Genomic DNA, 140,907 nt, shown 5'->3' on the forward strand with positions numbered 1-140,907 from the left:
TAAATTGCATGTAAACGGTAACCCGTGTATATGCTGCTAGGCTATTTGCAACTGGAAGGACCCGTCTGTGGCAGAGCATGGATCAGGCTAGTACTGTACAATTGTGGTCACCTTTTTATTCATCGCCTACACGAAACCCCGCTTTTAATTTCATTGAGGAATGGCTACCACATCACACGAAGCACTAGTCAGGTTGTTTGGGACTAAGATAAACCAACACTGCATTTTGGATTATTTTATTATAAACTAACCTGAAAGAAAGCAGGTGTTTTTGTTTGTACCACAAGCGCTGACTCCTCCCTGCGTTTGAGTTTCGCGTTTTTAACGAGTGAGCCTTTTAGGGACCCGTAATTGGAGTACATGAGTCGACTGTAGCTGTTTTAAAGGGACAGTCGAAGAACCTGCAATGTACGAGTAAATCATGCCAGCTCGTCGGGTAACGTAAAACCGACGAAACAATAAAACTAAGCCTGAAAAAATACACATTTCCAGGAACTCCAGTAACCTTTGAGTGGAAGAGGTGAGTAAATAAATTGTGTTAACCTTAAATATGTAATAATAAATTGACACTTAAGACTTAACGATGACGTCAGTCCTCTTAACAAATATACAGACCATTCACTCACAGAGAGTGACGTACTGTACTAGTGCATACTTAAAAATGTTTGTTTCCACTGATGTAACATTTACATGGACTATATTTCTTAAGTAACAGCATATGCCTGGTAAACCCATACGTTACCATAGCAATCCTGCTTCTAGAGGTTTCTCGACATATATAAACAAAAGTAGAATGGAAGTTTTGAGTCATATTTACATATAGCTGCTTCGTGTTAATAAAGGTGCCGTTTTAAACACTAATGCTAGCTACTAAAATACTATTGCAACTAATATTAACAATAAAAAAGAAGACCACACGGAACTGGAACCTGGCACTCGGGAAGAAGCGGTGATTTACAAAAATGAAAAACCTAACAAACATGACTGCATTATAGTGAGTTCACGTGTGCACTGATTCCCATTAGGTTAACTACGGCGCCGTCTCTATTCGTTTTAACAAAATTAACTATTTTATTATTAAATTATTATATTTGTATTACTGTAAGCGTGTGTTTATTGTTTGTCAAAATCAATTGGTACATTGAACTTCAGTTTACACAATAGGATTCTGAGTGAAAAACTCACAGCAAGTATTTGCCGCAAGCGGTGTACTTCCACGTCGATAAACCCGTTTTAATGATTTCCTTGCTTTCCGTGTCCAAGTTCGTGGTCATGTTTTCTCAGGAGGATGAACCAACAATGCACTTTTAAATATTTGTGACACGAGAGATTGATTATAAGGGGGGAGTGTGTAAAAGCCGGACTGAGACAAAACTGTCCGGACGGGGCAGTAACTGCTCAGATTGTCATAACATAAGCATACATCAATGTATTACTCCCAACCCACACATTACATACCAGCTGGAATGATTATTAAATAAATCGTTCTGCTTCCAGACAAAAACAATAATAATTATCATTTGTGGTGCTGAAGACATCTCCCCGTTTTTTATAATGCAAATTAAGTACGTTTTAAAATCTCTGTGACGTCGCCCTTTGATCTTTTCATTGATTTATCCTGCCAATCGTCTTACTAAAAGTGGCTGTGTGGCTTTGAAGGGAAGGGGTGTGGGGTAGTATTGTTGATTCACTAATCCACAGTTTGTGCTACAAATCCACAGATAAGTATTACTCATTTCAAACGTAACACTTAAAAAAGGGCTAATTCCCAAGGAACTGGAGAGCGTCTTTGGCATGTAGGATGTATGATTTATGATGCTCTGAGCAGTTTTACTGCCCCGTCCGGCCAGTTTGGTCTCAGTCCAGCAGCGTTTGTTAATAAACAAAAACTAAAAGTGGCGGAATGGCCATTCCAGCTGGTATGTAATGCGTGGGGAGGGAGTAAAACATTGAAATATGATTTATGACGATCTGAGCAGTTTTACTGCCCAGTCCGGCCAGTGTTGTCTCAGTCTGGCTTTTACTGATAGCAACTCTAACGTTCTTTTCATGATCCAAAAGTTCGTTTTTATGGGATCTTCTGCAACTAGTCACTGTCCCTGGATATGGTTATACTGCGATTTTAACTAAATATTCATGGCCACATCATTTTACTTTATCTAGCTTCATCACTAGGGGCTGTTGTTTGCACCAGGTATTATGGCACTGCTAATCTGGGGGGGGCACCCAAAGTTTTAGAATAAAGCCTCACAAACGAATTTGGATAGAACGTGTGAGCCAGCAGAAACCAGTTACAGGTTATGAGATACTTTCTAGGTCCTGTGTTGTGTTTGTATTGTATGCTGTCTCCATGGGAGTTCTTGAAAACACACTGTGGACTGATTGCACTGTATCTCCCGATCAGCAGACACCAGGACTGCTTGTAAAAGTTTTCCTTGTGCAGCACCCTGTAGCCGGCAGTGATGCCTGGTAAAAAGGTACTTGTAGCGAAAACATGTCCAACATTCTACAGGTTATTCTACTTCGGGAGGACTGGAGTTTGTATAAATAAGAATCGCTAACCTAGCACTTTAAAATAGTCCAGTATGTTGCATTGCCCAGTTTACGTGCCCCAGTGGTATTTGAGCTGTAAATTGCATGCATGTGCTGCTGCAAGTTAGTCTTAATTATTTTTCTAAATCAAGCTTTTACTGGGTCTTTCTATTCACTGTGATAAAGGATACAAGTAAACTCTTGCACTGAGGAAACACAAAGCCACCAGGCTTGGAACTTCAGGAGACTACGTTTCAGGTCACTGTAAGGCACTTGGGGTTTGATACAGCAGAGTTTCCTCATACTAGATCTCCCGGTCTCCTGGAACCAGGTTTCAAGCCACTGTTCCTGAAGAAGTGGCTTCATGTTCACTCAACTTTAAACTGGCGTTGGAGAAGGAGTCCAGGGGGGTAAAGGCAGCCCCTTGAGTAAGAATATTGTGCTGTGGTTGTGTTTAGGAGCTGGATGGCTTTGCCGGTGGTGCTGAAGGCAGGGAAGCGTCCCGCTCCAGACGATGAAGACACTCCTGACAAGAAACCCAGGTAACGGGAGCAGGGCTGGGGACAATTCCTGCTGAACAGTCCCAATTCCTCTGAAAATCAGTTCCCGATTCCAGGTCCAGTTCCTTCCCAGGACTTTATATTTTAGAGACACAGTCACTGTTGCGATTGTTCAGCTGCTTTCATTTGAAGCCAGTTTAACAGCGACTTCAATTGAAGTAATGTGTTGCTATTGTGAGACGCTCATTTAACAGGATACTGCTAATTACGATCTGGATCAATGGTGTGTTGGAATTGGAATTGATTTGGAAATGGAATTATTGACCCCAGCCCTGTCTGAAAGTGCTGCTAGCTCAGCAATACTCGGCACTCCCAGCACTTCTGGGCATGTTGAACCATGGACCTGTCTACTAAGAAAATCACTTTAACCTTGGTGACCCGGCTATTTATTTATTTATTTATCTGTCACAGGTCGAAATAACTGTTCTGGTTAATTCCCCATGCAGTGGAAAATGAACCAGTTCTGCTGGTTCTGTGGGGTCTGTCTGTCAGTAGTGGTGCTATGAAAATGTAACCAGTAATAAGTGAAATGCAAAACCTGTTCATGTTGGTGAACTTGAGCTTTAAAATCTCTGTGCTGGTTTCCGTTTTCAAATACGTTCTACAGCTCTGGCCAAATGTTTTGCATCACCCTATAGAATGAACTCATTTTGCTTGATAAAGTCAAATGAAACCTGCCAACTGACATTAAGCTAACATATTGAATTGCATACCGCTTTGTAGTTTTCCATATTCTTAACGGAAAACTAAGAAAAATAAATCAATGTGACATTTCAAAATCTAGCATGAAATACTGTACTACTGTTAGGGCTTCTGGTAGACTTGCGATATCATATTGTAGTTTCTTTGATTACATGATGTTAAATAAAAGATGTTCATATATATATATATATATATATATATATATATATATATATATATATATATATATATATATATATATATATATATATATAATATTTTTTAAATTGTTTAAATCCTAAAATTGTAGGTGATGCAAAACATTTGGATAGCTGTATTTTTTTTTTTTTTTTTTTTTTTTGGTCACTGCATTACAGAACTATTAAAAGGAGAATTGGAAGAACAATTGCAGTTTGTTTCCATACTCAAACACACTCCAAAGTTAAAACCCAAACCTGTTTCTCACAATGGTTCTGGGAGGAGACACCTGGCTGTCGACCTGTCAAATGACCCGCGTGGTTCTGACGGGGCGTCTCCCTGGTCCGCAGGAAGCTGCTGCCCAGCCTGAAGACGAAGCGGGCCTCTGAGCTGGTGCTGGTGATCGGGACGGGGGTGAGCTCCGCCGTGGCCCCCCAGGTTCCGGCGCTGCGCTCCTGGAAGGGGCTGATCCAGGCACTGCTGGACGCTGCCAACGACTTCGACCTGCTGGAGGAGGAGGAGAGCCGGCGCTTCCAGAAGAGCCTGCAGGAGGACAAGAACCTGGTGCACGTGGCCCACGACCTCATCCAGAAACTGTCACCGGTGAGAGGCAACGAGGGGGGGCTGGGGGGGGAGGGGAAGTACCACCCCTTCCTCCAAGAAGAGCGACAGCACAGTTTCTTTTAGTATTTAGTATTCTGCCTTGAATTGAATCCGGGGTGATGTGAGTATGCGATGAAGTCAGAGCAATTGCTCCATCGCAATGGAATTGGACTTGTGACAACATCAGTTAGGAATGTACAAGCGGCATGTTGTGTAACATACAGGGGTGGTTTCACAGACCCCAGTCAGCACTAATCTTGGACTACCTTACCTAAGGTAATATTAGGTAGTGCTAATCAGAGTCTGTGAAACCATCAGACAGTATTCAACACTATAATGATCAAATCAAGGAATAAAATAGTACATTCCTGTTAAACATTTATTTGGTAAAATACTGTTTTTTAAGATTTTTTTTTTAAACAGTAAAACTTTCAAACCTGTACAGCCTGCTCCAGAGAGGAGTGGAAAGCATCCAAGCTATTGGGAAATAGAACAATGGGCTCCAATAGAAAGTACCTCCACCCCTTCAGAGCTGGAATAGTCGTTCTGTTATTTAGCTACTGAAAACGGTACACTTCTAGACCAAATTTAGATTTTCAAATTCAAATGTACTTCTTTAACCAGGACATAACCCTTGCGATATATGTCTCATTTACAATGGCAAAACAGAGACAAATCATTCAATAATTCAAGTTTACATGATCCTGGTCTTAGTCAGTATTTACAGGATTGGCAACTGTAAGGTTAGATTTTTTTTTCTTCTTAAAAATAATAAGCCAGTCTTCTTCAAGTAATTTCAATCGAAAGAGTTTTATTCAGGAACAAAGCAAGTACAGAACGGAATTTCAACAGTACTGCAAGCAAACTTGCAGGTCTCCGCAGATGGGATCTTGCGCAACGAAATACCTTTTACAAGCATTAATATAGTGAGCAAATAACCCACTGGGAGTGGATCCACCTAGAGGGAGTGGAAATCTCCTGCTTTCACCAATGAACAGAGCTGGCCCCTCTTTACTGGAGGTGTGTTAGCAGGCGTTCCGTGACGCAGTAACAAAAGTATAGTGCGTCACTTTTAGCAGAAGTTTGTGGTTTAGAACCAGTTTAAGCTGGGTTGATTCTGGTTTGCACATCTGATAAAAATCAGCTTTTTAAACAGATCATGCAAAAACAATGGTCAACTGCCCGAGGTCACAACTGCTCTATGAATCATGAAAAACCAGTTTCTTATCATGATTCTCAGTTATTTTTGGTTTGTATTTGTGAGTGATTGAAAAGGTGTTGTGAAGAGGCTGTTTTTATGTTTGAAACAATGAATTCTGAAGAGGAGACGCCTGACGTAGGCCCATACCTGCTCTAGATCTCAATGTGACCATATTAGACCTGCTTGGTGTTCAAGACGGAAATGCCTTCTGTAAAAAATAAGCTTTACTTATCCTATTAGATCTAATCTCCATACGCCACGCTGCCCTGTTACGTCAATGCTTTTTACAGCAGCTTCTCTTCTGTATTTCAGATGGCAGTTGTCAGGTCCAAACAATGAGGTTTACAGTGTGCAAACACAAATCCAGAGGCTAGCCAGGAACCTACACCTGTCAGTATGTGTTTATGTGAATAGCGCAGTGCAGCCTTCTTTATCCCATTAAGTGCCATTGTTCTCATTTGAGGACAGGCTACTTTGTAAGCATTTTGAACTGACATCTCCCTGTTATTTTAATTCTCTTAAACTATATTATGAGAACTTGCTCTAATTTTGTTAACTGCAAAAGTTAAGTCTAAATGTAATTCTGCAAATACTGTATAGCCCTGTTAATTCTGCAGTGACAGCCCTTCAGATGCTTTTATATAAGCAAAATAAGAAACTGAAGCCTAAAAATGATTGTTCTTGGTGTGTTCCTCCCCCCAGTGCTGATAAAGCTCCGTTTCAATGTGTCGTGTTTCATAGCCGGTGTGAATCTTCACTGGGCTAATTACGGACGCGTCTAACTTGACTGTCCTCAGAATAGGATGCTGGAAATATATGTTGTAAATATTCACTTCTAAAAGACTGAAAACTTTCAGAATGGTAGCATAACTAGAAATGTCAATGACAAACATTTCAAGTTGCCATGGTCAGATGTTATATACAATCTACAGTGTCTCCATAACTTTTATCATTAATCCATCTGGAACTATGGGTTCTGCACTGGCTGTAGAAGAAGCAGAAATGAAGAGATTCATCACTTTCTTTCCCAGGTGCTTTTTGTTATATTAAATGATAATATACAGGAATATTTCAAACAGAATACATGTGTTGCATGAAATTCAGTTGGGAACTAACCAGGTTGCACTGCATCCTGTCATTGATTTATCTGCAAAATGAAACTCGGGTATTTGACTGTGCTGTTGCAGCCCCAGTGCAGCAGTCTAGCGCCAGTCCTGCCCCGTGACGTGACTCTGTCCTGTCCCTCTCAGCGCACTGGCAATGTCCGCTCCACCTTCTTCAAGGACTGCCTGTATGAGGTGTTTGACGGGCTGGAGGCCAAGATGGAGGACTCGGGGAAGCACCTGCTGCGCTCCGTCCTGCAGCTGATGGAGAGCGGTGCACTCGTCCTCACCACCAACTTTGACAACCTGCTGGAGATCTACGCTGCCCACCAGGGCACCAAGCTGGAGTCCCTCGACCTCACCGACGAGAAGAAGGTAACGAGCGCCCGGGGAGCAGGCAGCCACTGGGACCCGGGCGGTCTGTTCACAGAACTAAATAACCCGTTTGCAACTGGTGACCACATTGACATTGCCAGGTTGTGCAGCAAGGTCTGTGCCAGCAGTTTCTCCTTTTATCTGTTCATGCAAGTTCATTTGTTAAGGATGCAATGCTTTTATAGTGCTTTATCCCTTCAGGCGCAGGCGTCGCTTGTTTTGACTCCTTCAGAATGAACTCAGCAGTGTTCCAAATGTTTTTTAAAAGTAGATATTACAGAAGGGTGGTGCTTTTTGACTTGAGTTGTGTACCCCAGAAAACAAAACAGTATTAGCAAATTGGTTACAGGTAGGAGCAATTAATATTCTGTTGTGTGTGTGTGTGTGTGTGTGTTTGTCGTCTTGATAGCTTTATATTCAGTTCAGAAAATGGGAGCAAGCTTTGCGCTCGCATAAAATAAGGGCTCTAAATGTGCTATTCTACTCGTTCCAATGCAAAATAAATGATTTGAACAATAGGAAGCAGCTTTAACTGTGTGCAGTTTGTATGTGTGGGTGCTGGATTGGACCATGTGTTAACTGCTGTTGGTGCTGCAGGTGCTGGAGTGGGCCCAGGAGAAGAGGCGTCTGAGCGTGCTGCACATCCACGGGGTCTACACCAACCCCAGCGGCATCGTGCTGCACCCTGCTGGCTACCAGAACGTACTACGCAACACCGAGGTCATGGTGAGGCCAGGGGAGTTGGGTGCTGGAGGTGTGCGCCAGTGTTTGTAATGTAACCAAAGCAGTAGTGCAGATAGCAAGGCTGATTTGCAAACGTCATCACAAGGTCATTTTAGATTTCATTAGTATGGGGCTGGACTGCCAAAGCTTTGAAAGCCTAAATAACAGCTGAAGACCCTCTTTTCAAGACCTCCAAATTAAATGTGTGAATTGTTCGGTAACTTGATTGGGCTCGTTTTTCTAAAAAAGAAAACGACGCTTATGACAGTGTGGCTATTTGGAGTATAATAATGCCTTGGTAATCTAGCCCCATGTCTTCAAAAGTTGCTAAATACAGCATCCTTACTCCGTGGTAGAATACGTAGTAATACTAAAAGAAACTAGGATTGTTCGACAAACGTTTCAGCTGGAGATCAAATTGTTTGCGAACTAACATTGCGATAACTAGACCGTGTCCAGGGGGTGAGCGGTGTCGGTTCAAGGCGAGGGCCACGGCTCATTCCCGGCACTTGGCTGTGTTGCAGCGGGAGATCCAGAAGCTGTACGAGACCAAGTCCTTCGTGTTCCTGGGCTGTGGCCGCACAGTGGACGACACCACCTTCCAGGCGCTGTTCCTGGAGGCAGTGAAGCACAAGTCTGACCTGGAGCACTTCATGCTGGTGCGGCGCGAGGATGTGGGCGAGTTCAAGAAGCTGCGCGACAACATGCTGGACAAGTGCATCAAGGTCATCTCCTACGGCAACGAGTACGCAGACCTGCCCGAGTACTTTGAGAGGCTGGCCAACGAGATCTGCACCCGCGGCAGCGCCACCAATGGTTGGGGTGGGTACTGCGTCAGGTTTCCGGTAAAACGTGCATGAAAAAAGAATCGTATTCTCATGCACCTGGTTTGGAAAATTCGCTGCCAATTGGCTTTTGAATTATTTAATCACCCTGGTTAAATTGGTACGCAATTCTGAAGGTGAATGCAGGGAAGCTTTTCTTGTTGTGGCATTAACACATTAATGAGCTTGTTCGGTTTCATGGGAACGACTCAAAATCTATGAGTATCTGCGCATCCACAGCCCTAGTTATCAGGATCTCTCCCTCTCTTCCAGGGACCCCTACCCAGGATGATGAACTCCACAATGGCTTTGATTCACCGAGGTGCCCTACTGAAGGTAGGGAAGCCTTCCTTTCTATTGTTTCACTGTCAGCGAAGTCTGTCTCTCAGCTGTCTTTTAATTTCTCCTGCCTTCTGTCATACAGTGATGTCATCTGTGAGCGAATGTTTCTCGACCATGAAATGAAAAACAAAACACACCCTGTAATCTTGTATAGAATTTTGTGCAGCTGCTTATGACGTTTCTATGGAGAGAACTTGATGGGGGATGGCTGTGGCATATGAAAGGTTTTTTTTCATATGGCCCCTTAAATCTAGCAGGTTTCCACCAAACCTCAAAATACATCCAAGAGAAAACCTACCATTAAATGAAGCTGTTTTATTTCATGAAGTGATCTGACCCACAATTGCAGAATGCTCACAAATTGATTTTCCTCATTGAAGCTTTATAATACAGAATTACATGGTGTGTGTAACTGTTTCCCTCCCTTAGATCAAATATTAAAGCCATGTTTTGAAGCTCAGATCAGGGGGTCAACTAGCCGGGTATATAAACAACTACAGTATTTAGATTTGTGTTTCAATCTCCTCTTTGTAGACTGCCATACATGATAGAGGACAAGAGACTGTGTAGATCTGCGATCTCTGCTTGGAGATTACTACACAGAGAGAAGGCCAGTGCGGTGAGCTGCTGATGGGATCAGGATAACATAGGAGCCGTTATGAGAGGAGCCGCAGACCCTCTCTGCCTTGCAGCACCTCAGCGAGGATGACTAAGGAAGGCGCTTTCTACCCCAAGTTATTATTTTCTTCAGTCAATAAGGCTAAACGGAAGCCACCACAGATATACACAAACCTACAATTTTTTAAAGCTTACCTCCCTCCCCTCAATGTGTTTATTTCCTTGCATGCTTGTATACACTACAAACCTGTGGGGTGTTCTACAGCTTTACACAATGCTACTGTCAAAGATTGTGGGATGCAACGGATTCAGTTTTGAGAAGCGGGAATCCAAGCTGGTGATCGGAGGCGCTGTTTTTTAATGTGCAGGGTTTTTATCAAGAAGCCTTTTTTTTTTTTTTTTTTTTTTTCAAATATTGTAGCAGCACTGAGAGCTGTGAACTGAAAAAGGATTTATCTGCAATGAGATGCTCATAGCTGGCATTCACCTGAAACCGGGATCACAGCCTTCTGTCCCTTCATTGGATTAGATTGGAAGTAACCCTTCTGCGTGTATCATTAGAACTGGACTGTGTTTGTTAGCTTCTTGGATTTTAAAATGTATTTTATGTATCAGAATTACTTTGTTTACAGACTTAATAATAAAAAAATGTAAAGAAATCCAGCACTTCCAGTTGTCAAAACCTTAAAGTAAGTCAGTTTACATTTAAAATCAGGTCTCCTCTGCCATACATTGTTTAAAATGAAAGTGGTCTATTTGCCTTGAGAACAGGTCCATATAAAATTGTGTGATAAAGATACACAACACTGGCTATAATAGCAGCTTTATTTAAGAAACGTATTTCATTCTCATAAATTATCACATGTATTTCTCTATATAGCTCTCAATTCTCTCGTATTGCACTAGTGCAGAGGGGTCTGGGTGCATTTATACCTCTATTATACATTTCTATTGATTCCTTCTTATATTTTGGAAGATTAAAAAAAGAAACTATCGCTCCAGCAGCCTTCGTGAAAGGTGTGTGCGGCTGTCGTAAGCCACTGTGGGTTCCATGCGGAGCTGCTGTCCCCAGTAAAGGGAACTGAACTAAGGGTTTGAAAGTAGCTCGATCAATCGCTCACTATCTCCGAGACACTAGTCCTTAAAACTGCAAGAGCGTAAGAGAAAGGCAGACAGGATACCACACACAGGGCTTGTGACATTCCTCATCTGGGATCAGTCTTCTATTACTAATATTATTATTATTACATATGTAACATCTGTTTAGTACAGCATTGGGCACTTTGGAAAGTTTATTAACAATCTTTTACTACAAGGGAAACCAATTCCAGTAAACATGCAGTACCTGCATTCAAAACCCTTTCACCTGCCTTGTTTGGATAATATATGGTCACCCAAAAGCAAGAAAAAAGTGCTTTATTCCCGTTTCTGTCCCGAGTAACACTGTTTTTTACAACCTGGATTGGCAGATTTTAGCTTTGGTCTGGTGACAGATTCAATAAATTAAAAAAAAAATCATATACTCTCTAGCTGCCAAAATCGACAACTGAAACAAACTGTTATACTTAATTTAGAATAGAAGAAAAGTCATTCTAGCATTTATTTATTTATTTTTTTCTGACAGTGGAGATCCTGTTGCTTCTCTCCAGTAATAACGTGGGGCGATTGAGGCACAAGAGGAGGGTAAGCATCTATTGCTCCACAGAGCTGGGATTAGACCCCAGTATCTCTAACCGCTACACCAAACTACCAGCGTAATTCATTTTTTTACTCTCCAGATGGAAAAGCACAAAGCCTGTGTGATTGAGTTTGTAACGATGGGAGCCGCTATAGCAGAAGTGGAATTCTTGAAGCATGTTGCATGTTGGGAAGACGGCAGCACCTCCCGTCCGTGCAGCTTTCATTTAAGCCTTCATGAGGGCGCTGACCACGGCCCTGGCATTGAGGCTGCGCAGGTCGCTGTAGGTCTGCCCAGTGCCCACGAACACGATGGGCTGGCCAGTGATGTAGGTCATAGAAATAGCAGCACCCACCTGGGAGAGAAGAGATACAACAACAAAGGATGTGAATGTGGAGACCTGGTGCAGTCCTGGGGTCTCCCTGCTGATACAGCCCCACTACTGCTGTTCAGAATAGTCTTTCTATATTGAAAGTTTGCACTGCATTTTATTCAACCCCCTTTTTCTATCCTGCAGATGCAGTTGGTGTTACAGCTTGGACCATAGTAAAGATCAATTACTTATATATATATACTCTGTGTGTGAGTGTGTGTGTGTATATATATATATATATATATATATATATATATATAATTTCTTTTTTTACTTCAGGGCTGCTTTTTCAAAGACTTCCTTTTCAAGTTACATATTGAGAAAGAAACGACATACTTGCACTGCCTTAAATTCAATGAAATGAAACACCGGACTGTGTTCTGTTCTAGTTTTGTAATGTTCTCTTAGGAGGAAAATGCTTTGAAAAGCAGCCCTTCTCTTTTGTTTGTGTGATTGATCCCGAGTAGTTTCAAGGTAATAACATTATTGGTCAGAAACAGGAAGAGTTGTACTCTGGATATACACCAGCTACAACTAGATCTAGCCAGGATTACGTTTGCAAGACAGAAAAAAGTGGCTTAAATCCATCTTTAGACATTAACTGCATAGGCCATCTGTTTCCTACGCATCCTTTTAACTGTACAAACACTATACAGAGCACATGTTTTATTGCACATTGATAATTAGCAGCCTTATCAGGAATGAATGTTAGGATTCCAAAAGCAAACAAACAAGGACCCTGGTATTCTATTCAGAAAAGAAACCTCAGCAGCCAAATAAAATAGATATAAAAACAAACAGGCAACTGAAATCTGTCCAGCCACATGCTCCATGTGCAGCAGGAGACAACTTATTTTGTTAAGCAAGCTGTAACTGACAAAAACTAGAAACATTACACAAAACAGTCCATCTGTCTGTGCAATTGTAAGTGCATCTGCTAAAGCCTTCATCTTATCCTCTCCTTTTCTTTTAAAGCTGTATAGTAGCAGTTTGTCGCCACCTGCTGGACATTCACGTCACCATAAAACTGTTTTTTAACTACGTAAAAGAAAAGTCTTGTAAAGTCTCAAGGAGTTAAATTGCTTGCAGATGTTTCTTTATGACGTGCCTTGGCTGTAGTTTAATGTTGCCCAACTAGCCTACAAAGGAAACACACACCTTGTCGTCTATGGTGTCGAACTTGGTGAGGACGATGCCATCAATGATCCGCGGTTTGTCTGACATGGAGTGGTCTGCCAGCGCCTGGTTAAACTTCACCTGTCAACACATCAGCAGGTGCACTTCATGCTTTGTATTAAACCAACAACTGCTTTTTCCAAAACTCCTACCTTTTGCATCCTGATCATTTGAAACCCGAGTGCTCAGTATTTGTACATATTAAATATAAGAGAATGAATGTGTGTGCAGTGGGTATACAGCAGTGCCATAGCCATAACCCAGCTCAAAAGACAACATGGCTACAACAATGAGGATTTCTCTTTCTACAATGTATAGGATTGATCAAATAACGATCTTAATGGGGTTACAGTGTGTCCCCAATCGCTTTGAATGACTGTATTTTTAGTTTCAGTAATGTGGTTGAATGTGAGATTAGAACTCACCAGCTGGTCTACAGCCTCGTTCCCCACCAGCGCTTCCCCCACGAACAGCACCAGGTCAGGCATGTTGACGGCGATCAGCTTGGCGAGAGCCACCATCAGAGGGGCGTTGTCCTGCATGCGGCCAGCGGTGTCCACCAGCACCACATCGAAACTGTGGCTCCGGGCTGAGAGAGAGAGAGAGAGAGAGAGAGAGAGAGAGAGAGAGAGAGAGAGAGAGAGAGAGAGAGAGAGAGAGAGGAGGGGGGGGGCAGGGTTACAATCTGGAAAGGCAAAGCCTCACAGCACTGCTTAGCGACTGTGCTGTCCTATATCCCCTTCAGTCAACTGTACCATGTGACATTTCCTATCTATTAGGGATGGGTCAGTGTAGTCGAATACACGATTACATGGAAAAACTATTTGATTAGCACATTACAGACGTTATTTGCATACTAAACCTAATTCATTATGCAATGCTTGTAACAGCAACATTCTACAGTAAATTTATTGGGTAAACTGCAGCGTACCAAATTCAGTCCACTTGATGGGTCTAACTGGTGGATTAAGCAGGTTTAGTCCACTTGACTGGCCTAAAGTTTTGAATTATTTACAGGTTAATGAATAAACAAAGTAGCTTGACTTGATTCATCCGACTTCAGTGATTAATGGCTAGTTGTAATTGGTAGTAATGTTAAACTACAGTAACGTTGGAATGCATTTTCTATTGTTTTGGCCAGCTTACAATATTTGCACTATTCAGATTATGTTATGAATGTTATTATTTGTTAGAATTAAAACAGAATATTTAGGTTGCACAAGAACATTTTGCACCCTGTGTATTTGAATAGGAAACAATTTGAAATTCCCATCCCTAGCATCTACGTATTTATTTTAAAAGTTTTTTTTTTTTTTTTCCCCCTCCAAAATTATGGCAGGGCAACTTCTCGAACTCTACAGAGCTCGCGCAAACTTTTACAATTTTGAAAAATGCAATTCGAATTCGGGACTGAATCCAGTATCCAGTACAAGCCTGGTAGAAGTACAGCACTGGACTGTTTAACGTTCTGCCCCAGGCACAGTGTCTGCTGTTGTGAGGTGCGCTGGTTACCGTAGGCGATGGCCTCCATAGCGATGCCGGCGGCATCCTTGCCGTAGCCCTTCTCGTAGAGCTGGACCCGGGGCCGCCCCCCGTTCTCCTCGGGGGGGTGCATGGAGTTGAGACGGCGCTGGTGGGTGCGCAGCTGCTCCACCGCACCCGCTCGGAACGTGTCACACGCTGCGATCAGCACGCTGAAGCCGTTCTCAATCAGCCAGAACGAGATCTGCATCGACACAGCAAGGGAGACGACCATTCAGAAAATATATATTCCTGCAGTGATTTAGAGGACAGATCTCAAACCCCAGTGCACTAGAGCAGACTTCAAAGTTATAAGTGTAAAAAGTTGTCAGGATGTTAACAATGAAAAGAAAAATCACAGGTGCAAAATTTAAAGTTGTAGCAACACATGAGGATGCAGAACGCTATATTTGTAGAAACCCCACTACTTACTCTTAACTGGGCATGCTACCTATAGCAATGAGTACCCAATCATGGATATCAAACACAAATACTGTATTATAGGTGCCAGTACCATGAAAGAGTAGTCCAATACAACCCTTTGAGAATAATCTCAAAACATGTACCCCATGAACATCAAGCGATTCCCGAGATACAGCCTTCAGATTATTATTGTTTGTTCTCCAACGCTTTGAACTATGCTAGGTTAGTGAATGCAGTTTTTAACATGAAGAAGGAGCGTGTGGGCCACACCTTGGCCAGGTTGGTGGACTTGCCGACCCCGTTGACCCCACAGAAGGTGACGACGAAGGGCCGGCGCTGGGCCCGCGCCTCCATGACGTCCCGCAGGATATCCACGCGGCGCTTGGGCTGCAGAATCTGAACCAGCGAGTCCTGGAGAGCCTGCTTCACAGTGGAGGTCACGGCTACAGGAAAAGAGGAGGAGAGAGGGAGAGACAGGGGACCTCTGATCAGCACACAGTTATAAACATCCATATGAAAACTATAGCATCCTGGTCCTAGTGTGCAGCGAAGTTAAATCAAAGCACACTATCTTGAACAAACACTTATAAAGCCCTCGATTACATAGATTGTATTTGTAAAGCGGCAGAGACATGATAATGATTTCCGAAGCCAGAGGATGAGTGAATACTCACTGGTGAAGGTGCCCATGACTTTTCCTTCCAGTTTTTTGGCCACAGACTCGCAGAGTTTGGAGGCAATGTCAGCTGCTACATTCTTAGCTGTGGGAGACACAATTGGGGGTTAATACACGGGTCTGTTTGAATCTCGTTGAGTGCAGTGTACCCCACGCTGGCAGCCGGCACATACTGCCACAGGAAGGGGCATGAGAGAGCATTCGTTTCTACAACACACAGCATTTCGAAACATTCCTGCATTCCAGGTACATCGAGAAACAGGTCCTTTGTGACATATTATGCAAAGCGGCTCCGGTGATCAGGCTAAACGCATTCTGACATCCAGGCCCTGTTCAATGAACCCCCAGAGAATGCGACCCGTGATGAGGTGTGTGTAGTGGTGTTTGTGCCTATGAACTTTCCTGGCCATTCTGGCGGACCATGGCTCATAGCTTTAAAAACTATAAGAAGACTACGAGGCTGGGGCCACAACAAGCTTCATCAGAACGAAGGCAGCAGTGCTTGTTACATACCGATGAGGTGGTCTCTCAGCTTGTCCAGCACTGGCTCCATATCTTCCTGGGACAGGCTCTTGGAGCCCACCAGTCCTTTCAGCATGCCGAACACGCCCCTGAAACTCTTCGAGCTGGGGACACAGAGCACACAGCGTGAGAACAACAATCGCACACTCCCTTTGGGAAGGAAATGAGCCATGGCAGGGTAAACGTAGCCCCCACCCCAACCCACCTGCTCTTGCTGGGATTGGCTGCTGCTGCTGCTGCTGACACCACCACCTCTTCATCCTCCTCCTCTTCCTCGCTGCTCTCGTAATCCACTGATCGCAGGTCTCCCTTCATCTGACCAAGCTGCTTCTGCAAGAGAAAGAGACGGTGTTTAAGAACACAGCAACACAGCGACTTTCAAAATGTAGAAGTGAGAGGAGGGCATTCAGACCATCAGCAGCTGGTTGTTAACAAATTCGCAATGATTCAAGACAGTCCAGAGCTTGGGAACGTGATGAGCTGGATGTACAATTAATCTTTTAGCTTAATGGTTTACTGTTGTTATGTTTTTATATATCCCCTTTTATATATCCCCAGACACTAGTTGAATGCTGTATAGAACATATCTATGTGTGGAGATGTGTGGTGTTCAGGCAGAGCCTGCAGACTGACACACACATACCAGGTCTTCAGCGTTGTCCTTGGTGGCAGGCAGTGTGTCCTGGGACCCGTTCATGTCCTTGTTGCTGTAGTCCAGTTCCTTGGTGTTGGTGCCCCCCATCACCCACTCGCGATTCCCCTTCACCCGCTGCAGCTTCTCGGGCTTCGGGGACTTGCTGCTGCTGCTGCTGCTGAAGAGAACAGACAGCCCCTTAGAAAAGTGACCCACGGTGAAGGCTCAGCAGTGTAAAGCACAGGTAAGAGAGGTATGGGCAGGAACCGGCAGCCCTGTGCATCACAAGCGAGCATCTAAAACACAATGCAGATTTTAACCTCATCTCACCGACAGGGGACTGAACAGAATCTGCGATGGCAGTGTATCACACAACACTGCCCGTTACATAAAGCATATTAATAAACTTAACAAACCAGGGTAAACTATGGTAAATGCATTGTAAAACTGCAAAAATACCATGGTAAACCTTTATAAGGAGTCAGATTCGACACACAGACTACATTCACACACAAGCAACTACAAGATGCCACAACATCTTCTCAGAGAGAAATAAAACCATGTGTACGTCCTCATACTCAATGATCGGCCGCTCTAGTTTTAATCACACGTTGCAATTGTTTCACTTCTTTGAAATCGCCCCTGGGAGTCCAGGGTTTCAGCTGCACTCTGCACACCTTGGTTTCTTGGCACCTCCTCCTCCCATACGCCTGAAGAACTCCTGCTGGTTCCTCTTGATCTCTTCGGGGGTCAGCCCCTCGTTTCCATTCTCTTGCAGTTTGGGGGAGCTCTTCTTGGGGAGCCCTGATTGTGTCCCACCTCTGGTGGAGTCCCCGTCTCCCTCAGCTGCTGAGGCTGGAGAGAAACACGTCACAAGCATTTTACTTAAACAATCTCCAAGCACAGCCGAGTGCTACTGTCTTGAAAGACAACTGCATGCTTCAATTACATGTTCCCAGTTTTCAGTCACTCATGTAGCATAAAGTCAGTTTTAGTCAGTGGTATATAAATGGCTTTTCAGGCTTGTCTTCATTTTACAGACAGCTGTATATGAAACAGCTTGGCAAGTCTCACATAGCTGAAGTACAAGCAGGACTGGGCTCAGTTCCACTTCTAATTCCTTTTTAGACAAGAGAAGGAGATGCGATACCTTTTACTGGACTGACTAAACAATAATTAATCACTTTCAAGACCTCAAAAGTCTCTTCTTCAGGTGAAAGTAAGAAAGAGATTGATGAATTCCTTTTTAAAATCCATTCCCAATTCCAATTCCCATTCCCTTGTAATCAATTCCAACACATTATTGATCACAATTGCAATTATTATTATTATTATTATTATTTATTTCTTAGCAGACGCCCTTATCCAGGGCGACTTACAATTGTTACAAGATAGCACATTATTTCACATTATACAGATATCGCATTATTTTTTTTACATACAATTACCCATTTATACAGTTGGGTTTTTACTGGAGCAATCTAAGTAAAGTACCTTGCTCAAGGGTACAGCAGCAGTGTCCCCCATCGGGGATTGAACCCACAACCCTCTAGTCAAGAGTCCAGAGCCCTAACCACTACTCCACACTGCTGCCCAGAATTAGCAGCATTCTGTTAAAATGAACTGCTCACAAATTACTTACATTGAAGTCACTGTTGGTCAATCGCAAGTCTCTAAGATATCAATTTCAATTCCAATTTCTTCTAAGGAATTGCAATTGGAATTGTGAATGGATTTTTAAAAAGGAATAAGAATTGAAAATCAGGAATTGACCCCGACCCTGATTACAACAAATCAAACACTGGCACTCACCCTCCTTTTTGGCATTTTTGCTTTTCTTGTTGCTCTCCTTCTCCTTTCCTTTCTCCCCTCCTCTCGTTTCGATCATGGACTTCACAGTCTTCTGGGATTTCTGTGACTGCATGAAGGTCTTCATGGGGGCAGGAGCGCACGCTTTAGTGCTCTCCTCAGCCTCCCTGCGAGAGAGATGAGAGGTCAGGGTGATCAGACTGCCTGGACACAAGCTCTGGAAAGATCTGGGCTGCAAGCCTGTGAAAGCTGCATACCCCACTTAGGCTGGTCGCCTTTGATTCTCATGCTGAGGGAACACAAAGCCACTTTGAGGCTTAGTTTCAAGAGACTAGGTTTCAGGCCACTCTATGGTACACCAGGGAACTTGGGATGTGATACAGCAGGGTTGACTTAAACTAGGTCTTCTGGAACCAGGTTTCAAGCCACTGTTCCTGGCTTTGTGATCCCTCAACTTAACAGATTTTTTTAATTCGGAAGGAATGTGGAAACTTGCATTTATAAAGCAGCACTGTTAAGATAACACTTATTACAAATACCTTCAGAAGCAAAAGTGATCAGGTATACCTCTACGGTGAGGCTGCCTGGGCTATGCAATAAAGTGTATAAACTCGCATTTCCTTACCGAAGCAGTTGTTGGAAGTCATCCTGGAACTGGAAAGAACCGTTAAGCAATTTCATCGCCCCTTTCTGTTCGAGCTGATTCTTATAGCGATCCCGGAAGCGGAGCTGCACGTCGTCCAGAAACTTATCAACGTACGTCAGCGTCAGGATCTTCTGGAACCCCACCTGTAGAGAGCAGAACACAGAAACACCCCGTGTGCTCGTCTGACCTAAACATTATGCTTTGAAATCTACTGTTTTTAAATGACAGTGCATCTTTTAGAATCATAATTCCATTCCACATGATGTGTGTTACACACTCTACTGCATTTTAATGTAGGCTGAAAACTTGGTGTGACACATATTTACAAAGTTATATAGCCAAAAGCTTCCTCAAGGAAAACGTTTTTTTTTTATTAATAAGGAGTGATTTCCAGCGTCATTAATGCTGCTGTAACTCACAATGTGTTTTTTTGTTTCTTTTCATCACTGGGGTCAGATAGAACATGCTTATCACAGAACATACTTCCCGATTGTGATTTGAAGACAGGTCGATGTACAAATCAGAGGCTGCATCTTTGACTCACCACAAACACGAGTTCAAACTCGTTATCCAGTTTATACTTCATGCTCAGGGCATCGTGGATGAATAAGTTACTGCCACTGCGTTCCTAAAAAATAAATATACATCAAATAAAAAAGGACATCATGCTAAACATTTCACTTTGTAATAATGGACTTCAGGTAATATAAAGTAAATCGTTTTTAGAGTCACTTTACTGTGTTACAGGCCCATACAGCACCTAAAAAGCTAATATACTGGACAACTAAACTGCAAGGCGCATATACACTGACAGACAGAACAAACTGCAGCCTGGGGCCCTTGAGCAACACTGTGCTTCAGAACGTCCCATATGAAAGACTATATACACACTATACATTATACAGACAGTTACAACCCCCCCAACAGTACACGTGATAGCTGTAAGCAATGCCAGCTGCGTGACCACATCTGCTTCTCTTATAAGAACTACAGGCTCAGCATGGTTCTAAAGAGGATTCTCTGGACTGAGTAAACCACATTTTAACAGGGGAAGTGGTCACGCGTCCACCAGTGTGTATACATGCATATGGCAGGTGTTTGAATGAAATGTCTATCTAAAATAGTTGCATATGTTGGGCTATCTACCCCCACCGGATCTCTATATTGACACGTAGCGCTCAGTCATGCTGTATTATTCAATCATTCAATTCCATTCGCTTTAAACGTAATTATTTACTGTATTTTTTTTTTCTCATGTGGAATTTGCTCTTATTTTCTACTGATTGTATTGTATTTTATAACTGCTCTTATCGGTAATGCGATACTTTGTACTGTGATTCTTTGTATTGTGATATTTTGTAACTGTAAGTAACTGTCTGCTAAGGAATAATAATAATAATAATAATAATAATAATAATAATAATAATAATAATAATAATAATAAAGTGGCGGTAGCGCAAGATCACAACTGCGGTTTTTATGTTTTTCTATTTCTTTTACCTGCAGACAGATCTGTAAAAGACACCAAATAGACCGTAATTATGAAAAAAAAAAAAAAAAAAATCGTGATCACACATCATCACACCGGAAAACAACATGCTGTGATCTAACCAGACCCGGACCTGCTGTTGTTAATCCTCTCGATCGCCCCATCACGTGCGATTACTATGGTTTCACACAGAAGAATATAACATAACATGCAAACTGGAAGCTCCTGCCTTTCGTTCCTGGCACAGCCTGGCAGTGGACCCCCACAGGCCGGCTAGAGCCAGAACAGGAACCGCTGGCCGCTGACGTGCACAGCTGTCACCAGGGCAACCCCGGGCCTAACTCCATCTCTTACCTGCAAGATGACAGATCGGATGAGCGCATTGACGGGCCCGGTGAAAGATCCATTCACGCCCTGGAAACACCACAAAACCAGACCCCCCTTGCTGAAGATGGTAAAGAAATCCAACATCTTGCCACCGTTTAATTACTGCCCCTAACTACGGTAAACAACAACAACAAAACACATACAGCAATAAATACACCCCCTACGCTGACTGGAAGGTACAATTAAACGGTCGTTTCGTTTTATAGAAATTAATATTTTATAAAGTTAAAATAAAAAATGATTAGTGAGGCTACCCCAGCCTCTATGTCTCCCAAAGACACGTCAGTGGCAACTCTGGGAAATGACGTTTCATTCCCTGTGTGTTGAAGTCCAATTCCGGCTCCTCCTCCCGCTCTCCCCTCATCACGTGACGAGGGAGCAAAAGCCCATTTTAACCACACGCTTTTGTTCAAAGTGGTTATACCTTCAAAATGACCGAGCCACAACCTCGTCACATGAAACTGGTCGACTTCCTACGTCATCCTTCGTTTCTTCTGCAAACCCGATGCTGGTGACACTCCCACTGCTAGCGCCAATGAGAGAGAAGCAGCTGACGTGTTTTTTTCTGATGGCGCACGCGTGCAGTTAGTCCAGTTATCTAACTCATTTTGATAGACAGGACTGCAATGTGGAGGGGTGTTTGCAGACCACTCAAAACCCTAACGGGCAGCCTTTTCTCCGGGCCGAGGTGTGCACGCTATGCCCGCTGGAGAACTGCCCCGATCCGCGGATTCAGCGCTGGTAAAGGCGATGACTTTTTCAAAGGTGATTAGTTTTTCGCAATACATTCTGTTGTTAGAATGTGTGCTTTTTAAACTATACAGGTAACTGTTGCGTATTCGTGGAAAAAAAAAATTATCTGTTGCTGCCGGTAAGTTTGCATGCATGTATCACTGTTTACCACGACAAATCTACGATTCACAATACAGAGATAGAGAGAGCGAGAGAGAGAGTATACATTCTGAATTCAAAACCAGCAAACAGCTCCATGTCCAAGGAGAGTCAGGATCCAACAGGATACTCATCAAACACCAGACCCAGAAATACTGAATGAAGCAGAAAAGCAATAGCTTATTATTAAAATAGTGCGTTTCAGCTGACACACACACACATTGCTTATGTTGTCTTGTTATGTAACATGAAGAATTACATTTTTCTGTCACAAAAATGGTGCAAATTAGATTGCATTGTACAGCTTATTAAATCAGTCCCAGTAGCGCTTTATCTAGATGCATTCTTTACTTTGTTAAGCAAACTCAAGTCAATCAGTGGCATTACTGTAGATTGCACGTGTTCAGCTTGGCACGATTGGCAGCTTTCATAAGATTAACTCTACAAATTACACAGCCCTGCCAAGACGATCAGCCTCATTTCTAGGTCGTGGGTGTGAAAACCCAGTGCTGCGTTGCTGTAGCATGTGATACTTAAATTTTTAGACAAGAGAAGTTGCTTTCTAACTGGACGATTCACCTGCGTCACAGCGTTGAGTTCCTGGAAATTGAAAACTACTCAACCCTTTCAGTCCTGCGTTATTTTGTCGAGCTGAAAAAGAAACTCCATTATTAAATATAGGAGAACAGGACAAAAAAAGTCCCCACATATATTTATACACCCGCTCACACTGGGACCTAGGAGTCCCGTGAGGTTCCAACTTGATTTCCCATGGCATGTGTTAACAAACGGTGCCAAAATATGGTTGGATCTTGAGGCTGTGCCAGGACTGAAAGGGTTAATTTATTTTTTGTTAGAATTGAAGTATTCTAGCTCAAGTCATCAAACTGAGGCATCGCTGGCAATCAGACATACAATATTAAACAAAAGTAATGCATTTATGTAAATTAAGCACAGAAAACACAACTATACAGATACAAACATAACACAACCAATGAGAACGAACACACTCGGCCAAGAGGCCACGCCCCCCAGAGGCCACACCCCCCTGCTCCTGCTGTAGCTGCTCAGTGACTGCGCTGCACTTAACAGTGCTGCCTCTACTATATATAGATATATAGACTCTCATTGGAAGTGTCCAGGTGGAATAGCATGTTTTTGATGCATGTTTCTTCCTTGGCAGACGTGGAGTCGGAGTTGAAGAAGTTCCGTGCGAAGGCCGCAGCGGCCCTGCCCGGCAGTGATTGGACCCCGCTGGTAGTGAACCCAGCTCTGCCCCCCGAGCGGGCCGACGTGGTCATCGTGGGCGGGGGTGTGGTGGGCTGGTCCGTCGCTTACTGGCTGAAGAAGAAGGAGCGGATCCGAGACGGCGTGAGGGTGGTGGTGGTGGAGAGAGACCCCACGGTGAGCGACCATACCACTACCACAGTGTTGTCTGATTTCCTTTTGTTTTCTCTGCAAGAATGGGAATAAGTCTCTCATTGCATAGCAGTTTGATCCATTCCTGGTTTTACTAGGAGTTTAATAAGACACACCTGAGCTTGTTACACACACGGTGGCTGATCAAGCTCGTATTAAAACCTGGAATGGGTGAAACTGCCCTGCAATTGGATTCTTACTTCCATCCCGGCTGTGCTTCAGTATTCGCAGGCCTCCACAGTGCTGTCGGTGGGAGGGATTCGGCAGCAGTTCTCCATGCCGGAAAACATCCACATGTCCATGTTCTCCTGTGATTTCATGAGGAACATCAACGTAAGGGTTGCGGTCCCACGCTGTGCACGGTCAAGCAGGACAAGGCTAGGGTGCATGGTCACCTGTGGTAAAGGAATCGTAGTACAGTGTGTGCATTTATCATGCTGAACTGATCACCTCTAAAAGTCCCAAGCAGCAAAGAATCACATTCTTAGACCATGCAAACCCATATTCATAAAGCAGGTTTATCATCACATACCTCTCAGTCTGTTTTTAAACAGGGGTAGGGCTTGTTTACCGGAAAGTCTAGATTTTGATCTCTTTCAGTCGCTTCTATACAATGGGCAGTACTGCATGCATATAGAGTGTTTGCAATAATCTTTCACATTTAGCCATGTCCAGCTAAAATGCTTTAAGATAACAGCCCATGAGGGTCTGTCAGCTCGTAAGTTCTGTTTGTGTCACAGGAGCACCTTGATGTGATGAACGAGGACCCTGTCGATCTGCAGTTCAACCACGCCGGGTATCTCTTCTTGGCCAGTGAAAACGGAGCAGAAATCATGGAGCACAATTATAACATCCAGAGGTACCTGCCTTTCCCAGGGCTGCTGTATTTCATCTCTAAAGATTTCTACATGGTAACGTTCCGAGTGTTTCCCATCTCTTTAATGGGATTGTAGCCCATCCAGGAGTTTATTCTGTGCGCTTTGTTTGTTCGTTGGTAGGGGTGAAGGAGCAAAAGTCAGCCTGCTTTCACCAACGCAACTGAAGAATAAGTTCCCGTGGATTAACACTGAAGGAGTGGTCTTGGCTTCGTATGGTATGCTTTTTCACAGCTTTTCAGTATGCAGCGATGGCCAAAGGTTTAGCATCACCTAGAATTTCAGGATTGAGACATAATTAAAAAAAAACAGAAACTATATGAACATCATTTTAGATCTTTTATTTAATGTCATGTAATCAAAGAAACTACAAAATGCAAGTCTACCAGAAGCCATACTAGCAGTACAGCATTTCATGTTAGATTTCGAAAATGTCACATTTTTCAATTTGTCCGTTTTTCGTTAAGTATACGGAAAACTACAAAGCGGTGTGTAATTCAAAACGTTAAACTAACATTGTTCAGCAGGTTTCATTTGAGGCAAAATTAGTTAATTCTGTAGGGTGATGCAAAGCGCTTGACCATAGCTGTATATCCTCTTTGGTCACTAAAAAACCTAAAGAGTTTGTGTGAACTCTATGGAGCTTGAGAACTATAAGAGAAAAAACATATATGCATTATAACATAGATACATAGATAGGAAACTTAACATGGTACAAGTGTGCACACGGTGACTGAAGAGGATGTATTTACGATCCTGAACTGGGATATTGCTCTCTGAGACCCAGCAGCTGTTTGATACCCACACAATGACACTTGTGACCTGTGTCCTGCAGGTATGGAGAATGAGGGCTGGTTTGACCCCTGGGCTCTGCTCAACGCGTTCCGAAAGAAGGCCATCTCTATGGGCGTGTACCAGTGCTTCGGAGAGGTGACAGGTCAGTGGAAGCAATCTGATTGTGTTGGACAGTTTGCTGTGTGGTTGTGTGCGTGGCATGATTAGATGTTTGTGTTTTGCTGAAACCTCCAGGGTTGCAGTGCACGAGTCGGGAGATGATGATGGCGGAGGGGGAGCCAGTGGAGTTCAAGAGGATTCATCACGTCATTGTGAGTTCTGTACAGGGAGGGAGTTCTGTTACCATGGACTAATACATCTGAAATCGAGGCAAATCTAGCATCTTGGTGCAGACGCAGCGGGTTTCAGAACTGCTTAGAGAGGAACACGTTTTATTTTGTATACCCCCTTCGGTCACGTTTTTCTAAATTAATTAACAGTTTGTTAGAACTGCATGGAGTTGAGAAGTTGCCTTGCCAAAACTTTGAAAAAAACAGATACCTATGTAAGAAACTTAACATGGTACAATTATACACGCAGTGACTGAAGGGGGTGTTATGTAGAATATAGTTTTAATTGTCTGATCTTCTGGGATAGCGATGAAGCATATATTTATTGCTTAAATGACTAATATTTCGGCGAGTCATTTTAAATTAAAAATTAGAATGCATATCTAATTTATGCATTTGGGACTTGCCTTATAAAAGTTTCTCATAGTAAAAGCATAACAAAGTGTAATAAAGTATCGTGAAAGCATAGGTAAGCACTGTGAAGCCCAGAGAGTTATGGCAAAGCATGTTAAAAAAACATGCAAAACATGGCAATCCTGGGTAAACTGTGGTTCATAGTATAACCATGGGAAAAGCATTGGAAAACTACAGAAAACACTGTCTGTAGGTGAGGATGCCGAACAGTTTGGAGAGCCAGCCGGTGGAGTGTGGTTTGGTGGTAAACGCAGCAGGCGCCTGGTCTAGGAAGGTGGCAGAGATGGCCGGGATTGGCACCGGCTGCAAAGACACCATGGCGGGCATACCGTTACCCGTGGAACCCAGGAAGAGGTACGTTGGCTTTGGGAGGATCACATGTCTCCATTCTGACATGTTCAGTGTTGACTTGCTGTTTCTATATAATACTAACTTCAGCTTCAGATTGTGGCAAGTACTGCAGTACCATGATGCCTGAGATATACATGGAAAGGAATAGTAGAGTGTTACAGATTTAAATAGAAAGAAGTGTAGTTGGCATGGCATCAGATGCCTACAAGTCAGAAGTGTATTTATTTAACCAGGATAGAACCCTTGAGATATACATCTCATTTCAGGTCCTCCACTTCCACTGTTTTCAAACACTAACTCTTCACAAAGGAATGTTAAACATACCGAAACCTTGGGAAGTTGGCTGTCAACACAGGACATGTTTGGTGAAACAAAGACCCGACGCTGAGCGTCTCAAAGAATAACACGAGGAACACGAGTGTGAGAAGTGGAATGGGTTCTGACCCGTGGCTGTGTGTCCTCCTCAGGTACGTGTACGTGTTCCACTGCCCCAACGGGCCTGGTCTGGAGATGCCCCTGCTCATTGACCCCAGTGGAGCCTACGCCAGGAGGGAGGGGCTGGGAGGAAACTTCCTGGGGGGGCTGTCCCCCAGCGAGGTGAGTGTGGTGGGAAGTGGACAGCACACTGTGGAATATACTGTTCTTAAATTAGAGCGGGGGGTCTGTTTAAAGGGGAGGTAGTTTTAGCCAAAATACGGTGTCACTTTTATGATGTTATACACTATTCAAATGCTTTCTGTTTTGTGTGGCACACAAAGGGGCCCTGGTTTGATGATAGAAAAGGAGGTAAATACTGTCACTGTCGAGATCACATGACTAGACCCTTCAGGGTTAGACAGCTCAGCTGACGTGTTCAAGTTTACATGTAGTTGTTATTGATTTGAGCCTAGAGCTCCAGTGAGGTTTTTGAATTGGACCTCCAGACACTCCTCTCTTGATTCAGGAGGAGGAACCTGACGCCAGCGATCTAGAGGTGGATCATGATTTCTTCCAGGAGAAGGTGTGGCCCAAGTTAGGCCATCGAGTGCCAGACTTCCAGAACATCAAGGTGAGTGAGACACGGGGACAACTGGAAATCCATGGTCTGTGTATCCCAGCAACAGCACCAGGGTCAGGGGCAATCCTGGTCTCAATTCTAGTTCCTTTTTAAAATCTATTTGCAATTTCCTTTTTATCAATTCCAACACATCGTTGATCAAAATTGCAATTAGCAGTATTGTGTTAAAATGAGCTTCCCACATGGTAAGGCATCCAGGGTCTGGGGTCTTGTCCCTGTGAAAATGGTGCTTGTTTCTTGTAGGTACAAGGTTTTATTGATAAAATTTCAAAAGTCTTGATATGGTTAAACAAACTGGACATTGTAACACGTGCATGGGGGAATGTTTCTGTGCAACGTGTCTTTCTCGGATTGTAAATTTCTGCTCAAATCAGAATACTAATAATTAAAATAAATAAATAAACCAACCAGCATGTCGTAACTGTAGAATTGTTCGATTTGTTCTTAAATCAGTGATGTCACAATAGCCTTGGCTGTGGCTCTTTGTACCTTTTTAACTGGCTACTCCAGACTGAGGGAGTGACCCGTCCAGCCTGTCTCTCTGTGTTCCCCTTGCAGGTGAGGAGTGCCTGGGCCGGTTACTATGACTACAACACCTTTGACCAGAACGGCATCCTGGGCATCCATCCACTGGTCAACAACATGTACCTGGCCACTGGCTTCAGCGGCCACGGCCTCCAGCAGTCTCCGGCCACGGGGAGGGCAGTGGCTGAGCTCATCCTGGATGGAGGCTTTAAAACCCTGGACCTCACTGCTCTGGGGCTCGGGCGACTCTTCTCAGGGGAGAGAATGCTGGAGAGGAATATCGTGTAAGCCCTGGCCTGCTGTGAGGCCTCACTGCCACATCCGGAATCTGTGTTGTACCTCGCTGCTCAGTTCACATCAAATTCATTTTTTCTCCTAACATAACTCTCTCCCCCAGGCCTTGTTCATTTTTTTTATGTGAGTTCTGATCTGGGATGTGCCGCTATTCCATCAGTAACTCATTTTTATTTGAATACCAAGATCACACGTATGAATGTGGTTCAAAGAACGCTATATTTTGACTGATTGCCATCAAACTAAATAAAAAGTAGTCCTGCAGTAATTGCAAGCTCCCTAGGGATCACATGTATACACTCCTACCCAGAAGGTAGCAAGGTCATGCCAACAAATACAATAGACTTCACAGATCCTCAGCCGTTCCTGTAATCTGGACAGCTTTATCTATTCCTGATACATTCCCCCAGGGTCGATAATCATCTTCTTTCGGGACACTGGTCACTTTGTTGTAACTGAGCCTAATCATACCACTCTCTTGGATAAAGCTTGGTTTCGATCAGAAAGGGAATGGAGGTTGGAATTCTGTGATGGAATACAGAATCAGAAAGGGAATCTGGAGGCTGGAATTCTGTGATGGAATACAGAATCAGAAAGGGAATCTAGAGGTTGGAATTCTGTGATGAAGTACAGAATCTTCTTACCTTAGTTTTTTGGGTACTTTTCTACATTGTGCATGTAATGTCCACCTCCTGTATACTTTTAAGACAATGCATAAAATTGTAAGCAAGGAATTGTAGAGAACAGGCAAACATAAGTTCGCTATTAGACTTAGTATCATTCACTAGTGAGATATTTTAAAAAGTATCTTAAAGATTTTTGTAGTTTAAGGATTTTTACCATGTGATCACATACTGAATTGAAGTGCTAACTGGAAGTGTTTCAAATGTAATCTTTTTTTTAATTAAGTGTCATCTTTTACAGAAACTTGATTGTGCACCACTAACAGCAGCGTTTTTACTGTGGACCTGTCTGCTCTGAAAGAGCAAAGGTTTGAACAAGAAGGCTGCTATCTGCAGAGAACCACGAAATAGGACTTGAATCAATTCAGTTTTTTAATCAATAATTCAATGGGGGAAAAAAAATAAAAATAATCATCTTTACAGTATAACGGTATGCTTTCCAAACACTTAAGCATTTACACTTTTCAATTGTAGTATAGCCGAGACACAAACGAGACACGAAAATCTATCACTTTGTTAATAAAGTCTATTTTTTTAACATCTTAATAAATGAATGAAGTTGTATTAAACAGGGCTCCTTCTGTTTATGTCAGGATGTTGTTTTTACTCTTTTGAACCCCACAACAAACATTACGAATATTTCCATGGTCCTGCCAAAAAAGTATGGCGAACGCGATCTGTGAACAAAGTGATTAGTGTATCTACACTAGCCAGTGCAACGAGAAGCACATGAAAACATCAAACGTCTTTTTTTTCTAATAGAAAAGTGCTGAGTAAGCCGGGCATCGTTCACAGCAGTGTCGTCACTCTGGATCTTCTTTGCACTGGTCCTGCTTCCCCTTTAGGTGGAATTTCTTCTCTGTTTCTTTGTCTGTCTGCCACAGAGTCTGCTTTCCGCTTTGCACCTGAGATCGAATGAGTAAATACATCAAACAAGGTGATTGCATTTATGGGGTGATTTTAAAGTAGTCAGGGAGCGCTCTGGCTCACCTGTTTTCACAGCCCGTGTCTCGCTGTCGGGTGCGGCACGGCGGGCGTACGCAGCCTTCATCCTCTGGACGTTCCTCTTGCTGACGATGTCGTGCTCCACGATTGGCCGGGGGTAGTCCCGCCCCACGATGCAGCCAGCCCGCTCCTGGATGCTGAGTGGCGCCTTCCAGGGCTCGTAGATATATTCCACTGGGAACTTCCTCAGCAGGGGAATGTACTTCCTGTGGGGCAAAGGGGAAGCTCGATACACGCACAGGACTTAAATACAAATACAGCAAATTTATCTCCTTTTCATGTTTCCCTGTATTTTTTATCCTTGCTATACATTCTTAAAAAGTCTTTCCCTTACAGGTACCCTACACTTGTGCATATGGTGAATCAATCTACAGTAGTGAAGACTTTCTTCAATGGTCCCAGCTGTCTTGTCTCAGAGCTTTAGCTCCAGTTTTCTTCCAGACTCTAGATCTGTAAATCATTATAACACTACATGCTGCATTTCCAAAAATGGATACAAATGCACCTTTCATTTTGGCGACATACTAAGCCAGCCAAATTAAAAAATACAAAACGTTGGTTCCATTCCCTAACGTTTTGCTTTACGTGCCTGATGTAGTCCCCTTTCTTGTCTGTCTTCTTCCCAAAGGCTACAGGAGAGTAGACCCTGAAGAACTGGTGGAAGAAAGCGCTAGCGGACAACCACTGCCAGTTCCCAGCATTCAGTGACCAGTCTGCATCCAGGAGCAAGTCCTCAAAAACCTGCGAGAAAGAAGCAAGGAACTTACACGAGACAGTGCAGCCCGCTGGCCACATCGCTGTGAGATATTCCTCTTTTCCACTGTGCAACCGAGCCATGCAATGCAGACCCAAGCCAACGTCACATGCTTTTCGTTCTTCGTCTGTTACGGAATACAACTGATGGGCTGATTATAATAGCGTCACGCATATTCATCTTTCAGAGCCTCGTCTGATTGTAACATAACTGAGGTGCTTGTCAAGTAACAGTTCTCCTACCCAAGAGATACCCAAGAGCTTGTGTGAAGCCATGTGTATGTAAAACGGATCAGGCGTCTGTGATTCAAGTTTAAAATGAAGCATGGATCTTCACAGGAATTCCAGCAGCTCCACACCTGGATGACCAGATCCAACCTGTCGGTACATTTGAAACCCTGTTTCATTGCAAAAATAAGCAAAGCTAGCATTATTTTTATACCTTAAAGGGTTAATTTGCAGTCCAGTTTGCGTAAATTCTGTACACTCCTAATGCTACCCGCACTAATCCCACGCACACCACGCAGTAGACCGGGAGTCCTCACCTTCATGCCCTCCTCCCAGCTGATCCAGAGGTCCCCTCGTGTCAGGAAGCAGGCCACGGCGTGCCGCGCTAGGTGGTGGATCCAGCCCTCCGAGCGCAGCTGTGTCATGATGGCGTCAATGAAGGGGTAGCCAGTGCGGCCCTGCAAGCACGGCACAGCAGAAAGGCTGGGCTTGGCAATAATGACCGGTAACAATCTAGGCAGGATTATCTTCCTATTTACCTGAGAAATAATAGTTTTCGTTCTGTTTTGTCTTGTTATTTTATAATAATCACACTCCTCTTAGGGTTTAGACTTTGGTATTGTTACATTTACAGCAGTAATGTGTCTTAAGTATATGCTGAGGAAATATGCTGTGCTGGTACACATGTTTACTGCATAATATAAAAAATTATGAATGAAAAACCTACGGTGTGAGGGGCCCTTCACTCTGGAACTCAATTCCAAATTGGATCCGGAATGCTGAGAGTCTGTCAGTATTTTTAAATCTAACCTCAAAACATATCTCTTTGATTTGACCTTTCGCTAGGGAGCAGTTGGGAGGTCTTTCGGCATGCTGTTGATTCGTGCAATGCCCTGAGATGCTAGCACATCTATAAATGAAAGTGGTACGGTATGGTAATCGGTATGAAGCCTCCCTGTCTTGCACAGGCTTCCTCACCTCCCTCCAGGCAGCTAGGTGCTCCTCGTTGGTGTCCCAGACCACCTGCACACACACAGAGTTCCCCTCCATGCGATGGAAGTTTGGGATGCCTGCCCCAGCCGTGTAGAAGAACTCCCTCCAGAGCAGCTGCCCATGCAGGGAGACTGGGAGCTCAGAATGCTTCTTCTGCAGACAGGAGTTACTGAGTTACTGATTTCAGTCAGACCAACACAAACCTTTCATATCCCGTTCAAACGTGACTTACAGAATCATATCGCACAGGCACCGAAATTCAAAGCCAAAATCAGTGGACGGCAATAGGACAGTAATATGGCATTGGTATTATATACGTGTTCAACCCAAGTCAAAGACAAAAGATTGGCAGAGGAAGTCTTGGTGCACACTACTGCAGCAATGGAGAGATCATTGCCTCACCCCTCGGTAGACATCAGTCAGCCTCCACCAGAACGTGCGTGCAGAAAGGCAGCCGAACTTCATGTAGGGGCTGAGGACCGTGGTGCTGGGGGTCAGAGTGTTGGGCTCTGTCTCCGGCTTCTTGAAGTTACACACCCATGCCTGGAGAAGCGAGAGAACATAAAGAAAGGATGACTAGTGAACCACTCTGGATTAAAGCAGAAAAGTTGGGGGCTCCTTAATTGACCAGTTTGCAAGACTGATCACCGAAACTTTCGAAGTACTCATGACACATCTGGTTTTGCTGACATCTGCAATGCCAAAGGAAACCAGTCTGGTTTTAGCACAGCTATTGATTCAGGAATAAGAAAGGACCGGCTGTCCTCACCACTCTCTGCATGTGCTGGTCCAATCTACGCAGGGCCTCCCCTTCCCCCCCAGGGTATAGGTGCGGGCCGGCCTTGAGGGGGTCCTGACCCAGCTCCTCCAGAGTGGGGACCCCAAATTCCTCCTCGTGAGAGTCCGAGCAGGGAGTATGAACATCTGAAAAGAAAGTAGCTCCTATCAATTAACTCAAGTGTAAGTAGGAGGAGTTATATAAAGATTCTCAGTTGTGTCTTGCCAGTTTGGGAAAATCCATAACTGAAGATGCTTGCAGACTGCAGTCAATGAACGCTCTCAACAGGAGGCAGTAATCCCACTCACCTTTCATGTCCTCCAGCTTTGGCGCAGGAACAGGTCTCTTAGGCAGCCCAAGGAAGGACAGGACGGTCTGTAACCGTTTGTACGTCAGAGGGGGCGTTCCGTCGTTCTCTACAATGACCCTGGTGGGGAGAGTAGAAAGAGGTCAACATGGGATCACCTTTCTTTGTACAGAAAAGTCAGCTAGTTATAGGACGCTTATTCCTTAAGTACCCATACTTACCTAATGAATACCTTGCGCTGGAGTAAATCTCAATTTTTATAACTGTGATGCATGCAATTGAATTGCATTAATGACCCAAAAAGAAGTGTGTCTGTTTTATTAGTTTGTAAACCTTGAGTCCTGCCATCCTGTCGATTATCCAGTATGAACTTACTGGTTAAAACCGAGGTTGGCTGCATCCCTACCTCTCGGAATCGTAGAGCGTGTTGGACACTTTCTGGATGACCTCCACACCATGTTCCTCCGCAAGCTTGACCACCTCTGCGTCTCGCTGCCGGGAGTACGGTTCTGTGTCCATCTCAAAGGTCAGCCGGGTCACCTTCCATTGCCGGAAGAGCCTGGGGAAAGTTTCAGTGGGCTTCCCACGCACCACAAACAATCTGCCAAACAACAGCCAGGATGAAGTACGCTGTGACACAACTGCAAACAGAAAGTTAGAGCTACACAAGACTGAATACACTATGCAGGAGATTCTGCTTCTGAAAAGACTCTTTAGGGTCGATTGCAGGGAAGTGAGGGGAACAGTGCAACGGTAATATGCTTCCCCGTCTCACTTCCCCAGGCCTGAGAAGAATTTTCACAATACGTCTTCATTTGTAAGTGTTAGGAAGCAGAACCATATGAAACACACCCATGTGATACGAGAAGCGAGATAATCAGATGTAAAGGGATTGCGGACCTGGAGTTGAGCTTCCTCAGACTGCCATCCAGATCCTTCAGCGCATCGAGCAGGAACCGCCAGCGGTTGATGCCGACTCGCGTGTTTCTGGGGAACCAGGGGTCCAGAATGAAGACGGGCCGAATCTCCGCGCAGTCCCGCAGCGCAGCCAGGAGAGCAGGGTTGTCATGGAGACGGAGCCCCTTGCGGAACCAGTGAATGGAGCTGTGCTTCATGCCTGCAAGACATCGTGCAAGATCTCTTTAGCGACAGAGCGAAGCATCGGTCTTTAGTCTGTTCTCTCAGCTTCGCTGTCCATCCTTTCAGTTATGAAGTGTGAATTCACAAGAGATAGGCAAGACAGACAGTTTGAAGAGGAATCAGCTGTACCTACAAAACAAACGCTGTGGCAGAGATACTCGTGTCAGACATGCCGCGGCTGCTGTTTGCAGAATGTAATGATGATACAGGCCGAGTGAGAGCTGCAATATACAGTACCCAAGGCACAGTCGTACTCCACTATATATGTCTTGATTAAAAACATGCATTCCTTTTAAAATAAATCCATATACATCGATATTAAACTGCATACAATTGCAATACATTGTTTAACCTTGTATTTCTAGGTAGGTACCCTGTTCTTTGCCTATTAGGGCATTGCATCTACTTTCCTGGTTAAATCTTGCACACATCTCATATCCAGTGGATTTCATAAAAAGTCTTGCAATAGTTTGATTAAGGAACCTACCTCTGATGAACGATCTGTCTGTATTTTCTGAATTTCTATCCTTTTAAGCTTCTATTTTGTCTTACCGTTTGTATAACTTGTCGTACCCCCTCGCCGAATGTTACAAAACACAGTTCAGTGACGTAACGCAAGAAGACACTTTTAAGACACGCCCGCGTTACAATTGACCAATTAGAACGAAAGCTAAACTCGTGGGTGGAGATAGATGGGAGATCAGTAGCAAAAAAAAGACCTTTATTAAACTCGATACAGTTAAAGTGGCAAGGAATGAGAGGGTTCACTGGTGCTTTGATTTTAGTAAGTAGGCCTCTTAACAAATGCAACCCCTTTAGCCCCAAAAATGCAATATAAGGTAATAATACCTAATTGATTTAATCAAGCAGCTAATACAACCTGACATGGGTTAAACTGCTATGCAATTGGAGTCTTCTTTTTCAGCACGGTCCCACAGAACAAACATGCACGGTTTTATACTTAATACTGGTGCAGTTAAAATCTTCTGCCGTTTATCGTGGTTCGTTCAGAAATCAGCCTTGGTTGATAGTCCAGTTTGTGTATATTTCCTAAAAGCATCTCCCCAGTGAGTCGGTATCGACGCATAGAGCAGCTGAGTTTACGGTTGCAGCCTCTGAGGTACAAAAAAACGGGGCAATAATCCAATAGAAACATGAATAATATTACAACTATAGCATTGACAAGCAGTTCATATGGTGCGCCTGTTGCAGTAATATTGGATCCTGGGGTATCTAACTTGTGCTCAGTTTATGGTACTGGCATTAGTGTCCTGTGAAATCCAGAGGCGCCTTCCTCAAAACCGGAACAGGTGGCAAGCCTAGCTGAGTACAATTACGGTAAAGACTGAGTCATTTCCCTGTGTTTTTACATAATCTAAATGTGGTGTGAATGTATTTTAAATACTTCCTTCCTCTTGAGCTCCTGTAAAGAATAGCAAGGGTACTGGGAGAAGCTGGTTGGTTTTAAATTACATCATCGCTTCGCTTCCGTAATGTTGCGGGAAGGATAGCTCGGTCCTGACCTGCTCTGTGTGTTTTGTAGCATGTACAGTAGGGACTGCGTTTCATGTCTCAAGTCTTCTTGGAAAAATATTTAAATCGGTGAGTATATTTCTTTTTTGTTTTGGCTGAAGAATAACAAGCGCCGGTTTCACGATTTGGGTCTGACTCGAGAGATATTTAAATCGCATCGGAATGTTAAAGAAAATATCGAGCGAAACACACCCAGAAATAAAAATAAATAAATAAATAAATAAATAAAGTGTGTCGTGGTTTATTAAACCCGTTCATATATTTATTTATGTTTTGCAATCGGTTGTTACAGGTTGAACCTGCATTGTCAAAGTGCACGGTACAGATTTGTTTTGCATGGTTTTTGCCGTTGCTGCAAAACTATTCTGTGCTTAATGTAAAGTTTATTAAATACTGTATAACGTTTCACTTCACTGTCCAACGTTGTGAGACGTCGTTTCACTGTCTTTTACTTTCCCGTATTTTTAAATAAAGTAAACGTAGTTTCCTTTCTGGCCTTGCATCGTTTTGGAAGAGGAATGTGTACAGTAGTGTGAAGGGTGGGCGTTAGTCATCCACCTTCATATATAACTGATGCATAATGTGATGTCATGAATGGCCGCTGTGTCTGTCCATGTAACAGTACAGTACTTTCCAAAAACACCAGAAACTAAGGGATTTTAAGATGGGACTGTATTTTTTTTAAAATCTATAGGTATTTACACCATTGCTGAGTTTTCACCATGTTCATAAGCTATCTCATTTAAAATTGTGTAAATATTATTATTATTTGTTTATTATCCAAGGCAACTTACAGAGACTAGGGGGTGTGAACTCTGCATCAGCTGCAGAGTCACTTACAACTATGTCTCACCCGAAAGACGGAGCACAAGGAGGTTAAGTGACTTGCTCAGGGTCACACAGTGAGTCAGTGGCTGAGGTGGGATTTGAACCGGGGACCTCCTTGTTACAAGCCCATTTCTTTAACCACTGGACCGAAACTGCATGTTCCTTATAACATTAAGAGATTATTAACCACAGACAACTGTGGTCACCAACACAACAGCCAACAGACTTCCCTATGGTTTGTTAGGTTTAATGACTGCAGTGTCTCTTACTGTAACTGTACTGTTTATGAAACGAGAGACCCAGGGTTCTAACACTTACTCACATATTGCAGGGTGGCAGCTCTCTATTGAAATGTTGATTTTTTTTATTAGACATGTTTTTCTTTATTAGAGTGCAGTTCTGGAGTTCAATCTCAAGCTATGTTTGTAGCTGCTATTTCTCTCAGTTCCCATTGCTTAGTAATACTTTCTTTTTCATGTATTCATTCATTCCAGGGATGAATCAATGAGGTCAAGCCCTGTGTCTCCAGTAGTATGGCTGGTAAGTTAACCTCTTAGGGTTGCTGCTGCCATCTACAGGACAAGCAGCTGTCTGGAGATCTGGGGAGGAAACTGTTCATTTTTTTCATTTTGGGGATGTAGGCAATAATATAGGACAGGGGAGGTCAACCCTGGTCCTGGAGAGCCACAATCCTGCAGGTTTTCTGGGTCTCTTTAAATCATCAATGGCTAAAGACCTGGACATTTCTTTAGTGTTGACCAGTTGAGAAAATAATTGGTTAAATTAAGTAATTGAGAACTCGGATGGAACGAAAACCAGAAGTCTCTCCAGGACCAGGGTTGGCAAACCCTGAGCTGGTTGTTTATATACAAACAGTATAATATATTTATCTTGTAATCATTTAGGGCAGCAGTGTGGAGTAGTGGTTAGGGCTCTGGACTCTTGACTGGAAGGTTGTGGGTTCAATCCCAGGTGGGGGACACTGCTGCTGTACCCTTGAGCAAGGTACTTTACCTATATTGCTCCAGTAAAAACCCTGTATAAATGGGTAATTGTATGTAAAATAATGTGATATCTTGTAACAACTGTAAGTCACCCTGGATAAGGGCGTCTGCTAAGATAAAAATAAATAATAGAATAGCTAAACTGATTTCTGAAAAACAATTTGGTTGTTAGAAACAAAAATGAAACTAGCTGAATACCTCAGCTCGTACCCGCTTTCTATCTCACAGGATGGATCCGGCGTCTTCTAGAAAGACGCAAGAGAGACTCTTTTTCCAAGACAACCAATCCGAGCTCTTCCCAGGGGACAGCCTCCTCCCACTCCGCCTCCTCTTCCTCCAGCCGCTCCCGGTGCCCGGACCTCAGCAGCGGTGCCCGCTGGAGCCGGCTGTACGACCTGTGTGTGTGCCACAGCGAGGAGGACATCTCCGAGGCCCAGCTCCTCGTCTCTTACCTGGAGAGCCAACCCGAGGGCTTGCGCTGCTTTCTGATGCTCCGCGACTCCACCCCGGGGGGTTCCATTCCCTCAGAGCTGTGCCAGGCTGTGCAGAGCAGCCACTGCTGGGCTTTGCTCATCACCCGCAGCTTCCTGTTGGACCCCTGGTGTAAGTACCAGATGCACCAGGCTCTGGTTGAGGCGCCCATGGCAAATGGAAGGACCATCCCTGTGCTTCACCGGCTGCAGCGCAGCGAGTACCCCAAGGAGCTGCGCTTCTACTACTACATCGACATCACTGCAGACCAGCAGCGAGGCTTCCAGCAGGTCCACAGGACTGTGCTGCACTGTGAGTACTGAGAGAGAGCTACTTTAATCAGCTAGCGCAGGGATGGCCAACCCTGGTCCTGGACAGCCACAATCCAGAAGACCCTGCGTCTCTCCAGCACCAGGGTTGGCCACCCCTGGTCTAGGGCTGTATCCATTCCAGGTTTTAATTTTTAGCCTAATCCAAAACATTGCTGGCTAAGCAATCCTAGTCCTTACGTCTAGACTCCACTCTTTGTTTCCAGTCTTTGTTCCAACCCTGTTCTAATTGAACCAATGAAGCCTCCATCCAGACCCTGAAGTAGTTCTTATTTTATCTGTTAAACCTGGAGTGGAATGGCCCTCCAGGATCGGGATTGGACCCCCTTGCCCTAGAAAGGAATACATTGTCTGATGAATGTTAGATTCTCTCACTGTATATTTGTATCTCCTAACAGGTTTTTTCTCTTGTTGATTGCAGACCTAGAGGAGCTGTGCCAAGTGGACAGCAGCAAGCTCAGTAGTCCGAGCAGCGTGGACACTGAGACGGGGGTCAGCGAGGAGGGACACAGGACTACACACTCTGAACTGTCCAGCACTGACTCGGGATAGGCCATCTGTGATGTCACAGTGTCAGAATCCCTCTCGAACCTGTGATCCTCCGTGGACGAGTCCGACCTTAGCGCCAGGACGGACAGGCATGAGCTCGGCAAGGGGATTCAGTGATGAACACAGAGCTGGAAGACGTGCTAGAGAAGGCAGCCTGGATTTAGCTTTTATTGAAGCTCCTCTAGAGAAAAATGCTGTGGCTTTCCCCAGGGTTTTGATGTTTTTAGTAAGGTTGGGAAGTTGTTGCAGGAATTTAAGCTTAAAAATTAAAATTAGAATTGCATTTGGGATTGTAATGGGACTGTTGTTCTTGTTTTTCAATTCCAATTAAATGTCCAATTCCTTTTTAAAATCCATTTCCCATTCTCTTTTAATCAATTCCAACACATCATTGATCACAGTCGCAATGAGCAGAATTCTGTTCAAACAAGCTTCTCACAGTGGCAAGTTAAATTGAAGTCGCTACTAGTCCATTAAATGGACTTCAAGTGAAAGCAGGTGAACAATCACTACAGTTACTATGTCTCAGAAATATACATTTCAATTCATTCGAAAGAATAGTAATTGGAATTGGGAATTGATTTAAAAAAGGAATTGGAATTTAAAAACAGGAACTGACTTTGACGGGTGTTTTGGTAGCTCGGTTTACACACTCTAAGCTTGGGAATTGCCCTAAACATCAGCGCTGCTAATGCAAAGCCTGTGACGAATGTTCTATCCCTGTTCTGCAGAAACCAGGAATACAAAAGTAATTTCAATTTCTAAATCTAGCAGACAGAAATCCCAGTGTTACCAGCGGAGGAAGGACTCCAATAGCTCAAGATTACCATTATAAAAGTTTACCACAGTAAAAGCATAGCAAAGAGTAATAAAGCACAGTGAAAAAAAAAACATGGTAAAACAGAGGTAAGAACTGTAAAGACTAGAGAGGTATGGTAAGCATAGTATTAACATGGCAATCTAGTGTAAACTATGGGAAATGGATAGTGTAAGCATAGCAAAACGTTTGGGCCATAGCTCTGTTTGAATTGTTTTGAGTTTGAGTTTAAATCCATTTCTTGTTTTTCATCTGCTGGTTTTGTTTGCCTGTTGTCAACCTTGTATTTAAAGTTCTCATTTGTTTATATTGAATTTCAAACAAAAAAAAATGTGCTAAAATTCTAAACTCACATGCATACATTATTTTGGTTAAACTGTTAAATAACAGTTGTATTTGTTTTGACGTTCATTAACATTTAATAAAAAGCTTTGCAAATTGAACTCTTGAGGGAAATGATCGCGGCTCTTGCAGTGTCGTGGATGTATTTTCTCTAGGTGGAGCTGCTCCTCTGGCGGATGCTCTGGTTGGAATCTCCAAGGCTCCTGACGTCATTAAAAACAAGGAGGATCTTTTTTTTTCAGATTCCTGTCCGCGCGGGGGAAAGCTGCTCTCTGATTGGCTGTAGCCGGGAGATGTAAACACAAAAGATGGCGGATACTAAGAAGCGCAGTTTGGACAGTGATAATGGAACTGAATCGGGACCGGAGAAGAAGCTAGCGACTGGGGATGGAGATGGAAAAGACGCAAAGCAGCCCGTAGCTGATCCCGGGTCAGAAGCCGGGTCCATGCTGGCCGGGTTCCAGACGGAGAAGATCATGCGGGAATCATCCCGGGAGAAAAATATTTTCATCCACGGCAAGGTAACATTACTGTCGCGAGTATGAATTTGAATCTCAAGATATGATTTAAAAATAATAATAACAAAACACAGGCGTCTGTTGTTTTTATATATAAATGAACTGATCGCTTTCTTAACAAACAAAAACGTCTAAAGCAATGTTCAAATGTGGACCCAGATGCTCAGTACTTCCACTCAGATTTAACTAAGCATAGCAACTGTGATGCATTATCTGCAAGCATTCAATTCGTCGATGGGACTTCAAGTAAACATAATGAATAATAACTGTGTTGTATTTTTTTTCTATAGTAAAACACAACGTACTGTAGTTTTATTTCCTACTTCGTTAAAATTAGGTTTTCGAGAAATAAAACAGGTCATACTGCATGGCTAACTAAATTCAGTTATTCAGTTGGTATAAAAGACAAACGGCGTGAATTATCTATGTGTTTAAACAGTGTCTAGTTTTGAGCATTGAGCGTACACAGTTAAGTATTCAACATTAATGAAGCTGAACTGTACACCTTCTTATCCCCGCTCCACCGCCTCCGTGTTAGATGGGAAGCGGACCCAACGAGGGACAGGACGCGGTTCTCATTCTAGAGAAGACCCCGTTCAGAGAAGACAGCCTGGCTGAACTCTTCAAAACCTCTGAGCTAAAACATCAGATGCGCAACGATATCTACAGCACGTACCACATGCACCCTCCCGCGCATCTAAACGGTGAGTGACGAGTGAATACGTGTTGAAATTGTACTTATCAGGAATAGTTCGTTTGGTGCCAGAAAGTCATCTTGAACTTGAGTTGCCATGGAACCAGTTAAATACACATTGTTAAATACATTGCCGGTTAAATACACATTGTTAAATACATTGCCGGTTAAATACACATTGTTAAATACATTGCCGTATTGTGTATCATTCAATTCCGCTTCAGAAGACGACAGGGTAATGTTTTAAAGTTATGAACAAGACGCAGTTATTCATTTAATTAATACCGTGGAGCCCATGCATTGCGTGCAGTCCTAATACCTTTGATTTTGACAGTAGTTAAAAGCTAAGCAGGCTTGGGTTTGAGTGGTAATTGGATGGGTGACCACCAGGGGTGATAAGACTGTTTTGACTGCAAAATACATCATCGACATTCCAAAACTAGCAAGGGAACCACTTTTAGCTAGTTGCATTTTGAAGCAGTACAATTAGCTTGATTAGTGTATTGTTAAGAACTCGGGTGTCTTATCAAGCTGATGGTGAAACATCTATGCAATGGGAGACATTATTAACGTCTTTTTATAATGTGACAATTAAAGCCAACAACGAAAGAAGGTTTCCTCTGGTTACCAAAGTGGCTTCAACATCAGACATTAAACTTTGATTCATGTCAAGGTATCAAGACCCATTATGTTTGGTATAATACTGTTTAGGAAAAGTGGATCCAGTATGCAGTCTGCCCTTTCAGAAAAGTTGAATGGTTTGGCCTCTCTTTGTGCTGCTTTGAAGAGCACTAAAGGGAAATGGAATAGAAATCTGATTTACTGGACCCTCTTCCCTAGTAAATCGGAGCATTGCTGTAAATTGGCTGTTGCATCCAGGCACGTCTGTCCTATATTGAAATCAGTAGCAGCTGCCATCTGCCTCTGTTGTAACATTTAGAGCCCTAGCTGTTATTTTCCAGCTGTAAAACTAGCAGGTGTTTAAAACATGTTGTGATTTCTAAAGATCTGGATAACTAAAGTAATTGACTTGGAAAGACTTCAAAGAGAGAGGATTAGGCCATTCTCCTCAATGAGATATAACTAGATTTACCAAAAGTGCAAATAGGTTCTAATCAAATTAAATTGCTGTCGACGTGTTGATCATTGTAAACTTGTCTGCGCTTGCTCTGCAGAAACCGCGTTGAAATGAGGTGGTGTTAACCCTCTCAGGATTTCAGTTACATCAAGCTTGAGATGTGCCAGGTTAGGCTCTAATCTGCATTCTTGTTTGTGTAACTAAACCTTTAAGCTTCAGTCTAATGGAAACCTGGAAGATGAGTCAGCTGGTCAGGGCAGTAAGGTGCTTTCCACAGTTTTGAAAGGATCTCTGCAGCGAGTTAAAAAGCTTGGCTCATGTTTCAAACCAAGCTCTCTCTGAAGATACCCAAGCCCTACACAGCACAGCCGCCTCCTCGTCCTGGGACTGGTGGCACTTTTGAACACAACAGAAATGTGAGGCTGATCCAAAAGCTCCCGCTGCTGTTGTTCTGAGAAGCTTTTGTTGCTAAAGTTACGTTTTGGGTGGTTGCTCTGGTGCTGCATTCAGGGAGTCATAGGCCAGCGTGAATGCACACTTTGTTTCAGCACGAGGGTAGAGGGGTGTCTCTGAGTGGCATCATATAGGTTCCTCTGTTTGGCTAGTTAGGTCTTAAGAGAGATTTAAGTGGGACATGAAAAGGTTTCACTGAGGTGATTTCTGTTTAGATAAGCAGGCAGGGTGACTGTGTGTTAAACTCTACATAATCTTCAAGGTGCGACCTGCAAAGACTTCTTTCAACAACCTGCGATTGAACCCACAACTGTTGTTTTTGACAGCTAGATGAGAATTGACACATTTAATATGCACAATTAAAGCTGCAGGTGTTTTTTTTTTCAAAGCTCTTAAAAGAAATTGAAATTCAGTTTTTACATAAATATAATCCAAACTGATTTCAAGCATATTTGTTGTCGCTGCTCCTTTCTCAGTTTTGACCCAAATCAAAAGTGCAGTAAATGCATAGTATAACCATGGGGAAAACTGTGGTAAACGTTTGTAAGGGATTTGTAGTTAAGAATACTTTGTCCAAGCACTTGTGTTTGAACGTCGATGTCCTGCTTCCCGGTCCTTCTCAAACGGCAGACATCAAGGCGACGGTGGTGTGTCCGGCTACGGAGAAGCACATCAAGAAGTACCAGAGTCAGGAGCTGTTCCTTATCCAGGAGAGCGGAGAGGACTATCGGAACATCACTCTGCCCTACATCCAGGAGCAGAGCTTCAGTGTGCAGGTACAGCTACACTGTGGGGCCAAAAGTTTTGCATCACCTAGAATTGAGACAGTTTATTAAAAAAAAAAAAAATGTAGTGCAGTATGGTAACGTAACATTATTCAGCATGTTTCATTTGACATTATGAAGCGAAATGAGTTTATTCTATTGGGTGATGCAAAACTTGTGGCCATAGCTGTACACAACCATGCCCTTTAAATTATGGGAAGCATGTTTCAGGCCACTGTTCCTGAAAAACTAGCTTTGCATTCTTTCAGCTTAATGGTTCTTTTAACATCCATTTGTTGCACGGATTTATTTTGTGCAGTGGGTGTACAATATATTGGAAAAGAAGGCAGAAGCCGACCGGATAGTCTTTGAAGATCCGGATCCACAGAACGGCTTTGTCCTCCTCCCGGATTTTAAATGGGATCAGAAGCAGGTAAGAGAAATTAGACTGAGGTGTTGCCTTGCCTCACTCAGCCGTACCCCAAGTATAACTTCTTGTAAAACCAGTACAGTCATGATGGTTGGTTTCTTTTTTATAAAATACCACAAGCTCATTGTAACGTGTGGTGGTTGTCGCTGAATAATCATGAGGCAGACACGGAGCACACATGCGCTGACACTAGGTTACCAGCAATGGTAGCCCTAGTGTCACATTTAACCCTTTGCTGTCTTATGTCCGACTGCAATTTTCCCTTTATGGTCCAATGTCGGACCCTGTCCGACATCATCAAAAAGACGTAAAAAACGGGTCTCTAGTCGTTTTTTTCTCTGGAACAAGCCGAGAAAACCATTCAATGGCCGAGTGAGACTGATAGGAGCTGAGAGAAAATGAAAAAAAAAAGGGGGGTGTATCTCATGAATACAGACAGCCCCGGCATCACATAGATAACACGGACATAAACAAACAAGATAGCTGCTTCTGCATCCAGCACTCAAAGAATATCACAGACATTTGCAGAGCTTTTATGAGATGTTATAGTAATAAAATAATGACTTGGATCGCATTATTGAGGAGTTTGGTGATAAAACGAGTGATCAGGAGATGATTTATCAGTATGTACTACTATGAAGAGGTATGTGAAAAATACAAGGAACAAGGGGTGGGGCGGGGCTGGAGATGCAGTACTGAGTGTCCTGTTGATATGCAGTTTTAAACCTGTTTTACTGTGGGAATACTTTTAAACAGTGCGTCTAAAATAAACTGCGCGTGTGAAAATAAATTGGATCTGACACGCCTGAATAAATGGACCGCTAAGGGTTAATAAAGAAAACCAAGCTAAAAAAAAAAAGTGTTTGCCACACAAAATGGTGGGCGCGGGTCCCACTATGAGACGTCCCGCTCCGGGAACCTTCACAGGCAGTCGAGGGGTTCCGTGTGGTAGTTTCTTCAGAGCGGACGCTCCCCTCCTCGATGTAAACAAACACGCTTCCGCTCAGCGCCTGTCTGTCACAATGGTCTTGCTGTAGCCTCGAACTGTGGCGTAGGTTCTTCTTTAACACCGCGCATCTTCCCTGGGCCCTCCCTCCAGACAAACCGGACCTTGTGATCTGACCAGCGCTGGCGAGCCTACTGCCCAAGCGGTTGCCAAGCAACGTGTCTCGGCTAAACACACCAAGCAGCGATAGGGCTCCCTGTCACATTCCTCAAAGCACTACAGTTTAAAAACCAGCCTGATGAACTGTTTAGCAAAAATAAAAGTCAAATGCATACAGCAAACACCAAACGCGCTGACTGAGTGACCTCAGTGGATGCTCTGACAACCACATCCTTCCTTTTTTTAAAGGGGTGTGTTGGTGGCATGTTTCTTGTCTGCACAAGGGGCGTTGGTGTTATATTTATGACATGCTCTTCATCTCGGTTCCGTTCACTGCGTACCATTTCTGTTTGTCATCGCATCCTGATGACTGAAACATGATATGTAAAGTGATTCGAATCAATACCAAGAACAGATAAGAATACAAGGTAACTTTCCTCCCTGTTTTTATAAGAAGTAATTATCTTCTGGTTTGGTAAATCATTCTACAAAAAACAATTCTCCAGTAAACACAGCAAACCAGTTAACCCTGTCCCAAATACAATTCTATTGCTAGTAGTTTGTTTTTCTGTTTGCAGAGTTAATCAGTGCTGAGAGTTAACCTTGTCATTGTTTCTTCTGTGTTTTGCTTTTGTATTGTATTTTGGGAAGGTCAGCAGTTGCAGGTTTTCTTTTAATGGCCGGGTGTTTGTTCTGCTTCTTGTACCAGCTTGACGACTTGTACCTGATTGCCATCTGTCATCAGCGTGAGATCAAGAGCCTGAGAGATCTGACACAAGAACACCTGCCCTTACTCCAGAACATCCAGCAGCAGGGACAGGTGGGTCTCAAGCAAGTTACTGCAGCTTCCTTCCTTCCCACGTCCTGCATATGAATGCAAACCACCTCCCAAACACTCACCAACTGTAACATCTCTTGTAGATTGCGTTAGTCTTCCCTGAATTTTCCTCTGCTGGTTAACTACCAATGTATTAATTTTTTCTACCTTGGTATACCTGTAAAACGTATTTACAGTCCTGGCTCGCTGCTATGAGTAAGACGCTTTTTCTTCGCAGAAATCTGCTGGATAATTACGGTGCAGTGCGGTGGAGAGTTCTCTTCTAAATCTGTGTGTATTACAACTGGTACCCCAAACTGAGTCCAAGGAATCCACTTTGTATCACTGCTTTTGTTTCAGGTTGCCCTAACGCTGTCATGTCCCATGTTTCAGGAAGCCATCATGAAGCGCTACAGCGTTCCTTCCTGCCGCCTGCGAGTCTACCTGCACTACCAGCCCTCCTACTACCACCTGCACGTGCACTTCACTGTGCTGGGTTATGAGGCTCCAGGCTGCGGGGTGGAGCGAGCTCACCTGCTCTCGGACGTCATCCAGAACCTGCAGACCGACACGCAGCACTACCGCACCCGAACCCTCACCTACCCCCTCCGAGCAGACGATGCCCTGCTGCACAAGCTCAGGGAGGCCGGGCGCTTTTAGGACTGTCCGGGGTGTTTCTTTATTTTAATACAAGGAGGTATATTGGTGTACAAACATATGATCACGTGGTTCTCTTTGTATGAATAATGTACTGTATGGGGTTTTTTTTTTGTTTGTTTTTGTAGTAAAAAGAAAAAATCCTGTTTTTTCTCCCTTTTATTTACAGAATTGGAGGGCAAGTTTTATCATTGATTACCTTTCTTTATTAAACGCACAAATGGCTACAGCAGGTCACCAGAAACTTTTAAAAAAAACATCCCCGTCATAAAATGGATGCAAATTTAGGATGAGTGTTTGGTCAGAATGAACATAAGTAAGGTATGCAAATATGCAAATCCCTGGGAGAGAGGCATATTGTGCAGAATAGTATTCACCTTAACATTACACAATGGTACACCTAGCTAACGTTTCACAGACCCTGGTTAGCAACACTAACCTTGGGTCAACTAATGTCACTTTAGCTAAAGTAGTGCGGTGCTAATTAGGGTCTATAAAACCACCCCATAGAGTGCCACCTCCCATGCAAGTGACATTTCTTCCTAATAGATAACTGTACAGTAGTCTGGTACATTTTTATGGTTACTTTATGACTCCATGCTCATTGGGACAAGCTTTTCAACTTCCATTGCAATGCATTATGGTGTGTTTTACTGGCCAAGGGTACCTTTTACGGCAGGACTACACTAACCAGTATGCATTGGGGTGTGAGCTGAACAGCCTCTTGCATTATTTTTTAAAATAATACATTTAAGGTCAGCTGTATTTTTGCTCAGCCCCTTTGAATGATATTCAGCTATTTTGAAATAAGCGAAACAGTAGGGTTGTGGTCTAACGAATCCTTGCCAAGTCATCTGCACTGCCCAGTTAATGAATAATTGAACTTTAAAAGCAAAGGGACACTGAAACCTGTTTCTGCTTCTAATGCACGCGACACTTTGACATGAAACCATTCTGACTGTAATGAAAATAAGAAAAACAGTGTTTTAGGGTTATAGTCCAGTCCATGCCAACCCATTTGCAATACTCACCTAATGTATTTGTGATCTTTGAATGCAAAGAGACCCCTGTTCTTGTTTCTGTGCAATGGGTTACTTGGCTATCTTTTCAGTCTGGCACACACAGATTGCTGGAACATGCAACTCAAATGTATGTTTAAGAAGATGCCCTTGTGTGTATTGGGATTTTAAATTTTGAATGCAACTGTGGGCTTTAATCAAAACCGATGTACTTATGGGGCCATATGCAATTATTAACTGTTTCCTTAACATTGCCACCATATGGTAGATGACTGCTGGACATTAAGATATAATGCACGCTGAAAACAATAAAGGTAGTGTTTACCAGTGTCTTATCGTACCAACACCCTTATTATGATCGAGCCCTTGGTAGTTGCTTAGTCTAGCGCCCCCTACCTACTGATGTGGCCATTACCAGACAGTCACACCCTCTTTTCGGGATTCTATTGCGTCACTATTATCTAGAATACTGTCATGTTTAAGTATAACTCGTCTACTGGTACAAAACAGTGCAAGCAATCATTTAAGTTTGACATCTCAGCAATTATTAATTAAATATGAATGTTATTGCGCTTTAGGTCGTCACACTGCGGGCTGTGAGCAAGCGTGCCGACCCACAACAAGCTCAGTCTTGATAAGAACAAGAAGATCGTGTCTTCTTCACAATTATCAGAGACCACATTTAAATAGAGTTTGTCCGGTTATCTTAAAGATTGTCAGTCAGAAGAGGTCAAACAGGACCAGCATGTATTCACGAGGAGATAAGAGAGTTGGGGTACAGGTTTTTGAGCAAGCTGCTGCTAAAGCCAAACAACCGGCCAAACCTTCCAGTCCTGAAGCTTCTGTCTCCCTCGTTCGGCAAGGCATTTCACTGAAAAGGATAAGATCACAGTCAAAATATAACACACACACATTGAAAATTAAAATATACTTGAATAAACGATGATTTTTCTACCAATCCGTTGTCAAAGGCACCAGAAGACGGCTGTTACATAGTCATGATTACGGGTTATATTCCTTTTGTTTGTTTTTTTAAATCGATAAAAACAGGTTAAAAGCCATATGTACGCATGCCAAACCACATTGCTCTTCTGAACCGTGGCCCCCACCCGCCCCTCAGTCTGCTTATCTATTATTATTATTATTATTATTTATTTCTTAGCAGACGCACTTATCCAGGGCGACTTACAATCGTAAGCAAATACATTTCAAGTGTTACAATACAAGTAATACAATAAGAGCAAGAAATACAATAACTTTTGTTCAGCAAAGTACAAGTGTGACAAACCACAATTCAATAATACAGCAGATAATAGTGATAGTGACATCAGGATATGATTAAATACAAAGTACTACAGGTTAAACACTTGGCAGATTACAGTATTCTGAAGTACAGGATTAAATGCAGTAAAATAGGGGGCAGATAAGAGCAAAATAAAGCACATTTACATGAAGGGTGATAGTGTCCCAGGATGCAAACAGAGGAGTTCTACAGGTGCTGTTTGAAGAGGTGAGTCTTAAGGAGGCGCCGGAATGTGGTCAGGGACTGGGCAGTCCTGACATCTGTAGGAAGGTCATTCCACCACTGCGGAGCAAGGGTGGAGAAGGAGCGGGCTCTGGAGGCAGGGGAGCGTAGCGGAGGTAGAGCCAGTCTTCTAGTGCAGGCGGAGCGGAGAGGTCGAGTGGGGGTGTAGGGAGAGATGAGGGTCTGGAGGTAGCTGGGTGCAGTCTGGTCAAGGCATCTGTAGGCTAGTACAAGAGTCTTGAACTGGATGCGAGCGGTGATCGGGAGCCAGTGGAGCGAGCGGAGTAGTGGAGTAGCGTGGGCTATCTAGTGAGGACACTTGGTCAGGATATTTTCTGCTTCTCTGTTCGTCTGTTTGACAGACTGTTTCAAACACGGCTATTATCTGATCGATAAGAAAACTATGAAGTGCCGCAGTTTCTGCTTTTTAAAAGGTTAGTAAAATACGCTTTATTTTGTGTGACGACTTGCCAGAATTTACAAGTTATTTTTCCCCATAGCATAAACAAGGGTGGCAATTTCTGACAACATTTTGCCATCTATACGTGACAGTAATTGGCGAGGCATATTCTGACGGTACACCCGCATTTACATTTGCACATACACTCCAGAAAGGAATGCCCATCTAGTTGTATTGAAACTTAGTACAGATGTTATTTAGCATTTCAGTTATCGGAGTGTCCGGATCTGGGTGACGGGGCTGTCTGCCTGTTTGTATTTACACTTCGGTTAATGTTACTCTAATCTAGAAAACATTCCGCTGTGCAGGTCAGTGGGTTTATTTTACTTTTTCACGATGCCTGATCTTTCTTTTGAATTTTGATCCCTGAATGTAGTATGCGTGTTAAGTGTAAACACTTAATCTCTGTATAAAACAGTACATCATGATCATCATCATCATCATCATCATCATCATCATCATCATCATCATCATAATAAAAAACTGCTATTATTATTATTATTATTATTATTATTATTATTATTATTATTATTATTATTATTATCATCATGCACAAATAAAATGTTATAGTGTAAAATATTAGTTACAAATGTAACATTTTAATTCCTTCTGCCATCATCGCGCTGTGTATCGCTTCCTATAATTAATGTCGTATTGACTGTCCGTATTATACTGCTAAAATCCTCCACCCCTCCACCCCTCCACCCCTCTACCCCTCTACCCCTCTCACATCCCCCTCCACCCCTCCACCCCTCTCACATCCCCCTCCACCCCTCCACCCCTCTCACATCCCCCTCCACCCCTCCACCCCTCTCACATCCCCACATATGTACGCGACTGCGCCTGCGCAGTTTGGTTTTGTTGGCCAGTCGGGCTGCTGTGTTCACCTCTACATTCCAATGGAGCTGCTTTCTCGCAATGTAATACTTGTACCTAATTTCAGCGAATGTGTTGCAAAATCGGATTGTGCTCGGTAAGTGGCTTCTTCAAGGCTCATCAAGTCAGATAACCGATTCATCCATTTTCACGAATGCCTCTGATACTGCGACTGTCTCGAGTCGGATAACGCCACAAACAAACGGATTTGCACATTTCCAGCAGTCTGTTGTTCTGTATCACGAACAACGAAGGAGGCACCTAGTGTGAGTTACTTCAGTTTAAAAAATAAAATAAAATAAATAAATACAAAATGATTACTTTTATATGTTTGATTTCCAGGTGGGGCTATCCGCCGTTATGCAGTCACTACTTAACAAAATAAGGAGCAATATTTAATTCGGTTTTAATTGTGATTTAGTACTGTTACTATCCTGTTTTTTCTACAGTATGTACCGTACTGTGATGTAGCTGATTTTATTTTAATGGTAGGGGATCTATGTGAATGGTACCGTGTCTTTTTTGCGTTGTAAAAAATAACGGAAGTAATATCGTGCATACAGGATTGTCTCAGAATTGTAATAATTGCATTCGCATGGGGAAAATACCCAACAGCAGCAAAACGAGTTAAGTGTAGCGCACAATTGTTTTATTTGCGACAATAACGCCAACATAATTTCTTTGATTACACAGTTTGTGACTGCTTATGAACCAGATCCACGAAAAACAAAGTAATGTCATCAGTTCTTTTTGTTGGCGATGCGCACCAGTAGGCAACAGTAATTTTCATAGCGGAAAATGTAGTTAAGCAAGACTTTCCATATGTAATGATACTGGACCTTAATAATGTTTGTCTAGGACACTTTTTTTATGTAATTTGAAATGTCAATTTTCGGTTAATCACAGCGTGTATCGATTAATCTCATATGGCACCAGTATAACACAAAAATTGTACCGTCTTAAAATTAGGACTATATAAATATAAACGTTTACTTTTTTTTTTTTTCTCAAAATAAATATGTGTCTGTCTTGCGGTCCCCCAATGTTCTGCACGGAGTTCTTGTTTGTGTTTATAAACGGTGCACGCTTTGCAGACCCTGTACTTTGGTGTCTTGGCATCACTCGTTGTGTTTGCCTGTGTTAGTAATTGACTCTGTTGGTAGGCCTGCCCCAGTGATGTTGTTGCAGTATATATGTTCAACAAACATGCAAATACACATTGTTGCAGCAGTGTGATATATTTAGAATGTAATCCCAGTGATGTGGTTAAAGTGTGTGTGTGTTATATATATGGCTGGGTGAGGAAGCTGAGGTAATACTGACATTTGGTTTGTAGAGGACACTGAGCAGAAAGGTGTTCATTTGAAAATGGCCGTTTCCTTCTGTTAGTTTACAGGAACACTAGCAGAAAGGTGCGCACACACCAGAGTTTAGTTGCCACACTACCTTTCACACCAGTGGCGACAGGCGCGCGCGATGTGACAGGAGACTCTCCTCTGATTTGTATCATCAGCTGGAAAAAAAAGCCCACAGGTATGTTAGTCCTGTTATACAGTTAATACCAATCTAGAATACATAATAGCCTTTCAGAATACTTATTTCAGTAAAGATATCCAAATAGTTTCACCTTCAATCAAATTGTTGACCGTTCTCATTTGAAGATGCTCAACAGTAAAGATAATGCTGATCTCCATTCCTGCTATATATAAAATACATACATTTACCCTCAAACGTCGAGTTTGTTGGTCATAACTCCAACCCCATGTTTGAACTATTTAAAATATTTAAACCTGAGCTCAGTGTTAAATGTTTGGTAATGTGCCTAAATATTTAACCGCTGTCCAAATATCTAACCTTGATATTTACATAGTAGTAGTAAGAAGTTATTTCATAGTTAGTACTTGTTCACAGTCTTTTCCATATGCAATTAAGAAGTGTACACATACTTGCACAAACACATTTCCAAAGTGCAGTACAGTAGGGATTATTAGGACCTGTTTAAAGTTTCAATGTGTTTTAGATTAAATTGTATTCTTGTAGGTTTGCATGGAAATGGATGGAATACAGGGTCCTGGCTTTGCAGGGAACAGTGAAGTATTCCCACTGTTGAAATGCTGCTTTGTTTCTGAACAAGGCTTGGACTGTAGAGAAAGCAGCTCAAGTTTAGCCCAAAACACACACACACACAGAATATTGTTTCGAGAGACTGCTGCTGTAATTAATTTCCTTAAAAAAATAAATAAATAAATAAAAGTTTAAAAGCAACTTTATCAACTCTTGGAGCAAAACAAGAACAAAATGCACAAGCAGAGCACACTGCTGTGCGTCACGTACAAATCAGCTCTCCTTTTTTTATTCATTTTCAGAATTACTACAAGAAACTTCATGAATGCACTGACCTCGATGAAGACTTCGTTAAGAGACTGGTTGTCTCTGACTTCATTAAGTTTCATTCAGTATTTCTAAACGTAGCACTGCGTTGTCATAGTTGGGGATGTTTTAATTCTTAAATTAAAATTAAATTATGTTCTTTAGGCAATTTTCCCCAAATTGGAAGGAATTGGAATTGATGTTTTAGAGCTATAATAATTGTTTAATTGAACAGATTCCAGTACTGTGATGGATTAGACGCCCCTGTCCGAGCGGCGGCAGGTTGTTTTTATTCCTGCTCCTCAAGTGCACTTGTGTTTGGTGAAGCCGTTTCTAAGGTCACTGAGGTCTAAGCACCTTGTCATGTGACCTGAGTGAACCCCAGCACTCGGAGTAACTCCACATTCTTCACACTTCGCTCTTTGCGATCGGTGGTTCTGGACCCGTCTCCTGTTCACCAAAAAAAAAGCAAGGAAATTCCTGATATTTTTGCCTATTTCTAAATTGAATGGCAATAGTTGTATTTTTTAGCTCTGTTTCTTATTGTCCCCAGACTTTCAGATTGCATTGAGCAATCTGTAAAACCAGCAGCTGGTTTGCTTGTGGTACAGGAGCAAGCCGTGACCCAGGGATCTGCCCACGCACAGGCTTTTCTTTCTGTTCCTGTGTGAACAGGGTGATCGGCAGCAGAGAGGAAATTAGCATGATGTAATCGTCATTCTTCCTTCACAGAGACAGGATTTCTTATTTTCCATCCTGGGAGGGTTATAAATAACATGCTCAGTGTTTCAGATGGGAGGCATGAGCTTCCTGCAGCCCTCTATCATGGCTAATAATCCAAAGGCAGTGAAAGACCTTGGTAATGTAGAGAGGGGTAGAATTGAGAAAAAAGAATACAAATCTTCAGGTCGCGAATCCTTTGGGCACAACTGTTCTTCAGCCCTCAGTATCGGTGAACATTCAGCATCTTTTATAAAGTTTTAAACTTCCCTTCCCCACTTGTTTCTTACAGTCTGACCAACCTGTTCTGTGACACAAATGTGTTTCCTGCAAACAGCTGATCTTTTTAACATAATGGTACCCTACTGTACAGAAAGGGATGGGAAGGGGCTCCCGACTGGCACATCCAGTAAAGGCGCTCTGCGTGGAGTGCAGGGTGCGCCCTATAGCCTGGATGTCGCCGGTTTGAGTGGACGGGAGCTCCCAGGGGGCGGCACACAATTGGCCGAGCGTCGCCCGGTGGGGGGAGGGCTTAGGTCGGCCAGGGTGTCCTCGGCTCACCATGCACCAGCGACCCCTGTAGTCTGGCCGGGCGCTTGTGGTGAGTCTGCAGTGTGAAAAGAAGTGGTTGACTGAAGGTACACGCTTCGGAGGACAGCGTGTGTTCATCTTCGCCACTCCAGAGTCAGCGCGGGGGTGGTAGCGGTGAGCTGAGCCTAAAAAAAATGGATATTCTAAAGTGGGAGAAAATACCAAATAAAATTGGCAACTACTAAATTTTTTAAAAAAAAGGATGGGAATTAATGGGCTGCAGTACGCCAGAGAAACTCAACAAGATGCGGGTGAGACATGCTATCTTATAGAGTCTGAGATTGCCATGAATACAGTACAGTAAGGTTTAACAAAAACTTCAGGTCTACATTTTACGCATTAGGCAAGCTTAATAGCCCACGCACAGAAGTAAAACAGACAGAAGAAATGTCATTGGTATAGTAAGTACATTGGTTGTAAGTGGGGAAGCGCAAGATTAAACTACCAATGCAGAACCATTCTATTTCCTGTTTATACCATGCGTAAATAGCCATTCGCATCGTGCCATCGCACTGCTACAGGCTGGCTGTAGAAATATTTATACATTTACAATTAACAAAAGAACGACATTTTATGTTGGGTTTAATATGTCTATTTCACTTTGAATCTGATAGCAAAAAACAGCTAAGAAGGGTGTTTCCGACAGCAGCTGATGCTCCCAAAAAGTTACAGCTGGAAGAAAATCTTTGAGTTTTGACCTAATCCTTCAGTGTGTGTGTGTGTGTGTGTGTGCAGCTGTCCTGCAGCCCTGATGCATGCTTAGTATAATGTTGGTAAAGGATGGTCAGAGCCAAACTGTTGAATAGGCTGATTTTGGCTCTAAGAACCCAGTGGCTTGGATCACTAGAAAAAAGAAGAAACCAAAAAAAAATAGTGTTTGGCCTGCTGTTTTCTAAAATGTTTCCTTTTGGAGTGATGTGAAGGGGTCCGAGCGCCTCACCGAGCTGACAAAGCCACACTGGGAGCTAGGGGGGCGTGTCTAGGGCGAGAGTGTTGTGTCTGGCCCTGGGGAAGTCACAAGGCTCCGTTGCAGTTCTCATCATGTGAGCCGTTCTAATAAAAGGACCTTTTGTCCTTGGTTTACTGTGAGTAAAATCACAAGGGAAACACAACAGCTTTACTTTAAAATCGAAATAATAAGTGATAACGGCACATGCGTTATCTTTCTGAAAATAGTTTCAAAAGGGACTGATTTTTTTACTGTGGACGAACTGCCTATTTAACCCCCCACCCCCACCTCTCCCCCTCCCCCCCAACATAGTTTCTTATGGTATATAGTAGTAGCTTACTTGAACTCTAATTATAGGGTTTTATTCACCATAGTGACCAGCTTTTATAGAGTGTTAGCCTGTAGTGGATCATAAAAGTGCAACATGGGACATACTGTGCAAGCAGATAAAGAACTCCCTAGTTTTAAGCTGACTGCAGCTTCAAGAGAAAAGAGAAATTGAATACAGTACTGAGGAACCTTAAACTCGCTGGCACTGTCACGTCCCTGCATTGTGTAATAGGGTTACACACTTCCTTTCCTGCTCAGGAATGTACCAAATCGAGGTTAGTAAAGTGCTGTTCTTGTTGTCTTAACTTGGGTTTGGAAATAGATGAGAACAGAAATTGATTATTGGGGCGCTATCAAATATAGATATTTATTTTAGTAGTTGCGTTTTGGAATAATTCAGCTTTTCGTCCAGGATACACCTGCAGGTAAGATGTTTAACTTATAGTAATCAGTCCAGAGAGATACCTTTGATAAAATATGCAGTCAGGACTAAGAATGGATATAACGCCCTATAAAAAGGTAGATTTTTTTTTTTCCAGGTGCTGGAAACATTTCAGTTTCTTTTGCTGCGGTTCCTGTTGCATTTTTAATGAAACGTTCATTTACACGCTGAAAACCCAGATGTTAAAACTTGGATACATGTTATGGTAGCAACTTTGAAAAATGGAAATGAAAATGTGGGAATATCCTCCACGGTTTCTGTTGAATATGAAATGTGGGCACGCTTGACCTGGGAGTTTATGTTAATTATTTTTATTTCGTCTGCTTGCAGGGTAACTCCGCACACAATCCAGAAATGAAAACGTTATGGAGCAGATGAAGATGACCTTAAAGATTGCAAAGATTCATAAAAGTGAGTCTTCTTTGGGATGCATGGAGTGTACACCTCTCGATCTGTGACATTGTTTACTACTCATCAATATCTCTGTTGACGTTATCAATAAGGAGTGTAGTGAATACAGTGCTACCCCATTATTGTGCGGAATTGGTTATAACACAGTAAGGCCGCTGCCATTTCCCCCATAATGCAATTTGACTCGCAAGCGTTTTTATTGTTTTACATTACCGTATTTGAACCCATTTAAGTTGAAACTGGGACATATAGTACTTATAAAGCTCCCGTGTTAATGTTACAAAATAAGTACGAAACAGTACAAGTGTGTAAAATTCTGTTTTATTTATTAACTTTTATTATAAAAAATATACAATTTAAATACAAGTTGTGTAACTTTAAACTGGTGGAATAGCAGTTTCTACTATACTGTATATATATTGTAACAACCTGGGATTTATACTGGTACACGACTGGTCTACGGTGTGTGTGTGTGTGTGTGTGTGTAAGCAGGGACGGGTAAGCTTGCCTCAGCCGGGACTGATTGACCTCCAGGTAGGCGGGGACATCAACGTGGACAGAGCTGACTGTTGAGTCAGACAAGCTGCTGTGTGAACATTGACTGTTGTTTGTTTTTGGTGTGGCCACGCTGACATACAGGAATAATTGCCCCAATATAATATACATGCAAATCGTGTGTGACTCCTTCCTTCGTTTTCCACGGTACGCTACGATATTAACTTGGCCATTGTAAATCATTTCGGAAACAGGAATGCCAATATTCGAAACACAACGCGCTGTCCAATTATGTACCCCGACAGCCGTTTTAACGGGGTAGCACTGCATTTGGTTTTTCACTTTTAAGACATGTAAACATTTACAATTCTATAGATACGCTGCCACCTAGGTTACTGGAATGAATGTAATCCATTAAGGACCATTGTCCTCATCAGGGGCTACTTTGTCATTTTGTGGAGTATTTTAAATTGGCTTCTATAGCTCTGGCCAAAAGTTTTGCATCACCCTATAGAATTAACTCATTTTGCTTCATAAAGTCGAAGGAAAGCTGCTGAATAATGATACGTAAACATATTGAATTACACATCCGTATATATATATATATATATATATATATATATATATATATACACAGTGCCTTGCAAAAGTATTCAGACCCCTGACCAATTCTCTCATATTACTGAATTACAAATGGTACATTGAAATTTCGTTCTGTTTGATATTTTATTTTAAAACACTGAAACTCTAAATCAATTATTGTAAGGTGACATTGGTTTTATGTAGGGAAATATTTTTAAGAAAAATAAAAAACTGAAATATCTTGCTTGCATAAGTATTCAACCCCCACACATTAATATTTGGTAGAGCCACCTTTTGCAATAACAGCTTTAAGTCTTTTGGGGTAAGTATGTACCAGCTTTGCACACAGTGTCGGAGTGATTTTGGCCCATTCTTGTTGGCAGATTTGCTCCAGGTTGTTCAGGTTGGTTGGACGACGCTTGTGGACCGCAATTTTCAAATAGTGCCACAGATTCTCAATGGGATTGAGATCAGGACTTTGACTGGGCCACTGTAGGACATTCACCTTTTTGTTCTTGAGCCACTCCAATGTTGCTTTGGCCGTGTGCTTGGGATCATTGTCCTGCTGAAAGGTGAATTTCCTCTCAAGCTTCATATATATTTTTTTATAATTTTTCATTTTATAAGTCGTTTTATTACAGATACACATTAATAAAATAACTCAAGTAGATGCATATCAGTAATAGTATAACATACTTCATGTTTTAACAACATGCATATTTTTTCATCCTATTATTATTATTTTTTTTTTTAACATTTTGACAAACAGACCTCGCACAGAAAAATAATTTAGTAATTTTTATAATTATATATATATATATATAATTATAAAAATTACTATATTTTTCTGTGCGAGGTCTGTTTGTATATATAATAATAATAATAATAATAATAATAATAATAATAATAATAATAATAATAATAATATAAGAACATAAGAAAGTTTACAAACGAGAGGAGGCCATTCAGCCCATCTTGCTCGTTTGGTTGTTAGTAGCTTATTGATCCCAGAATCTCATCAAGCAGCTTCTTGAAGGATCCCAGGGTGTCAGCTTCGACAACATTACTGATGGGCTTCATTGAGTTACAGAAAAATAATTTAATCTAGGGTTTCTGTGACGTCATAAATTACAAGACAGAAGGTCGAGAATTTATATATATATATATATATATATATATATATATATATATATATAATGAGAGAGAGTTTATATAAAGGTATATATATATATATATATATATATTAGAGAGAGAGAGAATTTATATAGCTATATATATATATATATATATATATATATATATATATATATATGTATATATATATGTATATATATGTATATATATATATATATATATACAGTACTGTGCAAAAGTTTTAGGCAGGTGTGAAAAAATGCTGTAAAGTAAGAATGCTTTCAAAAATAGACATGTTAATAGATTATATTTATCAATTAACTAAATGCAAAGTGAGTGAACAGAAGAAAAATCTAAATCAAATCCATATTTGGTGTGACCACCCTTTGCCTTCAAAACAGCATCAATTCTTCTAGGTACACTTGCACAAAGTCAGGGATTTTGTAGGCATATAGTCAGGTGTATGATTAAACAATTATACCAAACAGGTGCTAATGATCATCAATTCAATATGTAGGTTGAAACACAATCATTAACTGAAACAGAAACAGCTGTGTAGGAGGAATAAAACTGGGTGAGGAACAGCCAAACTCAGCTAACAAGGTGAGGTTGCTGAAGACAGTTTACTGTCAAAAGTCATACACCATGGCAAGACTGAGCACAGCAACAAGACACAAGGTATTTATACTGCATCAGCAAGGTCTCTCCCAGGCAGAAATTTCAAGGCAGACGGGTTTCCAGATGTGCTGTCCAAGCTCTTTTGAAGAAGCACAAAGAAACGGGCAACGTTGAGGACCGTAGACGCAGTGGTCGGCCAAGGAAACTTACTGCAGCAGATGAAAGACACATCATGCTTACTTCCCTTCGCAATCGGAAGATGTCCAGCAGTGCCATCAGCTCAGAATTGGCAGAAAACAGTGGGACCCTGGTACACCCATCTACTGTCCGGAGAAGTCTGGTCAGAAGTGGCCTTCATGTAAGACTTGCGGCCAAAAAGCCATACCTCCGACGTGGAAACAAGGCCAAGCGACTCAACTATGCACAAAAACACAGGAACTGGGGTGCAGAAAAATGGCAGCAGGTGCTCTGGACTGATGAGTCAAAATTTGAAATATTTGGCTGTAGCAGAAGGCAGTTTGTTCACTGAAGGGCTGGAGAGCGGTACACGAATGAGTGTCTGCAGGCAACAGTGAAGCATGGTGGAGGTTCCTTGCAAGTTTGGGGCTGCATTTCTGCAAATGGAGTTGGGGATTAAGTCAGAATTAATGGTCTCCTCAATGCTGAGAAGTACAGGCAGATACTTATCCATCATGCAATACCATCAGGGAGGCATCTGATTGGCCCCAAATTTATTCTGCAGCATGACAACAACCCCAAACATACAGCGAAAGTCATTAAGAACTATCTTCAGCGTAAAGAAGAACAAGGAGTCCTGGAAGTGATGGTATGGCCCCCACAGAGCCCTGATCTCAACATCATCGAGTCTGTCTGGGATTACATGAAGAGAGAGAAGCAACTGAGGCTGCCTAAATCCACAGAAGAACTGTGGTTAGTTCTCCAAGATGTTTGGGCCAACCTACCTGCCGAGTTCCTTCAAAAACTGTGCAAGTGTACCTAGAAGAATTGATGCTGTTTTGAAGGCAAAGGGTGGTCACACCAAATATTGATTTGATGTAGATTTTTCTTCTGTTCACTCACTTTGCATTTTGTTAATTGATAAATATAAACTATTAACATGTCTATTTTTGAAAGCATTCTTACTTTACAGCATTTTTTCACACCTGCCTAAAACTTTTGCACAGTACTGTGTGTATGTGTGTATATATATATATATATATATGTATATATATATATATATATGTATATATATATATATATATATATATATATATATATATATATATATATATATATATATATATATATATATGAGAGAGAGAGAGAGAGATATTTACACTGCCCTACTATTGTGGTGCTGTCAGTAAGTGAAGTGCACGTACAGCAATCCACCCATTTAAAAAACAAAAAACGATAGGGTTTGTATTTCAATCCCTTTGCACTGAAGACGCATACAACAAGCTTGGAGTTTCTTAGTATTTAAACACTAAGCAAAGCAGATTCATTTATTCAAATCCATTCAAAACCAAAACAGCATTTGCTCCAATGCAAAGTTTGCACCACTGGAAATAAAACCAGAATTGGTATTCTATTGCAATGCATAACGACGGTATCTTTCGACTCGCATTCCAACCGAAATTTGAAAAATCTGCACATCATTTTTTTGTCAATGTCAGCTGCATCCCTCCCCTCATGCTCAGATTCTTTGCAGCGTTGTTTAATTGTTATGTGAGATTCTGGCATTTTAGACACAAACGTCTCTTCTCTTCCATCACAATTTGAATTCCCAAACAAATTATACATTTGCGCAAGTGCTGGTCAGAGCTTCCGTTTCTCTTCAGACTGTCTCTATGGTAACGGCTGAGCCTTACATTGATTGCAAGTATTTATTTAAAGTATTTTCTGTATAAACCTCCCAATTTAGAAATGTCATTCTATGTTTGTTTTATAATGATTTTTTTTGTTTTGTTTCTTTTTATATTTGCATTTCGTTTTATATGTTGCATTTTGTGTTATTTCGTATTTGCTAAAAACACAGCGCTCTAAATATATTAATGAAAAAACTGCCAAAAATTTAAAAATGTGACATTTCAAAATCTAACATGAATACTGTACTACCTTTATGGCTTCTGGTAGACTTTTGTGATATCTTAAAATGCTAGATGTTTTTACAACTCCTTAATATAAGAAACTGAAGCCTAAAAATAACACGTTTATTGGCGGTTTCCTGCCCGCAGTGATGCTAAAGCTCAGTTTTCTATGTATTGAGCTTCATAGCTCTGGTTACGGGCATGTCTGATTTGAACTGTCCTCAAAACAGGTCTCGGCCAAAAAAAAAAAAAAATGACCTAAATACAGCTTGTCTTCTGATGTTTTGAAAGAGAAATTAATGTGGTGCTTAGGGTTAAGCAACAGTTCACTGAAGTAATTGTAAATGAGGAAACAGCTGCAACTTTCATCTTTGAAACATCTGCTTATTCTGAATTTAGTATAAAGTATACTTTGGTTGCCACCCGTTTATGGATGGGAGATGACACTGGAAAGTTGGGGCTAATTTGATCTTTCTTTGATGTACTTATAAACCCACGAAACAGTTAAAAGCAGACAGGAGAGAAGGTTTCTTAACAACAGATACTGGGGATTCTTATCTCTGCATTTGGTTCAGGTCATGGATTGCTATCAGAGTCTATTGTACATGTGCTCAAGGCTGATCGAACTGTTGACTGCTTGAAATTTGTTCTCTGGTTACTTAGTCTATTTTTTACGCACATTTTTTCCGTTTAAACTGTAACACATTGCGCAATAAGGGCTCGCTACTCTGTCTTGTTTTCCTAAGCTCCTGGAGCCTGGAAAATCTAGACATGGCTGTTTTGACCGTGCTGACATCATTGTTGGATCCTTGGTCGGCATTCATTATCGCACATGTTCCATTTACATTTTAAACAGCACACTCAAGTAGAACAACGATCTCTATTTTAAGACCTGTGTTTCAAGTACAGCAAGGCCTGCTTTGAACTGCTAATTTTGCCCCTGCCCTGCACTTACTGTGTGATATAACCGGAAAGACAATTTCTGCTTTGCAGCAATAAAAGTGTGCCTTGTCCCCCGACAGTAGTCGTGTTTGTGTGTTATTGCAATAAGCAAAGCATGCGTTGCCGCTGCTCTGTCTTTAACTTCTTCACTGACAAACACAATCTTGTCTTATTTTCAGCATGGGTTTTCAGGCTCTTGCTGGTGGCAGTACCATTCTTTTGCTATTACTTCACCCAGGATATGTTCTTGCAAAGGTAAGATCCTGTTTATTCCGGCTGGTTTTACTGCTGGGGTCATGTGTTACAAGGAGAGTCACCATGGCTCTTACAAACCCCCCATGATCTTGACTTCCAACACCTGTACAGCGCAATCTCAAACAAAAATGTATATGGATGTTCTGTTCTCTAGCCTTTTTATGGAGCAGTTATGAGTACCCTTGTAAAACTGGTGTTGAGTAAACATGTTATAGTATTGTGAAACCTAGTGAAGTCATGTTGAAGAGGTGGAGTTTTAATAATACACTTCCAGATAAGGAAATAAGACCCCTGTTGCATGGCAGTTTCACCCATTCCAGGTTAGGTGTGTCTTAGTAACCTCCTAGTTAAACCAGGAATGGATCCAACAGCTATGTAATGTGGAGTCTTATTTCCATCCCTGCAGTTTACATACATCAGGTCATTAAGTGTGGAGTAGTGGTTAGGGCTCTGGACTCTTGACCAGAGGGTCATGGATTCAATTCCAGGTGGGGGACACTGCTGCTGTACCCTTGAGCAAGGTACTTTACCTAGATTGCTCCAGTAAAAACCCAACTGTATAAATGGGTAACTGTATGTAAAAAAAAATGTGATATCTTGTAACAATTGTAAGTTGCCCTGGATAAGGGCGTCTGCTAAGAAATAAATAATAATTAAGAATAATGATTAAGAATACAGGTTTTAAAGACATTTCAGTCTTTCAAACATCTTCCATTCCTGATTGGTTGGCAACTTTGGGGTTCTCTTAAAACATGCTTCATAAGAGTGACCGGCTGGTGTTGCTGTGACTCTTTAAGGACAGTAGGGAAGAAGATTGAATACGAATGGTTATGCCGAGATCACGAGAAGTTATCTCAGGATCAAAGTGATGGCAATAAGACTCCTGTTGCATAGCATTTTCCCCCATTCCAGGTTTTACTATGTGCTTGATTAGCCACAGTGTACAGGTAACAAGCTCAGGTGTGTTCTGTCAGACTCGTAGTAAAGCCGGGAATGGATCAAACAGCTATGCAATGGGAGCCTTGCTTCCAGCCCTGGGATTTCGACATCTCAAACCTTTGTCGAGATCATTTATCTTGTAATGTCGACATGATGTTTTTCTTTTTTCTGTGTTCTCAATGAGCCACTGCAGATCCAGTTGGTAGAAACGATCGGTCGCTGTGGTTGTTCTGAATGGGTCTGGTTGTGTTGCTGAAAATGTTTTCCAGTGTTTATTTTTTTCCCCCTCTCCTCTGCTGCAGCCAGATCAGTAGCCATGACAAGGTGCTGTGCGTGAGCAAGTACACAGCAAAGAAACTCGACGCGCTGGAAGCAAAGTGAGTGATCACCTCAGAACGCATTAAATATCGAAAAGAGCTACATATAAAGCTGTTTGGGACACACAATATATTTTTTAATTTTAAAATGTTTTAATTTTTTTTTCCATTACTTTTATATGGGGGGGAAAAATGGCATCCTCATATTAGGCGATCATGCATTTCATCTTTCATATGTCTCCATATGAACACAAGAAATTCTCTTTTATCCTTCTCCACAGGAGTTTGAAATGCATGACTAGTTAAAGGGTTGATAGTCAAGGCTGTCAAATATTTTTTGTTTTGAGTTTTTTTCTGTCATCGATGGGCAGATTTCTGATTTTCTTTTTTAAATCCCAGTTTCACGATAAATACCCAGCTGTTTTTGAAACTGGAAGATTTCTTCTGGAGAAAGTTCCCTTACGGCTTGGCATTGCCATATGGAGTCAATGGCAGTGGTAGGATTTTTAAATTTTCTGGATTCACTGGAGCAGCACAAAGGTTCTATTCTCTCTCTCTCTCTCTGTCTCTCTCTCTCTCTCATGTTGTTTCTATTATTTTTGCACACTGCACATTACCTCAGTAGCTCCCTTCTACTTTAACTGTCTCTGTAGATTCTTTTTTTATTTTTTTTGCTTCATCAATCATTCTCTCGCACTCTGAACTGCTTTATCAGTCTCTGCAGGCACTACTGAATGACCAAAACTGGGGAAAGAGAAGAGTAAATACTGTTAACCTAATCTCAGATTTCTAAATATATACAGCAATTAATTAATTTTTTCAGATAGTTTTTATTTGGGGATAGGCTGAGGAAAAAAATAAGAATTTTATTTTTTAAACAAATAGAATTAAGTGTTGCAGATAGAAGCAGTTTGATTAGTGGTTTTCTTGTCTGGTGTGAACAGTACTGTGTCCCAGTGCTTGCTGAAAAGCAGTGTAAATCTCTCTCGCTCTCTCTCGCTCTCTGGCTCTCGCTCTCTGGCTCTCTCTCTCGCTCTCTCTCTCTCTCGCTCTCTCTCTCTCTCTCTCTCTCTCTCTCTCTCTCGCTCTCTGCTGGCTCTCTCTCTATATTGCAGTGGTTTGATTGTAACTACCTGTTTCTTTTCCAGAAATGGTCCTACTGAAAGTTTTAGCGTTTATTGCCAAATATGAGATGCCAGAACAGATTCAGAGGTATGTGGAAGCAGGGCTGTTTTATGGAGGGGCTTCTTTGCCATTGAATTGAATGGTACAGCAGTAAACTGTTTACTCTAGCATTACGTGTGCTATGATGTCAAAAATAATATGCTGCATAAATTAGTCATTCAGTAGTGATCCAGAAGTTCTGCGCAAACAGCATAAAAATAAGAGTAATTAAAGCTACTGAAAATTGATTGATATAAGTTCTAAATATAGCAAAATAGCTACTTGCAAAACAGGTGAATTCTCAGTAATTAAGTCTTAGAATGGATGAATGAAATGGCCTTCAGCTGAAGATGTGGCAGGCTGCTGTGGTGGTGTCTGCTCTGTGGATGTGGCGGGCTGCTGTGGTGGTGTCTGCTCTTTGGATGTGGCGGGCTGCTGTGGTGGTGTCTGCTCTGTGGATGTGGCGGGCTCCTGTGGTGGTGTCTGCTCTGTGGATGTCTCAACAAAGCAAACTCCTAACCCACTGGAACCAAACTCTGTTAAGAGGAGGCAGTGATTTTCATATAGATTATTTAAATTCTCTAACTATGTTGTATGCTGAAACCTAAAAGTGATCCATTTCTTGTTGTTTTCTCCGCACAGTGGTGATAAAGCTCCATTTTCTATGTGCCGAGCTTCATAGCCGGTGTGAAATTTCACTGCTCTGATTACAGGCATATCTAACTTGACTGTCCTCAGACTAGGACGCAGCAGTTTAACCAAAACAAAGGATTTATGTATTTCTGTGACGAAATACTGATTAAGAATGTAACAGATTACACAGCTTATATTCTGATTTTTTTTTTTTGATTTTAAAGAACAAGTAATTTGGTACTTAATGGGTTAAAGCAACACATTTCATTTTGATAGTGGTTTGGATTGTAGGTCAATTCGCAGAGTCTACTGTACGTGTTTTCTAGTTCTGCTTGGCGTCTGTACCTAACGAGACAGAGTTGGGTAGCCCTGGTGAGTTTCTGATTTTTGTCTTTTCAGGTTAACCTGTCGAACGTGTGCTGTGATAGGGAACGGCTTCACCATGAAGAACAGCTCCCTGGGAGACACCATCAATAAATACGATCTTGTGATCAGGTAATGAGGAACCCCAGGGGTGTTGCATTGCATTTACTGTTCCTGCTACTGGGGATAAATTACTCTTGCTTTTTATTGGCCTATTTGTCAAATAATGACTCACAATGTTGTCTGTTTGACTTGACAACCCAGATCCTAGTTAGTCCTGAGTCATTGCATTTACTGTTCTTGCTGCTTGGATTAAATTACTCTTGCTTTTTATTGGCCTGTTTGTCAATTATTGACTCCCAATGTTGTCTGTTTGACTTGACAACCAAGATCCTAGTTCGAGTTCTGGGTCACCATTGCTTATCTTCTGAAGTGAAGTGTTCAGACAATTGGCACCTCTTTCACGAAACAAAATAGTCAGACAGATTTGCATAGTTTTGCACATTGAAATCGGCCAAGCCATTCTAAATGTGTAAAAGGTGAATGTTACCTTTTCTTTCAGCTTATTGTTTTGTTCTCTTATCGATTTATCAGACTGCTACTGGGATGTAATTAGTGAAACTCACCCTGAATTGATTATTATTATTATTATTATTATTTATTTCTTAGCAGACGCCCTTATCCAGGGCGACTTACAATTGTTACAAATATCACATTATACATTATTTTTACATACAATTACCCATTTATACAGTTGGGTTATTACTGGAGCAATCTAGGTAAAGTACCTTGCTCAAGGGTACAACAGCAGTGTCCCCCACTGGGGATTGAACCCACAACCCTCCGGTCAAGAGTCCAGAGCCCTAACCACTACTCCACACTGCTGCCCTGATGTGTCTTCTCTCTGTCCATTTCTGTATGCAAATGATGTGCCTTTTTCTCAAACAGCTGCCTGATTGTTGTGATAAGATGTAGCCCAGATCGCCCCTTGCCCTCTGAGTGTAGGACTGCATGCTCTGTGCCTGGCTAACATTGAGCCCTGTGTACCATCTGTAACCAGGTTGAATGATGCGCCAATCAGGGGCTTCGAGCAAGATGTGGGTAACAAGACCACTATAAGGCTGTTCTACCCTGAATCCGCGTCGACCAAATCCATGGATGAGAACAACCCAGACACCCTCATGGTCCTCGTGCCCTTCAAGCGTATTGACATCAGCTGGCTCAAGGAGCTCCTGTATGATGAGAAGAGGGTATGTAACTCTGGAACAATCTGTAACAGAGCCTCCAACTCTCCCTCAATCTGTACCCCTTTATACTGTACGAGCCCCTGACTCTCCCTCAATCTGTGCCCCTCTATACTGTAACAGAGCCCCCGACTCTCCCTCAATCTGTACCCCTCTATACTGTAACAGAGCCCCCGACTCTCCCTCAATCTGTACCCCTCTATACTGTAACAGAGCCCCTGATTTCCCTCCTCTACTTTAACCCTTTGCGGTCCATTTATTAACTGCGCGTCAGGCACGCCAGGTCTAATTAATATTCACACGCGCAGTTAATTTTATACGCGCTGTTTAAAAGTATTTTTTTTCACAGTCAAACGGGTTTAAATGGCCCTGCATATCAACAAAGCACTCACTAGGCATCTCCAGCACCGCCCCACCCTTTTGTTTGCTATAGCGCTCAGCTATGTAAGAAATAAATAATAATAATAATAATAGTCGTACATACCGATCGATCATCTCCGGATCACTCGTTTTATCACCAAACTCCTCAATAATGCGATCAAAGTCATTATTTTATTATTATAACATCTGAAAAAAGCTCTGCAAATGTCCGTGTTATTCTCTGTGCGCTGACACACTCAGCCAGCTTGTTTACTATGAACGCCCCATTATCTGATACCTGATACCATGTATGACTATTCATGAGATACGATTTTTTTTTTTTATTTATTTATTTTTTTTCCCCGATTTGTCTCGGCTCCTGTCGCTCCCACTCGGCAATTGAATGGTTTTCTCGGCTTTTTCCGGAGAAAAAACGACTAAACACCCGTTTATTGCGTTGCTATAATGATGTCGGACCCAGTCCGACAAAGGACCTGTGAGGAATAATTGCAATGTCGGACCCAGTCCGACAATGGACCGCAAAGGGTTAATCTGTATCTAGATTCTACAGTTGAATTCTCTCTGTAACAGTCAGATTGTTAATTTCAGTTGTTGCGCAACTGTTCCTTTTATTGCTTAACCTCGACACCACAAACATTCCATAGAACTGCATTTCCACTGAAAAATCTGATTCCTCAGTGTGACACAGGTGGCTGAGTTTTGACGTCAGGCCAGAAAGAAACACACACAGTACTGAAGTGAAATGATAAAGGCGCTTGCTTGTGTCAGTTTATTTCAAATAAAAAGGTTGTACAAAACAGAGAACACAGACTGAACAAACAAAACAGGGCGCTGGCCAAAGTAAATGGACAAAGTGGACGAACAGAAAAACACGATTGTTGTTTTATATAAATGATTCTCCTTTCTCTCTCACCCGTTCTCCACTCCCGAATGAGTGAAAGCATGCCCCTTTTATGCAGCTGTACTGAGACTCGATTGCGACTTTCAACTGGAAACTCGGTACATCTGCACATGAACTAATTGAGCTCCCCGTGCAAATTACACTTTATATCACCTGTGCTCATAACCCATGTTATAATCCAGGCACTTTATACATAAACACCAACATTTACACAATACACACTAAATAAAACACAAAAATACACACAGGGGCCGGGCACATTGCCACACTCAGTCAGATCGTATTCCTTTCCAAATACAGCTGACTGGTGTATTTTAATTCAATGCATCCTTGCCTTTTCAGAGCTATTTGATATTGCTTGTGTCATGTTTGATAATTGATAGTATACATTTGCTGAACAAATAGCCAATAACCCAGAGTGCTTGGTGATTCAGTATTAATGCCATTTAGCTGGCATATATACAGATGTATTTATTTAATCAGGATAAAACCTTTGATCTGAATAGCATTGTTAAAGCAATGGCAAAAGCAGACCAATCATTCGGACAGGATGACAACACTTAAAACAATCATAAAAACAGTAATACAAAATGAAAACATAAGAAAACAGAACCAACTCCAGTTTACATGATCCTGGTCGTAGTCTTTATTGACATCGCCAAGTGAAAGTTTGGGTGAAGCTGTCAAGTGCAGCCCTAGTTTGTGACGAGTGTGCTTTCCTCCTCCTCCCAGGTCACTAAGGGTTTTTGGAAGCCTGTGCCCCAGGTTTGGGTGGGGAACGTGGGCCAGATCCGCATCCTGCACCCCCACTACCTGCTTGAGACGGCGGTCAAGCTCCTCAAAATTCCGCTCAAGCTGCCGCCAAAGAGCAAGCAGGTGAGCTGTTGTCATAGATACAGACTCCTCCATTCCAGCACAGCGGGGGAGCTGTTGTCATAGATACAGACTCCTCCATTCCAGCACAGCGGGGGAGCTGTTGTCCTTGATACGGACCCCTCCATTTCCAGCACAGTGGGTGTCTGCCTGATCATTCTAATGCCTACTAGATAACCGGCTGCCGTGGCGAAAGACAAAAGTCTCATATTTATCTGTTTTTTCCTTTTAACCATTTTAACCTCCAAGGTACAGTTCAAGCTCCGTGCTTAGACGCTAATGTCTTGCTAACTGTCTTGAAATTTTGTTTTGTACGCTGACAGTTTCATTTTGTTTGTCACTATATTGGTACAAGTTCCCCTTTTTTTCGGTACAGTAAAAGCTTCGTACAGTAGATGGGTGACTGCACATTTTTACAGTACTTCCCTGATCCGCAGGCAGAGGGTTGTCCACTGTAACCCTAATCTGTGGTCTGTCTTGGTGTACTGTCATATTTAACCAGTGTCCCTCTCCACAGAAACCAGTCCACCCGACCACTGGGATCCTAGCTGTCTTCATGGCCCTGAACTACTGTGACGTCGTTCACATCGCGGGGTTCGGGTACCCCAAGACTGCAGACCACAAAGTGCCTATCCACTACTATGGCAGCAATACCATGAAATCTATGAAGGTGAGGGAGGGGGAGCAACTGGAGATGCAGCGGTTATTCAAACTTGCAAGATCAGGCAGGCTGCCCACTTCTAAATTGTTGAGGAACCAACTAAACCTCCACCCAGACCCTGAAGTCGTTCATTCTCTCGTTTTACCTGTGAAACCTGGAGTGGAATGACCCTCCAGGACCGTGATTGGACCCCCCTGTTCTTTAATTTTGAAGTTTAAACTTTAAGACTAAGCAGTGGGCCGTCTTTTCAAAGCATTTGCTCCTGTCTGCAACTCCTCTTTTCCGAAAGAGGTAGAAAGTCTTTGCAAAGCCAGAACCAAAAACCTAGAACCAAGTCCTCTTAAACACTCAGTGGGGTTTGTTTTTCATTTTCCTTTCAAACCATATACCATGAAGGAGCATTCGTATTCACATAGCACTGCAGTGTACACAAACTAAACATTGTGTTTTGGATGTACACAAAAGGGTTGAATGATTTAAAACCTATTTTCTATTTTTTTTTTTGTATATACGTAAAGAGGAGCAAGCTGAATTTGGAGATTTCATAGATTTAGGTCTAACTCCCAAAATGTGATCCAGTAAAAATAAATAACTCAGTGGGGTTGACTATGACATAGTTCTTCAACGCGAGGTCTGTCGACACTCAGTATAGAAGTGGCAACGTGTTGTTTCTGTTTTCTTCCCAGGATTCATTTCATGACCTCACAAAGGAAGCGCTGGCTTTGAAGAAGTTGGAAGAAGCTGGAGCAATTCAGTATCTTCACCCCCATTCCTGACATCGTCCCTTTAAAAACATAAAAACAACAATAATAATAATAATAATTCACACTGAAGCAGCTGCCAATCAGAGCTTGCTGGAATTGTGGAGAGTTATTGAGTTTTTTTTTTTTTTTTTGTAATAAGACATATATTCTATAAATTAATTAGTGTACGAGATTTTGAAATGACTACCTGTGATAATTAGGCAAACTTTGCAAACATGATTGCCAGCAATTTTTTTGTTTGTTTTTTGCTGCCCACCCCCCCCCCCAAGCTAAATATTTTATTTATTTTAACCCTTTTATTTTATTATTAAAAGCTGGCTATTGCATTCCTGTGCCTAAGACTAGATAGTGGTGGGCATCATTTCAAACACACAAAAAAAGTATAAAAAATATTTCTTTAGCATGTGATAATGCAACACAGTGAAACTTGCAGAGAGTATTTCTGAGAGACTATAGCACATGATTCCTGAAAGTGCTTATCACTGCAGGCAGCCTTCTATATCGGGATGGGCTGCAGTGTTCTTTGTGGGATAATGTCAGGAATACATAATCATGCTTACGCTGCTAACAGGAAACTGGACATATCTTGTAAAGTGGTTCTGCAGTCGTTCTTGTGAAAGCCGAAACCACAAGGGAGTGTCTAAGAGAAACGCTTCTCGACGTGATCAAGATGGACTTTGGCTGGTGGTGTGTGACATTTACTGTAAAACACAACTAGCTTAAAAACAACTCAAACCAGGGTACTTTTAGGCTTTAAGATGACCTAGAAGGGGCTAACTGTTAATGCACTAAACGAATCAACAGTGAACCAGCGCAATGCGTCATGCCTCGGTGAAGCATTTATTCACTCTCAAAGTAGTTCGTCAGGCAGCCAGCAAAACAGCCTAAAAAAAAAAAAGAACAATTCTGATCACTATGATTGGTCAGTCTTGGAGAAGAGGCTCTCCCAAGTGATAAAAGGCTAGGAAAATGAACTGTAGTTCAACTTTAAACTGGAAACCAGTGCTAACAGAAGGCCTTCTCATTTTTGTGCTAAAGATATTGTAAGTACTGTTCCTAAAGGTACTATGTATACAATTACTACTGTGTGCATTTTCAAGATTGTAGTTTGGTCCGGTTTAACATGTACATTTCAATTTGTTTTAAATTGTATAATTTGTAAAGATTTTTCTTTTTGTTATTGTCAGCAAATAACAGGCTGGGAATGAAACGCCAGCTGAATGTAAAAGGGGCTCAAATAATCGTTGACCTTTAAATTCACTACAAAATGTATATTTGGTTTTGCATGCAGCTGTAATACGTGCTTGTATCTGAAGTCACCTACCCCTCTCAAAGCCTCTGTTCCAAAAGACTCCAAATCAAATGGTGTTGAATGGTGCTAAATCTCTCCACTAATTGTGCTTGTAGTAGTAATAGTTTGAACACTAGAGTAGTAAGGTATTGGCAGCATGCAATATGAAGGCGTGCAGTGCAAAAAATACCCATTACAATTCCTTTGTTCTACATGGACAGCTGTGCAGAAGGCCAGGGTTCCGATCAGGATCACGTCAAATTAGATTATTGGTGGGTTCAAGGAAATTCATCACAAAAAAATGATAGTAACTGCAGTACAGAATGACACCTGCAGGGGCACTAGGGGGCATTGCCCAGCTAGTTTCACCCCCCCACAAGTTTGTTCCTCTGCCACCCTTAATAAATCATTCATTTATAGTAGAAATTGCAGAGCTTTTTAGCATTGTGGTCAACTTTGTATTTCTATGACCGCTGTGTCAGCTTCAATATTTATCCATGTATTTCCCGTTTGCAATGCACAGAATGTCCTATCTGGAGTAACCTCCCTTCTATGGTCCCTTTTATCCATGTATTTTCCATTTGCAATGCACAGAATGTCCGATCTGGAGTAACCTCCCTTCTATGGTCCCTTTCCACATAGATAACCGCTGTACATTCAGTATATAGGGGTAGGGCTTCTGTGGTGTGAATTGAGCAGTTGAAAGAAGTATACATGTTTTATATATATATATATATATATATATATATATATACATACATACATACTGTAAAAGCTGCAATGATTAGAAAATGGATAAATGAAAGTGTGTCTGATGCTGGTAAGAAATTTGTATCTGAGACCAGCGGCACCAACGTTTAAGAGTGGGATTTCAGATGAAGAGCAAACAGCTTTCAGGACGCTGCAGCAACAACTCCGCGACCAGTGGGAAGAAGTAATTAACAAGCTGAATGAAAAAGGAAAGCCATGGTTGCAGCTTTACTGAGGAAATTGACTTCACAACATTGGCAAGTTAGTTTTTGCATTTAATGAATGGTGCCTTGCCTTTTATATTTTGTTGATAGTTGTCATTTGCCCTTTATACGTATATACACTTTGTGTTGCACACAGACACAGCTGTACACACACACACACATATATATATATATAGAGAGAGAGTAATGTATGGACTTCATCGAGGGGTTCTGTGACATCATAACCCCTGCCCCCCAATGGTGTCTTATAGCTGCTCTGTCTGGAGGTAGCCCATGGTATAAGTTGACGCACTACAGGGTCTATAAGAAAATGAATGTGTTCAGAGTGTAATTGTATTTATGATAAATGGTTTTTAATTAAGGTATTTTATATAAAAGAAACAAAATGTAAAATGGCAATTTTAAAGTACGTTTTTACAACGTGTAAATAAACACCTTACTAATTATTGTATATAATTTAAATGTTTTCTTAAAGAGAGGTTTTTTTCTAATACATGTGATTTTTTTTTTTTTTTGCTTCTAAGTCGCTGTGTAGAAATTTGCATTAGTCTTTAGAGGCAGTCACATTCCGTGGAGATTTTTGCACTGAACCATTTTTTTTCCTATTAAACAAATCCATGTTGCTTCAGACCGGCCTCTCTAGTTGTGTGTTGCTCACAAATGCATGTCATTTTAAAAGGTTTCTGCTATGCATTGCCCTTGTGCTATGAAGTACTGTTGTGAAAATTTGTCAACGAGGCAAATGCTCTCTCAAGCATGGTATTTCACAAGCAATCATTTTCTGTTTGATACCCAGAAGAATAACCTATGTGGGATGGATTTGGCATCCAATTATACAGCCTGCTTTCCAGCAGAAAACTCAGAAGTGTTGGAAAAAATGCATTAAACCTAATGGGGGATCATGTCGACACATAAGGAAAACTATTAATTCAGTAGTGTTGGGCTTACAAAGGACAATAGGAAAAACCTAAGCATCAGAAAACGCCATTTGGACTCATCCTGTGTTAGCACATCATTCTCCCCTACAGGTGCATCTAATTAAAAAGCAGAGACTCTAGAGCTTCACCTTATCAAATACACGAGAGGCACTTCACCCACCTGCTGAATGAACGAGAGAGAACTCTGTCAGTCTGCTTTCACAACTGCTCTCCAGTTTAATGCATTTAATTTTACAGACCTCACAAAGTCTGTCCAAGCGAACGTGATGAATGATTCTGTCAGCATGTGCTGTGAACCATGGCTGCTGTTCATTGTGCTTTCTCTCTCTGGTCTGCGTGTGTGAGTGTATGCGTGTGTGTAGTTTAAAACTAAAAGTTGCCCTTGTTTAACATTGGCAAAACCTGAAAGGTGTAAATGGTCAATTATTAACCCTTAGCTAGTGGTTGAAAAAAGGCATAGACTGTCACTTGCAGTGTAATGTTTTTGGTACTGGTAGACAGTGTATAGAAAACTTTGAGCCAGTGCACTCTTGCCAAGCCTTGTTTTAAGCCCTCTCGTTGCATGGTGGTGTTAGGCAGGCAGAGGTGTCAGCTCCACCCCATTAACATTCCTACACTTGTATTAGAATGTACTGATTAGGGGCTGGCTGTAATAGTCTCAGCCCTCCAAAGAGATCACCATTTAACAGTGACCAGATAGGAGGCTGTGGGAGAGAGCGGTGAATACAGAGAGATAAGCAGCAAGCCAGGGAATCTGCTTTCACTGCAGTTCCATGAGAAGGATGTGTTTTTCGGCTCTTATTTTAGTGATACACAGTAAACAGTGGCAGATCTTAATGCCGTCACCCTAAAACTGGTAAAGCCTGCATCTTTTTCTGCCTCACGTGTTTAAAGCACCCCTATAGCCTCAATAGAGCTCTCGGAGGTAAAGTTTAACCTCCAGGTACATCCGGAACACCAGTGTGTAACCATTAACCTGTCCCCCCTGCAACAATCTGCTATCCCTTGTGGATGGAAGAAACACATCAGGAAGAAACTACCACGTAGAACAAAAGTAGTGTAGCCTGTCCTGCATCTACTAAGGGGATGTAAGAAATGGGGATTGAAATTACAATACTCTCAGAGAACGTAAAGAAAATTAACCTGTAACCTGATAAAGCAGAGCACATCAGTAGAAGACAATATACTGTATGTAGTAAATAAAGTCCACGCTACAGTGTTATATTTTATTGTCGAACAGGACATGATTGTAAGTCACTGCAGCTTTAAGAGTTTAGAAGATATTTTTGTAGCAGACTTTGCAAAAAAAAAATACAAAAACAACATTTAGTCTTACTCAGGTCCCTCGGGTATTTCTGCATCGAAGCACTAGGACTTGAAAGAAAAGCAATTTACCTTATCTATATTGAATAATTTAATGAAGGTTTTCTCAGTGCTGTTTTTCAATTGAACCCATTTCTGGGATTTTCAGACAATACAGCAAACAATATACATACATATACATACATATATATATATATATATATATATATATATATATATATATATAGTTACAATCAAACCACCGCAACTGTGATCTAACACAAGAAGACTATGAGAGAGAGAGAGAGAGAGAGAGAGAGAATAGAACAGAACCTTTGTGCTAATCCGCTAATAAAAGAGAAATCCAGACATGGATAAACAGCTGTATTAATCAACACATTTAGAATTGCTAGAGAATTGCTTCTTCCAACAAATATTGCAAAGGAATAAACTTCATGCCTTTAATTCTCTCCACATTATTTACAGTGCATGGAGCCAGAGAATCACACATCTTATATTATATTGTACATGATGTAATGAACTTTGGAAAGCGCTGTATCCCACGGCTGCCACCAATATAAAAAAAACAACAACCTTTCCAGGAGGTGGCACTGAATAAAAAGGCTACATCTATGGATTAAGAGAAAGGTAAGCTTGTTGAGTCTCCATGAATTTCCTCACAATGGGTCAGACAGCTAAATACGTTTCAGTCAAAGACGTTTCTGCAGGAAGTTTGTGATTAGAAATAATGTTATAAAAAGGGTTTAAACCAAATAAATATATTTATATAAATAAATAACACCATTGTAATTGAACATCAAAAGCAAGGGAAAGTTCTCATTGGTAAAGTTGGCAGATTTACTCTGAGCTGGAGAGACAGACAGCAACAGCTTGTCGTTGGAGAAAGAGACAATTGCTTCAAGGAGGCTGCTGGAGTGCCCTTCGAATGAAAATAAGAGTGCTAAATGCCCTTGTAAATGATCAACATCGCAGAACCCCAATTGGCTGTGGGGAAATACAAACACAAAAATTGGCTTTTAAAAGCTACACGACCAAATCTCCTTATTTCAGTATGTTATCCTAAGCGCTGATCCAATTTTTGTGATAAATTGGACCTGTACATTTCAGCAGCTCTCTCTCTCTATCTTGAGCCAGATGGGAAGTTGTAGTATTAGACAGATAAATAACTTTTCCCCAGAGAAATAAAGCTGCTTGCCTCTTAAATAGTTTCTGTTTCAGTTTAATCAAATCCGTCCCTGTCTCCCCGTTCAGAACAAGGCCACTGAAACATTGCCTGCTGTCAGTATTGCTGATGAAGTGCAGTGTATTTATTTTGTAATCTCATTTAAACAGGGTACATCGTACAAGAAGATAAACTGAATGCTGTTATATAAATGGGATGCGCTAAAAATGATTTTCTGCATCGCTTTCCTTCCTTTTTTTTAGCCAACACAGATTCGTTTTTAACCTATATTGGAATTTCCCCAAGCACACCTGGGTTTGAGATCTTCAAACAGTGCCTTGGGATGAGTAACTCCCAACAAACTGACAAGATCTTCATATCATGTCAATATCCTAGATGGCACTCCCCAAAAATCTGTGCCTCTATCGCCAAACAAAAGAGCCTCTGCATTCGTGGATTTAGAGCTTGAAACCTCATCTCATCTCACTTACAGGGCACTGAGTCCGTAACAGCAGGGTACCACACAACACTGCCCGTTACACGACGCAATACCACTTAGACTTATATAGTGCCTTTCACGTAATGAAACATCTTCTAGGCTCTCTCCAAAGGCACACTTAATAGCAATAAAAATAAATGGAAATTTAGCATCATGAAATCTTCCGTATTCATTGTCAATACAATTCTGTCAGCCCCCTTCTCCTTCTAACATTACCTGAGTCTTCCCTGTCATGACTCAATACTATACGTGCTGTAAAACCTGCTCAGGGACGGGGAGCCGTCACTCACAATCATGTTGTGGGCAAGAAGCTTCTCCTCTCAGTATACAGGCTGCCACTCGGACATTCTATTGAAAATCAATATGAAATGTCTCTGTGGGAGCCTCTGACGCTTCATTTCCAACTGGTCTGCTTTTCTCTCTCTGGAAGTGGTCAGAACAGCAGAGCATAGAGAATTGAGGTCAGTAAGGACGGTTACGTTTTAGTATCACTACAGTTCTCCCAGAATGTTAACTGTTTCCCACCTGAATTCCCAATTCTTCCCATAACTTCAACGCTCTATCCGAATTCTAAGGTTGAAACTAAGTCAAGCGGACAGACACTGCAGGTTTTATTTTCAAAGCCTTGACTGCAGTCCTTAATTAGCTCCTAATTTTTGTTTCAATCAGCGTCCTCTCCTTCATAGTGTTACGATCAGAACTTTTCATTCATTCTGTCTGAGACCCAGATCACAAAGCTAGCCTAAACCAGAGGTTAACTGCGTTCCATTCCAGATTTAATAAATGTCATTTATTAACGTAATATTTTGGATCTGTGATCATTGTATTACCCCTATTACTATTCCCCACATTTTGATGTGTCTCTGATGCAACGCTGCTGCATAAACTGAGCTTGCTGTTCTTGTCGCTCCATGTGCTTCCCCTTGTGTGTTTCAGATTCGGTGAGATTGATGTGCTTGATCCCAGCCCCCTGCAGTCTAATATGTGGGGTGTGTCCCGCTGGAGTTTTAAAAGCTTGAGGAGATCAGTGGTGAGCAGGGATAGACATTCATTAAAAGATTAGACACCTGAGGGGGAGGAGATGTCTCCTGGCTGCTGGAAGAGAAATGCATTTTCACAGCTTTCTGAGGTCAGCTTTTAGGCAGGTTTCTTATGCTGTGCTGCTGCTGAACTGTAGAAGAAGGGAGTAATCTCAACTTCAACTGAACTATAAATGAATACATTGAGTGTAGTTTGTCTCTTACTGTTCCCAGGGGATGTGACATCTGTGTGCAGTAGGGATAGCCCCGCATACACCAGTCGAAGAGAAAAGTAACAGTCGACCTCAGAAACTGGTAGTTGACTAATCTCAGGCCATGTGACTGAAGCAATCGTGAAGCATGCGCTTGCAATCTGTAAAGGTCCAAGTAGAGTCCCTTGTGGTACCCCACTAAGTATACCTCCCCCAATCTGATTTTACACCTCTCACAATTCCTCTGCTTTTTGTTTTTTAATCAGTTCTGTATCCATTTGCATGTGCTCCCCTGTATCCCTGCTCATTTTAATGTACTGCTTGTTAAACTTGGTGTGACTGTAGGGCATATCAGCTTCAACCTCTGTCTCGAGCTCCTGCCTGTCTCTCAACAGCGATTGCATGCAGATATGGGGGCAGCAGTGGGATCGAGACGGAGGTTGAAGGTTTTATTTACACATCTGGCCGTCTGTGATTTGGGCTCCCGGTTCTCCTTCACGGCGATCAGAGGATTTCAGCAAGATATTTTGGTCTCTATGTCCAGGTAGCGTGGGTGATCTTCAGTCCGTCGGCTTATGGCGTTGCTGCCACCCTGAGGCGAATAAACGGGACCCTTTTATACCTGAAGCCCTGCTGGAACACACTTATCTGCTGATTAGGATTCCACACCTGGGAATCACAAACAGCAGGCAGGCTCTCCCAGGAGCGTCAGGTACTTCATTAATTACAATACATTTACACAATATTTACACACAAAAACCCCTCTCCATGTGCAGGGCTCCTGCCTTGTCACACTTGTCCTGCATGTCTTGCATTATAATTTTAAATCTGTTCCATTGAACTTCAACCGTCACATCCTCCAATTCCCTGCCCAGTCTGTTTCTCTCAGATCCTGCCTCAATCCCTTCAAAGGGAGCCTTTCTGAAATGATACACTTTAGTTTGTGCAGCCTGTAACCATGTTGTGATCACTTGATGCCTGTGGCTCTACTGCTTTTATATTTCACAGTTGTTTGTGAACAACAGATCTAAAATTGCTCTGTCCCTTGTTGTGTTTTTGACACACCGGGCCAGGAAGCAATAACCAGTTAAGTTTCTACGTTACCACATCCTACTAAATGATCCCAGTTTATATTGGGGAGATTGAAATCACCAATGAATGATTACAGTATTCTTGCAACTAGATGCATTTCTTATTGCTTCATATAATAATTTGCTATCATTTCTATTCTGTAACATACCCAAATAGAAAAACACTTTTGTGCTTTAACCTAACAGCTCTACCCAGATTGACTCGCTGTGGTTTGTAGTTTGTAGGTTTGTAGAGATAAGTCAATGCTTTTTACTTTTAGGCCATCCCTAACATCTAGAGCTACACCTCCTCTCCTATCTAGTCTATCTTTTTGGAATAGTTTATCATTCCCTGTATGTGGAATTCATCTCCGTCTTCAGGATTAACCGAGTTTCTGTGATTAATTGATTGTGTGAATAATTAATAATTGCATGGATAAGGCTTATTTTTATCACACCTTCAAGAAACTATCCTGCTCTTTCATAAGCCATTGAGGCATAACTAGACCAACAGCTGAGACCACAGGTTACCACAGAAACTAATAAGGCTGATTGGGGGTATAGGCCGAGGTTGCCTGGTTACATAACAACATTAACCACTAGGACATGTTTATTAGCAGAAAGTAACAAAAAAAAAAAAAAACAACAATCTGGTTTAAATTAATAAAGTCCTTTTTTATTACTGGGAAGCTGGGAATTCGTTTCCAGCTGGTCTCGGCGATTAAGGGATTAAAAACCAAGGTGCTTTGAGCTGCTTAAAAAAAACAACAAACAAACAAAAAAAAAAACCTATAAACCTTTTGATTACTGGCCTACAGATCTCTCTGACTTTTGAGAATTGACAGACTTTGAACTTAATAAATAATAAAAAAAGATATACCTTTTGGAACCATTAAAGTGTGGTTTAACGCCCAGGCATTTAAAAGGAAAATGTTTGAAATGTGTTTGTGTTATTAAATGATTTGTTGATCTTTAATGTGAAAAAATATAGCCTAGGCTCTATGGGGTTTCAGAATGGCTCATTCAGTCAAAGCGCTGCCACGGGGAGCGCAGGATGAGTCACACAGCTTGGACGGCACTAGTTTGCGTCCAAGCTGTGCAAAGAGGCCGAACTTTGCTGGGGACTCCGAGGGGGGCGTCACATTGGCTCTGACGCTCCCGGGGTGAGGGATGAGAAACCGGCAGGGATTGCTTCTCCTCATCGTGCAACAGCAAACCCTGCTGGGCAGACAGCGAGCACATTCAGAGTGGATAAGAGGCAGGGCAGATCTCTCTCTTCCAGGATTGGTAGCCCGCCCACCTCTGCTCTGGATTGCTCGGTGTAAAAGCGATTCTGGCTTTAGGCTTGTGAGTTCACAGGATGCTCACCCGCCCTCAGAACGTCTGTGCTATGTTGGGACTTGCTGTGGTGAGGAGAAGAAACATAATTGGACATTTCAAATTGGGGGGGAAATAAATAAGAATTGGTCACTCTAGATTAAAAATAAATAAATAAATAAATACAAATATATAGACTACTGTCACAATACCTCACTTGCACTGATGTCTTTCCCACAGAGCGCTCTTTTAAAATGTCCCTGGGTTTATATGGTACACAGCCCCACTGAGTTCACTTTTTCCTTTCCCCCTGTCACTGTTTGTCGGGACACTGCTTGCTCTTGACCTCACACACATATCAGGAGTCCCACAAAGAAGTTGACTCTTCCAAGCTCAAAGTCAAGATCCTGGGCTATGCTTCTCCCACTAGCTCCACAGTAAATACTTCATTCCAGAACTTTCCAGAACACACACACACACACACACACACACACACACACACACACACACACACACACACACACACACACACACACACACACACACACACACACACACACACACACACACACACACACACACACACACACACACACACACACTCTCAAACCACTACATTAAAATAGGAGGCAGTGTGGTCCAGTGGTTAAAGAGAAGGTCTTGTAACCAGGAGGTCCTCGGTTCAAATCCCACCTCAGCCACTGACTCATTGTGTGACCCTGAGCAAGTCACTTAACCTCCTTATGCTCCGTCTTTCGGGTGAGACGTAATTGTAAGTGACTCTGCAGCTGATGCATTGTTCACACACCCTAGTCTCTGTAAGTCGCCTTGGATAAAGGCGTCTGCTAAATAAACAAATAATAATAATAAAAACAGTCTAATACAAAATGTAACAAAACAGAAATTTAAAAAAATACACACACACACACACACAAATTAACAATTAAGCCATTAAATAAAATCAAAAAATACAAGATTTTATGTTTTATTTTTGTTGTAAAAGTTTGAAAAACTAATATAAAAAGCCAGTTTGTAAAAATAGAAGAACTGAAAGTCTAAAACAAACATGAATAAAACAGTGCCGAGTGTAACCTGTGGTAATGATTGCAAGGCTGGATTCTGAAAAGGGATTTCATTGTGTCTCCTGAATAATGGAACACGGGGGCTTTGATCAGAGTTCAGAAGGGTGTAGGGTTCTATTTAAGAAACCAAAGGGGGGTTTATCAGAGCAGAAAAAAATAGGAGATGCTTTTAGTGTTTGAATTTATAATTGATGATCAAATGGCTTCCCCAATGTAATACCCCAATGTTCTTTTCTCAAGTATTCTCATTATATTTCTAAAGGTTAAATGCATTTTTATATTAATTCATTTTGCATGCATGTTTTATTCATCCCCCCATTAAAACCACCTAAAAGTCATTTTGTACCATATTGAATTCGCTGGTTCTCAGAACCCCAGTGCGTTCAAATCAAATGAATCTCACACACACGCACAGAGACACATTTTAAATTACCATTTTTATTTCTAATTTTTAGTGCAGTACAGATCATGCAGGACAGAGTGGCTGTACTGACAGACAGAAGAGCATGTTGTGTTGTACAGCTTCTAGTATGAAGGAAATACCCTGGATGCTTTGCAGTGCATTATATAAATCTTTAAAACAGAACATCTCTGTGTGGTCTGTTACATCTATCGCTGGCGCTTTGTGGAAGCAATGTAACTAGAGAAAAAAAAAAATGGGCAGTGTGTGTCATTGCGAAAATGTGTCTGGAGACAAAAGGAAAAAGGGAACAAAACTGAAATGCTTCAAATGGTTGCCTCAACTCAAATAAATCAGACATGAATCAATGCCTCTTGTTTCCAGGTTAGCTCTGTTTAAATGGACTTTACTGATTTCACTGCAGTGCTGCATATTCGATTTACTGCCTTTTACATTTCCAGTCCTGACTTCTGCATACATATTGAATTTTGTTGGCTCTCAGATCCCCAGTCCTGACACTCTACAGTACTGTATTCGCTGGCTCTCAGATCCACAGCACTTTCTCTACAGTACTGTATTCTCTGGCTCTCAGATCCACAGCACTTTCTCTACAATACTATATTCGCTGGCTCTCAGATCCACAGCACTTTCTCTACAGTATTATATTCTCTGGCTCTCAGATCCACAGCACTTTCTCTACAATACTATATTCGCTGGCTCTCAGATCCACAGCACTTTCTCTACAGTACTGTATTCTCTGGCTCTCAGATCCACAGCACTTTCTCTACAGTACTGTATTCTCTGGCTCTCAGATCCACAGCACTTTCTCTACAATACTATATTCGCTGGCTCTCAGATCCACAGCACTTTCTCTACAATACTATATTCGCTGGCTCTCAGATCCACAGCACTTTCTCTACAGTACTGTATTCTCTGGCTCTCAGATCCACAGCACTTTCTCTACAGTATTATATTCTCTGGCTCTCAGATCCACAGCACTTTCTCTACAATACTATATTCGCTGGCTCTCAGATCCACAGCACTTTCTCTACAGTACTGTATTCTCTGGCTCTCAGATCCACAGCACTGAGTTCTCTGCAGTGAACAGGATTGAAGCAAGCCTGCATGATTTAACCTGCACTGCAAGCAATAGTGCTTTTGCTTGGTGAGTCTCTGTTGACTTACCCATGAGGGATTAAAATACAGTACAATATACATCTATCGTATCCAGGCAGCTCTTGCCTAGCTTCCCACAGAATTATAAACAGCAGTAAGTATGATAAATGATCATTTCAAGGCGTGAGAAACAGCCTGTAATATGTATGTTACATTACAAAGCACAGAACAAAAGAGTAGCCAGTTTGATGTAAACTTTTCAGGCTGTTGGCATGAATAATAAATTAAACAAAAACTGGAGTCATTCTGACCCTACCATGGATCAGTAAGTTCCATCCACTTAATCACAGAGACAGACGGCCTGAATTCTCAGGCACCACAGATGAGTCATTCAGTCCCCACTAGTGCACTAACATCTTGGCCATTTGATAGTCGCACACTGTACAAATTGGTTATAAACTTTTAAACACATGTACATGTTTGTCAGCTCAAATAAAAACACACTTCATTCGTTTTTATCCTTCTGAGTTCCTGTAACTGCCTTGAGTACAGTATATATATTTTTTAGGGTAACCAGAAATTGCTTTCAAGCAACATTTTATTTAGATGTTTTGGTTTTATTTGAATGCAGCATTCCCTGTGAGTTAGTTTCATGCTGCTCTGACAAGATACTTGACTTCGGAGGAACAAAGCCATAAACAAATGCTTAGTATTGGAAAAAGACCACCCTGTACGATCACCCTGTAAGCCTAGGGTTGGAGGCAACTAAAATGAAATACATTTCTTAATTCTATTTAAAATATATGGCAAACTATATTTTGTGAAGCAGTACATTTGTATTATGATGCGACAAGAGGAGAGGCCTGTTTTAAAAGAATATATTTTCAGCCTCTGTTGTTTCCGTGGCGACCCCCGCTGTGGCGGCTGATCCGTTACTCTCTCCGGCCTCCCTCTCTTCATCCTCTTCCTTTTCTCTGAGCACCATGGGGGGGTCTAGTGGACAGGGTGGTGGGGCCGTGGGGGAAAGCTTTGACAGGAACTGGCCCCGGGTGGCAGTGCCCGCCAGCTCCCTGGCACTATAGGAGGGCGTGTGCGTCTCATAGATGTCATGGAAGTTGTTGTAGTCGACCTCGTAGAATCCCTTCTCCAGAGAGAGCACCGGGGTGAAGCGATACCCCCACAGCACCTCGGTGTGCAGATAGGAACTGCGAGCTTGGCATGTCATCCCTGTGGAGGAGAGGGAAAAAATAGGAGGGCGTCAGGGGCAGTGGGGTAGTCCTGAATCTGAAGGTACCAAAATAATTATTACATCAATTCCCATTCTATTTGTAAACTGAACATCTAGTAACATATATAAATAGGTCAGGCATGCATCTAATTTCTACAAATATTTCCACAAAGTGTCTTTCTCCATCTTGTCAGACTGCTTTAATTTACGTGGCTGTGTGTGTCAGTTGCAGAACAACGGTGTCTAAGACTAAGTCTAAGTTTTGGCATAGCTGAGAGGATTCCACATGGAAGAGCTTTATTTGTGTTTGTGTCTACAGTCATAGTCGATGCGCTGTTGCTGTCGTCTTCGTCAGCATTTTTAGCCTTCTTAAAGAAGTAGTTTGCAATAGAAGTTCCTAATGTTCTTTTCATTCTATCAAGAGGACTGCTGACTCACTGAATCAGACAGTTGTGCAGGAGATGTGAGATGTAACTCAGCTAGCCTGTAATGCGAATTCTCGATTATACCACTGCTGCCTATAGAATATAGTACCAGCACGGTGTTCTGGCTCATTCCGGCTTGACTATGTGACATGTATAAGGCGTGCATTCATGCATGAATTAACACTTCTCACAACCCCCTGGGGGTTGAGTAAGAGGATATGAATTAGTGAAGAATGAACTGTGAATTCATTAGTAACGGATGGAGGGAGAAGGGGAACTTCAATGCTTTTAAATCATGATGAATAAACAGGTCTGAATTCAAAATGAAATACTTCAGACCTCAGAGGAAGTCGATACCTGTGGTATTCAGACAGAATTATTCAGACATTATTTTAAAGTGTTATCAAAACACCTGCAGTCTCCATATCTGCTTTCACAGCAATGATTGACATCTAAACGACACACAGGGGAATCACTCACTCAGCAATGAAAAATGTCATTCTATAAAGGGTTATTAAGAACTAGTCTTGCTGGCGAAAATAACCGTGGTTTACTAAAGACTTTTTAATGCATAAAAACTGTGGAATAACCAAATATGGTCTGTCTGCAAGGCGTGAAATTAGTAGGCACTGAGAGAGGAAAAAAAAAAAACATTTGGCACTGTACCTTATGCATTTAGTGTTGTCACTGTCTATGAAAAAAATATATAATAAAACTTCTCTATGAAATATCCCTGGTATACTGCAGTCAGCTTTTATCATCTCTAGCACTTCCACTCTGCATCTTAATGAGGATTACATTCAGTGCTTCTTTCTGTACAGCCCCATGCTGTCACCCTCTACCCTTTTAGAAACATTGCTCAGCATTGGATACATTTCTTCTCCCAATAGCTATGGATCCCAAGTGTGGACCAACATTCTTGTTCTCCCGTCAAAGTACCTTCCAAGGATCATCTGTAACCCTGATTTGACTCAATAGTTATTTAAGCCTGATTTCCGAGCCCATGCTTCGCTCCCTCGGCTCAAGCAATTGTTCTAAATTAATGAACACAGATCAGCTGCTGCCTCAGTCCCTTGTGGATAGCTTCGTAACTGTCAAATCAAACTAACCTTTCCAAAGAGCAAGAGAGACCCTCACCTTCCAAAAAATAAAAAAAAAATATGCACTATATTCGCTGCAGTACTGCTGCAACAGTAGCAAATACCCCAACTAGTTTTTGGAGCACTATTGCAGTATAATATATAGCAGACCATGATATTAATGGGATAAAGACATCTGAAATGCCTTTCGTTCGGATGGCTTGCATCAGATGACAATGACGTGACATCAAAATGATCTTAACGATATATAAAATATATAGTATGGGGAGCTGTGTAGGATCAGGCTAATTTTCCCCGACACAAGGTCAGAGTGTCTAGTCTTGTGGAGTAGATATAAACTTGTACAGTACAGCACCCTTATATGTGATTATATGTACTGGTAAGTACAGCAATTTGATTCTCAGTTATAGTTAACAATAGTATCTGTCCCCCAAGATCCCGGCTAATTCTCTATGATTTCAGGGTACCTTGAATTGCAGTGCATCCCTCCTGTACAGATTTCCTCAATAATGAATAACATAACAGCTGAGGACTGCAGAAAGAAGTGAAGTGTTTCATGTTTACACTAGTCAACCGTAGTGTAATGCAATTTCACAGCGCGATTCTATTTCCCTCGTAAGAAGCAGGGGTCAGTTCTGAAAGCTTGGGGTAGCATGAGTATTCTGAAGCGCAGCGCAAGCTTTATGAAATCAGTGCCTCTGTAGATGAGAGTGTGACAACGCAAGCTGAAACAGAATTACGCAGGACAGACAGTCCCTTTGAGTCGGTATTTCCCCAGAGAAAGAAGAGACTGCCTGGAAACATGGAAGTAATCGCTCCTTTGCTGCAGTCGCATACAGTAGGCATTTGAAATTCTCAAATTAAATTGCTGTACATTATGGTTATTTCTTATAGTCCCAAAGGGCTCTATTCAAAAGATACTCAAAAATGGAACAAACGGTACGTGCTTTTAACATTGCATGAAAGCACAGAAGAATTTGATATGGATAATCTATAAGTTCCTTTGTGGGTTTACAAAGTGTTCCTTTTGAAAAGGGAATTAAGGAAGCACTGTGGTTCAAGCATGGTTTGGAGTCCTGTCATTCTCTAGTAGAGAAATACAAGCAAATGAATTGGTTGAAAAGCTTTATGCATGATCGTGATATTAATGCTGTGTGCTGTACTATCGTTGTATTGAGAAAACCTTCTTCTGTACACACGTCTGTGACAACAGGGTTAATAAACAGAGCGTGGGACTCTACTGACCTTGAACTTGAGCAACACATAAAGAGATTAAATAACACATTAGCATGTCAATTTGTTTAATGTTTGTTTATCCAGAAACACTCAATAGCAGTACCTGCATATTTAGTATTACTAAAAGAATTCTACAGAAAACACGTTGGCCAGTCTTTCTCAGTGAGCTGTGGGGATACTCCATTAAAATGGATGCCAAAAAGGTTGCTAAAATTAGCGTATCTCGCTCCAAATGACGGAGATTTGACAGGTCTCTATTAAGGAAATAAACCTTCCCCATATTTTAGGAGTTTTAAATCCCTCAATGGACCCAGAACTGTGTTCTTGAATTGCAGCAAAGCAACCATAACGACCGCACTGGAGATGAATTAAAAAAAAAAAACCTGTGAAAAAGCAATTAAGCTTGGTGGAGTTTAGACTGGAAATGTATTCTTAATCTCAAAGCCTCTCTTTAATAAATACACGCATTTCCAAGTCAATACCCAATACAGCCAGCCCCAAATTACTTTATCACAGGCTTGAGATCAGTGGGTTAACCTGACGACCCCTAATTGATAACTTCTTAACTTGGTGGGTTTTAAAGACCTGTTCACTAGTGGTCTGCAGCACTAATTACAAATGCAATATCAGCTTAACAGTTACGTTAAAATGTTCTTCACCGCATTGGTGAAGAAAAAGTAATCGTCATTGTTAATATTTTGCGCACCCTTTTACAAACTTTAGAATAAACTGTGTTTTATACAAGGCTGCACTATACTGAGGTCATAGCTGATGGTTGCTAATGTTTTTGAGGATTAGCTTCCAGTATCCTTCGCAGGCTTCAAGCAATAGCTTTTGCATTCAAGGGAAGATTTACTGAACGATTTATCAGCTTTCAGAACTTTACCTGTGGCCTCCACCATGCCTTCCAGGATGACGACGATCTCAAACTCCTCCTTCTCCATCTGGGCCCGGGACAGCTCCCAGAATGGGCTCTTCTCGTTGATCTCGTGGGAGATGATGAGAGGAGACACCAGGAAGAGCCTGTCGTCGCCCGTGTCGAAGCCCACGTTGATGTCTGTCTGGTTCAGTGGGATGAACTCCCCTTCCTTGGTCTGCTTGGACCTGATCAGCTTGGCCCGGATGGAAGCCTCCACGATGTGAGAGCTACGCAGGTCCCCCACCCTGAACATCAGGCAGAGCTTGTCGTCGCGGAGAGAGATGACCGCCTTGTGGGAGAACATGAGGGTCTCTGCCCTCTTCTTGGGCTGTGAGATCTTCACAAACATGCAGCCCACCATCAGGGCGTTGACGATGGAGCCCAGGATGGCCTGGACCAACAGGAGAATGATCCCCTCCGGGCAGTGCTCGGTGATGACCCTGTAGCCATATCCAATGGTAGTCTCCGTCTCTATGGAGAAGAGGAAAGCAGACACAAAGCTGTTGAGGTTCTCCACGCACGGTGTCCAGTCACTCTCCTCCAGGTGCTCTAGGTCACCTCGGATGTACGCGATAAGCCACCAGATGAGCCCAAAGAAGAGCCAGGTGATGCAGTAGACCAGGGTGAAAATGAGCAGGCTGAAGCTCCACTTGAGGTCCACCAGGGTCGTGAAGAGGTCGCTCAGGTAGCGGTAGGTCTCGTGGACGTTGCCGTGGTGCACGTTGCACTTGCCGTCCTTCTGGACGTAGCGCTGCCGTGGCTTTTTGGGCGGTTCGGCTAACATTCGGGTTCTGTCGGTGGAGATGTGGGCTAGATCTTCACGGGCCTGCTTGGGGATCTTCTTCATCTGTTGAGTGGAAACAGAAAACTTCAAAGCCAATCTCTGTCCTGGTTTGGTTAGAACAAAACCTAGACAGGGCTATCTTGCTGCCCCTTGATATACACCTGCACTAAGCTTGTCTGTCTAATAATCTGTGATTTGCTTGGAGATTATAATAAATGTCTAAAGGTTTGATCTACTGAGATGCAATATCTTATTTTTATGGAGGTCCTGCACATGGACACCAAGGTTGGAATAACAAACCTTCAGCTGCTCTCCAAAATATAGTATCATTATACTACATCTTTTGCATCCACAAAGCAGACCTTTTCAGGAACTCTCAGCAGACTATGCAAGCTACAATCAATCACTTTCTACAGCAAGAACTTTAGAAGATTGTCATCAATGGGCACTGCCCTAAATGATTAGCTTATTAGCTTTTAGGCCAATTGTTTTGTTCTATAAAGAACAGCTGATGCTCCCAATCAAGAACTGACATGACCCAACTTTCCCCTTGAGGAAGGAGTGAATGGTTCACCTCTCTGGGCGTAACCCCTATCTCCATGTCCTGGTTCATATGAACCCACGAATCTCCTGCCATCCTGCCCAGAGGGCTGGGTGCAGCTTCAGCTGGAGCCTGAAACCTGGGAAGACCAGCATTAATTAGTTACAAACAGCTTCGGCAATGCCTCAACCACACATTCTGGACTGCGCACAGGAAACTAAGCGCCATATTTTCAAAGCGTTTCCTGCATTCTTTATTCAACTCCCTAGTCTTTGAAAGGACAGAAAATCATCACACAATGAGAAAAACACTTTGAAAGGGCTGAAGAGAACTTGGATTATGTTATTTAATTGTTTGGTTCTGACTTTGTAAAACAGTTCATTAAAGACTGGGGAAAACGCTTTGAAAATACTTCAAGTGGGGTGCTTTTACCTACAACACTGCAAGTGAATGGGGAGAGGAAACCAAATGCATCTATCCAACTTGTAGTGTTGTGGGATAACATAGAAAAGAGATGACAGTGGAAAGAGGTACTTGGAATAATGAATGCTAATACGAGGTAATCAACCTTGAAAGATGATTAAATAAAAAATCTTTCCATTTGCCCTGAAAAAGAGCTAATTTATTTATTTTCTTTGACATTCAGGCAGTTCGCTTCAGCAGTTCCCAATTTTCCTACAGTTGTATTCCTTAGCATCATCTCTTTTTCATTGGAAATTTGTTTTGCATCTGTTTATTGACTGTCTTGCAGCCAAAGCATTTTATTTCCAGCTCCCAAAACTGCAAATTAAATCCAAGCTAAATGAACAATAAGACCCAGTGGAGCAGACGCTACCATCAGGCAACATCTGGCTGAGGGAGTTCAAGTCCCAAGGTAAGGCAGAGTGTTGATTGTACTGAGCAGGGCAAAGCAATTCTGTAGAGCCTGCTTCTGAACATTGGTGGGGGCTGCAGTTTTATATTTAGGCACTTTACATTAACTACCTCTAATTACTGTGTATTTACATAGTAGTTACTTAGAAAATTTGTGTATACTTGCACCTAATTACAATGTTATTATGCATAGTTACAATGTACTTAATATGTACATCTTTTTGCATGATATAACCATAACCCTAACCTTTACCCTAACTCTTTTCTGATGCAATTGTGGACTTATATTTATCATGCAAACATTTTTAATATATATATATATATATATATATATATATATATATATATATATATATATATATATATATATATATATATATATAAACTTGAACTTTATAGAGCAGCCTTTGTATGTATTGTATTGTATTGTATTGTATTGTATTGTATTGTATTGTATTGTATTGTATTGTATTGTAAGACCCATAAGCTATTTCAGCTAAAACTTCATTAGTGTTATTAAAGCCAAGTTGCAAAAATCTAGTGAGCTGCCAAAATCTCTTTTTGAGTCCTCTGCTGTTGCTTGATATATAAGATAAAATATGACGATCTTGCTGTGCTAAAAATGCAGTGTTTATCTTTCTGCTGTGCGATACATGAGATGTTTGACATGTCCTGCATTGTAATACTTTGATAGCGTGAAGGATGCACTTACAACACTTCTCGTTCAAAAACAAACGTGGCATTAAAAACTGGACAGTTCTTCTTGAGCGACACCATCCTAATTCTAATTCTGGTGCTGTGGCTGAGTAGCTGATATTGGTGCCACTGATAAGCAATGTTAAACCAATTATTAACACAGTTAATAAAACGAGAACAAATAAATACAGAATTTTGTCCGTGAACATGCTTATCTATAATTTCACTTTACTTTATTACACTTCACTATGCTTTTACCATGGTACGCTGCAGTAAATGCTAATAAAGGGAATCCAGCTTGACTGTGCTTGAGTAAAGAGTGCTGCTGGCTTTACTGATGCCTGTTTCAGAGAATATATTAAAAAAATAAAGACAAGGGCAAGGGGAGTGGTGCCGATAGAGCTAATGAGAGGCAGGGAGATTCCTTTTAAAAGGGACACTTTTAAAGGACCCTCTCTGATTGCAGCCTCCCTGTTAAGGTCTAAGCCTGGGAACCCTTTTAGCCCTCGTTCCTTTCGCCTGAGCGAATAGCCAGAGTTAAAACCTGCAGCTCAATAATGCAGGTACTTGGAAGGCCCCCTGAGGCAGAGATGACCAATGGCTGAACTGGATGGATTTTTACAGCTCCACTGGGTGAAAAGCAAAGTTATTTATTAAAGACGGCAATAGGACTAGGAGCACACCTTGAGGCTCTGTGCTTCATGAACACCAATGTCAAAAACCTCTTTAATGGAAACCTAATGGCACTTGACAGCAACTTTAACTGCGGTTAAAAAGACATTTTCCAAGCACTGATTAGCACTAGTACCGTTTTCACTCCTCTCATAATTATTGTGTAGTGGAAGGTTTTTTTGTGTAGTGTGTTTTAAGCTTGTCTTTGTTTCATTTAGGTAAGACCCGCTTTTCTCCCTGGTTCATATAACTCTGCTTTGTGCTTGTGGAGCAGAGGGGGTCTCTGATATTCCCTTGAAACACCCCTTTGCTCTGTGGTGCAGGAGCAGAAGAGGCTCTTACACTCACTCAACAGCCTCCCTCTGCTTTGTGCTGCTGGACACCGTCCCTTTGAAAATGTCAATGATGAAAATGTAAACAGGCCTTTTGAATTCTGTGTATCGACCTTGTGGAGCTATTTTCCAATCTCCCTTCAGTCAGCATTTTGAATAACTATATGGAAGACATCGATCATCCAAACTTAATTAGCTGCTCCTATTGTAAAATAGGATTTTAAGTATTTATAAGTACTGTATTAGCAGTTTACTAAACTGTATGCATTAAGTGTTTTGTATGGATGAATAAACTTGTATATTATTACCTCACAAGTTTAAATGTGTGATCTCAATTAAATAAACACTAATGGTACAAAAAGATTCAATTTCTTTGTTAAAGAATCCTCCTTCACCAAATACAATTCCAACTCTTGCACTCACAGTGCATTCTATTTGCAGTATCCGTGTGAGTTTGTTATCCTTATCGGATACGTTTTAGAGTTTTGGATTCAAAGTGAATTCTTTTTGCATTAATTTTTCAGAACGACAGTGATGGACTTTTTTTTTTTTAATCTTCTAGTGTGAAATCTGCACAGATTTCTTGACGGAAAACAAAAATTACAAACAACTCTGAAGGTTAATTTAGGGAGCTTCAGTTTCTTACTGTTCTTTTCCTGCAAACTGCACCCTGGAAAATTGTATCGGAAAAGTATTGTCAGCAACATCCCTTAGATGTTAAACACAGGGTTTTTAAATCATGGAATTTGTTATTTGTCATAGACTGCAGTGAAGATATCTCAGTACACTAAAACAATCTATTGCAGTTCCCTCAACTCAAATTCAGTAACAAGCTGCTAGGACTTACCTTGAGTTTCCAGTTGCCTCCGGACACCCTGCAGGTCATGGTGAAGACTGAACCCCAGTTTGCGTTATCCTGCCTGGACTGTTGATGGTGTGCATCCTCCTTGCTCTATGAATCTCCTACCACATTATCAGGGCTCTGTGCTTCTCTCTCTTTCCCCCTCTCTCTCTCTGATCCCGTCCATGTGTGTGTGTGTGTGTCAGGGATGCTGTGTGGCTGCACGGAGAGCACATACTAAAAACAGTGGTGAAGGGAGGAGAGGCAAAGAGAGGTTCTATTTATTAATCAGGGTTCTGACTTTAGAGTTATACTTTATAAAGCTTGATCTCCGCCTCCTATATGGAATTTTTCAAATTAGGATTTTACTTGAAAATAGTGTAAAACAATGGAATTGTTAACCTGACAAATCCATTCATTAATGTTGCGTAGCTATTATAGATCAAGGACTACACATAATCAATGGTCAGAATGAAGGTCATTTCTTTTTTGAAAAGTGTATAGGTACTGTATATTACAATGTAAAGATTTTGAATTTAGGAGCATGATAAAACAGAACCAGATTGCACCCTGTTCTGTTTTTTATCTGCAGAAATAAAGCCTGTTTATACATTTTTATTTCATTTAAAATAAAACCATTTGCAATGAAAAAACATATAGATTTATTCAATCAATATATACAATAGCCTTCACTAGATTACCTAGCTGCAAAGGAGATAGGGCAGCAGTGTGGAGTAGTGGTTAGGGCTCTTGACTCTTGACCGGAGGGTTGTGGGTTAAATCCCCAGTGGGGGACACTGCTGTTGTACCCTTGAGCAAGGTACTTTACCTAGATTGCTCCAGTAAAAACCCAACTGTATAAATGGGTAATTGTATGTAAAAATAATGTGATATCTGTATAATGTGAAATAATGTATAATGTGATATCTTGTAACAATTGTAAGTCGCCCTGGATAAGGGCGTCTGCTAAGAAATAAATAATAATAATAAAATAATGATGGATAATTAGGTCCCCATAAACTTGATTCTAAGAATCTCAGAAAGGTTATCAAGATATAGCCAAAAAATGTAAGTACAAATGGACGCACAGATGCATCGTGACTTCAGTTGTAAAAAATAATAATGTCACACAGACCTGGTTTTGGTTACCCTCATGCGCTTGTGTTAATGATTCTACATTTATTTCTTAGTTTTCTTTGGTCCCTTTTCTGATTAAATAGAAGAGGACTGAGATCTCGCCTGCTGTGCTTTCTCAAGATGTGAGTTTCTGTTTCCTTGAGCAGGCTCATCTGTCAAGACCGACCCCCTTGTTAATGCAAATGGCATTTTAATGAACTCAGATGTAATAAATGATCCATCGTTATAAAAAATGGCCAGACTAGAAAGCTTTTCAGAATTGCTGGCGAGAGATTTTAAAACTTTTTTTTTTCTTTAAGGGAGGTGGTCATTCTGAACAGAGAGAGAATCTCCCACTAAAACGGATTAAAAGACAAATTGCACACAAGAAAGGCAAACAGCATTCCACTGAAGAGAAATGTGCATGGCCTGTATCTATCACAAGACCTGTCTCGCACTAGGGAAAGACTACTTTCGTACATTTCCTAAAAATGCTGTAAAGAAAATAGTTTCAAGGGTTTTATGGGGCAGCCTTTGTGGACCTCCCATTTTGAGAACCACTGATGTAAGCCTTTACAAAAATAATCTATTTTTGTAACATTCAGCACTATGTTACCTTAAAGCCAATATACTACTTGTACATTTACAAATTGTGTGTAGAGGACATCTTGAGGACAATTCGGGGTATTGCACAAATTTCATGATCTTTTGCCTTTGCCCTTGCATATACTTTAAAACAGGGCTCTTTGTGGCACCTGGCTTCTGCTCATATCAGCAGCCAAGCAAAGCCCAATGGTAACTTTTTACAAGGGTTTCCAAACGTTCACTCTATTTATTCTCATTAGTGTGGTGGCATCTGTCTCATAGTAATTTAATAATACCGTTCTCGCTACCTATATAAAGTGCCATCATCATGTTTTTAAATCACATGGTTTCAAAGCTCATTGAATGTACAGTCGTGTGAAAATGTATTAGAGCACCTCAAGATTGGTCGTTTAGATCCTTATATCCCCACTTGCATGGAAACCTCTGGGTGTGAGGATTTCAATTTCCAGTCAGTAAGCAGAAACAATAGTCACTCATGTGTGAAAGTGTTCGATCACTTTGTGCTTTAATTAGGCATCTTAAACAACTTCTAAAAAGTCTCCTGCATTTTGTGGTTACGTGTTCCTTTTCTCTTACTATTTTAAATGAATTGCATGTTAAAGTAATCAATTAAATTAGACGATAAATAATTTGGCTACTTTGACAATTTTCCAAGATTTTCAGTTACAGTGGTTTGATTTCATATGTGCATACAAAAAATGTATGATAAAACCAAAAACGAATTACCCCTTCCAAAAAAAAAAAATGAAACAAGGAAACATAAATATAAACTTGATCAAATTCAGAACTGTCTGGACAAAGCTAATCAATATGGCACTCATCAGTCATCAGTATATTTTTAACACAAACATCCATCTCTCTCTCTCTCTCTCTCTCTCTCTCTCTCTCTCTCTCTCTCTCTCTCTCTCTCTCTCTCTCTCTCTCTCTCTCTCTCTCTCTCTCTCTCTCTCTCTTTCTCTCTCTCTCTCTGCCTCCTGAACAAAGAAATACAATTTGCAGTAATTTTTGGCAGCAGTTTTTAAAAGGCTATAGTTTGTTGAACTTCAAGCCTGGTTAGCCACTTCATTGAGGCAATTAAAGACTTATTATTGCTTTCTTTGGATACAGCTCCTTTCACTCCAGAACTCATAGTCCTTGCCTTTTATTTGTCAGTGCTCAATGAACCCCATCTGCACCCCTGCATTTGCATTTCTAATGGTATACTTTAAATACTGGAACGTCCTTGCTCCAGGTGAAAATATAAATACTCAATTTCTCAGTAATAGGTAACCTTTAACAGGGTGAAGGCACTAGAATTATGACCCCAAAACGACATCAATTAATAACATGCATCAGTTGAGTATGCAGTAATTTAGTGGCATACTTAATTTCATTATTAATTCTGTGGTACCTGTTTGCCATAGTTTAGCCTTTCTCCTATAGTGGTTTACTGCGTTAAACGGTGCACAAAGCAGAGCAAAGTGTAGTAAAGCGTGGTCAAGAATGGGGGATAATTGGGAACATTGGTAAACCACGATAAAAAAGACATGGTTAACCATGGAAAAGCACGGCGAATGCATCGTATAAGCATGGGCAAAGCAAGGTTAAAGTCAAGTTCACCACGGTAAGCGCTTCTAAAGCTCTGTGCGCGCTTCCTTTTTAGAAAGCAGGTCGCTGCGTTGCATGGGGTGTTTGTTTGTTTCATGCCCCTGTAAGCGCACTGTATCATGACAAGTCTCTTTAGCATCAAAGACCTGGGCTTCCTTACACAGCAGTAGATAGATCTCACGGTGATATGCAACAGCTCAGAAAAGGCCATTTTGCAGACAAGGGTTTTGTGCTGCAGGGCAGGTGGATGAGGTTCCTCTTGCAGAGTCGAGAGAGAAACCTTGCATCATGCTAGCTAGTAGTGAGTATTGCAGATGCCAGCCTGTCCCTCACTTTTCATGATCCAGACCGACTGAGATTCGGAGTTAGTGTCTCTAATATCCTATCCATACCTGAACAGTGTGTGTTAAAACCACTTGATTCTCCTTCACCTTTTCAAAACGCAAGTGCGTTTACAGGCAGCGTGAACAAGACATAAAGCAATGCAATTCTTTTGCACTTCCAGGATATGAAGTGATCCAGAGATTGAATTGGAAAGTCAGTTAAGGTCCCTCGCTTCTTCAACTCACGTGACTGGTCCACATTAAGGGACACTTGATGTTGTCTTTTACACTACACTGTAAATAAACACTTATCCGTGTTTGAATCTCATCGGCAGGCTTGTCAAGGCATCTCTGTTGCCTGTGCTTTGTGTAGTAAACATTCCAGGTATTGTCCCATCTAATTAATATGGGCAGGGAAATGCCTATAAATATTGCTGAGACTGGTTCCAGCCACCTAGCGTTGGAGCACAGCACTCCACAGTTGCATTGCTTCTCAGTTTCTTGGGAAGGCAGATCCTTTCTGGACCAGTTCAGTTTCAGACCTAACTTTGCACCCGCTGCTGCTACAAAGGCATCCTTTAAAACAAAGGTAAGACATATCCTATTGCAACTGCACACACCCAGCTCTATCGATTACTTATTGTATTTGTGACCCAGGCTTAATGGTGTTGCACTTTCAAACAGTGTATAAAAAAGGCTAAGGGTTTACTATAAATTGTAAGGATGCATGTTTACTACATATTCACTATGAAATAAGAATTTGTTCATACGTAATTCAATTTGAATTATTAACACACTATTGTGTTATCTACTGTAGAGAGAAGATTTTGTTTTTTTTATGGACTGTGTTTTTGAAGAGAGTTTAAATGATTCCAAAATAACTTATTTCAGCATGTTTCGGACAAAAGCCCTTCATCAGTAAACTTGTAATTTTTCAAGAATTTTGTGGATGATGTCATGATTATGTCAGAATAGAATATTCATTCCAAGAGGTTCCAAAGTTCCTAGTTTGAAGATAAATTGTTGTACCCCCTTTTAAACATGAAAAATCCCCTTTTTTTGGATTGAATAGTTGCACACAGCTAGCTTAGATTGTGTTTTTGGTACTGTTGCTGAACTGTAGCACCATCATTGCTATAATACAGCAACTGTAGTACTGCAGGCAGCTCCACAATGAGGAAAATGGAATCCTAGGGTATACGCACTCTAAAATCTAAATAATACTGTGTGTGATGTCTTAATCAAACACACTCTGTGGCACTTTACACTGTAAAATGGAGTCTTACTGAAAAATAAATTATATATATATATTGTTTTTAATAAGAATTCAGATGAGTTGAAACAATCAAACCTCAACAGGCTCCTCTCCTATCAACCAATTTCACCGTTTCAGAATTGTTTGGCGTGAAAGCGGTTCATGGTCTTCTTATTTATTTCCTGTCATGAACAAAACTAGAAAAACATATCTGTCGTTTACTGTATGCTGGTTATAGGTTCAAACCAACAGACAAAACTAAGCTGTGGTGAAACACAGTGTTTAAATGTAGGTATAAATAACTGCAACCTATTTGTGAGCGGACAAGACTGTTGCTGAATTAAACGATACCAAAAAGAAGTGTCATTGAGATGAACATTTTTTAATATTGATATTCCTATAGGCAGAATATTAATATAGCTACCTTCAAGAACAAAATAAATGCAATTGTCGTTTTCTTAGTTATTTGCTGCCCCTTTATCTGTTTTTGAGGTTTGAAATCATTCTGAGAGGTCCTTATGGCTACAGTATTACTGTATAAGTAACACAGGCTAGATCTGTATAGAAGTGAGAACCAACGCTATCTGGTGATCCACCAATCTGGATCAAGTTTTGGAAAGCACCTTCACAGAGACCAAAAGTAAAAAAAAAGAACAGCAATATTAGTCAATTGCAATAGGAACCACTCAGAAAGACTGCAAGAGAACAGTAAATAGAGAACTAAGAAAATGTTGTTACTTACTTTAGATGTGTCCCTATTTGTAAGAGTGGTTAGAGTTTAGCAGAGGTGTCTCAATCATTTGTGACTACAGTACAAGGTGAGGCAGGAATTAGATTACCCTGTGTAGCTCTGCGAACACATCTCTCCGGCAGAACCTGTAAAAATTTGCCCAGCAACAGTCTGGCTCCTTCTGATCAGGTCTGCTGCTCTGCAATAGAGAGTCAAGTCAAAACAGTAACCTTAGCAGTCCTCTCCCCTAGATAGCTGATTTATTAACCAAACCCAAGCTGAAACATCAAGGAAAGGGGGTCTGGTGGTCAGTCATGTGGCCCGAAGGTGAGCTGCCCCATAGCTGCTCAGCACTGCCTCTGCTTTAGACAGGACAGGGAAGGTCCTGGAGTCTCCAAGCAGGGAGTATGTTAGGTGCCACGCGGTCACAAATTTGGAATTAGATTTTTAGAAATTTTTAAATAGCCTATGTGAACTCCATGGAGTTTGAGAAGTTGCGCTTCAATAAAATGCATCAATGTATACTGCCAGTAAAGGTATTGGACTTCATAAAATGCGACATGTAGCTTTTTTGTGTCCTTTCTTATGTGTAAAAATGGAATCCATAACTCATTTAATAGGGTAAAATCAATACTTTTTAGTGCATACACAGCCGTTATAAAGTAGAGTTATAGCAGTGCTATGCATTTTATTTGGCTCATCCGTCCGGATTTAGCTACATTAAGAGGCATTTTAACTAATGCCTTCAATACGCTAATGAAAGCACTGGCAGACATGTTCATTTCTTATATGCAAATGGGATTGCTGGCATGTATGAAAATGGAGTTCCTATGTATTCTGTAACGTATAAGACTGCTGCAGTTCAGCTGGGTAAAGACGGCAGATTTGAGAGACTTTGACACAGGGCTGGTACTGGGTTTCATGAGGAGCAGTCCTGAAAGTAGCTTGGAAACACCAGCAACCAACAACCTCTTACACCTGGAGTGCAATGGCCCTTCAGGACCAGGATTGACCACCCGTGCTCTGAGAGAGGAGCGCTGTTCAACCTGGTCAGCTTTAACTCAACACGATCAAGCTGTGAAGAGCAAAGCTCCAATCCAAGACACTTCAAGTTGGGTTTGGAGGCTCACCAATGGAAAGCAAAGCAGAAGAACCACAAAGCAAAGTCCATATTCATTCTACAAAGTAATAACCTATATAGTTTTTTTTTTGCTGAGGGGAGCATTTTTTGTGTGTGTATGTGTGTGTGAGAGTTGGTGGTGGGGTGGGGGGTAGGGTGGGGGTGTGTGGGATGACGGGTGGTAGAAGTTTGGGATCTGGGTCACAGTAAGACACATTTCAAACAAGGCCCGTCTTTCTGAGTTAGGGAGTTTAAACTGCAGCATGTGCCCTGGCTTAAAGAATTTTACTGGGGATTAAAACAGCCGGCACACGCTGGGGGGACTCAGTAGAAAGAAAAAAAAAAGTGAGAAGGAAAGTGTAGAGTCTGAATAAACCAGAGACTGAACAGAGTGCTCTTGCGTTAGCAGGTATGTGAAAATATTTCTTTTTAAAATCCTTTTTGTTCTGATGAATTAAAGTATACTTAATAAAACATTTCTTGAATGTTTGATAGGGTTTTTATTAACACCCTGCCTTCCTTTAGTAAAGAATGTGCTATAGGATTTATGAACTGGGTCCACTAACTAGCAATGTAAAATTGTTGTTTGGCCATTTATGAAATAACAACGCTTCAGTGACCATAAAGGCCATCTCAAAACTTTTCTACTTGATGGTTTAAGTAGCTAGATAAAGTACAGAACTTAATTCAACAAATTATGCCTCACTAGTTTTATTATGAAACCAAGATTTTTTAAACTTTTTTCAGGTTCCTAATATTTGCAAATTAATCCGTACCATGTTTTAGATTTGTAACTCTACTGTTGCATTTTTGCATATTCTATTTTGCTCATAATATATATATATATATATATATATATATATATATATATATATATATATATATAAAAATGGCATATTATTTATACTACTTCCTTGTTTGAACACAATCTCACTTAAAACACTGAAATATTATTAAATATTGATGTCAGTAAATTAGCGAAGGGTCCGTATACAGTAAAGTATTACATGTGCAATTTACTGTCAGCATTGCCTAACCTTGAATGAACTGAACAAGGGAATTATGAGAGTGGGAGGACAGGGCTATATTAAATGCCATTGTCTTTTTAGCATTTTAACTGACATCGACCTGTTATTTTAAGTTGAATTCCATTGTTATGATAACTGCAAAAGTTAAGTCTAAATGTATCCGTTAATTCTGCAGATATATCTCTTCAGATATCCTTAATATAAAGGAACTGAAAGCTAAAAGTGATCCATTTCTTGTTGTTTTCTCCGCACAGTGGTGATAAAGCTCCATTTTCTATGTGCCGAGCTTCATAGCCGGTGTGAAATTTCACTGCTCTGATTACGAGCACGTTTAACGTGACTGCCCTCAGACTAGGACGCAGCAGTTTGTAGCCAAAACGAAGGATTTATATATTTTGTCTGTGAAGACACATTGATTTAAATTGTATTACATTACAGAAATACAGCTTGTCTTCTGATTTTTTCAAAGAAAAATGTATTTGGTACTTAATGGGTTAACTAACCATTAACATAGAAATGGAAACATTATTTGTTATCAATTAGTAAAGAAAATGCAGGGTCACATAGATGTCAGGTATAGGCTGGGGTTTGAATAATACAGTCTGAAGTTTTAGCCCCGTGGCATTTTTTAGTCATGTTGTGTAAATCTTAAAAGCATAAACAAGCCGGTACTCAGATAACGATCATTTGAAATAACCGTTTGGCAGATGTATTTATTTTGTTATTTATACTAAAACAAATTGAATTGGCGTAATTACAAAGTTGCCATATCACAGTTAGCATAAATTATATTTTTATGTGTGCCTGTTAGAAACATTTGAAGTCAAGATGTTGAATGAGAGCTTTAACAGTAACTTAGTTCTTATTTTTTCTCCATCGTGTAAAGAAGGCCTTGGCGTTTTTTTTTTAAACAGCGTTTAATATCCTTTCTTCCCCTTGGTTGTGTTTCTTTTCCTTGTCAGACTCGGATCTGGGAGGAGGAATGTTCCAGAACCTGCGTAAGCACTTTGCTGACCACCTGGTTGAACGTCGGACCAGGAGATCCCGGCTGGTGTCCAAAGACGGCCAGTGCAACATCAAGCTCGGCCATGTGGAGGAGAAGAACAGAATGGCCTTCCTGTCCGATATCTGGACCACCTTCCTGGATATGCGCTGGAGGTACAAGATGACCATCTTCAACGTAGTCTTCCTGGGCTCCTGGTTCATCTTTGCAGTGTTTTATTATGTAATCGCCTACGTGCACGGGGACCTGCTTGAATTCGACCCCCCCCAGAACCATACCCCCTGCGTGTTCAACGTCTTTGGGCTCACGTCTGCGTTCCTCTTCTCCATTGAGACCCAGATGACCACGGGCTACGGTTACCGCTGCATAACGCCAGAGTGCGGGATTGCTGTCATCGTCGTGGTTGTCCAGACTATTGTGGGAACCTTCATCAACGCCTTCATCTGCGGTATCATGGTAGCCAAGTTTGCGCGGCCCATCAAGAGGACTAAGACAATCACCTTCAGTAAGACTGCAGTCATCGGCAACCACGAGGGAAAGCTATGTCTTTTCATCCGGGTGGCCAATCTCCGCAAGAGCCTTCTGATCAAGAACTACATCTACGGCAAGCTCCTGAAGACCACCGTGACCCCAGAAGGTGAGACCATCGTCCTGGACCAGGTGGATATTGATTTTGTGGTGGACGCCGGCAAAGAGAACATGTTCTTCATCTGCCCGCTCACCATCTTCCACATAATCGACAGCTCAAGTCCCTTCTTTGATATGTCGATGGACACCCTTGCCCAGCAGGAATTTGAGCTGGTGGTCTTCTTGGATGGGACGATGGAGTCTACTAGTACCTGCTGCCAGGTGCGGACTTCCTATCTGCCCAAGGAGATCCAGTGGGGGTACCGCTTTGCCCCCATTGCCTCCAAGTCCAAACAAGGAAAGTACTCTGTAGACTTCTCTAACTTCAACAAGACAGTGGCGGTGCCCACGCCCCACTGCGCCTTCTGTTTCCTCGATGAGAAGGGGCACGGAGAAGAACCCAAAAAAGGGTATGATAACGCAGCCTTCCAACACAGTACCGAAACACCAACGGATGACATCGAAATGTGAGGGAAGGATTGAAGAGGGTGGACAGTTCTGAAGCAGGATTAACCTGGAAATCTTTCCACGGTTTAGTCCAAAGACAGTCATAAATGTGTTTTGAGGTGATATGTAGTATTGCACACTGATATGTTTTTATAGTTTTATTCTACTACATTTGCAACACCAGGGTCCCCTAATTGTTCCTCTGCTCCCCAGTTCTTTCAGTGTGCGAAATAAGCTTCATATTGATCAGTACAGGTTTATTTACTTCCAACCACAAGTGTTTGCAAAATAGAGACTTGTCAGCTTCTGAAATTGAACTTCCACTGTTGTGTAAGGTTTAATGTGTCCTTGTTCTCTGATATGAAGTTTTTACTTGGGTTGAAGTGCCTCCCAGTTGTCTTGACAACAAAAAAAGAAGAAAACAAATTGCTCTTTTGCGAAACACAAGCAGTTTATGGGGTTACGTTGAAGGGGATTATTTTTTTTAATCTGTTTTTATGAGTATTTTTTTTTTCCACAAAGCTGTCGCTAGAAATGAACTGTTGATTATTAAGTATGATTTATTCTTACCCAGCTGGAGTCTTGTCAGAGCGGTACAGAAATTAATTAAATTAACAGAGGATTGAACAATGAAACAACATAAAAAAATTAAAGAATGGTGCATTAGTGTTTTTAAATCCCCCTATTTTTCATTAGGACTGGAATGTGTAAATGAACGGAAAAACAAATGTTCTTTTGGTGTTGTAAGTACACGCAGATACAAAAGTGCCCAGCATGGGCACAGGGGGGCAGTGTTGCACTATAGATCTCATTGTACACTGCTGTTTCAGGTCTCATTTACCATGCGGTCGTGATGTACAGACAGACCCGGAGGAAGGCCTTGGCAAGCTAGGCAGTCGCCCAGGACGGCAAATTTAGGGGGGACGGCAAAAATAAATAAATAAATAAAAGCAAGGAATGTGCATTATGTGCAAAGCACGGCTCCCATGACGTTTAGCACCACGCAACTGGCATCGCACGGAAGAATCCTACGCAAACATGCACTTTCACATGGTATGGAGTTATCAACACATTGCGTTCGTTCAAGTATTATGGCCTTCTATATATAGACTGTAGAGAAAATGGCTTTAGGAGTAACTTAAGTCATCCTTAACGGAGACGCGAAGTTTCAAGAAGTAAGCCACAAGACTGGTATCGATTTTAAACAAGAATTTGGTAAGTTAATTTAATTTATATAAATTTACGGTATTTTGACAGCAAATACCAATGTTAATAAAATGGGTTAAATTCCGATCTCTTAAGTCCCGAATCAATCGATTAAAAAAATAATATCTGAATTTTGCCTATCACATGACACTGGTATATATATATATATATATATATATATATATATATATATATATATATATATTACTAACCTGTAAATAGACATGTGATACTATTTAAATGGTACCCAGATATGAGCTGAATTCAGCGGTAAAATGCGCACTTATCTGTTGTTTACTTTGTTTGAGTATACTTTACCATAAAACGTTACCACCAATACACTGAGACGATTACTGAGGACAAACTTACAAAAACTCAACACACGTGTGTCTACACAACTTTCTGAAAGACTGGCAGCACAAACGATGATGACGTAGTAGCCAGGGCCGCTTGGGAATGAACTCATCCACACACACATTTGCAGGTAGCCTACAGCAGTACTTTTATTATGAGACACCAGGGGGCAGACATAGTCCTTACGCTTACAGCCATCTAGCTGAGCCAACAAACTTTTCTTCCTACGCCGCTAAAGAACGGCTTTTGTCAGAAATTATTTTTTATTCGTTTAATCCTTTTTGTGTACATCCCCAAAGTCATTAATTTTCATTATTGTGCACTGCAGTTATACCGCCTTTCAACTAGATTAGCCAGCATACAGAGTGCACTATTAAAATGAACCCCTGAAGATCAAAAGCATTGCACTGGCTCCCCTTCCCTTTGCCCTAAATGTAGTTACTGGATAGGGGAGCGCATCCTGTCTGTTCTACTCTGGGGAGAGGTTAAGAACAGCCTTTCACTTGAAGGTAGAGATATTAATATGGAGCTCATTGTTCAGTGTGAAGGAAAATCTGCAACATGCCACAGATTCTTCTGCATGGCTTGCCATGTTTATCATGGTTGCACTTTGGGACAAAGATCTGAGATAATCCACCCAACATTATTCTTGGACGGCTTTCACACGGAACGACATTTATTTTTTTCCCCAATAACAATTCAAAATTTTAAGTCAAAAGTGTTTTTTATTTTTCCTCATTTAAATAGTTTTGTTTGAACTGGAGAGCTGAAGTAGTTTCTGTTTCTGCACGTCCAAGTGCCAGGGCTGAGACAGCAGTGGCCCTGTTTCTAAAGAGTTTACTCCAGTCGCTAATGCTAATGAACTGCTATTTTTTTGGAAGGTGAAAAACACCGATTGACTTTACAAAACTAGCATCTAGGTAACTGAACTGAATGCATCTTCAGCTCTTTCAGGTTGTTTGTTTCTTAGCTGTGTACATTGCTGTTATTATTATTATTATTATTTGTTTATTTAGCAGACGTCTTTATCCAAGGCGACTTACAGAGACTCGGGTGTGCGAACTATGCATCAGCTGCAGAGTCACTTACAATTACGTCTCACCCGAAAGACGGAGCACAAGGAGGTTAAGTGACTTGCTCAGGGTCACACAATGAGTCAGTGGCTGAGGTGGGATTTGAACCGGGGACCTTCTGGTTACAAGCCCTTTTCTTTAACCACTGGACCACACAGCCTGTTGAATGTTCATCTTTTAAAAACAAAAGATGAGTAAACACGGCTGCTTTGCGACAACACCCAGCTCTCCTCAAGTACCTGGTGGCAAGTGACTCCTCTATCCAACTCCTAATGCTGTCAATTTTCATTATCATTATCATATATTAAGTTACAACCGACCCTATGCATACCATTTAGGTACCAAACGCTGTTTGCATGCTGTATCAAGCACCTTCTGCATCCGTTTTGCATTATTTTGAGATCTGCGCACGCGTCAGCGGTTTATCACTTGCGCTGTTATTAATGTCTTTTTAAAAAACTTTCGGTATTATAAATGAGATGCACTTTTAAAACATCAAAATCAATCTCGGCATGACACCTTACTTAATACTTTTAGCAGTGTCATGAGTCAGCATTCACACGCAGAGCAGCTGAAGATTCCATTGCTTAAAGTCTGCGCAGTGAAGTATAGAGAGATTTCAGTTTTGAGGAGGCTGATGATGGAAGAGTTAAACAATATGACAAGACCTTGTTTTTCTCCATGGATATTGTGAAGCAAAGCACCACTAAGTGAAAGTAAGTTATTGCTTTTCATATGGAAATACCTGTATAGGTATATATGTTTGACATTGCAATTGAGTTATTATATTTTTCTGTGTTTTGCACGGTATTATCAATATCGATATCAATATACAATTTTCATATCGTTGCCCACCCCTAGTAATTGCCAGTTATTGCAATGTAATTACAAAGCTAATGAGGCCCTGTAATATAAAGTGTATAGAGTCTTTCTTTCTTTCTTTCTTTCTTTCTTTCTTTCTTTCTTTCTCTTCAGGCACACTTTTGAGACATGCCTTTATCGTTAGTCATGTTTTCAAGCAATAATGGGAGCTTTTTAAAACTCATGGGCATTACATATTGAAGGACTGTGAACCAGTACCAAAGACATACTCATATCCGATGTGTTCAAACCACAAAACCACCCAGTCTTCTAATTGCTTGTACTGCCATTAAAATAGCCACTTTTGGCAACACATGCTTCAGTCCAGTGAATCATGTGTGTAAAATCCACATGTAATAGCAGGAAGATGATTTGACTCAATAAGTTTAGAATAAGGCAGTTTAGAAGAAAACAAAAAAACATTTTTTATTTTGTCACATTTTTTTTTTCTTTACAGCGTAGCCCTTTTACAACAGGTGGGCGTTATACTTCATACATTGCAAGAACAACAATGACAAAAAAAAGATTACTTGCAAAATTATATATATTTATTATCCAAAAAGTACATTGCATATATAAGTAGCGAATAACCCCATCTTAACATGAGGGAGGGGAATTATTCATGTAATGCTACGTATTTAGAATGTCGCGGCAATGGGAGGGAATTTAAGGAGGAATGGGAAGCTTTAAGTTAGGGAATGGTGCCCTTGAAGAGCAAGCGAGTGGGAGAAAAATTCTACCTTAAAAATGATTGTCAATTTGGAATTATGGTTCGTAATGGTTTTGGCATATTTTAATTTTGGGGGAGGGGAGGCTTGTAAAGGATGGGACATAATGATTAGGTTCCACTGCACAATACTGATAATAATGCATCCTGTATCATCATCTATATTCTTTACAATTCGGTAAAAGCTATAGCCCAAATGTACAGATTAACAAAAACAAAACAAAAAGATGTACAAATTTGTTTTAAAAAATGGATTTATTTATTTTTTTTGATAGTAAAAATTGCATTTGTGACCGAGGTCAACTCGTTTATTTAATTTTCTTTTAATACTGTGTAACATATGAAAATAACTCTGCATAATTTATACAGTAAATTGCTTTAACGCGTGGTTGACCAATGTTTTAACAAAAAAAAAAAAAAAATAGGTCTGACAAACGCACAGCGCTCGCGAATCTGAAGACTTCTTTTTCAGCCTCATGTTTTTTTTGCTTTTATTTCATTTAGTTATTTATTTAGTAACTTATTTAGCTTCAACGGTTCATGGCCTGATGTCCGTACTTGGCATCGTAGTCCTTTTGAGGAATCCTCTTCCTAAGAAAGTTCACTCCGTCTTGGAAAGTGTTTAAGATTAAGAACATGAGCGGAGGTCAAGAATCAGATGGAGAGTCGGAGATCTCCAGTGAAAGGTCTAGAATGCCATCAGTATCATTGCAGACTTCAAAAGGCTTGTGTTCTGGAGTGGGTTCCAGAACACAGGTTGCTTTAGAACACAATCCTGGAACACAGTCCTTGAAGGCTAAATAGAAGAGGATACTTCATGGAGCCTAGGACATGTGCCATAAAGATCTGGGTTCAGAACATTGAAGACCAATGGTTCGTATGTTCTTATGACGGTGTTTCATAGCCTCTGGAGATGTTTCCTTTGCTGGTTTTGAAAATTCCAGTTTGGATGACACCTCAGTATTAAAAAAAAAAAAAAAAGATTAAGTCTTCCAGTTGCCAACCAAACTTCACTGAGATGCCCTCTAGAATTCCATGCAAAGAAGTATGTAAGACGATTGAAAATCTTAGATCTTCCCATTGAAAGGTATAGGTTCATGTAGATGGCTATTACTATCTAAGGAGTTACAGCACTTGGTCCTGCTTGAGACCCTTTGCAGTTGGGTCCATGTCTTGGGATGATCAACGAGAGTGCCCAGCGATCACCTTCACCAGTCTGTGTAATACTGAAGAGTTCCTGAAAACCATTGCTACTGGCCCAAGATCCAGTCCAGAAGAGCACAAAAACACACACACACACAAAACATAAAACAACCGCTCTACAGGTGAATAAGTAGTATTCCATTTCTAAGTGAACGATTAATCCAGTTTTTTTTTTCATTTTTTTTTTTTTTTGTTCACAAGTTCAAAGATTTTCCAGAAGAGGAATCCAGGATTGAGTGCAGGTCCGAACAGCACTAGTAGTAGCTGCCCAGGTGGGACGGAACGTGGGTGTTGGGGTGCCGAGGCACATTGGGGTTGGGGTAGATCCCTCCAGCTGGGGAGCTCCAGTAGGGGGCAGCCGCGCCAAAGAAACTGGAGGAGGTGACGGGCATGGAGGAAGGGTGTGGGGAGACAAAGTTCACCTTCTGCTGGTGGGCGTGATAGGAAGGCATGTAGGCCAGGTCCGAGGGGTACTTGTACATGGAGGACTCGGTGGGGTGTGGCTGCAGGGCCTGGGCGATGCCGTGGAAATCGAACTTGTAGGCGTAGCGCTTGCCGTGCACCTTGGTCATGATGTTCTTGTCGTAGTAGTAGCGCAGGGCGCGGCTCAGCTTGTCGTAGTTCATGTTGGGCTTGCTCTTGCGCTCCCCCCAGCGACGCGCCACCTCGTCCGGGTCCGTCATCTTGAACTCCCCGTTGGTCCCCTCCCAGGTGATGCATCCGGCGTTGGAGCTGTCCGACAGGAGCTCCAGCAGGAACTGCCACAGCTGGATCTGCCCACTCCCTGCGTCAACGACAGAACAAAACAAGGATCAGCAACGCGGCCCCTGCTGCTGTCTCTCACAGCTGACTTCCTGTCCTGCAGTCTATCCAAATCCCTCTATCATGTCTGAAGCAGCACCTTTAGTTCTGTTGTTTAGCCTGTTTTATTTGAATGACTTCCCTGGTATAAATGATACTGTGACGCTGTATGTCTTAAAATCGCTGCAGTTGCACTAAAACATGGAGAAGAGACTAGAAGATGATACTTAAGCGAATGGAATGGGGGGTGCATAGTAATAGATGAACTAATGTGTGGAACAGCAGACAGACAGACAGGGAGTTATATAGATAGACCAAAATCAAATGAATTCATCTTACTTGTCTTACCTGGGTTTGCTAATCGACTGCTAGTGGGACCCAGAATCTGGTAGGGATCTTAGAAAATAAGAAAACAGATTTAATAGATTGGACTTTAAGAATCTGAAACGAATTACAACATTTAGTTAAACATGGAGTGCTGTTTTGAAGACTAAATTGATGGATGTGAATTTGTGTTCTTGACTCAGTAACTGTAGTTAGTCAGTGTTTCCAAAGCTGCAGATTGACTGGGGATTGGGGTAAAACAGCAGCTAACAGTCGAAAAGACAATAAAAGCTATCTCTTCTTGTGCAGCATTGCATTGAAATTAGACTGCTCCTTCCTGACAGCTGTCTGCCCAGCGAGCCTCTCCAGTGCAGTATATGGTGCCTGTGTCACTCACTCACCTGGCTGTGGTCTCTGCTGCTCAGAGCTCTTGGAAACGTTCTGTGTGACTGCTGGAGAGCCTGTAAAACACAGCGCCTTTTTAAAACGGGGGACTACTCCAAAGAAAGCACAGTAAAAACAGTACCTCTTAGCGCTTACAATTTTGAAATGTTCAGGAATCCATGAGAAATATTAAGAGTTATACTAGCTAACGTATGCTTTGTTCACTTTGTATCGTGTTCTGTTTCAGTCATTGTATTCTGGCGACTTTTTAAGACGGAAGTTTAAAGCACCCCTGTGACTTCAACTGAGCTCTCAGAATCCTGTCCAATCAGAATGCAGCCATTACCCAGCAGCACTCTGACTAGTGTTTGTAAGCAATACCACATTCGCTCTCAGTATACTTTCTTTAAACTCGACGTTTTCCTTATAATCCCTCTGTTTCCTTTGCTGTAAACCAAACGGCTGACAAGCAAAACACTAGTAAAATAAAAACCGAGGAAACAAATCAAGCAGTGAGTGTGATTTCGCATTCACCTTTTACACTGTGCATGCTGTTAGTCCACCCCGGCGGTCGCCTCACTGACTCATAGGAGGGATCTGGAAGGCATGAATAAAAGACAGGAGTTATATAGAGGCCTGCTACTGTACAGGAAACACTTGACAGTGGATGCCAAAGTTTACGTGTGGCGCGTTTTCAAATGATACATGTGCAGCTTTCAAAGAACCACGTTGAGTCAGGGGCTCTCAACCTTTTTTCAATCACGCCCCACCTTTGCAATTTTTTTTTTGTACTTTACCTTTGTTATGTACTGAACAAGGGTACCATACGACAGGAAGTCCCTGCTTTATTAAGAGTGTAAGAGAGAAACTATATAAAATAACGCATTTGCGAGTTTGTAAAATTCACTTTTTTTGTGAAAGTTTGACACGTCCTACCGGTTGAGAACGGTTATGTTAAGCAAACACATTTTTTAAAACAGATTTTTGGGAGAGTACTAGACCCCTTCCTCACCACAGGAAGCACTCCTTTCTGTTCTATTTCCGTTAGTTTGCTCTCGCTTGCTCACTGCTCTGGTTTGTTTGTTAGTGGCGGGGAGGGGAGAAAGTGAGTAACAGAAAAACCACAAGAAAGACGGTTTGTGCTGCAACGCCCCTGTATTTTCCCTCAGCAGCATTCCCTGGGTTTAGTGAGTAACTGGACTGTTATGGAAAAAAATCCAAAGAGCCAAAGCTGAACGCTGTCTATAAAAAGCTTCCCGGCAGCTCTACAGCCAGACTCCTCTGAGATCGCTGGCCGCGTCGTGGTGGTTTCATTTGGCACGTAAGCCACCTAAATAGGGGTGAGACCACCAGGTCCATGTAGAACAGACTGTATGAGACACATTCATGGTACCTGTTGTATTATAATTTGGGCAGGTTATGTAATGGTTGTAATTTACAGATTGAGGGGGGGTTGGAGGCTCTGTTACAGTATAGAGGGGTACAGATTGTGGGAGAGTTGAGGGCTCTGTTACAGTATAGAGGGGTACAGATTGAGGGAGAGTCGGGGGCTCTGTTACAGTATAGAGGGGTACAGATTGAGGGAGAGTTGAGGGCTCTGTTACAGTATAGAGGGGTACAGATTGAGGGAGAGCTGGGGGCTCTGTTACAGTATAGAGGGGTTCAGATTGAGGGAGAGTTGGGGGCTCTGTTACAGTATAGAGGGGTTCAGATTGAGGGAGAGTTGGGGATACTGTCAGATTAAGGCATTCTGTTTGTTTTAGTTCACAATGAATGGATCTGGTCTGGAAAGAGTTAAGTGTACGAAATCTGAGCAGGGTAGCTTTGCTTCCCCTCTCTCCGCCTCTCAGCCGCTTTGTCTAGACCTTATTGAAATCACGTCTATCCTCTGTTAAAAGGTGCTAAGAGACGCACGGGCTACAGACTGACTGCTTTGTGCCCTACATTGTTTTTCTTGAGTTGGCCCCAAACGCTGTGTAAGTGAAGTGCAAGGCTACCCTCTCGTGGCCAGCCTGGGTTCATGTTTAAGTCAATCAGCTGAACTCTGCAAACCACAGTTTCAATCACCACCTCGCACACGTCACAGTAAACCATGGCATGTCCAAGGCTTTTCTACAAGCTGTGATGCAGTTCAGTTCCGACTGTATGAATACTGGAACTGCAGCGGTAAATACAGAGTCATCAGTAGAACTGGGCACGGCTCATTTCTCTTATATTCCGCTTGTAATGCAGGGTTACATCACAAGACCCCGGGACAAGTCTGCTATCCCATCACATTTGACTTATTATTATTGTACAACAGCATAACAAAAGCCATCTTGAAGTCATTGTGGAGCTCAAGTAGCAAAACCCATTCTTTATAACTGCTGGGGTGACTCATCATACAAATAGATTGTATTGCTGAGGGTTTCTACTGTGTTTACTTAAGCGGACTACCAGCTGGATATTTGTAATCTGTTATGAAAATTGTACCAAATGAAATTCTCACATCAGGCCCTATTGGCTAAACTCTGGATCATCATGAACTGTGTTTTTTTTTTTAAAAGCCACTTCTTTAAATAATGATGAAGGCCATATGCTTCCGTTACTGTATGCACATAGAAACTATACAGTAGTCTTGCTTCATTTAGTAGCAATGATTTTGTTTTCATTTTTAACATTCAATCATAAAACATCTCTCTCTCTCTCTCTCTCTCTCTCTCTCTCTCTCTCTCTCTCTCTCTCTCTCTCTCTCTCTCTCTCTCTCTCTCTCTCTCTCTCTCTCTCTCTCTCTCTCTCTCTCTCTCTCTCTCTCTCTCTCTCAAAGAATTACCCAAGCCTGAGCACTTTACTTTTCCAGATGGACTGTTACTACAATGTGAGGCACCAATCAAACAATACCATCTAGTAAAAGCCAGACTTATATTACAAGGCTTATTTTACAATGAAAACTGCTTAATCGAATCAACTGTTAATTGAATCAGCTGCATTGCAATGAATTACTGAATGACCCGTGTACGGGCACATGAAGAGGTTTTCTGTCTGTTGAATAATTATGTATGTGTGTGTTTTTTTTTTTAATGAAGTATTTATTTAAGTATTTTTTTTGTACCAGCATAGGAGTTGGTGCTTGACCTCTTTCTGTTTTATATCACGTAGAAAACTGAGACACATTCACTTGTTTTGTTGAAGAATTAGCCATACGTTAAAAATGTTTTTTTATTTAAAATCTTAAATCAAATTGGAATAAAACGCACACGTTTTAATAGTCGAAGGAAGTCTTTTTCACTCTATTTCAGTCTAGAACCTGTTTTAACCTTGTCCCTCATTATTGAATTGAGCTGCCTGGAGACTTGTTCCAGCCAGGTCTTTGAACATGTAATTGAACCTAGCTGCTCGATTTTAAGCAATTAAGGATATGGTTTGAATAAGTCCCGGTTTGGAAAGGACTCGGAGAGCCAAAAAGTGAGTCCCCCGGCCTAAAATATATTTTGAAGTCAACTGCATAACATCCAGAATGCCCTCCTTAAAGGGCAGGGTTCAGAGCTTTGTATGAACTGCATCTAAAGAAAGTGATACTGCAAGTCCGATTTAAAAAACAGTGAACCTAACAGAAGTACAAGCAAAAAAAATGGAGCCCTTCAGTCGAAAGCTACAACAAACAGGACAGTTTAGAAAAGGGAGCTGGATATGCCAGAGCAAGCTAAGCTTTACTCATTTATTTATTTGTATGTTTGACAAAGGAAGGCACACTTTAAAATAAACCATTCCATATTGCACCGGGGGTCTCCCCTTTCTGAGGGAGGGAATGGGATCGTGATTGCACACAGTGTGAGTGCAGGATACACTGTCTGCTTCAATTCTGAAGGAGCCAGTGTGAGGCTGAGCTGCAGTGGCTGAGAGGGGTCCTCGGAGAGTTGCGTTTCCTGCCTGCCTCGCCTTCAGACAGCCTCTCTTTGTTTCACAGGCTTCTTTTTTAACTTTTTTTTTTTGGTGAAAAAAACACACAAGGGCTGCCTCCTTCCAAGAGAAGGGTCACAGGGAGAGAAAAAACAAAAAAATTGCAGAGAGACAAAACAGAAACTCGGAATTTGAAAAAAAACCAATTACGATAGGCCCTCGCTACTGTCTAATAGGTTGAAAGTAAGCAGGTTTTTATTATGAAAAATGAGTCCAATAAAGTTAGGTACTACTTAACGTTAGTCTAAAAGTTAGACTGCTGCACCAATACGGTAAGTAACCCTATCAAATAGAATAATGTGTTATCATGCCTGTCAGTACAATGAACATCAATGTGTGTTACAGTTCATGGATAAGGTCAATAGAAATTGCAATCGAGTATTGCTCTTTGAATCCACTGTCTAAGCCCTATGGAATGCTGTGCTGCATTTTGATTCAGACAGAGAACAGTTAGTTGTACAGCTATGGCCAAATGTTTTGTATCACCTCAAATTTTTATTTAAACTAAAGTAATCAAAGAAACTGCAAAAGTCTACCGAAAGCAATAGCTGAACAGAATTTCGTTAAGTATATGGAAATCTACAAAGCGGTATGTAATTCAATATGTTAACATTATTCACCAGGTTTTATTACTTTATGAAGAGTTCATTCGATAGGGTGATGATACACTTTTGGCCAGAGCTGTAGAGTTTCAGGCTCTAGACTGACTGTTCTGCTGATTTGAAGTTTTTTTTCATGTGGGCCTTCGGTAAATCACAATGTTTGTCTAGTTTTACCTTAGCGTTCTGGCTGAGCATTTTGAAGCTGAATGGTAACTCCGAAAGTTAGTGATAACTGTGCTTGACTTAGTGTGCATGAATTTGTTTAGCGATGACACAATGAAAACTGAAGATGATCTGTTCTACAGACAGCAAGCATGCTTGTTTTATTGAATTGAACAATGGCATTGCTTTCATGGACTGTCTGCTAGCAGTGAAACACAGGGAGGGATGCTGGAGCTTTTGCTAAAGGCATGTACTGTAAAATAAATAAATAAATAAAATTCTGCAGTATCTGATTGGAATAAACTTTAAAACAACTGAGAGGGTGTCTAATTTCAATAAAAGAAACGAAAAAACATTTCCAATAATTCAATCTAACACTGCCTGGTTTCAGTTAAAGGAAACAGACAGGGTTTTTTTTTTCTTTTAAGTATTTTTTACTGATCTCTATTTCTTTTTTTTTTTTTAGCTGAGGGGAGCGGTACATGAGTCAATCAGTGGAAGTATCCCACTGTTTTTGTTAGTTCAGACGACTGGCATGTATAATGAAAAAAAGAGAGCGATTTGATCTGTCCATAATCTTATCCCCTTTGCCCGTTAAGCTAATTGAATTAATAAGGGAAAATATTAGGCACTTCCAAACAAATCTGCGGCCTGGGAACGATAATCATTCTTCAGTGGTCTTATCTCGGTTTCCTTTCCCTCGGCCTCACCTAGATAGACAAGCTGCTAAAGCTCCCAGGAACGAATGCTATCATTATTATTGCAGACTTTCGGAGCTGCACTGTGGCACTGCACCACCTACTCCCCTGCTGCCTCACTTCATTATGATGTGATAAATCGGGAGCTCCAGGCTCTGCCCTCCGCGTGGTATTCTGGTATTTCATAGGCTTAGAGAAGCTAAAACTATTTTTTAAAAGGAATTTTCCATTTTCGCTTTCTTTCACATTCAAGACATAGGAACAAGTGTTTTTTTTGGCTATACCTTTTTTAATCGGATCAGCTAAAACAGGTACAAAAAAGATAGACACCAGCTTTAAAGTCAGGTGAAATTGAAGGCGAAGAAAGTTCCTCTAGCGGTGTCAGAAAATTTAAAATCAACAAACGCAGCAGCGTCACAAGAATAAGCGCTTTAATGCTAAAAGAAAACAAAAATTATTTGACAAACGATTCAAGGCATTGAGACAGACGTCTAGCCCAAATATCGGTTAGGTTTCTTTTAGTATTGGTTCAGGCTCCATTGCTACCAATAAATCATTTATAAAAAAAAAGGTTGAGAATGTTTAGGAAACTAGTAAGAAACCTCTGGCTAGCGACTTGTTACAGCTGGAGGTTTAGAAAGTGAAGTGCTCATGCTGTGTGTTGGGTTCTCCTTTCGGAGTGCAGCGTGTGCTGTGCTGCCTGGCTCAGTGCAGGGTGGAGCAGCTGGGCAGACAGAGCAAGAGACGACAAACTAAAGAGTTTCAGCATTATCCCAAAGGCAGCAAGCCGTAGAAAACCTGGAACAGTGCATCGCTTTGCCTTTCTGTTATGAACGTGTAAGAAAACGTTTGCTCATGACAAACAGCAGCACCAAACAGCCTCTTTATACCCCAGACCAGGTCAACAGAGATAGAGCCAGAGGCTTCTGTGCAAACAGGCAACCCACCTGAGTGTGTGTGTGTGTGTGTGTGCGTGCGTGCTTGCGTGCGTGCTTGTGTGTGTGCACCTGCTAACATGAGCCGAAGTGCTGGTGTGTACTACAATTGATAGGATTATGCAATTGAGTTTGAAGTTCCTTAATGCTGAAGCTTATAAATCAATAATCTCCTTATTTGCCTATTTGTCAATAAATCCCCATATAAAGCAATGAGTACCCCACACACAAACACACACACACACACACACACACAAACACACACACACACACACACCTGTACACTTACAGTTATTACGTGTAGGATCTACCTTATGTACTGTAAATCTGTGCCGGCTTGTTTCAGAAGACACCCTTGTATTATACAAGCATTAAAATGACAGACGCCTTGTTTACTACTAGACATCCCCCTTGTTGCCCTGCTCCTGAATTCATTTAGAAAAAACAACAGAGCGCGTAGTTCTGCCTTTGAGGCACCAGCACCTGTCCCTTGTGCAGAGAAGAGGCTTCGAAGCAACCTGGCCATGAGATCTCTGCTCATGACTGCCATTAGAGCAGAGCAGGAGAGGTGCCTGTTGCTGCTTTGTCTTGCTAATGCCCCTGTATTGTGGAAGCGCTTTCAGCAGCCTGTGTTCAGGTAAAGGCAAGGGGGCGGGGTGAGGTTGAATAGGAGCTTCAAGTGGCTCCGTTATTATCCCCTTCACAAAGAACGCACCTGCCAATTGCTCTGCTTATAATAATATCTGCATCCACTTGCCCAGGACTAAGAACAGACGCAGGCAGCGCACAAAGATTGAGGGAGATGAAGTGTTGGGGTTTGTAAAAGCAAAGGGTGCAGGTTTTTTTTTTATATATGTTGTTGGCTTGAATTCACTTTAATGTAATCTTTTGTTACCCATGTCCTCCTTTTATCTCTGTTACCCACCAGCCCCCGCTCCCTCACATTTTAGTAAATTACTTTTAAAAAATGGCTTCTTTAAATTCATGTTTACAATTTTTTTTTAAAACCATGTTGTTTTCCATTCAAATCTCTTTTTTGTTGTTGTTTCTTTTCTTGTTGCTTACTTTTACCCTCAAATTTCCCTTCCCTCCTTCCGCTGTGAAAAGCTTTATAATGGTCCACCTTATAGAAGAGCTTTATTCCTACCAAAACAGTAGAGAATACGCCCCAACACTAGAATCTACAACAGAGAATTAGTTGCAGCTATAATTCTCTGGAACAAACACATGTGCATCATCATCCTGTAATTCTCTGTGACAAACACATCATCGTTTCTTAGTACTGAATTCTGTCTCATATTCAGTGTATTGATTTAGATGCAGATTTTGAAGATAACATTCCCCGTTTTTAAAACTGATGAACTTTTTTTAAACCTGATGTCACTAAATCACACCTATTTTAATGATCTTAACAGTGGCTGATCAATGAACGCCACTCTATTAGAAAAATGTAACATCCTATCCCCTTCAGTCACTCTGTGCACAGTTAAGTTAAATCTATGTATCTATTTTATATTGCATATATGTGTTTCTTGAGCTCCATAGAGTTCACACAAACTAAAACGTAGATGAATCTCTTTAGTTTATTTATGGATGTAGAAATATAAAAACTCAGGAAAGTTAATATCTGAATGATTCAGATCACTGCAAAAGCCTGGCTGTGCCTGGGCTCCTTGCTTCTCCACATTTGCCCTACTAAAGAGGTCTGCAGTATTGTGCAGAGTATCACTCACCTTCCTTGACTGCCAGGCGTGGGGACTGTTCAGTGTGAGACGGGGCGTTGTAGGACAACGAGGAGCTGCCTGCAACGCAACAGAGAGACCAGTTAGAAGGGAAGCAGCTGTTCCTCTTCAGCGCATTTAGGAAACTAGCTCTTGCTATTTCCTTCAAGAGCCCACAGTTACCAAATTGACCAGATTTATTTATTTAACCAGGATAGAGCCCTGGAGATAGACATTTCATTTCAAGGGGGTTCTGGTAGGAGAAGGTGGCAAGAAATAACATTATAAAATCAAGGGGCAAGAGTAGACAAATCATTCAGGGCAAAAACACTTAAAACAATCAAAAATAGTAATACAAAATACAAGCGTTCAAAATAAAACTATTCCTTAATGATCTTGGTCATAGTCGCTGTTTACAGGATTTGTAACTCAGGTCAGATTTAAACTACATATTTATGAGTGGTTTAAAAAAGGTTATTTTTATGTTAGAAGGTTCCAAAGATGAGATGCTTGATATACAAAGGCATGTTAGCTCATATTAGATCTCAATTTAGGGATTTTTAAAAGTACATTATTTGATCTTAACGCATAGGTAGCGTTACATGTCTCTAACAGAGAACTTGGAGCATCATGTCTTCTATAAAATTCAGTTATGATTATGAATAGAGCTTGGGACATCATACTGGCCAGTTAGCCAGTGTTGGTATCCACTATGGGAAGGATCAGACACTACAGCACCTCTGAATAAACCATGGAAGTGCGGCACCATGAAGAAAATGGAGGTTATTTCTTGTGTTATCTCTTCTATCCATTACCCTCGCCTACATCAGATACATTGGGTGAGAAGTGTTCTTTTTTTATTTTCACTGGAAAGGGTCTAATGAGGGCAGTGTTTTTCCTGGTATTTGCAGCAGGGGGAGTGGGGGGGGGGGTGTACAGTTCTAGTCTGGTTTTAAAAGCCCCCCAGAGCACTAGCACTGGAGTGAGAGAACAGGGAAGCCATTGTCTGAGGCACAGTCCCAACCCGGCAATCAAACCTAAATGCTCCGCTAAATAATTCCAAACTTATACGGCACGCACAGGTCAAAGACACATGCTGAAAGAGGCATTAACCCTTTGTCAGCCACCACAGGTTTGGCAAAGGCAATTTGTATTGTAACAATACTGTTTATACAAGTTATCACTGCAACTAGCACTCCACAGGGCTACTGATCTTGCTTTAAGAGTTGTTTGATCATTTGAGCCAGCCTTGTGATTGCATGTGAAATGAATACAATAGCACGTGGATTGTGACACCATGTGCTCGCTGTGTGCTTGCTCCTGGGACACCTTTGTAAACAAGCTGTTTGGAGCTCATATGGCTTTTCCAGTAAAACAAAACAAAAAAAAAACTAAAAAAAAACTAAATAAATAAAATGGATCTAACATTGTTCCTTTGTACTTTCACCTGCCCCGAAAGCATATTATATATACCGAATTATCTACAGAATTACATTTGAGACGACTTATTTCTTTTTTAAACAGACTTTTGAATAAATCATGAGTTAAAGCGTTTCTCTGTTTTGTAACTGTTGAAGCTAAATGTGTGTCAGTACTATTAACAGCTGTATATAAAATACATATATATTATTCCCTAAATGTAGGAATATAATATACTGAATTGCTGAAATCCAAACATTGCAGTGTGTCACCTCAGGACACAATTTGACGGAGACCGCAAGGCTTGTAATTATAAATACTTCCAGGATCGGCTGCAGAGTTTGCCTTTTATTCTGATTGGGAAGAAAGTAGTCAGTCCAGCCCCCATGAGGAAAGGCAGATTTCTTCATTCAGAGTTGGACCGAGATTTCTTTCAATGTTTTTCTTCTGGCAGCTTGTGACCGTGTTTATTTTTACTACGATAGATCAGCTAAAGTTTCGGGTTTCCAGCTCTGAGGTTACGAGAACACTCCGCCCTACTTTCTAGTCGTTTTCCAATAAGGTCCCAGCTTTTTCTAGGGTTAGACCTATCAAAATAAAACACAGCGTATCTCCAAAAGATTTGATTTAGAAGCCAGATGTTGGATAGAAGTATGTTTATTGCGTGGCATTCTAGGATTTAAAAATACAGATCTTTAAAAAGAACACATTACACCAAGACTAGGGCTGTTGCCAATAAAATGAGTTATGGTCTGCTTTCACTAAAGGTACAATATTACTGCCATGAAGAAGTTTGCTAGTGAAACACCCTGACCACCCATTTCATTTAAAGGTTCTGTTCCCAAAACACAGACTGGTGCCAGCAGTGTATTCTAGTTCCACTAGCTTTGTGCCTCAAGAATGCTCTACAGTACATCCATAGTTAAGCTTCATTGTACAGAACACGGGATTCCTCTTGAAATACATGCCAAGGGAACAGCATAATCCTACCAAAGTACAGTGACAGCAGAACATTCCCGTCAAGCACTCCACCAATAACACCCTTTAAACCTCAAGCTCTTTCCAAAGAACTATATACTTCTCCTGCATTCCTATTGAGACAAGTTACCAACATAACAGAAATACCTGCATCTTCCAATTGAGCTCCATGCAAACAGTATGTTCCCAATGCGATCCATGCCTTTGGTACAGTGTATTTGGGACACCCTATTCCTAATATTACGTTCTATACCCAAGAGAACACCATAGCCCCACCGGTAGATCAGTGCCATAAAACCACCTATTGTGGTCTATGCCCACTGAGCTAGCATCAAGTATTCTTCATTTATTGAAGATCCATTTCAGATGAGGTCTCAATCAATCAACGCACATACACGTAATGTTTAAGGTAAAAGTGGAAGCTGAGACGTGAAATCCCAAATGTTGTTCAGAGCATAGAGGGACAGAGAGAGAGACAGAGTGAGAGACTTACTTTCCCTGAGGTAATTGAGATGTGAGAGCAGGACCTCTGCGTTGTACACTGACGTGATCCTCAGAAAGTCTTCCTTGTTCATTTTACAGAGCTCCTTCCCGTCTGTGCTCTGGAACAGCGATGTGTCGATCTCTAGCAGTCCGTACTCTTTGATAGCCCACTCCAGCCACTGTCGGACGTGATCTTGCGACCACAAAGATGGATCTGCATAACGATAAAACAAGAGTCTTGTTTAACCCTTTCAGTCCTGGTGGGAGTTCAAGGACCCGCCTTATCTTTGCGACGCATGTTAACACAGGCCGTCGGAAGTCACGTTGGAACCTTCACGGGACTCCTAGCTCTGAGGTCGTGTAGAAATGTATAAATATTTGTCCTGTTCTCGTGCATACTCAATAAAGTTCCTTCTTCAGCTTGACAATAATAATACATGACTGAAGGGTCTAAGGAAAGCCTCAGAGCTGGATTCAATCAAAACACACAAAGTTGCATTATGGCCCCTATTATTTTACCTATGGCACTATGCGTTCAAGAAACACAAACTGTGCTGTGGTGGAGATGGGAGTTTATATTATTGTTATGGAAGAGGTTTATGAAGTCTGATTCAGGCTGTGCACATTTATTGAAGCCTCTGGTTTTGAGTTTAAAACACTGAAGCCAGAGACTTCATCGAGTGGCAGGGCTTCAGATATACAATGATCAGGTGAGGAGTGTAAAATGCACTAATTAAAGATATGGCTGTGATGTCATCCTGCAGTATGATTAAACACCCTGTAATTGGCAAGTGTAACTAAGTGGCAACTGAAATAGAGGGTTCAATGTTTAAATACCAGGTATTACAGATAAATTACTGTCAGTGTGAAAACAGTAGTTGTATATTTAATCTTTTCTGCTTTGTTGTTGTAACGGGATAGGTTTGCTGTGTGTGTTTTTTGTTTTTTTTTAGACAGGAATACTTCAAATAAAATATTTTTTTAATATATTTTATACTTTATAAAAAAAATTACACTCCTTAAAAGAAACACTAAAAGTAATTGGTCAATTTAACATATATAATCATGCTTATAGCTTTGGGAAAATTTGCGAACACAACAGAAAAAAAGAAAATGCAATTATCATTTAAAAACGAAAAAACGCGTTTCAGTAAAAAAAAAAAAAAAACATCAAACGACTCATGCATATTCAGCTGGAATACACTCAAAGCGCAACAAGCGACATTATGCATCCAAAATATAGTGTCTAATTATGCAGTGAAATACAAAACACAAACAGTTGCTTACTAAAACAGTCATTTGTGTATCAATCCAAAAATGAGCATTACTTCCTTCATAATAGAGCTCTGCAGTTCTAAATCAGGCTGCTATGTAATTACCAATAGTAATTAAAGTAATTAGGCAGTGGATACCGAATGCATATCCCCTATAAGAGTTATCTGTGGTAGGCTATGGTTAAAACACAGCACAGTAAGGCACAAGTAAAAGTAAGAAATAATGACAGAAGCGAGGCAAAATCTCATATAAACTTAGTCAACTACCGTCAAAATCCATATACAAATGACGTATATAGAATAGACAGCTACAAATACACAGATACATATTGCATGCATTACAGTGAAACACTACCACAGCTGGTCATGTTGCCTCTCACCTGCAGGAACTATGACTCGCCTCTCGTTTGTGGTCATGTTAGGAGGTGGGGGCCCATTCTTCTCGTCCATGTAACTGCCGTAACTCATCTGTGCCGCATCCGTCCCTCCAACCAGTTTACTGCATTTGCTGAGACTGCAGTCGACGGGGGATGCCCTGAAAAAGGTTAACGAGGTAGATGCCATCAGCGACCGCCGGCAGAGCGTGTGGGCGAGCGACAAGGGGAAAGGGAAGAGAAGAGAGACCGACAGAGACAAGGCGCGGCAGGGCACAGGTGGATAAAACCGCGCGGAGGAACCGACACGTGAGGTGATAGAAACAAACCAAAAAAAATAGAATGAATGAAAAGGTTGAAATGGAAAACCAATTACTTTTTAGACGACTGATCAGTCAAACTAAACATATAGACAAGCAGATAGATAGATAGCCAGATAAAGTCACACAGACATATCGACAGAATTTGATAGATAGATAGATAGATAGATAGATAGATAGATAGATAGATAGATAGATAGATAGATAGATAGAACATGACACACAGTGTGCATAGATACGCACACAGTAAATAAGCGTAGAGATGCTTACACCGAGGATACTCAAAACAGTGGATACATAATGCAACGTGTTAGCATAACAAACAGTGAAGCAGCAGAATAAAGCCTCATGAAAGAGGCAGGTGGAGCCAAGCAGTGGAAGGCAGAGTCTGCCTGCAGCGTCTTCCCTGCAGACGCTGTGCACAGCTACTGCACCGCGAAACGAGGATTAGACTCTATTCACAGTCAATTAGGCAGTGTCAACACTGCCCGTTGCCCACAAAGGCGAGGAGCGCTGCCTACACGCACAGTCCACTTCAGAGAGACACCTCCCATTGTTCAGAGGTACGACTGCAGCGTATATTTAAATGAAGCTGTCAATTTAGATGTGTAATGAGGGATCAAACTCCTAGGAGGAGGAGGAGAAGAAGAAGAAGAAGAAGAAGAAGAAGAAGAAGAAGAAGAAGAAGAAGAAGAAGAAGAAGAATTATTATTCTATATCTATTAGCTGACACATTAGCTTCAGCTGTATTTTAGTTGTACATAATTATACCCATATTTTTAAATGTAAATGAGTGGTAAGTAATATCTCTATGCTCGTGATCATTCGATGCCAGTCAGTGTGACAGAGCGTGGATTTCGTTACCTGGAGCCGTTCATGTGATCGTACTCCCGCTTGACGTTGACTCGGACCGGCTGGTGTATCCATTCTTGCTGGGGGGGTAAGGGGGTGATCTTGTGGGGTTGCACATAGTCCTGGGTTCCTGAGGCGGTCATGTCTGGCTTGGGCAACTGGGCAGCGGCGTAGGGGGGCTCAAACAAAGACTGGTCGTCACTCACCACCGACAATGCCTCCTGAAAAAAATAAATAAATAAAACTGGATGAACTTCGGTGTCCCTCTTGTTCAATGTGTAGGGGTGGATGCGCGTTAGTGATCACTGTACGAGAAGAAAGGCATTGACGCCGCATCTCTTACTTTCATTTGATAATTTAATTGGATACATTGATGGAGGCGGTTTACCATCTGTGATATTTTTTATGCATTTATGTTGCATCAACGCATACTTTTCAACCACATGTTAATATTGACATCAATTCAATTTAACCACTTCAAGGCGAGTTTTGTACTGTAGTTATTTAATTATATAGTCATGGTCATCCTTACATGCATTACTACTACAAATAATAATAATAATAATAATAATAATAATAATAATAATAATAATAATAATAATAATAATAATAATAATAATATACATTGACAGCGTTTTAACTACGAATCGATGTATAGTTTTCTCTATGAATAGGGCTGGAATACGCGAGTGAGCATTCACAATAACTTAACAGGTTGCACTCTGTATATAGCCACACGTTTCATGTAAAACAATCCCATTACGTCATAAAGGACATGGCTTCCTCACAGAGTTACACGGACAGCATTGATTCGTCTTTCTACTGCTACCGATTATAGTATTAGCTTTGGTCTGGTTATGGTTTGTGGGTTTGGATTAATCATTCAGTTTCCATGGCTGTCCTGTCCTGTGTGTATCTATGTAGGCATTTATCTTGAATACAATCTGAAACTTAATAGCTGAGAATGAATAGGCTCCAGTCACAAAACGTTAACTCAGGAGTTCTTGAAAATAATGTTACAGATCAGAATGAGATCTTGGGCATCTCAGATAAAATTAAAAAAAAAAAAAAAAAATCAGTTGAAAAATTGCAAGCAATCAGGCATTGAAAACAGCCACGCGTTTAAATATGACAGCTGCAAAACGTTTGCCCAAATTTGCAGCCACCGTTTCTACAGTATAAGATAACTCATTTCGTTTGTTTAGTCTTTCTGAGAAATCGATAATACGCTGTGATTCCCGCTTTCAATTGTTCACATCCTTTTCAGTTTATAACAGACACAAGAAATACACAGCAGAGGCAGGCACTGGTTAAATGCCAAGAAATGCAACCAGCGATGAAGTAGAGGATGCTGGCTATTGAGAAATTAGGAAGACACCTGCCTTTACCGGATAGCACCGGATAAACAATGGACAATTACATGTTATAGTAAGTAGAGAACTGCCTACACGCGGGACCTAACATATTTCTGTGGGTTTATGATACAGGCCCCACTACAGTTTTTATTAGTAACCTCATCCATTATATCTTACAATAAACCATTTTATTAATCCGTGTCTGGCTCCACGCTGCGCTTCTCTTGTTTTAAAAATCATGTTTTCACGACTAAAGAATGTACCTAGGACATAACACCGCAATGATTGTGTACGTTGTTATATAGAGTTAAAACTAACTTTGGAGATTTTATTTTGCATAATAATAATAATAATAATAATAATAATAATAATAATAATAATAATAATAATAATAATAATCGTTGACATTGTGGAGCAGTAGAGAGCATCCTGTCCTATCTTGTGAAAGTTGACAGTTTTCTGCGGTTTCTTCATAAATTTGCAGCTGCTGAGTAAAACCACCAGCTTCTAAACAGACAGCCTTCAAACAGCATCAGACCACAGACAGGCCATGGTGCGGGTTGACTGGGAGAGATGGGGGGCTTGAGAAATCGCGAATTTGACCGGGTTACTCTGTTGCCACATCGTGGATCTAGCCTGCTGTGCACGACGCCTGGTCTACACAGACAAACCCGACATTCCTAACGCCCTGCTCCTGCTTACGAGGGAAGGAAAGCGAGCCTTTGTTTGAGGCGGAAGAGGAAGCCTGTCAGGAAACGAGATTGCGTGGAGCAGGAAGCCCACTTCGGTTTGATAAAACCACCTCTCTCATGAGCAAGTGTGGATACAGTTATAAGTCAATCAAGTTTTTATGTGGTGGTTAGGCGAAAACATACCCAGAATTCATCAACTGGAAAGCAATATATCATTCCTATAGTCACGAGGATTACTTTTTTTTTTGCCGGTCATTAAAATATAATTATGCATGTTCTAACATACATTTGATATACTTGATATAATTAACTAATTTATGACACATTCCATGTTAAACCCACCAACAGCACTTATGCAATATTAATACATACATATTTGAACAGGTCCTTTATTTCTTTCATTTTAAACAAGTAAACACTAAGAATTCCTTTAAATTGATTGCATACGATTTATAATTAATTCTTACATTTGGATGTACAGTGTTATAGGTCTCAATATTGTAGCGTTCTCGGTTCCCGCAGGCAGGCGCATCACACAGAGCGAGGAAATCCACACACGAGGGCGGGCGCGAACCCGGGTCCTCTCGCACTGAATATATATATATATATATATATATATATATATATATATATATATATATATATATATATATATATAGTTAGTTGTTTGGCAGTGTTTTGACAACGGTTACAATAGCTGCAGTTTCAGTGCTCCCTCTCTGTGCTGTAAATACAAGCTTGACTCGACTGATTTAAACAGCTTGTTAGTTTCTGGGCACTTCCAAAGCTCCTAACTCCAGACCCCAGATTCACACCACACCCAAGGCTGCTGTGATACAGTTTAACCGCATGGAAACAGTGCTTCATTTTTGACAAGAAAAATAAATGTCATTGTTTTAACTAAATTCGACGTCTCCTTACGTTGTCTTTGTAAACCATATTAACCTTAATTATTAGGCACGCCAATAAAATATCTGTAATGTCAAGACAACAGTAGCGTATTAACCCTATACCTGCACAAACACAAGTATTTATTTTACACAAAAACTAACAAACAAACAAACAAAAACGATAGTGTATTTAGTTAGACCCACATTTTTTCTTCTATTTGACTTGTAAACGGAGTGCTCATTGTTCGGTTAAGTCAGGATACCTTTTAAGAAGATATGCATATGATACTTTAATTTAGGAAATTATTTGCACTAGATGTTTCATTAATAAAATAAGATTTCAGAATGACCCACCGGTTTGCATAGACATCTACTGAAGCATGCAACCGAACATTTCTTGTGGTTATAGCAAGATGTGTGCTGGTGTCTCTGTGTCATCTGTGTCATATGAACTAATTTATAACAAACAAAATAATATTAGGCAATACACATACATAGCAACACGCGAGCAATAAGGCTATGGTAAGTACAATGTTCGTTGACAATAACGGTATTGTGTTTTTTTTTGCATATTGATATTATAGAACCAGGCAACATTGGAGAATAAACAGTTAATCGTTTTTGGCATCAGATCGTTTACATATACTATGTGAGAATACAAATTCGTATAGGTTATACAATGTATTCCCCCGATAAAAAACTATGCAAGCATATATATATATATATATATATATATATATATATATATATATATATATATATATATATATATATATATATATATATATATATCCAGAATATTAAACCGAAGCCTTTGTTGAACTCGTTTGATTCTGCAATTATTAATACGAACATTGCCACCGAATCAGAAATATGTAAGTGTAGTTATATAGGTTAGACCACCCCAGAGAGTAACCTTTTACCCAATTCCAGCTACGCCTGTGGTGTTTTTGCAGTCATAAAACAATCCCCGGACAGGCGAGGTACCTCTTTTACTTTTTAAAGATGGGAATTGCTAAACGGATCGCGGGCGCCATGCCACCTCTGTTGCGCAGCCACCGACCATGCCCTTGCCGTCCTGGCAAGTCCAATAAATAACAATATATGAATAGAAAAAAAACAAACAGGCTCATACAAGAACCCGTTTCAATACGGCATGTGCTTAACGGTTAAATCGTTAATATTTGGTAGAAGGCATTTCTGAACAAGGTTGAGCGCTTTATTTTTTTTTTGGCTGAAGACGCGCGTTTGCTCTACGCACTATAGTTTATAAAACAAACCCCGCATCTCCCCTGCTTTCCCGAGGATCTCCCATGTTATTCTCACCTCGAGCGAGATTGTGGTCGAAAGGGAATAGAAACCTCACAAGACAGATGGAAAAAGGAAATCTGATTACCGCTTTGGGTTTGTCAAGCTGGAAAATAACCCACCTCTACTTGCGTATTATATTGTCCTAGAAGGAGAAACAACACAGGCTTAAAAGAACCCTTAAAACCCAGCGCTCACAAATCCGGACGTCGTGTCCCCCCACTCTTACCTTAATAGTTCCGTCCATTTGGGGAAATTTTCAGTGGACCCCAACGATATTCCAAACATGACACGCTTCTAAATTAATTCCAGCCCCCGATATGTTGCGGAGAGAAAGAGACAGTTAACCGGATGGTTTTTTTTTTTCTAAATTTGGGAAGTGAAGTCACTGCTTTTGAGAAGGAAGCTGTGTGTGTCACTGCTGGCCCTGCCTTCATTACAACACTAAAAAAGCAGGATATTTGTCCCAAAGAGATAAGGAAAGAAAACAATAGAAGGTATTTAGCTGGTATTGTTTATTAAATTCTTTCAAACCATTTTGCGCATCGTTTTTTTTTTGTTTTTTTTAATGAAAGCGCTCTCTTAAGACTTTTTTTTTTTTTTTTTGGCTACCGGTAAAACAATTTTGAAACTACGTTTGACTCATATTAACCACAGTGTTCGTCACTGAAAATCAACTTTCTCGGTGTCTAACAGAGCTGGAAACGTATCTGTATGACATTTCATTTACTTAAAAACATCAGTATTTATGCGCCTTGCAATTATGTAGACAGAACGTTTTTTTCCCGTATGTTTCGGTACATTTTAATGTTTACCATTATGGTTTAAACCTAAGAGCCGTATTTCTTAACATACTTCCCATCTTGTTCTTCAGACCGTTAGTAAACCATGGGCTTTGTTTTTCAGGTTATCCCCGCTATAAGGTCCTGCTTCAGTGTGACTGGTCCATACAATAGGATACAGCTGCAATTCATTAACGTACCAATAAACTGTCTGTAAATCATTTGGAGGAAAAGCCAAGCTTAGCTTCATTGCACTACCTGTGAAAGCGAACTCAGCAATCCTGCGTTTGCAACAGTTGTCCAGACCTCGGCGAAGTTTCTCCAACACCATTAATAAAATCCAACCAGATTGTATCTCCTACTACCTTGCGAGGTCTGCTTTACATGTGTGGAAAACCCCATACTAGATGTGACTAACGGATTGTATATCTGGTACAATGAATGCGTGTCACATCTATTAGGGCTGATAATGCATCCCTTGTTCTCAAATTTCCAAACTGTACTTATATTGGACGGCTTAAAATAACAATTAGACAGCTTTCATACAGCCCCCTTAATGCAGAACGTAAAGCGCTTCTCAAAAGTTGGATTAAACACACATCGAGATAATCTAAATAAAATCTACCCCGGCCACCAGCTGTGCAGATAAAACATTACTACTTCATTTACCTTCTTGTGCGTAGCTCTATCCAGTCTGACTACCCCCACAAATCATATATCCAAAACGTTATCAGCAGAAATTGCGTCTATAAATTCTATAAATCACAGCAGCGCTCCCCTTTTACTGGCTATAACTTTATTTCTTTCAAGAGCAATGTTGGCAAAAGTGCAGTCTGGAGCTCCCTCCCTCCAGTTTTTTTTTTCTTCTTGAAATTACCCTCATCAATTCAGCCACAATTTCAGTGCAGATGCTAGACATGGAGCCAGCGGTGAACGTGACCAGACCGAGAGAGCTCAGCTCAGGGAGCTGCTTGCTGGGTGATACAGAGGCTGCGCCGCCGCCGGCTGACAGGAGGGTCGGGCTGTCTGCTCTCAACATGGGGGTCTGCGCGCAGAGAGGGCCCCCCTCGAGACTGCCACATCTGGATCCTGCTTGGGGTCAAGGCTCCTTTCGCCCGGGGCCACTTCAGTGCAGGCCAATTAAGTGGGACCCCGAGGTTAACTCTCTGGTGGCGCTCTTTCTTTACCCCCTTGCGCTTTTATTTTTGCTCTATAAGCGAGGACTCGTTTCTCGCACCCAAGGAAACTATGTGAAACTACGGGGCAACGAAGCGAGACCAAACATGATCATTTCTTGTACTTCCGGTATTTTTATTTTACATTACCATATTAGTGAAATATACAAACAAACAAAAAACTATGGCGATAACCAGGGCTGCAATGCCTTTGGGCTCATGTGGAATGCTATGGACAGTGGTTATCATTAACACACATATTCAATGAAAGATTAGACAGACCTAACGGGTTGGGGTTATGAAGAACACCAAGGATGGGTTTATTTGAATCACCAACTACAGAACCGTGTGGACTTACTGTGAATAATTAAGAGATGCTTAATGTAAAGTGTCAACATTTTTAAAAATGATTTAAAATCAGCATAATTTCTTAAGGTGCAAATAACCAAATTGATAAAATACAGGAATTATTTATTCTCTTTTTTAATGTCCTTAATTAATAATAATAATAATAATAATAATAATAATAATAATAATAATAATAATAATAATAATAATAATAATAATCTTTATAAAACCACAAGACTTGGTTAAATTGAATGTGTTTTTTAGTCAGACAGATAGATGAATTGACTTGAAACGCGATCAATGTGTGTGTGTGTGTGTGTGTGTGTGGTGTGTGTGTGTGTGTGTGTGAGTGAGTGTGTGTGAGTGTGTGTTGTGTGTGTGTGTGTGTGTGAGTGTGTGTGTGTGTGTGTGTGTGTGTGTGTGTGTGTGTGTGTTGTGTGTGTGTGTGTGTGTGTGTGTGTGTGTGTGTGTGAGTGTGTGTGTGTGTGTGTGTGTGTGTGTGTGTGTGTGTGTATGAGTGTGTGTGTGTGTGTGTGTGTGTGTGTGTGTGTGTGTGTGTGTGTGAGTGTGTGTGTGTGTGTATGAGTGTGTGTGTGTGTGTGTGTGTGTGTGTGTGTGTATGAGTGTGTGTGTGTGTGTGTGTGTGTGTGTGTGTGTGTGTGTGTGTGAGTGTGTGTGTGTGAGTGTGTGTGTGTGTGTGTGTGTGTGTGTGTGTGTGTGTGTGTGTGTGTGTGTGTGTAAGACCGGTAGATATTGTCCCCAAAGTAACGGCATTGCTTTTTGCAGCAGTGCAGCACTTGCAGTAACTCCATGACTGCAGCTGTGACGCATATTTCTGAAAGGCCAGTAAACAAATGCATGGTGGTTTTATCCAAACATGTGGCTCGCGGCTGGATCTTGACAGCCAGAGTTCTTCCCATACAATGAACGGCAGGACGCGCCCGGATTTAGAGCCTTTGGAAGAAGGAGGAATGGTGGGTGCTGGAGAGCGAGTCTCTCCCCCACCCCCATAGAAATATTATAATGTAAAAAGAGTCACTCTGACAAATATGCTAGAGGTCTATGGGATCACAGAATACGATTTATATATATCTCAAGTACTCAATTTCGTTTTCAGAATATATACAGAGAACTAGTATAAACATTATTATTTAAAACCATACTGGCATACTGGTATTATATGTCTGCTGTATAATATATGAATATATAATACAGGTTGCAGTTGACAAGGTTTTCAACGAAATGCAGTGTGGAAACGACCCAACGAATTGCAAAATAATACTTAAACACGAGTTGTCAGGATAAAGAAAACAAACTGATAAAATGTGGTTTTATGTTGCACAAGTGGGGTCAGAACTTTAGAAATACATTTTCGTGACAGATTGTTTTTTTTTATTATTATTATTTTTATTTTTGTATTTATTTCTTTACTTTTCTGTTAACCGCTAAAACCGGTACTGACACAGAGCGGTGCTTTCGTTTTCCATTTGGCTTCAGTGTCCGGGTGAGCCCTTTGTCTTTCTTGGGCACAGAGAAAGCCAAAGTAAAAACACTGAGGACTGAAAAACTCAAACTGCAGCACACAGGCCCAAACTGTCTTGCCTCCTTGCTTAAGGCCATCATTAATTTGAGATTTATTTTTACTGGAAAGCCCGAGTCTCGCCTGACCTTACCAAAACAAGGCTGCTGCTAGACCGTGGATTCGCTTGAATGAAGCAGAATATTTCTCTAAAAGTTGTCTTGAGGGGTGCCTGTTGTACATTTTCTCATTTAAATTATTTGATTAAAAAGGGGGAAATACTGAATGTTAAAACAAATCCCAGTCGTCACATTAAAAAAAAAAACAAGATGGCAAAACTGTTCTTGTGTAGCTAAAGCGGATCCACATAATGAAGAGACTAGCCTGACCTATTAGAGAACATTTTCAGTTAAAAACTGGACAAGTCGTTAAAAAGGTAATAATAATAATAATAATAATAATAATAATAATAATAATAATAATAATAATAATAATAATAAAACTGTGCGAGTTTATTATGATTTATAAACGTGCAACTCTATCAAATATCATCGAGTTCTGACCGTTTTGTTACTAAAGTTACAGGACCAATGAAACGTTTTTAAATAATAATTCACACCACTCTGTATGGCAAGGTAATACAAACAAAACAAGCGCAGTTATTAACAGTACATTGAATTCAACAAGTGTAAGACTAATATCACTTCAGTCAGTGGCACTGGACTTTCAAAAGAAACCCCGGTGTGGAGGACGAGGCGGGTCGGTCTGTGGTCACTGCTGTCTCTTTCAGTCCATCGCAACCATGGTTAGATTCAACTTCATAGAACTGTTCAATTAAACAATTCACGACATGGTAGGAACAGCGTAGCGGATTGACACAAGGGTCTACACCACAAGATGAACCACCCCCTGCCTGGTGACAGAAACCCCGAGGCGAAGCCCAGGCTCTTCATCATACAGAACAGGGCTCCCAACCCTGGTCCTGAGGAGAACCCCAATCCTGCAGGTTTTATATCTTTACACCATCAATGGCTGGAGGTCTGAAACACACGTTACTGGACTAATTAAGCCAACAATCGGTTAAATAACCGAGAGCTCGTTTGGAAGGAAACCCAGAAGACTCCATAGCTCTTCAGGACCAGGGGTGGAGACCCCTGATTTAGAGTATTATAGATATGCATTCCTTATAAGCAGGAGATCTTTGTACACCCTTCCACGCAGTAGTTTCTAGAACAAGTTCATTGTGTCTGTGATTGATTTGCAATTGCATGATGTGTTAATGAGGATTCTTAGCACACATACCTACCCGTTTCCTTTGTCCGAACCCCTCCTGGAAGTGTTATAATTACTGTAGCACACTGCTGCCTAACACAGTTCAGTGATGCACGATATCCGTTTAATTCTAGAAACGGTTAACATATCCTCTTGGTTTTATCCCTTTAGTTTTATTTTTGTTGTAATATATACACATTAATAAAAGGCCTTCAAGAGCCACGAATTTCTGCCTATAAAATGTTATAGAACTGGACAATTACAGAATTTCTAAAACAACAAAGATCCAAATCGCAATACTTTACGTCAAAGTAAAATATACCACTGTACTAGGTTGGACCATTGAGGTCTTGCCAGGTTTCCAGGCAGAGCTGTATGCCTACAGGCGCAATACATTTTATTGGAGCTAGCAAGTTGGGTTTCTTAGCTTCAACCTTCAATCACAGTCGGAAGCCTCCAGAACAAACCGGGAATTGTTCCTCGGAGTCGGGCTTGCAGTCCCTTCACAGAGAACCCGTCTTTGTGCAATGCTGCACAAACGTTATGACTGCATGAACAGAATCTCTATGTCAAGGGCAAAAAGGTCCTCACAGCACTATTCATTTGAAAAAGCCTTCAATGTGAAAATATTATGAATAGTTTAAGCAGGCACAATGGGTGTATTTTGAGGTGTGCACACAACGCACGCACACACCGTGTGGTATATTCTCAAGAGCCCTGAAGGAGATGTTGGGGAGGTTCTGGTTACCAGCGGAGGGGATTTAGTAAGTACCGCACTGTTAAGTTACCTTATCCATTTACTGAAATGCCTCAACGGTTTAATTTATTTTTTACATTCTTAAACACCAACCGAAAATAAAAACGCCAACAGTGCAACAGCAAAGGCAAAGACAACCCCGTTTTTACTTTTTATAATGATTTTCCTTACATAAAACTAGCAAGTAACTTTTCGTTTCTACAACTAGTTACCCTTTGCTACTCTTACTACTATCTTTTTCATTTTTTTATACCTTTGCTTAAATCCTTAATAAAGTTCACAACCCTGCTTACTTTGCGTTAATCATATAATATTTAAACGCAACGGTTATTGGGTTGTAGCGCTGCGCAAGCCCCCAATATGTTAATCTATGCCTCGATTAAGTGGTTGGATGAATCGCGCCCTGTTCCTTATGACCCGATGAACAGTGTTTTTAAAACCTGTAAACCATATGTCCGATGTTTGGTTTGTTTACATTCTTTGGGGCTGTGGTGGGGGAAAAAAAACTAAAAAAAAACGATATGATGTCAAATATAATAACGCGTTAAAGTAAGCGAGGAGCCTGCCGAGACACAAACGGAAAGAACATGTAGTGACACGTGTACACACTGATGCCTATTAGAATATAATCCCTGAACCTTTATCTAATCCATCACTACTACTACTACTACTACTACTACTACTACTACTACTAATAATAATAATAATAATAATAATAATAATAATAATAATAATAATAATAATAATAATAATAATAATAATAGTATGGGCTACAACGTGCTTTGGCATCAGATACTTATAGAATGATTTTAATGATATCAGACTTTCTATTTTATCATTTCATTTTGCAAGCGTATGCTTCAGTTTACGGGTAGGCTACGGTTTACTGTACCATAATGATCACACATTTCCCCATTTAAAACGGTTTTTATGTATTCCAGATGATGGAAATTAAAATGGTTTAAAAATATTGCATTAAAAAAGTGACACACTTTAAATAAATAATCTGAATATAATTTACCATAATACATAATCCGAATATAATTTACCAGAAATAAAACGATCTAATCATAGACACAAATATTCTAAACCTTTTTCGACTTTCCAATAAAACAATACAGTGAATGACAAAATGTCTGATGCATATTTGTAAAAAACAAACAAACAAACAAAACTACAAACAGCAAAAGTCCAAGGCTTCTTAGACTGGAGAACCCTAGAGCCCGCCCCTTTTCTGACATTACCTGGTTAAAGTGGCGCTCTTGTCTTACCTTGACGTAAGACGAGGTGTCTGGAACTGTCTGAAACATTTTCATTGAAAAAACAAGCGGGCCTGAAAATGTCAGCTCTGTTCACTTAGGCCCTGAAATCACAAGAAGAAAGTCATGACATCATTTAAATGTATAAAACAAACTCACTGCTATTATTATTATTATTATTATTATTATTATTATTATTATTATTATTATTATTATTATTATTATTTTGAATTACGTTTCCATGTTTCCTACTACTATTATTACTACTACTACTACTACTACTACTAGTAGTAGGCCTAATAATATTAATTTAGTTTTTGCTGTTGAGGGCGTTGAAGTCACCACGTGGGAGACACTGAATAACGGAAATAAACAACAATTTATATTTCAGTGCTGATCTCTGGACCCCACAGTTGACCCTTCACAGGAGATACGGTGGCTGTGTTACATTTCCTGCTGGTCACTGAGGTATGGAGGCTACTGGCGCTCAGTCACCAGCGGAACCCCATAAACCAGACTATTGTCTATGGAGTGCAGAGTATACGCTGCCAGACGCACACACACACGCACACAGACACACACGCACACACACACACACACACGCACACACACGCACTCTCTCTCTCACATACACACACACACGCACGCGCGTACACACACACGCACACACACGCACACACACACACACACACTCTCTCACACACACACACACACTCACACTCACTCTCTCTCTCACATACTCACACACACACACATACACACACGCACACACACACGCACACGCACACACACACACACACACACACACACACACACACACACACACACACACACAAGTGTGTGTGTGTTTTACTAAACCCTCATTACTTTTTAAGTGACCACTTAGCATGCATAGGCTACAACCGGTATTTATATCCATCCAGCCTCTCAATTAACCCGACTCTGAACGTACTGCAGGCCCACCAATGTAGTTTACGTTTTGTCTATTATAAACACTTCAACAACACAACACTATGCATGAGCTGTACTGGGTACCCTGAAGTTCAAACCGCGTCACCGAGCTATCATCGCCTCAGTCTATTGTCATGTGTTTTTGTTTTGTCTCCAGTTTAATCCACTTTCTCAGACTGTCACTCAATTTCCCAGGCTCTCCAGCGCGTTATTTACGGGTTCAAATTCTTCTTTAAACACTCAACTAATTCTCTATATCCGTTTCTCGAAAAGGCTCCTCGATTGACTATTGCCATTTTCACCGCTCACCTTGACTTACTCCGATCCTTTCTATTGCCTCTTATGCATCTATTAGTATTCTTTCTTTCTTTCTTTCTTTCTTTCTTTCTTTCTTTCTTTCTTTCTTTCCCATCTAAAGATGTACGGGAGATTTCATGCAGTGAGCTGTACGATACAATCTATTTTTCCCTGCAACCCGCTTCCCTCTTCCTATAGTCGCTTTAAACACAACAGAAGCACTTACCTATGCAGGTTATTGTAACAGGACAAAACTGTGGAAACTTACAGTTAAAAAGCAGAGCTCAAACGTTCACTCCAGTGCTAACACAATACTTTTCCTGTGTACCACTTGCAGGGTCCCATCCAAACAGTCGTACAAAGGAAAAATTCTCCCTCGCAGGCTTTATTTTTCTCCCTGAATTTTTGCAGACTAGTGAAATCAGACAGAATTCTTACGGGGGTTGAAGGCATGCACTTTGTGGCCGACTTTCTTCGTTCTCCCTTTCATTTATTTCATTTCCGTTCTCTTATCAATGTTTTGCAGGCATTCCGATTCATTGTCCCCACCTCAAGATACCTTTAGTACTTTTTCCTCCAGATGATTTTTTTAACAACCTAAAAAAACATTTTTTTTAAATGTTCCATTACTGCTTTGGACGCTGAGTGGTGCTGTTTAGATTTCTATAATAAAAACGTACACACTTTAAAACTGTAGAATCACGCTAATACATACTGTTTTCTTTATATAAATGCAGTCTCAATATTTTATAATGAAAGGATGTATTTCAGAAATACATTATTCATAATAATAGCACATTTTTGTATTATTATTATTATTATTATTATTATTATTATTAATAATAATAATAATAATAATAATAATAATAATAATAATAATAATAATAATAATAATAATCTAGGACACGGTTGCTTGCAATGCATCTACCTTTTAAGAAATGGTATGTAGACACAAAATGATATTGACACGAACCAATTTGTCTTGTGATAAAGGATTCTACACAACAAATATGTATTTTAACACAGCCATCTGGATTTACCGACATGTCCTCATAGAACCGCCATAGGTTTCGTGGTTTCGGTCGTATTCACCCCCCCCCCCCCCCCCCCCCCACGTCTCGTTCGCCCAAACAAGACTGCACCATACTGAAACACTTTTCTCCTTAATAAGTGCAGCGTATAAAGTTGAGGGTGAAAGGGCAGGCCGGGGACTGTGTCTATAGCCTTTGCTACAACGCATGCAATTACTAGCCCGACTGGCACTGGGGGCATTTAACATTCCTAAAAGTCCAGAACAAAATGAAAATCGTGACAAAGAAAACCTTCTGGGAGTCTGTGTCTGGATGAGAAACACGATGGCTAAAAAGAATTCGATCCATTCCAAATTCCCTTTGTTTAATTTACGTATTTTTTTTTAATCTCAATATGCCAATATTACATTTTTTAAAATGGGTGTATTTACTTTGTTTTTTGCTTCATGATAATGTTGTATATCCGTAAGCCACATTTGCATTTTGGGTGGTAAAGTATTGTAGGTATCTCCGCGGTTATTCCAATTGTTTCTCACCTGGGTGTCGACATGTTTATAGATTTTGTGTTTCCGTTGAAGGAATTTCATGTGGTAGAGCTGCGTTAAATTCATGCTATACACGGGACCATATGTCGGGGGCTTCTCTGTGCATTGTTTACTACAAGAATCAAACAAGCAGGCATTGTACTGCACACAGATTAAACAAACAATCAATGTTTGTGTAAATATTATCACAAGAACGAATGCCATACGTTTTTTTAAAAAATATTGGGATCTGAAATTAAATTTGATATTTCACACCATTTAAATTGAAACAAATAATAATAATAATAATAATAATAATAATAATAATAATAATAATAATAATAATAATAATAATAATAATTTATTTTAAAAACATTAATCGGTCTTGTAACTTTAGTAACAAAACATGCAAAACGATGACATTTTAGAGAGTTGCGCTTTTATAAACAATACAAAACTCGCACTATTATTATTATTATTATTATTATTATTATTATTATTATTATTATTATTATTATTATTATTATTATTATTATTATTTTCAACATCGAGTTTACAACTACAGACTCCAGCAAAGACTGTAAAATTAACCGTACATACTTAATTAGGCCTGTACCATAAGACGGTAACATGTCGGTAACTGTAGCGCTGTTCACAAAGGCTTCGCGTGCCTCTAAACCAGGATATGCACATGCCAATAACACGATGTCAGCCATGCATGTTGTGCATCCATCACATATGAATGTCTTCATCTTTAAAGCAACACACATCTCCCGGGCAATTACGCATCAGTTCACAACATGTCCACAACAAAGACTGGGAAAGATCAACGTTGTGTTGGCCACAGTATTAAGTTATTCATAATGAGCTTGTTTTGTTCGTGAATAGTATGGACTTGCTTGCCACGGTTTTACAGACATTAATTTGTCGCCCCCCGACCCCCCTTATTATCCCTCCTAACAGGTATCGCCCTGAGTTACAATAAGCCCGTACTGTAAATAGAAACATCAACACAACAGAAGCATGTTTAATAAAAACACACTACTAATGGTCAAACACATGCGGCGTCGTCTCTGACCTGCACAGACATGTTTACCTATCACCCACGTCCCATATTAACTATACAGCTGTGGTCAACATCGCCCTATATAATTAACTCATTTTGCTTCATAAAGTCGAATGAAACCTGCTGAATAATGTTACGTTAACAAATTGAATTGCATACCGCTTTGTAGTTTTCCATATACTTCACAAAAAAAGTGACAACACTTGAAAAATATGACATTACGAAATCTAACGTTTTTTTTTTAATTGTCTCAATCCTAAAATTCTAGGCGATGCTAAACTTTTGTCCATAGTTGTAGACTTTCTAATGTCCAGCAGAAAAACTCAGATCAAAGTCCTGAGCAACAAAATTAAATAAATAAATAAATAAATAAATAAATAAATAAATAAATAAAATGAGTAAAGAGTTTACAAGGCAGTCAGCAGTAAAAACCAAAACAACAAAACTATATACAAAAAAGGTTTGCAGATATATGGCACATTACTTGTGGTTCTCGTGTATATTAACTCTCAGTTTGAAAACTTTTTTAAAGAAAAATGATGCTAGTAAAATGATTTTATTGAGTAAGACAATCTCTAGTGTTCTCGTCTTGCGTTTCCCCCCTTCAAGACGAATGGGTACGCCTCATGAAACTGCGTCCAATTCCTAAAAGGTAAAGGGGCATGCAATTCTGCATCTGCACACAATTATACCAGAGTAAGGGTTCAGGACTAAACAATCGATCCTCGGGAGAGAACTCCTGTGTAACATTGTTAAAATCACGAATGGACGCTATTTTAAACCAATTCCCTCTAAAAGATCTTCATTTGCACAAAGCGTTTGAATTCCATACGATGCCCGGTCTATATTGTCCAAGTATGGTCCGAGTTTAACACAGTCTTTTTTGAAAGAACACACAGTTTCAAATGACTATGCATATGAATCAATGCTGAAGTCGCCACGTATTCTAGCCATATATTACAGATATACAGTTATGAACTAGGCACTGCATTTGAGTACATTTTCCAATGCATGCGAAACTGTAACGAAGTCCACAAAATAAAAATGCGTTTAAAAATGGCTAGCAGAAAAAATGGTACATGTAAAAAGACAACAAGAACTTATAAAATACTCTGCCGGGCATGTAAGCCTTATCTTGCAACTGTCAATCAAAACTATATTTAAAAAAATGGTTGTTTTACTTACCCAAGTTTTGTGGGGAGGGTTGTGTTATTTTGTCCCCTATTTCCTGAATTATAGATACCAGTTCCTTTACCACAACGTTGTTAGCATGGATAACAGACGGTTATTTTTAAAAGGGGAATAAATGCAGAGGATGATGTATGAATGGGAATGTCTATGTGATGCGGGAGCCTAAATCAAAGAGCCAATGAGAAACTAGCGAGAAGCCCCCCCCCTCCTCACTACCTCCCCCCCGTGCATCCCGGCTTAGGAGGGAGTCTAAACTCTCCAAGTCAACTGAACCGTGAAATAAAAGGAAATTTGGAATAAATGGGAACAGCCCAGTAAAAAAAAAAAACCATGAGGTCTTGTTTTTTTATAGGAAAACAACGGACCTACCCGCTAACTGCCTTAATGTAGCCACTTAGCGTCGAAGAACAAAAGCTGGGAAGTTCAAGGGCTGGTAGGAAGATGTGTAATCACGACGGTAATTCGCGATGAAGCACCTGCTGTTTAACAGCCGGTACCTGCTTTACACAAGGCACGATGCACGCCAGGAGCACATCTGCTAGTTTAGCAAAGTCTTGTTTTATGATCCCATGCAGGTCTTGGGATACACAGGCAATTCATGCACAGCACAGTTCCAAAAACAGAGCCTTCTTGAGATGATGCTGACCTCATGATGGTGTTTAATTAGCGCATCAGACATGCATATGCATACAATTCGCCCACATACTTACATACTGTAGGCACACACTTTAAAACGTGTTAAAACTCTTAAGCGTGTGTTTGATTAAGGCAATCTCACAGTCTGTATATGGACAGCAGTTGGTGTTTAAAACAAACTATCTGTCCTAAACTATAACACACACACACACACACACGCACACACACACACACTTACACACACACACTGACACACACATACACACACACACACTGACACACACACTGACACACACATACACACACACTCACACACACTGACACACACACACTGACACACACACACACACACTGACACACACACAAACTCTCTCTCTCTCTCACACACACACACACACTGACACACACACACTTACACACACACACTTACACACACACTGACACACACATACACACACACTCACACACACTGCCACACACACACACTGACACACACACACACACACACTGACACACACACAAACTCTCTCTCTCTCTCTCTCTCACACACACACACACACACACACACACACACACACAAAGGTTAATACAGACTGTTGAAGATGTCCTGTGAGTTTCATTGCACAAAATAATCAAGCCAATATCGTAAATGATGATCGAATTGAACACACCGGCAATTAATTAATAATTGCATTATTAAAGTGAGCTCATGCATTCTTAGCATATTCATGTTATTAAAATCTTCAATTTTAACTTCCCTATGTTAAAAAAAAAAAAAAAAAAAAAAAAAAAAATCCTGGGTAATCGCTTCCAGACAGTCGGGTCTTAAGGATAATGCCCTCAAACTAATAGCTGAATGATTACTAAATTAGACTATCAGCCACGGGCACGGTACATTAAACA

General features: G+C 41.0%; 10 protein-coding genes across 33 annotated transcripts; 6 read left to right on the plus strand and 4 right to left on the minus strand.

The window, feature by feature from the left end:
* The first annotated feature begins 358 nt into the window (after positions 1 to 358).
* LOC131708080 (protein FAM118B-like) lies at positions 359 to 10,163 on the plus strand. The gene is made up of 8 exons (XM_059010141.1): positions 359 to 520; positions 2,991 to 3,074; positions 4,322 to 4,574; positions 7,026 to 7,253; positions 7,851 to 7,979; positions 8,501 to 8,798; positions 9,074 to 9,136; positions 9,677 to 10,163. The coding sequence occupies exons 2-8, from the start codon at positions 2,998 to 3,000 to the stop codon at positions 9,688 to 9,690; spliced, it is 1,062 nt and encodes a 353-aa protein (XP_058866124.1). The 5' UTR covers positions 359 to 520; positions 2,991 to 2,997; the 3' UTR covers positions 9,691 to 10,163.
* Positions 10,164 to 10,567: 404 nt separating this feature from the next.
* On the minus strand, positions 10,568 to 21,417 carry LOC117397285 (signal recognition particle receptor subunit alpha-like). Of its 2 annotated transcripts, none has more exons than XM_033996026.3 (14): positions 21,062 to 21,417; positions 19,763 to 19,846; positions 19,198 to 19,361; positions 18,576 to 18,739; positions 17,441 to 17,618; positions 16,773 to 16,938; positions 16,335 to 16,459; positions 16,121 to 16,233; positions 15,606 to 15,692; positions 15,202 to 15,374; positions 14,500 to 14,713; positions 13,413 to 13,576; positions 12,970 to 13,068; positions 10,568 to 11,793 (listed from the first exon to the last, which is right to left on the minus strand). In XM_033996026.3, exons 1-14 carry the CDS (start codon positions 21,176 to 21,178, stop codon positions 11,665 to 11,667), a joined length of 1,977 nt encoding a protein of 658 aa, XP_033851917.3. In that variant the 5' UTR covers positions 21,179 to 21,417; the 3' UTR covers positions 10,568 to 11,664. The 2 variants fall into 2 exon arrangements, with proteins under 2 accessions (XP_033851917.3, XP_033851916.3); XM_033996025.3 differs by having other exon boundaries at positions 16,773 to 16,941; positions 21,062 to 21,416.
* A 194-nt stretch (positions 21,418 to 21,611) lies between these two features.
* LOC117397395 (FAD-dependent oxidoreductase domain-containing protein 1-like) lies at positions 21,612 to 29,296 on the plus strand. The gene is made up of 11 exons (XM_033996198.3): positions 21,612 to 21,859; positions 23,169 to 23,389; positions 23,627 to 23,737; positions 24,145 to 24,263; positions 24,403 to 24,497; positions 25,115 to 25,216; positions 25,309 to 25,385; positions 26,011 to 26,171; positions 26,636 to 26,765; positions 27,112 to 27,216; positions 27,784 to 29,296. Exons 1-11 carry the CDS (start codon positions 21,721 to 21,723, stop codon positions 28,036 to 28,038), a joined length of 1,515 nt encoding a protein of 504 aa, XP_033852089.3. The 5' UTR covers positions 21,612 to 21,720; the 3' UTR covers positions 28,039 to 29,296.
* Positions 29,082 to 34,543, minus strand: LOC117397394 (cryptochrome-2-like). 2 transcript variants are annotated; one of them, XM_033996197.3, is made up of 11 exons: positions 34,484 to 34,543; positions 33,692 to 33,908; positions 33,198 to 33,392; positions 32,793 to 32,911; positions 32,476 to 32,630; positions 32,109 to 32,249; positions 31,692 to 31,859; positions 31,031 to 31,171; positions 30,322 to 30,473; positions 29,718 to 29,938; positions 29,082 to 29,632 (listed from the first exon to the last, which is right to left on the minus strand). In XM_033996197.3, exons 2-11 carry the CDS (start codon positions 33,904 to 33,906, stop codon positions 29,517 to 29,519), a joined length of 1,623 nt encoding a protein of 540 aa, XP_033852088.3. In that variant the 5' UTR covers positions 33,907 to 33,908; positions 34,484 to 34,543; the 3' UTR covers positions 29,082 to 29,516. The 2 variants fall into 2 exon arrangements, with proteins under 2 accessions (XP_033852088.3, XP_033852084.3); XM_033996193.3 differs by having other exon boundaries at positions 34,419 to 34,523.
* A 161-nt stretch (positions 34,544 to 34,704) lies between these two features.
* On the plus strand, positions 34,705 to 39,905 carry LOC117397476 (toll/interleukin-1 receptor domain-containing adapter protein-like). 2 transcript variants are annotated; one of them, XM_033996400.3, is made up of 4 exons: positions 34,705 to 35,269; positions 36,787 to 36,832; positions 37,525 to 38,079; positions 38,518 to 39,905. In XM_033996400.3, exons 2-4 carry the CDS (start codon positions 36,826 to 36,828, stop codon positions 38,646 to 38,648), a joined length of 693 nt encoding a protein of 230 aa, XP_033852291.1. In that variant the 5' UTR covers positions 34,705 to 35,269; positions 36,787 to 36,825; the 3' UTR covers positions 38,649 to 39,905. The 2 variants fall into 2 exon arrangements, with proteins under 2 accessions (XP_033852291.1, XP_033852290.1); XM_033996399.3 differs by lacking the exon at positions 34,705 to 35,269 and adding an exon at positions 35,347 to 35,533.
* A 74-nt stretch (positions 39,906 to 39,979) lies between these two features.
* On the plus strand, positions 39,980 to 46,466 carry LOC117397254 (m7GpppX diphosphatase-like). The gene is made up of 6 exons (XM_033995982.3): positions 39,980 to 40,325; positions 40,861 to 41,026; positions 43,178 to 43,323; positions 43,631 to 43,744; positions 45,556 to 45,666; positions 46,057 to 46,466. The coding sequence occupies exons 1-6, from the start codon at positions 40,113 to 40,115 to the stop codon at positions 46,321 to 46,323; spliced, it is 1,017 nt and encodes a 338-aa protein (XP_033851873.3). The 5' UTR covers positions 39,980 to 40,112; the 3' UTR covers positions 46,324 to 46,466.
* A 2,572-nt stretch (positions 46,467 to 49,038) lies between these two features.
* Positions 49,039 to 73,262, plus strand: LOC117397221 (CMP-N-acetylneuraminate-beta-galactosamide-alpha-2,3-sialyltransferase 4-like). 5 transcript variants are annotated; one of them, XM_059010042.1, is made up of 12 exons: positions 50,165 to 50,297; positions 51,590 to 51,733; positions 55,933 to 56,013; positions 62,054 to 62,129; positions 63,371 to 63,445; positions 63,785 to 63,882; positions 64,534 to 64,597; positions 65,582 to 65,677; positions 66,606 to 66,795; positions 68,804 to 68,947; positions 69,462 to 69,614; positions 70,292 to 73,262. In XM_059010042.1, exons 3-12 carry the CDS (start codon positions 55,968 to 55,970, stop codon positions 70,379 to 70,381), a joined length of 1,032 nt encoding a protein of 343 aa, XP_058866025.1. In that variant the 5' UTR covers positions 50,165 to 50,297; positions 51,590 to 51,733; positions 55,933 to 55,967; the 3' UTR covers positions 70,382 to 73,262. The 5 variants fall into 5 exon arrangements, with proteins under 5 accessions (XP_034768719.1, XP_034768717.1, XP_058866025.1 ...); XM_059010043.1 differs by lacking the exon at positions 50,165 to 50,297 and adding an exon at positions 50,304 to 50,466; XM_034912828.2 differs by lacking the exons at positions 50,165 to 50,297; positions 51,590 to 51,733 and adding an exon at positions 49,039 to 49,298.
* Positions 73,263 to 81,681: 8,419 nt separating this feature from the next.
* LOC117397313 (G protein-activated inward rectifier potassium channel 4-like) lies at positions 81,682 to 92,650 on the minus strand. 2 transcript variants are annotated; one of them, XM_033996079.3, is made up of 4 exons: positions 92,426 to 92,650; positions 89,039 to 89,144; positions 87,648 to 88,527; positions 81,682 to 83,999 (listed from the first exon to the last, which is right to left on the minus strand). In XM_033996079.3, the coding sequence occupies exons 2-4, from the start codon at positions 89,099 to 89,101 to the stop codon at positions 83,641 to 83,643; spliced, it is 1,302 nt and encodes a 433-aa protein (XP_033851970.3). In that variant the 5' UTR covers positions 89,102 to 89,144; positions 92,426 to 92,650; the 3' UTR covers positions 81,682 to 83,640. The 2 variants fall into 2 exon arrangements, with proteins under 2 accessions (XP_033851970.3, XP_058866261.1); XM_059010278.1 differs by lacking the exon at positions 89,039 to 89,144.
* A 3,873-nt stretch (positions 92,651 to 96,523) lies between these two features.
* Positions 96,524 to 103,509, plus strand: LOC131708127 (ATP-sensitive inward rectifier potassium channel 1-like). 2 transcript variants are annotated; one of them, XM_059010332.1, is made up of 2 exons: positions 96,524 to 96,640; positions 101,147 to 103,509. In XM_059010332.1, the coding sequence occupies exon 2, from the start codon at positions 101,167 to 101,169 to the stop codon at positions 102,283 to 102,285; it is 1,119 nt and encodes a 372-aa protein (XP_058866315.1). In that variant the 5' UTR covers positions 96,524 to 96,640; positions 101,147 to 101,166; the 3' UTR covers positions 102,286 to 103,509. The 2 variants fall into 2 exon arrangements, with proteins under 2 accessions (XP_058866315.1, XP_058866314.1); XM_059010331.1 differs by lacking the exon at positions 96,524 to 96,640 and adding an exon at positions 99,428 to 99,565 and having other exon boundaries at positions 101,147 to 103,506.
* Positions 103,510 to 106,155: 2,646 nt separating this feature from the next.
* On the minus strand, positions 106,156 to 139,521 carry LOC117397393 (Friend leukemia integration 1 transcription factor-like). Of its 15 annotated transcripts, none has more exons than XM_059010055.1 (10): positions 139,363 to 139,521; positions 134,321 to 134,412; positions 122,964 to 123,172; positions 121,786 to 121,940; positions 120,142 to 120,345; positions 117,264 to 117,332; positions 109,729 to 109,791; positions 109,212 to 109,271; positions 108,826 to 108,882; positions 106,156 to 108,469 (listed from the first exon to the last, which is right to left on the minus strand). In XM_059010055.1, the coding sequence occupies exons 2-10, from the start codon at positions 134,363 to 134,365 to the stop codon at positions 107,940 to 107,942; spliced, it is 1,392 nt and encodes a 463-aa protein (XP_058866038.1). In that variant the 5' UTR covers positions 134,366 to 134,412; positions 139,363 to 139,521; the 3' UTR covers positions 106,156 to 107,939. The 15 variants fall into 15 exon arrangements, with proteins under 15 accessions (XP_058866038.1, XP_034769045.1, XP_058866037.1 ...); XM_034913154.2 differs by having other exon boundaries at positions 108,835 to 108,882; positions 134,294 to 134,412; XM_059010054.1 differs by having other exon boundaries at positions 134,294 to 134,412.
* Between the last annotated feature and the right edge of the window lie 1,386 nt (positions 139,522 to 140,907).

Source organism: Acipenser ruthenus, chromosome 40, assembly GCF_902713425.1.
Source record: "Acipenser ruthenus chromosome 40, fAciRut3.2 maternal haplotype, whole genome shotgun sequence".
Lineage (NCBI taxonomy): Eukaryota > Metazoa > Chordata > Actinopteri > Acipenseriformes > Acipenseridae > Acipenser > Acipenser ruthenus.

What these genes read in the sequence shown, in the direction of transcription:
- LOC131708080 (XM_059010141.1), top strand. Translation starts at nt 2,998, where the DNA reads ATGGCTTTGCCGGTGGTGCTGAAGGCAGGGAAGCGTCCCGCTCCAGAC. An exon ending in ACCTCACCGACGAGAAGAAG is followed by an intron (nt 7,254 to 7,850) that starts GTAACGAGCGCC and finishes TTGGTGCTGCAG; the next exon opens with GTGCTGGAGTGGGCCCAGGA. An exon ending in CAGCGCCACCAATGGTTGGG is followed by an intron (nt 8,799 to 9,073) that starts GTGGGTACTGCG and finishes CCTCTCTTCCAG; the next exon opens with GGACCCCTACCCAGGATGAT.
- LOC117397285 (XM_033996025.3), bottom strand. Translation starts at nt 21,178, where the DNA reads ATGTTGGATTTCTTTACCATCTTCAGCAAGGGGGGTCTGGTTTTGTGG. An exon ending in AGTTTGAACTCGTGTTTGTG is followed by an intron (nt 19,362 to 19,762) that starts GTGAGTCAAAGA and finishes TGCTCTCTACAG; the next exon opens with GTGGGGTTCCAGAAGATCCT. An exon ending in TCGACACCATAGACGACAAG is followed by an intron (nt 11,794 to 12,969) that starts GTGTGTGTTTCC and finishes CTTCTCTCCCAG; the next exon opens with GTGGGTGCTGCTATTTCTAT.
- LOC117397395 (XM_033996198.3), top strand. Translation starts at nt 21,721, where the DNA reads ATGTGGAGGGGTGTTTGCAGACCACTCAAAACCCTAACGGGCAGCCTT. An exon ending in TGGTGGAGAGAGACCCCACG is followed by an intron (nt 23,390 to 23,626) that starts GTGAGCGACCAT and finishes GCTGTGCTTCAG; the next exon opens with TATTCGCAGGCCTCCACAGT. An exon ending in CAGACTTCCAGAACATCAAG is followed by an intron (nt 27,217 to 27,783) that starts GTGAGTGAGACA and finishes TTCCCCTTGCAG; the next exon opens with GTGAGGAGTGCCTGGGCCGG.
- LOC117397394 (XM_033996197.3), bottom strand. Translation starts at nt 33,906, where the DNA reads ATGAAGCACAGCTCCATTCACTGGTTCCGCAAGGGGCTCCGTCTCCAT. An exon ending in ACGCTCTACGATTCCGAGAG is followed by an intron (nt 32,912 to 33,197) that starts GTAGGGATGCAG and finishes TCTCCCCACCAG; the next exon opens with GGTCATTGTAGAGAACGACG. An exon ending in TGACTGATGTCTACCGAGGG is followed by an intron (nt 31,860 to 32,108) that starts GTGAGGCAATGA and finishes TCCTGTCTGCAG; the next exon opens with AAGAAGCATTCTGAGCTCCC.
- LOC117397476 (XM_033996400.3), top strand. An exon ending in CCACAGGACTGTGCTGCACT is followed by an intron (nt 38,080 to 38,517) that starts GTGAGTACTGAG and finishes TGTTGATTGCAG; the next exon opens with ACCTAGAGGAGCTGTGCCAA.
- LOC117397254 (XM_033995982.3), top strand. Translation starts at nt 40,113, where the DNA reads ATGGCGGATACTAAGAAGCGCAGTTTGGACAGTGATAATGGAACTGAA. An exon ending in ATATTTTCATCCACGGCAAG is followed by an intron (nt 40,326 to 40,860) that starts GTAACATTACTG and finishes CCTCCGTGTTAG; the next exon opens with ATGGGAAGCGGACCCAACGA. An exon ending in CCCTCCCGCGCATCTAAACG is followed by an intron (nt 41,027 to 43,177) that starts GTGAGTGACGAG and finishes CTCAAACGGCAG; the next exon opens with ACATCAAGGCGACGGTGGTG.
- LOC117397221 (XM_034912828.2), top strand. Translation starts at nt 55,968, where the DNA reads ATGGAGCAGATGAAGATGACCTTAAAGATTGCAAAGATTCATAAAA. An exon ending in GATTGCAAAGATTCATAAAA is followed by an intron (nt 56,014 to 62,053) that starts GTGAGTCTTCTT and finishes TCTTATTTTCAG; the next exon opens with CATGGGTTTTCAGGCTCTTG. An exon ending in ATGCCAGAACAGATTCAGAG is followed by an intron (nt 64,598 to 65,581) that starts GTATGTGGAAGC and finishes TTGTCTTTTCAG; the next exon opens with GTTAACCTGTCGAACGTGTG.
- LOC117397313 (XM_033996079.3), bottom strand. Translation starts at nt 89,101, where the DNA reads ATGGCAGGAGATTCGTGGGTTCATATGAACCAGGACATGGAGATAGGG. An exon ending in TAGGGGTTACGCCCAGAGAG is followed by an intron (nt 88,528 to 89,038) that starts GTGAACCATTCA and finishes TCCACTCAACAG; the next exon opens with ATGAAGAAGATCCCCAAGCA. An exon ending in AGGCATGGTGGAGGCCACAG is followed by an intron (nt 84,000 to 87,647) that starts GTAAAGTTCTGA and finishes TCTCCTCCACAG; the next exon opens with GGATGACATGCCAAGCTCGC.
- LOC131708127 (XM_059010332.1), top strand. Translation starts at nt 101,167, where the DNA reads ATGTTCCAGAACCTGCGTAAGCACTTTGCTGACCACCTGGTTGAACGT.
- LOC117397393 (XM_059010054.1), bottom strand. Translation starts at nt 134,365, where the DNA reads ATGAAAATGTTTCAGACAGTTCCAGACACCTCGTCTTACGTCAAGGTA. An exon ending in TCTCAATTACCTCAGGGAAA is followed by an intron (nt 117,333 to 120,141) that starts GTAAGTCTCTCA and finishes GTTGCGTTGCAG; the next exon opens with GCAGCTCCTCGTTGTCCTAC. An exon ending in GCAGCAGAGACCACAGCCAG is followed by an intron (nt 108,883 to 109,211) that starts GTGAGTGAGTGA and finishes TTATTTTCTAAG; the next exon opens with ATCCCTACCAGATTCTGGGT.